Source organism: Peromyscus californicus, unplaced genomic scaffold (genome assembly GCF_007827085.1).
Source record: "Peromyscus californicus insignis strain IS unplaced genomic scaffold, ASM782708v3 Scaffold_9__1_contigs__length_137607984, whole genome shotgun sequence".
In the NCBI taxonomy this organism is placed as follows: Eukaryota; Metazoa; Chordata; class Mammalia; order Rodentia; family Cricetidae; genus Peromyscus; species Peromyscus californicus.
Window position 1 is genome coordinate 107,263,297 of NW_026294617.1, and position 144,179 is coordinate 107,407,475.

Genomic DNA, 144,179 nt, shown 5'->3' on the forward strand with positions numbered 1-144,179 from the left:
GAACACTTGGTTTTTATTACAGCTCTGCCACCAATTAGTGTGAGTCATTTAAACTCATTTCCATCAGGGGATGGGAGAGTGCTTTTATCTTTATCTAAAGAAAAGCAGGAACCCCAGGGTGCTGTCTCCTGGGATTATGCTCTGGTAGGAGAGAGAAGGCCAGGGACTATGCCAAAGTGTGCAACTGCTTGAGCTAGATTCTCCAGACCACCACTGCTGCCAACTGTCTTCAGAAGCCACTTCTCCAGACCACTTCTCCAGACCACCACTGCTGCCAACTGTCTTCAGAAGCCACTTCTCCAGACCACTTCTCCAGACCACCACTGCTGCCAACTGTCTTCAGAAGCCACTTCTCCAGACCACTTCTCCAGACCACCACTGCTGCCAACTGTCTTCAGAAGCCACTTCTCCAGACCACCACTTCTCCAGACCACCACTTCTCCAGATCACCACTTCTCCAGATCACCACTTCTCCAGATCATCACTGCTCCAGACCACCACTTCTCCAGATCATCACTTCTCCAGACCACCACTTCTCCAGACCACCACTGCTGCCAACTGTCTTCAGAAGCCACTTCTCCAGACCACCACTTCTCCAGATCACCACTTCTCCAGATCATCACGTCTCCAGACCACCACTTCTCTTCCGAAGCCACCTCTTCAGAGTCTACGTTACTTTCCTTCTATGCCCCCAACCAGTACCAAAACAAAAACATTTTGCTCTGAAAAAACAGAAAGAAAAGGAATCTACAAAGTTATAAAACCAGTAAAAGTCACACATGCCAAGAGCCTTATTTTTTTTTTTTTTTTTTTTTTTTTTTTTTTTTTGGTTTTTCGAGACAAGGTTTCTCTGTGTAGCTTTGCGCCTTTCCTGGAACTCACTTGGTAGCCCAGGCTGGCCTCGAACTCACAGAGATCCGCCTGGCTCTGCCTCCCGAGTGCTGGGATTAAAGGCATGCGCCACCACCGCCCGGCAAGAGCCTTATTTTTTTTTCCTAACATTTACCAACAAGGACTTTCACAGTGCATAAAATAAAATTCCACTCCACAATCCAATGGATCACCATCAGTTTTTATAGCAAATAACGTACTGTGAACGACAGAGTTTGATCAGAACAAAAATCTCTCTGAGTTCAATATGATCTTCAATATGATTAAAAAGGAAAGCCACATGTTCATAAAATTTTCTCTTTACAAATTGGTAGGAAAAAAAAATCCTTAATTTAAATGAGGTAAGATTATGTTCAGTCATTAAGCATTTTGAAAATAGCATCATGTTTTAGAATACAAACAGTAGTCACTTGGTAGTATGTACAAACTAATGATGATGTATAGATTCACTGATGAATGCAACTTGGTATTGCATCTTCTCCAATCAGTCAATTCAAGATTCCCACTGTTTAAAAAACATCACCAATCCTCACTCAAAACAAAAACCCTCCACAAAACAATCAAATAAACAAACCACCAAACCAACTGTCAAGCAAAATATTTTTAATTAGTAGGCTGATCATAAATAAAGCCACATAAAAGATTTAACAGAATTACAAATAGTTTCGTGTTTCTTTTGTGGATTGAATTCATAATATGCATTAGTCAACCTCATTCCCTAACTGTGACAAAGAGTGTCATCCAACAATGCCGCAGTTTAGCAATTCATATTCTTAGTTACATTTACATTCTCTTTACAAATGTAACACTTATGTACATTATATATATTTTTCCTATAGTTCATGGACTGAAAGTCTAGTGCCTTTACAGGGAAATGTTGAATTCATTTCATGAACATGAATCATTCCTGTTAAAAAGTAATTCATACAAACGAGTGACACAGTACCACTGCCCTGTGGCATCTCTCATCCGAGCTCAAGTCCAGAAATGTTATGTTAATTGTAGAAGACGACTTTATCTAGTTGAGATTGTGACATGTCATTCCACAGTCCTGGAGTCTGCCGGCTCAGAAGAGCACTGTACTGCTGCGCTCCTGCAAATGCGTAGAACCGACTCGGCACGCTGGGTGAGCAGCATTCCCTGGAGGGACTCTCACCCCCTCTTCCCTCTATCTCTGGCCCAAGCCGCAGACACAGTGATGGGCATTGTGCCTTCCAACACCACCTCGTGTCAAGTCTCCTGTGCTTCTCTGATGGATCGTGCTTTACCCGGCTGTGGAGTGGTCCACGCTGACTCACTCTGGTGGACTTCACTTACAAATCTGCTGCTGAATGTGAATCAGAAACTCGTAGTAAGAGAATGCAGCCTCTGTGCGGTCTTCAATCAAATGCTGGAAAAAGTCCGTTTTTGCGGGACTCTCATCTCTGAAAGGCAGAGAACAACATTTACCCAAAATGTATTATATCGTTACAAAGAATAAATCCACATTGTAGAAATACAACTATGTGGACTCCAGGAAAACGAAACCCAGGAGAGGTTAATCAAGTCACACGCCCACCACTACAAAGTCCTGAAATTTGAGGAGAAGCATAGGAAAGACGACATCATCATGAAATTACAGAAGACTTACTTTACCAGGTGAAGGACAGGGCTTAGCGGTCGGCTGTCTCTAAGCCAGGTTATAAAGGATCTAGTTCTCTCGGATGAAAGCGTGTCTAGCTCTGGAAGATGTGTCTGGTAAAAGAAATATAATTAGAAAACACAAATATACACTAACATTGAACACACCTTCCCTCTCCAGGCCGCATTCCTTTTAGTAAATGCAACAGAACAGTTGTAACAACAACAGCAGTTAACCCTATAAGCATGTATATATATATATATATATATATATATATATGTGTGTGTGTGTGTGTGTGTGTGTGTGTATATATATATATATATATATATACACACACACACACACACGGATTTCCCGGAATACATCCACAATGTACCATTTTTTGGAGTAAAATAATATACTGCATCATACAGCATGTGATCTCCAACTGGTTCTCTTAAGTTTTAAAAACCTTTGCCAACTGGTAAATAGACACTGGGGCTTCCAGGCAGCCAATCACAAGCCTGCATTCTGCCCCTAGACCCAACAGTAGCAACCACAGGGAGGAAATTTTAGTTGGAGAAGAAAAAAAAAGTGTGTTTGCTAGTGAGTTTGGAGTATATCCACGATATTTTACCTGGCTACTGTACTGTTCTAGACAATCCAGTAAAGCACACACATTAGCTGGTGTGCACGGGTGCCCTTCAACTTCCCGTTTCCTCCAGGGAGAATATATAAACGAAGAGGGCTATCACTAAACTCCAAATCCACCTTAAAATTACACAGAACTTACTTGAAAATCACATTCTGAGAATTTCATCTTTCTTTGATTTTTTTTTTTTAAATTTATAAAGATTTACTTATTTTGGGAGGCTGGAGAGATGACTCAGTGGTTAAGAGTACTCCCTGCTCTTCCAGAGTATCCAGGTTCAATTCCTAGCACCCAAATGGTGCTTACAATTGTCTGGAACTCCACTCCCAGCTGATCCAACACCCTCTTCTGGTCTCCGTGGGCACCAGGCAGGCATGCACATGGTACACCGACATACACACAGGCCAAACACCCATACCCATAAACTAAGGAAACATTTTCTCTTTCCAGTCCGGCCCACGGAGGGAACTTTTTAATTAATTAGTTTATTTATTTATGTGTGAGTGTTTTGCCTCTATGTATGTATGTACGACACTGTGAATATAACTGGTAAACTAAGCCAAATGGCCACAGCGCACACACACCTATAATCCTAGCACACAGGAAGAGGGACTGTCAACCTGGGGCTAACCTAGTCTACAGAGTGAGTCCCAAGTTAGCCAAGACTACACAGGGAAACCCAGTTTGAAAAAGTGGGGGTGAAGAAAAAAAGGCAAACATCACACAAAGTTTATATTGAAAGAAAACATACAAATATATAAAAGATAAAACTTAATACTGCAAAAACTGTTGACATAAAGTTACTTCCTCAGTCTTAACTAACATCCGCTCTGATCATTCCGTCTCCATCAATGAGGAGAGAGAACCTTGGTCTCATGGAAACTAAACAGGTGGAACAGTACAATGGCAAGTTAGGTCTACGCTAACACCAGTGAGTCTGTTAGCATTTCCTCAGGGCAGGAAGGGCACCCACGCCCTCACCCGGGATTCCACCCAGTCCCCTGCTGGAGAATATAAGAGGCAGGTTAACTGAAGGGGTTCCATGAGTAAGCTTTCCTAAGGTTGTCATCCATGACAGGGGACCTCAGTGATGCAGCTGTGCAGGGTCACCCACACCTTTGTCTGCAGTCCCTCACCCATGTTCCTAAGGAGCCTCAATAAATTCCCTGTTCACCAAACTGGCTTGCATGGAGCTGTTACTTCTGCCTGTCATCAGTGTCCTATCTGGAGTAAACAGACATTTACCTCTCCTCCAGAAAAGTAACACAAGAAAAATCTACTGACCATTTTTGGTGGTATTGCTGCAAAATCAGGGTACCCAAGCACATTCTCTATAAAGTTATTGTCACAGCCTTTGCCAATCCAAATGTAAAAAACCTAAAAAATAAAAGGGGGGGAGGGGTGCAACAAAATATTAAATTCCCTAATAGAAAATCCAATTGAACTAATTCAGTTATCATACATAAAAGAGGTCATTTATGCTGTCTCAGACACAAAATCTAACAAACATAAAAGGGGATATATAACTAGAACATTGTAAACCTAGTTCTAAGAATCAAAAGCACTTTCTATCTTCTTTGCTTAAATTTCAAGGCTTCTAAGACTATTTAAGGCTTCTTTATTTAGGGGGTGGAGAGATGCTCAGTGGATCTGTCAGTCTTGCAGATAACCCGGGTCTGGTGCCCAGCATCCACATGGTGGTTTCACAGCCATCCATAACTCCAGCTCCAGGGAGATCCAGTGTTCTCTTCTGACCTTCTCAGGCACCAGGCATGCATATGGTGCATACATGCAGGCAAAATACTCATGCACAGAAAATGAGAACTTTAAAAAACTTTTTTTCTATGTGTATTAGTATTTTGCCTATGTGCATGTATGTATACCTCTTGTGTGCAGTGTCTACAGAAGCCAGAGGTGGATGTCAGAGCTCTGGGAGCTGGAGTGACAGATGGTTGTGAGCTGCCATGTTTGGGTGCTGGGAACCAAGCCAGGGTCTTCTGGTAAGTGCTCTTACCCAGTGAGCCATCATCTTCCCAGCCCCTGCACTTATTTCCCTAACAGGAATGTACTGCTTTAATAAGAACATCTGACCCCTACTAGGAAGCCTCCGAGGCACACTGGGTAGCCAGGCCCCTTTCCCGAGGACCTCTCACTGCCCTAACTGCTGGACCCTGCCCTCATCCTACAGAGTCAAAAGCCCACTCTCTGGACCTGAGATCCTACCAATCTCTACCCTGGAAAGCTCCACCCTGAAAAGTCCCACCTCCTTCTCGAGAAACTCTATGTAAGCCTCTATCCTGTTCAGTTCGCTGCTGTCTCTCGATCCAGCAGAGGCAGCCAGCCTCCTGTTCTTTTCCCTCCCAATAAATCTCTTGTGTGCAGTTTGCTGTGTGGTGTGACTTTGTGGTATTCCTTGGCTTCCAATTTCAATTACTATCTCTATTTCAACTCCTGAGTTCTGCGGCTGTCTACACTTGTCTGGACCGCTGGTCACTCCTTCCGCCATTCCTGAGCACTGAGTGACTTCTCTAACCCCCAACCATCAGTAGAATTCCTGGCAGTGGATAGAAGCTGAACCACAAGAGAACTTCTTGAGGTCCATTTGAATTCGATGGTTCTGATGGTAAAGCTCTTGATGGCAGGCATTTCTTTTCTGAGTACATGTAGCTGGACAATGTGCTAACTTATACTGAAGTCCACCTGTAGGGTCTACAGTAAGCTGAGCTCCTGCGTCAGTCCCGGGTTCCTCGTGCCCTGTCTGCTGGGTGAAGCCAGGGCTAGCCCGTGTGTGTCCTCCGCCAGTCAGAGCAGCAGCTTTGCCAGCAGGGATGCTTACCGAGCCACAGTCCATGAGGAAAGCTCCCTCTCTGGTCAGCTTCTCCGCAGACAGTTTCTGAAGTGACGGCTGAGGCACGATCCTGTCATTAACATGGATGGCGCCCTGAAAAGAAAAGGCAGGATCCAGCGAGTCATATGTAATTGCTGTCTAGGACTTTAGGAATCAGTCACTTCTATGAAACACTAATCTATGACACATTTTAGAGAATGAAAACACACTGCTGTACACCATGGTTTTACAGTAGAATGAACACATTCAAATGTACTCAAATTAAAAGTGAAGATGTAAAATGGACTATCTGTTTCATTTACCTCCCTTCCAAGGTCAGTGTGTATCAATACTACGACAGCTGACTGCCACGGTTTACATTCCTCTTACAACATAATACTATGTATGCAATGAATACTAACCCCAGAGAATACAGTTTGAACACAAGGACGAAAAAAGACACTATACAGTTGTATATTACAAGTCTTATTGGGTAACGGACCTGGTTTACTATGTAACCAAAATTGCAGTCTGGTCATATCCCAAACTGCCAATAGCTACAAAATACAAACAGACATCACTCTGTAACTTATCTTTGAATCAAACATTAAAACTGAACTTCCCACAGGAAACTATTTTTAAAAGCTCTACCCACCAGCTGATAGCATCCTCAAGTCCCATTGTGTACCTAGGTCCCTAGAAGTCTTTATTATTCCAATGTTCACCACCACAGGGAAGAAAAGAATGGAAGAGCTACTGAAAAGACCTTAGCACCTTGGGCAGAAGGTCAGGACAAATGCATACCTCATCTGTCAGTCTGTCTATCCTATATAAGTTGGGATGAATCATTTTCATTAGATGAACAAGTGGCTGAGACTTCATCTGGCACATGGCATACACACGATCATCCAGGCGTGTGCTTGTACCTGTTCTAAATGCTTTCTGCAAGGAAAAAAGACACATGTTCCAATTGAAACATACATGCAGCACGTAAACAGCAAACCCAGCTGTGGGGATTCAAGGCTCAGCCAATATTTAATAGGCAAGGAAGTAAATCAGTTTCTCTGAACTAAGATGATGCAAATATGCCTTTAACACGATGAAATGATGGAAAGACACTCAGTAAGTGCTAGTCCTTAGCTGAGAGTCTCTTCCAGAAGCATATGTGGCCATTTCGTAATTCAAACTGCTCACACAAAGGAAAAAGACATGTTTTGAGAAGAGTCATGGTGCATCTGCACACCTCCATATTCCACCCATTCCCCCATTTTCAGAAGTCTTACAACACCAAAGCACCTAACTCTCTAGCTAACTACTAAAAACAATACAGATTTCACTCCTTCATCCACCTGAGAGCTTGTAAGAAACTGATGAGCTATGACATATAGAGAACTACCTGTTTGAGAAGCGCCAAAACATAGAGCGGGAGCAGCTTGAGTGAGCTTGGTGCTGTTAGGGTGGAGCGTGGCACACTCGACACCGCCGAGCTATAGGCGGACAGGGGGTCCACCACAGCATTCACCAAGGCATCCCTGGCGTCCGACAAGCTTGATGACACCGAGCGATCCACAGCTGCAGAGTGAGAGGGAACTCAGCCACCAGATCCCAGTAAGTGCTCTCTTCTCTCAGACAGGACGGACACACACACACACACACACACACACACACACACACACACACACACACACACACACACTTCTACATACTAAAACCCTGGAGGAGGAGTATGGATCAATGCCACACTCCTTCTATCTTTGGTTCAATTCCTAATACTGCCAAATGAGGTGTGGAAAGGAGGTCTTTCAGTAAATGCTATCATAATTTTGCTCCAAGTTAGTCATAATGGCTGCTTTCTCCAGTGATGTAGGAAACAGCAAGGCTCACTGCACATTTGTTTATTCATAAAAAGAGACTCAAAGCCAAACCTCAGGAATGTATTAATTACTGAAGGCTTCTGTAAGTGTAGAGTAAAATGTACTTTTCTGAGTGTAGTTCTATGGCAGTTAGCCATCAAATGCAGAATTGCCACCACCACCACACTAAAGATCCACGGCAGTTTCATCACCCCAAATTACTCCCCGTGGGGCTCCTTTGCAGTGAAGGTCTCTCTCTGCCCCCAATCTATTATCCTTCGTGTAAATTTTCCTTTTGCTAAAGTCATGTAAGTGGGACTTTCATGTGGACAGACCTTGTGTCCCCTAGCATAAAGCCTTTGGAAGTCACACCACCTGTCTGACAGCCCCTTCCTGTTCACTGCTGAGCCGTGCTCCATGCGTGGATGTGGCACGGTTTACACGTTAGTTGAAGGAGATCCTGGTTTTGACAAATCACAACCCCCCTAGGAGATTTTAAACTAGGAATTATTTTTAAAATGTAAGAACAGCATAATTCATCCTGTAATACATAAAAATGTATTAAAAGGTTTTAATTAATTGAGGGATTTCTAAAGTTTAAAAAAAAAAAGTAGAAAAGCCCATGGTTGTAAGGTTAGAAACAGGTATTTCACCTGCTCTTCCGTGTTACTCACCCATGTTGGCCAGAAGGCAGATGGCAGCTTGCACATCCACTCCTGCGTACACATCGGCGAGAGAACTTACCACCGGCAAGCAGAGTGTATGCACTCTGATTCTCCGCTCACCTAATGAATGGAACACGTCATTACTGCACACGGGGCTAAGAAGAGAGTACCCAGATCACAATTTCACTCCGATTACTGTTCTGCTGGACTAAATCATCAACAACATTCGGAAATAGAAAAGGCTTTATAATTAATATGTTTTGAGTGGCTTACTTTTATTTTTATTTTTTTGCATGCTAGGGATTAAAGCCAGGTCCTCACAAATGCTAGGCCCTCTGTAGCACTGAGCTGCACCCCAGTCTAGTTAGCATGTTTCAAACACAATATTCCCCAGAGACTGGACAGAGGATAAGAACACTTGCTGCTCTTTCAGAGGACCGAGGCACAGTTCCCAGCACCCATATGGCAGCTCACAACTGTCTGTAATTCTGGGAAATCTATGCTCTCTCCTGGCCTCCACAGGCACCAAGCATGCACACGGTGCACATCCATATATACAGAGAAGATATCCACTCACATAAAATAAATGTCTCTTAAGAAAATTCTCCAACCCTGTAAACTATGAACATATATATCTTACATGCAGTTGAATGTTAATTTCTGGTTGGTTTGTTCGTTTTCAAAGATTTTATTTGTAATTATAATAAATGTATACCTATACATGTAAGTGTGCATGTACCCAGAGGGCAAAAAACGGGGCTGGATCCCCTAGAGCTAGAGAAAGGGGCAGATGTGATCTGCTCTATGTGGACGCTGTGAACGAACCCAGCCTGTGGAGGCAGCAAATGCTGTAACTGCTAAGCCACCTCTCCAGTTTCCAGTTTACCTTCAATATTGTTCTAAATTATACTCAAGCAAGTAAAACATCAAACACCTAGACTGTCAAGGAAGAAATGAAGGTCTCCCTTACTGCAGTTCTTTATTTTACAGAGCACCAATGCAGAGGACGGCAGAGTTAGTCACTGTGCTTGCCAAAAACCTAAGATGCTAAATATGAATTTTCCATAAATTAAGAAAATCACATGGCCAGAGGAATGGCTCAGCAGGTGTAGGCACTTGCCATCAAGCCTGAAGACCTGTGTTTGAGCCCTGGGACTGACTTGTGAAAGGAAGAACTGATTCTGTAATTTGTCATCTGACCTCCCCATGCACACTGTGGCATGTCTGCCTATGAGTGTACACACACAGAATTAATAAATAAATGTGATAAAATATTTTTAAGTGTGTTATTTGGGGCTGGAGAGATGGCTCAGTGGTTAAAGGTGGTTGCTGTTTTTGCAGGGGACCTGGGTTTGAGTCCCAGCATCTATATATTGGCTCACAACCACTAGTAACTCTAGGTCCAGAAGATCCAACACCCTCTCTTGGCTCCCATGAGCTTCTGTTTGCATGTGCTGCACATAAACTCACACATGCACGCACACATAAACAGTAATAAATCCATCTTAAGGTGTGTTATTTAAAAATTCAACGGGTTGGAGACATGGCTCAGAGGTTAAGAGCACTGACTGCTCTTCCAGAGGTCCTGAGTTCAATTCCCAGCAACCACATGGTGGCTCACAATCATCTATGATGAGATCTGGTGCCCTCTTCTGGCCTGCAGGGACACATGCAGACAGGACACTGTATATATAATAAATAAAATTTTTAAAAAATCCGCTCCTGCAAGTGCCATTACTGCCGCAGCATATCATTCTTTCTCTCTCTACTAAAGGAGGTGGAAAGAGGGCTACACGGCGCTCCAGTTTCGACAACACACCTTTGCTGGATGTGTAGAGCAGGGCTGTCTGAAAGCACACTAAGGAAGTGTCCGTCAGACTCTCTTCAATTGACAGCTGTACTGCAAACCCAGCATCAGGATTGATGTTGGCAAGAGACAGTAGGTCGGTGGAGCGGACAAAGAAGTTTCCGTGGAAAGTATGCATCGAAAGACCTGGGGGAGAGAGCTGGCATGAAGACGAGCAAGTCACTGCATCTCTGCGGAAGTGCAGAGTGAGGCTGGTTCTAACTGACCCAGGTTTATAAAGGGAGGTTATTTATAAATGCAGGTTCTGTAAAGGGAGCCTTATCCTCATTAACCTACACTTACACCTAACCTTACTATCACAGTCTACATGCAGGTCCAGCTGAGACATAACTGTAACACACAAAAGTGAGAAACCAAGGGTTCCTTACTTTGGATTTAAGATGAGATTCTGCCCCACAAACACTCACAGAACCCAAGGAAGTCATCAATTAAATAGTTAAGGGAGCAGCTTTTCCTCTTCCCACTGTCACTTTCCTCCTGCTTTTCCTGAATAAACAAAGATGTTGCTTTTATCCACGGATTCTAGTTATTTAAAGAAACCGGTCAATGGTCGCTCAATAACTACATTTCAGACCGGGTTCAGCTGGACCCATCCTCTGTGATGGACAGCCACCCACCCATGGGTCTGGGAACGCTCACTGAGTGACACAGGAATGGAACAGACACACACTTTTCACAAGTTCATACCTTTAGTACATCTTATTCTCATAACAGCTTCAAATCCAATTTTCCTAGTGAGGTACCGTTTTAGGTCTTTTTGTAACTTTTCTGCTTGCGAAGGATTGTGAGTAGAGTGGAAAGATGGATAGTAGAATATGCACCCTGCAGAGTACTTGGACATGCACGCTTTAGGGAGAAATACATCAAGTATTAGCGAGATAAGTAACGATAATCTACTTGTCTAACAAGTACTACAGATTCCATGTTATGAAAAACTGTTATGTGAAAGCCCAACATCGACAGGAATGAGATAAATCTGAAACCTGAGACATTTATAAAATATAAGACACTGAAGTTTATTGTTGAGCAGAATGGCTAAGGGAATCATGCTACAAAGCGGAATAGCAAGAGCAGTTTCTTTGGGTATCGGGCTTTAAAGTGTACTGATAAGCGTCATTCATACTACCTATCTAACCCACGCGCCTTCCTCCCCCAGTACTAAGAGTGCTTACTGAAGAGCACAGCGTTCAGTACATGTGAGAAATCTCTAAGTAGGTAACATGATGACATCCTCTTACCCAAAGAAGCAAGGTCAGAATACTGGGAACTGAGAAGGAAGAGATCCACTGCAGTCTGCTGTCCCGAGCAATCCAAAGCAAGTTTCTTATAGAAATCAGTGGCAGGCCCAAGATGGTGCACCACCTAAGTCAACAGATCATAAAGAGCCTTTGGCTATGCACACAGTGTATGTCTCTTGTAACAAGGGAGAAGATACATACTTCATTCCACTATCGCCCAACAGAGTATGGGCCCAGATTTCCAACAGTAACAAGACCTAGTGTTTACAGCAAGCACTATGGCTCAAACCACTGCACTTTGGAAACTGAAGCAAGAGGACTGCTGAGTCTCCAAAGTTAGCCTGGGCTACCCAGTGAGAACCCCTCACCTTCACCCTAGTGGGGAAAACAAACGGCACACAGCTTTAGATATTTTATATCAGCTGAATGAGTCAATGCTTGTAAGATTTTCATTATTAGCTCTCACAGACGAGAACACTGAGGCAAGTCTGATGACGTCAGACTGATCAGAACGCTAGCCCCAGAGTGAGTGCTACTGAACACGCTGATACCTGTTACTAACAAGGATAAGGAAGGCTTAACGAGTTCCCTCCCAGCTACTGGACAGTTGACTACTTTCACCTTTACTAACCCATACATACTTTATAGGGTTTTGGGGATCTCAGAAATCACAATGAAAAACGCCAGAGTTTATGTGAGTGGAGACCAATTACATTAGTTTGTGTTCACCAAGCATTAATACCCGGAGAGTGAGATTACTGAAGGCTTACACTTTTCTCTACTATCTAAGTTTTCTATAATGATTAGTATTCCCTCCGTAACCTAAAAAGCTTTTTCATAAGCATGCTAAATTATAAGAGCTTGATTAAGTTTTTCATTTGTATAATAGAAATGACATTGGGGACAGAAAATCAAGCCATAACTTTATGATGAAATAGCCATTCCACCTTTGGCAAGACAGTACTTTGTTCATGTGTAAATAAAAGGATTAGGTAGGGCACGTTTCTAAACATTAAAAATGAATGTGTCTGGTTTAGTGTGGGTGTGAGTGCACCCATGCCCCCCTGAACTGCAGGGCTGCTGGGACTACAGACGCGCCACCACCTCCAACGTTCTACCTGAAAGGGACTGAGTTTGGTGAGCAGGTGGGTATGGTCAGTGCTCTTAGCACTAAGCCATCTCTTCAGACCAAATTTTATGTTCTGCTAACTAAGTAATAAGAACACACCAAACCCCCAAATAAAGGCAATCTGGCTTAAACTCTTACTGGTTTTATTTACCGCTAATGAAGCAAAGAGGAGGTAATGGACAATTTCAGTCTTCTGGGAAAGAAAACACCAGTGGTTAAGATATAAGCACTCCACGTGCAATACCTTGGTACTCGACCTCTGATTCGGATCTTCTCTGGACTGCAGAAGTCCTGCCCCCAGGGAAGGTAGCTGCGTCTGAAACACGGACACGCGGCCACCCGTGGGGGACATTAGTTTGAAGGCAGCCTGAAGGGCAGGACCGAGGGCACTGTGCGTCTCTCTGGTATTGATGAACATACTTGGTAACGCGTTCAGTAAGTCTTTTATAAGCTGAGGGAAGATGAAAGGTTGAATTATTGAGAAGGCAAGAGGGTTTTCTTCTCTGAAACGTTCTAGAATACAGCGTGGCAACTCCACCTCTGGGGACCCTGCAGGAAGGACTCGCTAGATGCTCCCACAGTGTCCAACAAGAAGGGAAACAGCTAATAGCAAGTGTCTTGATACTTTGAGGAGACAAATTAATCTTACCTCTTTACTTTCATACAGATTCACAAGCAAACTATCCGGTGTGGGCAGAAAAACATCTATAGGGAAAAAACATTTCATCAGGATATAGTCAAGAGGACATTATAAAGTAGCACGTTTTGGTTCTACAAGGACACTTGCCATGTGTATTATAATTCTGCTGTAGTAAACACATATACTCCATATATACACATCAACACACACACACGCACGCACGCACAACTTAAAATCAAGCATTTCCAAGAAAACACCTATTTTAAACAAATGCCAAGCTGTACCAAATCATGCTCACAGTACATGACAAGTTGGACCTTAAAGTCAAGTGGACCTTGCTCCAAACCCACAGCTACACAGACTACCCTCTGACGCTTACCGTCTATATCAGATACAATCAACATCTGAGGCTGTGATAATCCTTCTTGTAAATTGTAGAAATGAATGGTGCTGTCAAAAGTCATGAATCCTATTCTTGTTCGTGAATCTCCAGGGAGCCTAGTGACAAAAATGGCAACCTGAAACTCAAAGTGCTCAGTCACACTGTTTACAAGATACTGAAAGAGGCTAAGTCTAAGGACAGCTACACGTCACCTTTTACGGGACGGGACGCAGAAAAACTATCTGAACCAATACACAAGGAATCAATCAGACAAGGGTGCAGTACTCATGAATTCAGACGCAGAAGGTGAAGCGGCCTTCAGCTAAGAGCAAACCAGATCCCAAGTGGTTTGTAAAGCTCAACATTTCCGGCTTACTTTTCTCTAGGGCAGTAGTCCTCAACCTTCCGAACACTGCAACCCTTTAGCACAGTTCCTCATGCTGTGGTGACCCCCAACCATAAAATTTTTCATTGCTACTTCATAACTTAATATTGCTACTGTTATGAATCATAATGTACATATCTGATATTCAACCCCCAGGGGTCGAGGCCACAGAACGAGACCTGGACTGTCACTATAGCTAGGGCTGGCCTCGAACTTGTGGCTATCTTGCCTCAGGTTCCAGAATGTGGGATTACTGGAGTGAGACACCACGCCTCACTGTTAGACTCTTAAGTAAGAATGTGATCATATTTTCTGTCTCAGTATCATAGTGGTGTAACCTGTTTGAACACTCTACGGTCAGAATGACAAATACTTTTCAGGAAAAAATTAACAATGTTGTTAGACTTTAGTACGTGAATTTTAAACAAAAAAACAGAGTTATGAACATTGAAATGATTATCTATTATCAATCACTAGGAAGTTTTCTGTTAGAAATCAGTTTTCAAAACAATGCCATGATAGCAAGAATACAGGCTGCCACACTTCCCTCTGTGTGGGCTATTTGTACACTGTGTGGAGATGTGTTACTGTGACTGGTGTAATAAAAAGCTGAATTGCCAATAGCTAGGCGGGATTTCTGGGGTGAGAAAGGAAGAGGAGGAGGAATCTAGGCGCTGGGCAGTACGGAGAGATAAGGTAACAAGCCACGTGACAGAACATAGATTAAAATAAATGGGTTAATTTAAGCTATAAGAGCTGGTGGGCCAAGCCTAAGCTATAGGCCGAGCTTTCATAATTAGTAAGAAGTCTCTGTGTCATTATTTGGGAGCTGGATGGCAGGACAGAGAAGGACTCATGACATTCCTCAGCAGCATGTGTTACAGAAGTGCATCTTAAAGTTCGCCAGCTGTGTTCACTTTGGTTATGTAAGCTATTACTTTAGCATGCCTTTAAAATATTTTTGAGTACAAAAGATTCCAGGGGCTAGAGAGATGGCTCAGAGGTGAAGAGCGCTTGCTGTACTTGGGGAGAACGCAGGTTGGGTTCCCAAAACTGATCGTGGCTTATAACATGGTCAACACCAGTTCCCAGCGCCGATGCCCTGTTTAGGTCTCCCTGGACCCCAGGTATGCATGTGATATACAAATGAAAAGTAAGCAAATCTTTAAAAAATTCAAAAGTAGAATGTGCATCAAAGCACAACCCTTTATACTGTTAGAATGACCAACCCAGGTAGGCCTCAACAGTCTCAAGAGCAGTCAAACACATTTCGAGGAGAAAAATGCAGTATTCAGGTGCCAATACCGGGCAGGACTTATGTTCCCACAGATTAATATGCACTCCTCTGAGACCTCGAAGTTCCGAAAGTCTCAGGACATTAGTCAGCAATTATAGTGGGACCTACTGACCTACCCTGCTAAGAAAATACACTAATCTCGCTGAAATGTATCTGCAGCAAATTCTTTTCTCAGGAGTGTTTCCAGAGCCCTTTCAGGAAATGTGCTACCACAGGGCTGTGATCTGGTACCCTGCCTATTCTTGTTCTTACCTTCCCAATGTGTCTATTTTCTGCTGTAATCAAACAAATACAACTACTTTCCACTCTCACTTTATCCTTTTGGTTTTATATAATCTAATTTGCAAATAGTCACTTAAATCTTGCTGGAATAACTGGGGCCATTTCCTCATACTTTTCTGAGAATAATGGAGGATTGATGGAGCAGGAGATGGAATGGGAACTTGCTCGACTCACTCAAAGAAAACATCTGGCACTGCAGTACCTCCAGGGGCACTGACCCCAAGGGGAACTTAGAGTTGAAAGACAGACCAGCACGGAGGTGTGGCTTAGTGACAGAGCGCAGGCCTGGTGAGTGGTCCAGAGCTCCATCTCCAGCACACACACTATATATATAATTTTGCAGAAATTTTGAAGGATCCTCTTCAAAGCTGGTGGAAAGACTCCTCCGTGACTGCTGGAGACGAACAGGAGGGACTGAAGAGTTTACACATAAGCCACCGTATTTTCTGTTCCAACTTCCATAGCTGGAAGCTTGTACCAGTATACACAGCACACTCTCCAGCTTCCTAACATTTCAGCAAACTCAGCTCCTACTGTCCCTCTCTTCAAATCAGTCTCTCACTAGTGCCAATAAAACCAGCTTGTGAAAAAATGTCTTACCCAGTCATAATTATAGCTAGATTTCTATTCATTTTATTTTTTAATTTATTAGCTTTATTAAATTGACAAAATCAGCCGGGCGGTGGTGGCGCACGCCTTTAATCCCAGCACTTGGGAGGCAGAGCCAGGCGGATCTCTGTGAGTTCGAGGCCAGCCTGGTCTCCAAAGCGAGTTCCAGGAAAGGCGCAAAGCTACACAGAGAAACCCTGTCTCGAAAAACCAAAAAAAAAAAAAAAAAATTGACAAAATCATATGCATCTATAGGGTACAAATGTCTTGAGATGCACCCATAAGGCGGGATAACAAAATTTAGTTAATTAATATATAAGGTTAACATGTAGTAAGAAAAGGCAAGTCTGCTCAGTATTGCCAGTCACAGTCACCAAGTCACCAACAGTTCTTTGCATGGCTGCTGTGTGAACGTCTGCAGCCGTTCCTCCCGCCATCTCACCCACCCACCCCAGTCGCCAGCAGTCTCTGCTTGTAGATCAGCTGTTAAGAGTCCAGACCTGACTGAAATCATCTGGCATGCATTTCTCAGTGCCTGCTCTAATGGCATTTGACTAATGTCCCTCAGACTTAGCCATACTAGTTAGTAATAGTGTCCCCCAGATTCCTGATGCACAGGCCAGTCTCTCTGGCTCAGTGCTCAGGGCAGCTAGTCAGAGGAATAGACAAGATTCAAGTTCTTTCAAAATATTAAAGCAATTATTATTTTATGAATTAAGATATTATGTTGTTATTAATTAAGATATTCTCCATAACAAGGAGAAGAATCCTTATATTCTATAAAGTTAGGTAAACATAGCCAAATCCAACAAAACTTAGCAAACAAAACAAAACAATTTGTAAATTGTACAAGAGCACTTCAAATGTATGCACACACTTATATACCCACATAGGAATAAAAAATATTCTTACTTGTCTAAGTTTTCTAATAACGACTGGCACAAAACTGACAAATACCCAGCTTCCACTGCGTTATGGGACACATCTAAAACAAACAAGTAGACTGCAGGCTGAGGAGGACGAAGCTGCAAGAAACAAAACCATCGTCATTAGTTAGCGGCACACGTCCTGGTTTCCTATCACTGTTGTTACTGGATGAATTTACCGACCATCTGTACAAATATAGATAGATATACACACAGATAGATACATACACACATATCTCATATGTAGAAGACTAGGACTGCAGTTCCAGCTAATGAAAATGATATTCCTTTCGTTAGTTTATTTTTCTTGTGAAGTTCACTTGAGATTAGATTGAAAGGTAGTTGTAATGGCTAAGAACGTTAAGTGTTTTAATGTAAGGAAAGCTGACTAACGTATCTTCTAAAGTAATAGTTGCTGGCTATTTATTTAATGCTAACCAGTCTAAATATTTATGTATGCTCTAGTTTTTAGGGTATTTTCTCTTTTTAAATTTCCTCATTTGTATTTTATGTGCTTGAGTGTTTGGCCTGCACTAAGTACACAATGTGCATGCACTGGATCTTCTGGAACGGGAGTCACAGACAGCTGTGAGCTGCCGTGTGAGTGCTGCAACCAAACCCTGGTCCTCTGGAAGAGCAGCAGGTGGTCCTAACCACTGACCCCTACCTCCAACCCCTAGGATTTCAGTTTTTAAATTAATTTTTACTTTGTTGAGAATTAAACCCAGGGTGTTGCACACCCCAGACAGACACTAACTATACTGAACTACATCTCCAGCCCTTAATTTTAATTTTTTATTTAAAAAATAACATTTATTATTCTTTAAAGAATAAAATTTTGAGGCTAGAGAGATGGCTCAGCAGTTACAAGTGTGTCCTGGTCTTGCAGAGGACCCCAGTTCAGTTCCCAGGCCAGTGTCAAGTGGCTCATGGATGCCGACAATTCCAGCTTCAGGGGATCCAACTACTTCTGGCCTCAAATGTACAACCCAGCCCCCCACCCCCATCCTCCCCAACTACAAATTAAAATTAAAGTCGGACAATCTGTCATTCGCATTAGCTACTAGATCATCGATAGTGGCTGAATCCCAAAGCTTAAGGGTAAGTGTAAAGAAGGGTCCTGTGATGGCATAGGGTATAAACAATCACAGAAGTCCTCATCTGTTAGAGAAACATGGTGACATACACAAGAGTAAAATGATGTGATGTCTCGGATTAGAAGTGTGTGTGTGTGTGTGTGTGTGTGTGTGTGTGTGTGTGTGTCTCAGAAGATTCATTTTGCTCTATCACTCTCGGCTTGAGTGACGGGGACAATGTCTGACACTGACCCTGGAGCTAGGCTGCTGGTCAATAAGCTCCAATGATTCTCCCCAACTCCGTCCCCTAACCACCTTACAAGCACTTGCACAATTATGCCCAGCTTTCATGTGGGTACGGGATCCGAACCCAGGTCTCCGAGCTTGTGCACTGAGCACTCTTACCCCTGAGCATCTCTCCAGCCCCTGCATTAGAACTTCATATATTGGAGGACAGGAAGGGGCAAGAGGATGAGGAATGGGTGGAGAGATGGATAAATACATTTATATTAATAAATATTCAGGCTCAAGTTACATGTACAGGAAGGCTTACTAAAATTGAGTTGCAAAAAGTAATAAAAGGGCATATAGTGTCTTTTTTTCCTTCCTTTATGTTAAGTCTCAGTGCTAGGAAATGAACCTGTACCTCACAAATGTGAGGCAAGAGTTCGACCACTGAGCGGCACTCTCAGTCCATGAAGGTTTTCTTAAAAACCTGTCAACCAAAGGTCCTGAAATCACACGACACAGCTAAAGCCTATTTACCCGGCCACTCAGGGTAAGATCCCTAGGACTCCAGAGCCGAGAACATGGCAGTTCTAAAGGTGAAGGGTAAACGGACGGTGAAGGTGGGAACTGACATGGAAACCGACCTAGGCTAAGTTAACCATCAAAATCACAAAAATAAAGACTCGGCACAATCCACCCAGCACCAGATGTTTTTGGCTCTCTCTCCTTACTTGCGGCACGCACTTCAAATGTTTGCTAACAACCAAGAGTGAAAACGACTGGGGGGGTGGGGGGGTTTAGTACTATTTTTAATAAAAATAAGAAAACAAAGATGAGCATTATGCAACTTAAAATCCATTTTTATAAGCAGAAAAAAAGCAAGAGTTAGAATATAAAGAACAGCTGGAATTTGATGACTGAACTGTAAGAAAAACTGAACAAGCCATTCATTCATATTGCCATCTGTCCTGAGGGAACTGTTAAAGATGGTGATAATTTTAAGACTAGTTTATTTGTTACATACACATTTTCATATTAATATTTTAAAAATACAGACTTCAAAATCTAGATGAGAATGTACTTAAAAGAACCGCCTCATTTAACTGTGTCCCGTAACCAGTTCAGATACTGAAGTGAAGAATTACCATGTAGTCCGAGGAAGCGATGAACTCCACAGTCGAATTCTGAACTTCCGGCCGTTTGTGAGGCTCTCCGTAAGACCGAGTCAGGGGGTTATACAGAAACTCTTCAGGAACTAGACGAGAGGTAAGAACCAAAGTGCATTTAGCGACAACACACCTTCATCACGAATACTTACGTTTACTAAAAAAGGAAACCTTTAACTGAGAAAACCAGGAAATGGCAACCTTCTTCCTTAGACTCATGTCCTATTTATTGTATCACATGACATGGAAAAAAATCAGACAAGCACAACCGGGAAACAGTTTGAACAGGAAGAACTCAAAAACGGGTGAAGAGGAGGACAAGAAGACACATGTGTCTGCGTGTGTCTGTAAGGTCAGCCTAGTTCACTGACCCAGACTCACAAGCTGTTGTGCACATGTGTTCACCGAGTGACCAACATGGCTTTTTTATGTGCTTTTTCATTTCGTTTTGTTTGACTCTGCCCCTTCACTCTTGTTACTGTGAAGTGTCTCCTCCGAGATCAAACTGGAGGCTCCATCAACTGTCCTGAAGCTGTTTCTAAAGAGTGAGAGCACAAACGCCTGAGGAAGGCGTCATCCAACAACACTCCACTCACCATCGTTAACCCTGTAGCACAGGCTGCACTTGCAAGGACACTCCACTCACCATCGTTAACCCTGTAGCAGAGGCTGCACTTCCAAGGACACTCCACTCACCATCGTTAACCCTGTAGCACAGGCTGCACTTCCAAGGACACCCCACTCACCATCGTTAACCCTGTAGCACAGGCTGCACTTCCAAGGACACTCCACTCACCATCGTTAACCCTGTAGCACAGGCTGCACTTCCAAGGACACTCCACTCACCATCGTTAACCCTGTAGCAGAGGCTGCACTTCCAAGGACACTCCACTCACCATCGTTAACCCTGTAGCAGAGGTTGCACTTCCACCTGCGCTGGTCAATGAAGGACACGAAGGGGTTGATGTACGTCCGGCACGATCGGCACCTCACAATGGTGTTCGACGTTATCACCGGCAATTGCTGGGAAAGAAAGTAAAGACACTGTAGCAGCACAGAGACTCCAGTGCAAACCAGGACACAAACACGCCTACACGAAGGGGTTGATGTACGTCCGGCACGATCGGCACCTCACAATGGTGTTCGACGTTATCACCGGCAATTGCTGGGAAAGAAAGTAAAGACACTGTAGCAGCACAGAGACTCCAGTGCAAACCAGGACACAAACACGCCTGCTCACGTACTAGACTGGGTGTGCTACTAAACCTGGTGACACACTTGCTTAGCAAGCCGAGTGGCTATCACTCTCCACAAAGGCAAGTCAGACCATTAAACATCAGTCAGGAGCCTGGCTGGCCGAGAAAACCATGTCGGGACCTCTCGGCCAGCCTGAGACAGCAGCCAGGGAGCGGCACCCATGGCAGGAGAAGGCCTTGCTCTCTGCTGAGCGGCTGCCCCAGGCGGGGAGGCTGCTGCAGGGCCGACAGCCGTCACAGCAGACGAGAACAAGGCCACAGAAAACACACCCCTACGCGTAGTTTGGAAAAGAACTTTAGAGTTAGTCAATCTAGAAAATAGAGAACACATTAAAATATCACACACTATTCTATGTCCCTGAATTCATCCAGTATCATTTTATATGCTTCGTTTGGGATTTAAAAAAAAAAAATCAACACATAATTTTGTATTTAATGTTCTGCATTGCTATCTTATAGTAATAGCTGCATATCATTGTGAAGAAAATAAAATTAACTGAAAATGAGAAAACGAAATTTACTCATAATTCTAGATTCCAGAGAACATAATTATTAATACACAGTACACATACTTTGACAAGATATCATATATGGAATCTGTACTTAAAGAAAAACTCTCAGCCGAGCGATGGTGGCGCACGCCTTTAATCCCAGCACTCGGGAGGCAGAGACAGGCGGATCTCTGTGAGTTCGAGGCCAGCCTGGGCTACCAAGTGAGTTCCAGGAAAGGCGCAAAGCTACACAGAGAAACCCTGTCTCGAAAAACCAAAAAAAAGAAAAAAGAAAAACTCTCAGCAGCTGGGCATAGTGGCTCACACCTCTGTGAGTTCAAGGCCAGCCTGGCCTACAGAGTGAGCTCCAGAACAGCTAGAGCTACAATAGTGAGATCCTGTCTTAAAAAAAGCCAAAAAAAAAAAGAAAAACTTTCAGCTATGCATAGAAGAATTAACTGTCCTGGTTTAATGATGAAGGCTTTAATAGTGTTTAAATTACATACTATTTACTGAGTGAGTAAATTCATAGGACTGGTTACGCATTACAATTACTTGATTTTTCATTCACTGATATTTTCCATCCATCCTAGCAGGCAAGTAAGTGAGAGAAATGCAGCTTCAGTATAAATGTCTCTAGCTACATTTTTTTCCGAACTTTAAAATTTTAATTTTATTTTCTTGGCCAACCAGGCTATTCTGTCAGCTACTGCTAACATTATCTACACAAACTGTCAGAAAGATGTGTAAGACTCCAGCAAGGTGGCTATTAACCCAAGCTTTCATTCAGCAGATCTGACATTCTTGGGCTCCCCCACTGTCCCAAGGTATTTAATTTCAACCAGATAACCTCCCTCTCTATCTGGACATAACTGTTTAAAAAAAAGACTCATCCTGCCAGGCGGTGGTGGCGCACACCTTTAATCCCATCACTCGGGAGGCAGAGCCAGGCGGATCTCTGTGAGTTGGAGGCCAGCCTGGGCTACAGAGTGAGTTCCAGGAAAGGCGCAAAGCTACACAGAGAAACTCGAAAAACCAAAACAAAACAAAACAAAAAGACTCATCTTAAAGTTTATGTATCAACCATGGTGGCTGCAACTTCCAGACTACTCCTAAGGTTCCAAGTGAGGCCCAGACTCTCTTACAGAACGCCTCTGCTAACTGAACCTTTCCCTGTGTTCACTGCCTCACAGAACTGGACTGATTACGTGTCCGTCAGGCAGCATGCAGCTGTGGTTCACATCTGTCCCACTGGGAGGAGATCCAGGCTGTGGCCACTGCACACCAATGCCAGGCAGAGCAGGTGCTCAGAAGACATGTGTTGCCTTGAATCTTACAGAAATCATAATTTCTACAAGAAATGTATTACACTGTATTTATTTTCATGTGGCATGTGCCACAGTGTGTGGGATGTGTGGGGGTGTGCTTGCCATAGCCTGAACGTGGGGGTCAGAGGACAGCTTGTGGGAGTCGGCTCTTTCCTTCCACCACGTGGGTCCTGGGGACCAATCACCAGCCCAGAAATGATTATTTCCAACTCTACTAAAAGAAGACAAACATGCAGCAGGAAACAAAGAGGTCTGGATACCCTGTACATGTACCGGAACCTGAATAGTTAGAATGTACTTTACCGTCAGGTCTCTGAAGGGATGTAACAACAGTCCTAAGGGAAGCTTGGCTTTATTCAGTAAAGCCTGTGTCTGTGGGATGCTTGTCAAGGTACATCGGAAGGAACTGCCAAGACACAAACATGCAGCAGTTAGCTACTGGGGCAGCCGCACCGGGAAGCGCCGAGTGAGAACCACTTGGGCAGGTTACCACTGCTATTTGGGGAAGAAGACCACTCAGCCAGGCATGACTGTAACCGGTGTCCAAAGACCTGATCAAGGAGCCCCATTCGCACAGCTGAAAAGCACAGCACAGTCTAACACACAGTGAGTGCTCTGTACAGCACAGGCAGGAGCTGCAGAAAATGCCACTGCTCTGGCACACAGTGCTCCGGCACACAATGCTCCCACTTACTGGACCTTTCATCCTGAACTCACTCTTACCACAAGACTCATCCAGTCACCGCTTCTCCTCGGGCCTAAGGCCACAAGTGAGGGATGGCTTCTACCTGAGCTCTAGGGCACACTCCTGCTGTGCTGGACAGTCTGGGAAGAGAGAGCTGCTCCCGCAGGCTCGATGAATTCCCTGAACACACTCTGCTAGTCCCTCCCGGGGCCTCCTTGCAGTACAGAATCGTAGAACATTTCCCAGGAGTGCAGTGCAGTACTCTCTCACTAATCTGATAATGCACATTTATCTTTCTTAATAGAACGCAAGTTCGATGATTCCACAGAGCTCAGGAAACTTGTTTTGTGTACTGCCTCACTCACAACTTGGAAGGCATCCAGAAAATGTTTACTGATTCAAGGACGGGCCCTGTGTGTAGGTGCTATTACCACAGGCTCCGGCTCCCGTGTCTCTACTCTGAAAATATGAGACTGAAAAGGCTCCATCCAAAGTGTTCTGAGTAAAGACAGGATGCCCAGAAGGTTTCCTGTCGGAGTATTTCAGACTTTCCAATTAAGAGTGCCTAACCAAAGAAGTCGATGGAAACATTCCAAAAGCTAGTAGCACTTGTTTGGTAGCCTGAAGCATTTTAGAAAAGAATACTCAACCTGAATTCCTTAATAAATAGAACACTAACACTCAGCCACTTCCACCTAGAACCCCAGTAAAGACCTGGGTCTGTCCTCTCTAAAGCCGGTACCAATTACTCTTTCTAATTTTGAAGAGTGCTACTTTCAGAAACCATAACTAAACAAAAGCGTATACAAGATTCCCCTAACTACAAGAGTTCTTTATCTGGATGTGAAGTAGTCCAAGAAGACCTTTAACTGGAGTTCATTCTGACTCAGCATCCCAAGAGTTCGGACTACGGGCATACACTACTGCAGGCAGCCAACTTCCATACCTACGCACCCACTACATTCAACTCCTAGAAAAGGTGTAGTCACTCACTAACGCAAGGCCCCGTCACCCCGAGAAGAGCTTGGATGGAATAGGGACAGGCAGAGCTGTCAGCCTACTCCTTGGTGCTTTTATGGAAACCATCTTAGCACCACCTGTGCAAGAACAGCCTGAAGAAAGAGATTTTCAAAGACTACCTCACTTTTAGAGTGTCAGGGGTTCTGGGGAGATGGCTCAGCACAGGAGCTGAGTTCACATCTTCAGTAGCCATGAGAAAGAGCAGGAGTGGCTGGCCCCGGGTACCCGCTGTAGGGAGTAGAGACAGGAGGATTGCTGGGGTACGCTGAATGTCAGCTTGGCTCTAGGTTCAGTGAGTGGCTTTGTCTCAAAGGAATAAAGCGGGGTGACAGAGCAGGACATCTGATGTCTTCCTCTGGCTCGTACCACCACAACCAACACAAATACAGTGTGCCACACATACACACCCCACACACTCCCAAACACAGCCAAACTGAGGGAAGCTTCCATGTACTTCTATCAAAACCAAGACAGAAAAGCCCATGTGAACAAAATCAAGGGACCGACAGCACACTGCCTATTTCTGGAAGTCGTGGCTGTTTTCATCTAAGCTCTCTTATTGTAAAAACACTCTAAAGGAGAGAGTACCTACTCGGGGCTACAGTTTAACTTGCTGAGCTCCGCACTCAGGTTAGGTACAGGAGCCCAAACAGGAGTCGCAGGTAAGATATTCTTCTCCTGGGTGAGGTTCACAGGTCTGAGGCTTTCTGGCTGTGGAGAACTCTGCAGACTCAGTCCTCCTAGAGCAGAGGACAGCTGGTTCACACCCGGGTAATGCTGAGAGAGAAAGTCAAAGCAAAGGAAAATTACACAACAAATACGAAGACAAGTTTCTAAACACTGATTTTAATGCAAAGGGAACTCGAGGAGGCTTCACTGTCATATCTTAACAGTCAATTTAAAGCATAATTAAGCATTTCAAAGCAAAATCAATTTTATTCATAACATCGAACTGTTCAACATAAAAAAATATAATTTACATTGGACAGGGATGATAAATTCTGCAGCATTTTCAAGTTCTATTAATTATCAAGTTTCAAGATAAGCCAATGCCTTAGAATGAACACATGTCTAGAGTTCTGTTATATAGTTCTGTTATGTTATAGTACTACTATGAGCTCATAGCTTTCTCTTCTTTCATTTGTTTTGTTTTGTTTGTTTGTTTGTTTTGAGACAAGGTCTCACTATATAGTTCTGGTTGTCCTGGAACTCACTCTGTAGCCCAGGCTGGCCTTAAATTCAAGAGAGATCCACCTGCCTCTGCCTCCTGAGCGCTGGGATTAAAGGTGCGTGCCACCACACACTTCACAGCTTTATCTTAACTCAAAATAATTTAGTGAATTATTTCCACAATTTAAAACTACTCAATCTTTGAATTAAGTAAATCAAGAATTACCAAAAGCAATACCTACATTTACACTTCTTTTGTTTTAAGGTCATTTGCATGACCAGTTCTTTATGGACTTTCCCTCAAAATACAAAGAACTGTATTTATACAACCACAAAAATATTCAGCCCAGGGGATAAAAAGCAATCCGTAGGGTTTAAGAAATAAGTTCTAGTACCATGAAAAATATTGTTCTAACTAATCTTACTGCCTCTTGGGGTACATATCAAAGGACAAAAATTATGACAAGATAACCTTTTGTTTTAATATGTGATTCATTCAGAAATGGCTTTTCTGAATTTCCTCATCACTTTTGTGAACTTAAATTTAAATTTCCTTTTGTGAATGGATGTCTTGCTTGCATGTATGTCTGTGGACCAGTGGTGTGCCTGGTGCCCTCCGAGGCCAGAGGGAGGCCTCAGATCCCCTGGACCTGGGATGTGTGTCACAGTAAGTGCTGGGAATTGAACCCAGGTCATCTGCAGGATGTCTCTCCAACACCAACAAAACAAACCTTACAAAAATTGTATGATTTTGATACCTTACTCTTCACCTATAATCAACATTTTAAATTACTTTTCCATTTAGTTCCTTTTTTGCTATTTATAATATAAACTACAATGTGCACACCACTCTAACCCCAGGCTTTTTAACAAAGAAAAGGACAAAAAAAAAAAAAAAAAGGACACACCTTTTGTCTATATACAGTACAGTTATCTTCCACATCCCTTAATAAAGGGGCCAAAGGTTTCATTATGTGTACCAATTCTAACTAATACATACAGAATGGGAACTTGCGGAAAATCACTATTTTACCAGCCATCCTGAAATAAACGATTTAGGTAATGGTCATCTGGAGTAGAAGGTACAAAGATATCACCAAACGCTAAAACCCACTTGGTAAAAACTTAACGAGGAACTTCAAAATGACCAGGAGGTCAGCAGACGAAGCACTAGCCAATCCTCACACCACTGCATGGAGACAGAAACTAGTTTATATCATCAGGATGTCAGGGTCAGGCCTACGTAAGTCACTACATCAAATAATGAACCTGAAGTAATCAAGCTGTTAGATTTAATTCATGGCTCACAGGAAAACGACACCACGAGGAAGCAATGAGCACAGCACAGGACAGCTGGCTCGGTCTTCCCATCCGACAAAGGCATGAGCTCAACAGGCAAGGCTTGTTTCAACTTAAAATGGTAACTATAACACATAAGCAAACGTACCAGTTAAGTTATTGTTTGGCTGATGATTTGTACAACCAAACAGAGCATTTCTAAAATGACTAGGGAAATCTGCATAGTTACTGAATTTTAATAACACTTAGAAATTATTATTCTTTTTGTTGGCTGTGAGTCGTATGATGGATATGCAAGAAAGGCTTTTCTCCAAAATTCTCTGCAATAAAGGGAGGAAATGAATGATGAATCCGGGATCAAATCCTAGCACCCAGCCTTTGAAGAACAAAAGAACGTAAGATGCACTTTTCTGAAGAAGGGTTGAAAAGCTGGGCCTTTCTCACTGCTCAATGAAGGCCATCGCAATCACTCCAAAGAAAGCCTTTAGACTCAGAGCTGACCCACTGATTACACCGTGTGCAACATTTAAAGGATGTCAGTTGTACTACAGAAGGCTCCTTAAAGCTGCCATATATGGATTCTAGGGCCAGCAGGATGGCTCGGCAGGTACAGGCACTTGCCATGCAAGTCTAGTGACCTGAGTTCAATCCCCAAGACCCAGGGAAAGGTGGAGGGAGATACCCAGCTCCCCAGCATTGTCCCTTGACCTCCACACTTGCATATACATTAACACAGTTTATATATATTCTAACTGGCACTTCAAATCATCTTAATAATGTCAATCTTAGGTGAATTTAAAAATGTTGGTCCTCTCGAAAAAAAACAAACAAAAAAAAAAAAATGTTGGTCCTGCTGTTGCCAATGCAGTTTAAGCCACTGTGAAAAACTGTCCAACACTGACTGCCAGAGTTGAATGTTATGTCTTGTTACTTTTGCCATAGTTGAGACTTAAGGGAGAGGTGGGTTTTGTGGCTCACAGCTCGAGGTTATAGTTCATCACGCAGGGACGTCACAGCACTAGCACGTGAGGGAGCTGCATCCACAACCAAGAAGCTGAGATGGACAAATGCTTGTGCTCAGCTCACTTTCTCTTCTCTATATAGTTCAGGGTTCTAGTCCAGGGAACGGCTACCTCCACTCTTCCCACTTCAAGAAACTAATTATGAAAATCTCCCCGAGGCTAAGAATGACAGTATGGATACCCCAGGACTTAGCAATTCCACTCCTGGATCTGAACATCTGCTTAAAAGATATGGACAGAAATGTTCACAAGAGAACCATTCATAATTCATAATAGCTTCAAACCCAGAAGTTTACCCTACTGCCCATCAACAACAATAAGCTAGTAGAGTCATAGTGGAGCTGAGCTAACACTGAACAAACTGTAGTCACACAAAGAGCAACAATAACGCATGTAGTATGATTCGAAGAGTGCTAAAAGTAATCTGGGGTCAAGATAGTGGCTGCTCGTTATTCAGGGGGTTAATGATTAGAAGAGGCATGAGACATGTTCAACTTTTTAAAATTCATTAGGTGAAGCAGAGTAGCACATGCTTATAATTCCAGCAACTTGGGAGGTGAATGAAGGAGGATCAAGGGTTCAAGGTCATCCTTGGCTACACATTGAGTTTGATGTCAGCCTGACCTTCAGGAGACTATCTCAAAAAGTGAAGTCAAAACGAAGTCCTATTCTCCTATACCAAGAACAATCATGTTTTCAGCAGTGGCTCTGAGATCCTATTTTAAAACTTTGGTAGTCACTACTCAACTCTACCACTGTAATGTAACAGCATCTGTAACAACACAAGAGGCCAAGGGCCACAGCTGTATTCTAATAGTGTGAGTTACAAAGCCAGGCAAAGGGGCCATTTGCTCCTTGCCTGCTACTTCCAAGAATCAAGCCAATCTCAGAATTTTTTCTCAAGTATACGTTAACTCTACATAGGAATTCACCTAAAGCACAAGATAGTCAAGACTGGAACCTGACTTTGTGTGGATCAATGTACCTACAAGGAACATATAAGAAATGGGGGAGAGGAGGTCAGTACCAAATCAACCAGATTACCCCAAAACTCCTTCTAGTTTTCTTCCTCCTTTCCTTCTGCACCTAATTCTAAGATGAAATTCCAGATACAAACAATTCCCTGTTTTCTTTTTCAACTTTTTCTGTGTATAAGTGTAGATGCATGTGTGTGCACGCGTGTGTAGGCCTGATTGATGACAGGGATCATCCTCACTCGCTCTTCTACCTTATTCACTGAGGCAAGGTCTTTCAGTCAAACCCAGAGCTCATGGATGGCTAGTCTCATTAGACAGCTTGCTCTGGGGAATGCCCGGTGGAGTGGACTGCCATGCCCACTCAGCAGTTACATGGATGTTACATGGATGCTAGAGATCCAAACTCCAGTCCTCATGCTTGTATGGCAAGGGTTTTGCTACGGAGCCATCTCCTCAGCCCCCATGTTTTCCTTCTAAGCTAAGCATAAGAGGAAATGCTTTTGCCATTTCACTCATTTCCCCACATTTTCTTTTCTTTTCAATGAATGAAAACGAAAACTATTTACCATTCTGAATACAACAGAACTGCAATGCTCTTAAAGAGAGCTCAAGGAAGTCACCAGATGATCTTGACCACTACTACAATGGTGGTGGGGATGAAAACTTCCTCTGTAGACTTGTGTATCTGAACAACTGGTCTCCAGTCGGTGGCATTATTTGGGGGAATTTATGAACTTTCAGGCCATGAAGACTTGCTGTAGAAGTATGTCATTGGGAGCTGCTTTGAGAATATATCACACTCCCGCACCCCCACTTCCAGTTCCTTCTTTCAGTTTCCTGTGTCCTGTGTCATGAAATGGAATCAGCCAGCTTCCTGCTCTGGCTGCCTCATGACATGTCTTCCCCACTATGACTCCACTCTGGGAACATGAGCCAAAATAAACTCTTTCTGCCATAAGTCACTTTGGGTCACAGTATTTATCACAACAACAGAAAAATAACTAACAGCTACTGAGCTCACAAACTAGAAGCTCACCAACTTCTGTTCATGAAGATTTTCACAGGATGATTTTTATATCAGAGCCCTTCAAGTAAAGAACAGAGTCTAAAATAAATACTAAGTTACATTCTCTTATTTTCTGAGGTAAATCCCAGCTTAGTAATAGACAATTTTGAAAAGGTTAATGTTAGGGGCTGCAGAAGTGGCTCAATGATGAAGAGCACTGGCTTTTCCCGGGGACCCAAGTTCACTTCCCAGTATCCATGCTGGAAGCTCATAACTGCCTATAACTCCAGCTCCAAGGGACCCAATACCCTCTTCTGGCCTCTGTGGTTATCCACACATACATGGCAGACATACATATACACATGTAAACATAAATTTAAATTATCATTTAATTTCCTGATTATAAAAAATACCTATATAAAAACTGCAAAACCCTAAAGATACAATAAAGAAAATCTAAACTGTGGCTATCTTTTCATCGAGACTCCACCTCTTTAAAGCTCTGATCATCAGAGATGTGCTCTAATTGACAGTTTACAATGTTTATCAATTTATCAAACAGGACTGAAAACACACCTGAGGATATCCAGAATACGCCGGGCCACTGGGATGTGCGCCAGAGCTTGGAGGTGCTACTGCATTCTGATAAGCAGGCTGAAGAGTCGGGTAGCCATAGCCGAAAGGCTTTGCTACCTTTGTGGGGTGAGGAGCCGTGGGAGCAGGGGCTGCAGACAGAGTCTGGGCAAGGGTGGGGTTAGGTTCCGGGGCACGATCAGGAACAGGGCTACTTGCTGAAGAAGAATGCATATCTAGCAAGGAAAAAAAATGAAGTGTTCACAACCCCAAATCAGGATGATAAGCAATAACCCTTGGCATTTTTTTTTCTTTTCAAAATGTTTTACTGTGACAAATGCAAAACATATAGCAACTAGAAAGAATAGATCACTGAACCCATGTACAAATCATCCAACGTCAGTAGCTATCAATATTCTATCAATCATTTTATGTACTGCTTTGTCCTATGGATGATTTCAACAACAAATTCCTCAGCTGGTACTTCTAATAATACCACACACAGCCAACACAGTAGTGTATATTTTTGTTTTTTAATTCTCTCAGCAGAACTGGAGCTAAGGAGCAGAAAACAAAGCAAGGCAATTAAGATTATAAATAAATTACTCTTTTCTCCAAATTGTCCTTTATCCAACCCTTCTGCAAATTGCCCACCCCGAGGAGTGACATACTCCTACAATCCCCTAGAAACCTGCATTCTTTGCATAGATAAATTACGAGTAGAATGTGAAAAACGGTGTCTAAAACTTCCACAACATCTGGCATCATTAAGTGCCTGAGAAAATTTAGTGACTGGATGTTCTTTATTTTTATTTAAACTTAAAAATAAATGTTCAAAAATGTCAGTCAAACTGGAAAAAACAGAAAACTCAGCAGCACACACAAAAAGAAAACTGAAATTACTATGCAGCCAATTTAAGACATTGGTATACTGACTTGGTTTTATTTAAATCAACTCTGTAAGTTATAATCACTTGATCTTTTCATATCAAAATGGTATTCTTTACCAGCTATAAGAGTCTGCAAAAACATTGTCTGAAAAGTACATGACAATAAAAACCCATTGTTCAAAGGTCTCTTGAAGAATCCCAGCCCCTGTTTGACTGTTGGAATCTGTAAGATGCCTGTAGATAAGAGACACTTTGCCACCACCCTGTCTCTCTCTCTCTCACACACACACACACACACACACACACACACACACACACACACACACACACACGTATTACGCACGCATGCGCTCATGGACTCTCTTACCAACTGGCGAACTTCTCAGGAGCAGCTCCACCTCAGTGCAACCCTAACTCCTCACACTTGCTGCTTGTTGCCCTTTGTTGAGACAGAAGCCCAGGCAGAGGGGTCTCTTAAATGGTAACAGTATAGTAACAGATGTAAGATAGAACATGGGAGTTTTAAGCACAGAGGTCTTTCCTCTCCTTTAGGAAAAAATAATACTTCCTATGTTCCTAAGTTTTAAGTCCTTTCCTAGTGCCAGACACACAGTAGGCAGGCCTTCAATTCATTTATTATTATCACTACAGGTATTTGCATAGTTCCTTAATTTGACTGCAGAATAAATAAATAAATACAAACCTGCCCAAGGTCACAGACATACAGTCAAAGCAGTTTACTACAAGACTAAAATTTGTTGGTTGAATGAATACAGACAGATAAACCATACCAATGTCTGGCACTCGGGCCTTCATCTTTGAGCTGTACGTACTTCAAGGAACATTTACTTCAGGCTAGTTTGGAGCTTGTGAAAGAATACTGAGCTGCAGTAGGCACCTTCAGTACAAGAAGCAACTCTCAGACACTATTTGGTAATAGCAATTGTGACTGAAGTAGTTCCTAAACTCTACACACATGCACACATACACACCCATCAATTCCTAGGAAGAAAAATACCAGACCACAAAAGACTGTTGTTCAAACTTTGTTTAAAGTCAGAGGGAACCGAACACTCAGCTGAGGATGAAATTCTCTCCTGGTTCATGGTGTGATGACAGCGTGTTTCTTAGGTATAAGGCATTACAGCTTCAGCTACATTTCATCCTGGTGAAAGTGATGTTATCAAAGTGATAAGGCCACACAGAGAAGGACAGAGTTATCTGTTGTCATTCTGAATGCTGAAGTCGTGAAGGGAAGGAGCGTGCCAGGTGTGTGTCAGTGACAGGAGACAGAAACATAAGGAAGATTGCAGTGTAAGTTACTATGATGAAATGATGCCTTGTTACAAGAGTTCATTTATTTTCTGTTAACACCACCCACTATCCCTCTATCTCCTCATGCAATGAAATTATTTCCAGGTGTAATTAAGAATGATGCCTCTAACGGCTTGGAAAGATGGCTCAGCAGTTGAGAGCACTTGCTCTTGCAGAGGACGTGGGTTCAGATGCAAAGGCTCACAACCCTCTGTAACTCCAGCACCAGGAAATGCAACCCCCTCTTCTGATTAGGAACACACATGATACATTCATATATGTATATGTAGGTAAAATTTTTACACATGTGAAATAAAAAGTGATGCATCTAAAATCTACTCCCAGGTGGCTTTTTACCACATGGAGGCACCAGGAACCATGGGGGAAGTAAGGAATCAAATAATTATCCTCAGAGCTTGCGAGAAGGGACTCAAGACCTATGCATACCAACAAAAACAGCACAATTTAAGGAGCCAGTTTTTAAAAGAAAGGGAAAGAAGAACGGTGCTCCCTAGTAAATAATTTTTTTTTTAGAAAGAAAAAAGAAAAAACCAAAACAACAAATTTCTTCAGGCCACCAGAAACAACGTGCATTGCTGACATACGACAGTATTAAGGCTGAAAGATGCAGGAAAATGTCCCACTTTTTCTGTTAAAAATGCAGTCTGCTAGCCGGGCGGTGGTGGCGCACGCCTTTAATCCCAGCACTCGGGAGGCAGAGCCAGGCGGATCTCTGTGAGTTCGAGGCCAGCCTGGGCTACCAAGTGAGTTCCAGGAAAGGCGCAAAGCTACACGGAGAAACCCTGTCTCGAAAAACCAAAAAAAAAAAAAAAAAAAAAATGCAGTCTGCTTTTGATACGATCACAGTCACCTCTAAAGTGACTAGTGGCCAGTGACTTCAGTGAACAGTGCAAACTCTACGCAAGTCACCTGGGTAGCTGCCTCCTTCCAGGGCGTCGTAGCTGTTAGGCAAGGGTGAGGCGCTGCTTGTGGTGGAAGAGCTGTCGACACCTGGAAGGGAAAGAGACACCTGCTAAGGTCACAGAGACAGTGCATCTCACCGCTAATGCCGGCACGGGACTAAAGATGGATTTGCTCAACTAAGAAAATTCCCAACGCTTGGAAAAATTAAAATGACTGATGTTTGAAAACAGTCACACACACACACACACACACACACACACACACACACACACACATTATCCAAATGGCTCTGCAGGTAAAGGCATCTGCCATGATAGATTGAACTGACCACCTGAATCTGATCCCAAGAGAGAAAACCAACTCTGGAAAGTTGTACCCTAACCTCCACACACTGGCCATGGGAGGCACATGCCCACCCCAACAAATACAGAAATGTAATAAAAAATTATTTTGAAAGATTAACAAATAATGGTGGGGAGAATATGCGGGTGATGGGTAGAATAAAATTTAGTTAGACATACATTAACTTCAAGAATAAACATCAAACTCTAAAAATAAGCAAATATAAATTTAGGGCTAGCAGATACTTTAATGGAACCATACCTGAAATATTACATCTATCAAGGTATCAAATACACTTTATTAGTATTAGGAAGTTTAAGATAATTAAGATGACTTTTGCAGAGCAGAGCTGTTTCATACATTCATCAAAGACCCTGAAAGATGGTTCAGAGTTAAGAGATCTTCTATAGGAGGACCTGGGTTCGATTCCCAGCACCCACATGGCAGCTCCTAACTAGCTATAGCTCCAGTTCCAGAGGATCTGATGTCCTCTTGTGACCTCTTGAGCACACATGTGGTACATATATACATACATGCAGGCAAAACACTCATACATACTTTTTAAAAAAGCCAATAAATAAATAAATCAAGAAGACTTTATGGCTTGAGTTTCTTCCACATAACGTGAAGAACGTATTTTTGTGCCTCCGTTTATCATGTGCAGAACACAGATCAGACAACAGCCACCACACTGAAAGGGGAACATCAATGGAAACCATGCTAGTAAACACAAACATCAGACAATGAGAACTTACTGTTTGTGCCCATTCAAACCGGCTAGATTAAGAAAAGCTGAGTGGTGCTAGGACACATGGGAGAACAGAACATGAGATACAGTTCTTTCATTCATTCACTCAACAAATACTTCACTGGGAATCTTGGGTAAAAACACTAGAGTTACACTGATCTATAGAAAATGCATATGGCCCCTCTCTAGGGACCAAAATGACAAAACTCTTGTATAGAGGTTATCCCTGGCTCTTAACTGAGCTATAACCAGGATTTTAGGTTTCCTTTTTTATTTATTTTACCTGTTCATCCAGTATGTATTATATACTGAGCACACCCTGCCCTACCTCTCCCCTTCCATCAGTTCCTTTGTTCACACAGACAATTTCACTTTCACTTCCATGTCATTCTGTGTGCATGAGTTTATACACTTACACAATAATCAGAGGTGAGAGGAAACATACAAATTTTGTCTTTCTATGACTGATTTCATTCACTTGATATGACTACTTCCAGTTTCATTCACTGTCCCTACAAAAAACTTAAACACTCTTTATGCCTGAAAACAAAACCTCCATTGTATATAAAAATCACTTTTTATTTATCTATTCCTCTGTTGTTGGACACCTAGGTTGACAGAGTTTAAACTACATTTTAGGTTGATTTTTAACTGTGATGTAAAAAGAATGGGCATGCATAACTATCCTTCACTGAATATAACCTTCAGATAACCTTAAGAATTAACTGTATTAACTAAGGACATGATCAACAGTTATTTGTATAGGGATGTTTTATTCTCAGCAAAGAGTATGATTTCAAAGCAGAAAAATGCAGTGGAGAGTCTGCCATTTACCTGCTACATAACTTCAGGTCAGTTAGCACTTCCAACAAGACCATGGCTAGCTGGAGCTCAGCAGGTTGGATGGACAGGGTCAAAGGTCTCTCAGTGTTGGGCACAGTGGCACACACCTATAATCCTGGACTTAGGAGGCTCAATATTAAGCTTAAGCCTGGGAAACCTAGTGAGACCCTGTCACCAAAACGTAACAAAACGTATTGTAGTACTGGCATTAAAAAAAATATGCTAACGGCTGGTGTGGTAGTATATGCCCATAATTCTAACACTCAGAAAGCTGAGGCAGAAGAATCATCAAGTGTGAAACCTGCCGAAGCTACATAACAACACCCCATCTCAAAACAAATAACAAACACGCAACACAAGTAATCACCAATAGATGATGGCAAAACCAAATGTGCCGTAGCCAGCATAATGGACTACAAGTCAGTCAAAAGGAATTAAGTGGTCATAATTGCTACAATGTGAACCAATCTTGAAAACGTGCTAAGGGAAAAAGGCCAGACAAGAGGGAGTACATACACTGCACAGTCCTATTTCAGCAGATCCCGAGAACAGTCAATCTAGAGTCAAAGGGTAGACTAGTAGCCACTGTGGGCCAAGGGAGAGTAAAAGGAGGAGCCATGGCTTAATGAGTTAAGGGTTCTTTGCGGTGACAAAAATGTTTCATCCTATATAACTCAACCTCCTTTAGTACATCACAAAGCTAGCCGGCACCAGGAGAGAGTGCCATGGCCCAGCACAGGAGGGCTACGATAAAATGACCATTGCCTAAGTAAGTGTTCACTACAACCACACGACTCTCGAAAACCCAGAACTCCATGTGCTGAGTATACAGAAGGCAGAGAGCACATGAAAGGATGCTCAGCATCACCAGCTATTAGGGTAATGGGAATCAAAGCAGTAACATGGTGCCAGCTTCACATCCACCAAGACAGTTAAAAACCAAAAAGACCCCTAAGAACATTTTTGTGGTAAGGATACAGAAAAACTAGAAACTTCATGGAATTGTATAACAGTATAGCTGCTTTAGAAAACAGTATGGCAATTTCTAAAAATATAGTTACTATATGACCAAGAAATGTCATTAAGATAAATGAAAATAAACCTTCACAAAAGCTTACTGACAATGTTCATAGTAGAAGACGAATTATAGCCAAAAAAGAGAAACAACCCAAATGTCCACCAACTCAGGGATAAGGAAAGAAAGGTGATAACAAAATGGACTGGCTGTGGGTCAATGAAGAGGAATGAAGTGTGGACACAGGTGACAGCACAGATGAGCCTTACATACGATGCTCAGAGAAAGAAGTCAGTCACCAAACACTCAGCAGGTGTCTGAGCTCTCTGTTGCTGAGAAAGGGAGAATGCGAAGTGACTGCCGAAAGAGAACCAGTCTCTATCCCGCAGCAATATGAACGCTCTGCAATAGTGACGGGTGATAAAGTAAGAAAACAGTAAAACGGGCTGAGCAGCACATTAAGTAAGTTAAGCTTACGGTGTGAGTTACACCCCAATAAAACTGCTACAAAATACTCTGGTAAAGCAAAAGTAGGCAGATCTCTATGAGTTCCAGGCCAACCTGATCTACATAGTGAGTTCCAGGCCAGCCAAGGCTACATAGTGAGACCTTGTCTCAAAACAAACACCAACCACCATCTATGGTATATTCTACCAAAAAGTGGTTTAAATGTAACTATTGAAAAACAGTAATTTTTGCTGGGCACGGTGATGCAAGCCTCCCAGCACTGAGGAGGCAGTGCAAACTGAGCCTAAGCCAGTGGCTCTCAACCTTCCTAACACACTTTTCGTAACACATTGGACAATAACACCCTTTCGTACAGTTCCTCATGCTGTGGTGGCCCCAACCGTAAAGTTATTTTCATTGCTACTTCCCAACTGTAATTTTGCTACTGCTATGGATCATACTGTAAAATCTGATATGTGACCCTGTGGGGTTAGAGACCCACAGGCTGAGAACCACTGCCATATGGTGACTTAAAACTGTCCATAATAACTCCAGTTTCAGGTGACCCAGTGCCTTCTCTTGCCTCCTTGGCCTCAGGCACACATGCAGTGCACATACATGCAGACAAACACTCATAAACATAAAGTTAACAACTCTGGGATGGAAAGATGGCTCAGCTGTTAAGAGCACTGCCTGCTCTCCCAGAGGACCTAAGTTCTGTTCCCAGCACCCTCAAGGTGCTTCTCAGCTATCTTGATCTCTAGTTCCAGGGGATTCAACACGCTTTTCTGACCTGCGTGTACAACAGGCTCTTCCATCCAAACCTAATAACCTGAGTTGGACTGCCAGGATCAACACAACAGAGGCGAGGAGAGACTCCCACAAGTTGTCGTGACCTCCACTGACAGGCTGTGGCATACTTGCATCCCACATAAACACACATACAAGGGAATGCTTAAAAAAAAAATCTTAGTAACAAAATCTCAAATAATTATTCTTGAAAAAGAATGAAGCCAAAGATAAGAAGATATTCATATCAAATTATTACAGACCATACTTCTATCTAATCCCGAATCGGAGGCTCTTTCATGGTAAGTCAATGTTAATTTTTTTTTCTTTTGGTTTATTTTTTCCGAGACAGGGTTTTTCTGCGTAGCTTTGTGCCTTTCCTAGAACTCACTCTGTAGAGCAGGCTGGCCTCGAACTCACAGAGATCCACCTGGCTCTGCCTCCCGAGTGCTGGGATTAAAGGCGTGCGCCACCACCGCCCGGCCAATATTAAAATTTTAATATATCAAAAATTTGTGGGCTGGAGAAATGGCTCAGCGGTTAAGAGCACTGACTACTCTTCCAGAGGTCCTGAGTTCAATTCCCAGCAACCACATGGTGGCTCACAACCATCTGTAGTGAGATCTGATGCCCTCTTCTGCTGTGCAGCTGTACATGCAGATAGAGCACTTGTATACAAGAAATAAATAAATAAAACTTAAAAAAAATTGCTCACTTTGAAGTGGACACAAACTCCCACCCCTGAACAAACAGCTATTGCAATTGATATCTCCTAAGAAAGGGAAATCAGTTTTCTTCAATGGAATGTCATTTTGTGTATCAACCACACTACAGGCCAAGCATTCCTACGAGTGTTGGCTAACACAAAACGGACTCCATTTTCTCTCTCTCTCTCTCTCTCTCTCTCTCTCTCTCTCTCTCTCTCTCTCTCTCTCTCTGTCTCTCTCTCTGTCTTACTGATTTTCTTTCTCTTTTAGCATCTGTTCTGATTTTCATTTTTTGCTATTTTTCCTTTTTTTTTGAGAGAGAGAGAAGAACTTGAGGCTGCAGGGGGAGCACAGTGGAAGGATTTAGGAAGAGATGGGGTAGAAAGACTATCCTAAAAATAATACTATATGAAAAAAATTTAATACAAGTTTAAAAATTGCCCATCTTAATAATGCCATAGCTACAAACTTTCTAAGTATTACTTTTATAAAAAAACAGCTGTTCTAATTTAGTTAGTGACTTTAAGTCTGCTCACTTGCTTTCAGAAGTCCAAGTCTGGTCACAGTATCAAAGCAGTTCCAGTTGTAATCACAAACGGACCACTAAGAGTCAGGAACAATTAACACAGTTGAACTCTGACACAACTTAATGCTTAATTAATCCACTCCAGTGCATTCACACCATCCCTGCCAACACTAGTCAGAACTGTACTAAACACGCACACAGGCAAACATACATGAAACCTGGATGTTGACATTCTGAACACGCTTAAAGACATCTCCATGAATTCACTACACTCCTAGAGGAAAACATCTAAATAACCTACACACTGAAATCCTTCAAACTATGGCTGACACTTGGCTCGCACCCTCACGTCTCAAGACTGTGGGACCACCCTCCCTCTTCCCTCACAATGTAGCTATACCACACGCCTACCAACCAACACACCTCCTTCTCCCCTTGTGTTCAAGGCTACTACACTCTAGTCTGATTTCCCTTCTCCGCTTGAGAAATCTTTCCTTGTGCCAGTAGAAAAGCATTTCCTCTCCAGGTAAGGCATCATTTAAAATCCCAAATCAAGTTGTACTATAATTATAAATGCTGTTTCCCTATCCTAAGTATTTGTGGAGGCCACTGTATACTTCTTTGGAACAAAAGTACAGATTGAACATTTCTTATCTAAAATACATAGAACCAGAAAGGTTTCAGTTTAAAAATTTTTTTCAGGTTTTGGATTATTTATATATAAAAGATGAGGTATATTGGAAACCAAATCTAAACATAAGAATCATTTATATTTCACATGTACCTTAAACATGGGATCAAAAAGTAATCTTCCGCCGGGCGGTGGTGGCGCACGCCTTTAATCCCAGCACTCGGGAGGCAGAGACAGGCGGATCTCTGTGAGTTCGAGGCCAGCCTGGACTACCAAGTGAGTTCCAGGAAAGGCGCAAAGCTACACAGAGAAACCCTGTCTCGAAAAACCAAAAAAAAAAAAAAAAAAGTAATCTTCCATATTTGTAGTGCATCGAGGATTAACTATGACCTACTGTGAGGAAAGTACAATTGTCCTCTTGAGTCATATTGGTACTGAAAAGGTTTTAGCTTTTGTAGCAATTCACACTCCGGATTAGGGAAACGCTATCTGGCCCATTTCCATGTGAAAGCTAATTTTAGATAAATGAACAGTTTGATGGATTATCCCCCTATAAACCTTAGGTAGCTCTAGGTTCCTCAGTCTCCTTACACCAGAAGTGTAAGAATGATGAGGCCAGGTGGGGAAATGTCTAGGAATGGAGTTCACTTTTGCCTCACAAAAACCAGGGGAGGAAGAAAGAAGGGGTGAGAATGTGGGGCGGCAAAGGAAAGAGGAGCCAAATGAACACTCACCTGCACTACACAGGGAGACAGACTCTGGTTCAAAAAGAAGTACAAACAGCACAGGTTCTCTGAAGCTGAGAAAATATAAACACCCTGGAGCCTGAAGAAAAGGCCCGGGTTGTCCTCTAGGGCTCAACAAAGACCATGATATTTCCTAGTACTGCCCAATTTCAAGTTAACTGTGTAAACAGAGGTTCTGCTTCCCACAACTTACAGAAAACATGCAGAAAAAGGAAAGGGAGACTCCGTGTTCACCACCTACTGGTTGAGAAAAAGTGGGCGCCCTATACCTCTGACCTGTTCCTTATGAGTAACAGGTTTTAATAAGAGCACCCACCCAGGACTAGAAGGATTCACCCAGAGTCACAGACACACATGAAATGCGTACTAATGATACTAAAGGAATGTTATTCCCTTCTCTTTCTATCTCCTCATGCCCAAGCAGTGTTATACCTACAAGGGAGGAAGGAAGACATCAGAGCCCATCTAAAGACACTGCCACCAGCCAAATCCAGAACAAGATGCTATCAGGGGTCCTCATAAAAATAAGCCCATCTCATCAATACAGGACCCGAGAGTTTGAAAATATTAAGGAATACTAAAGCAACGGGTAACAGCTAACTAAAGAACATGGTATTCAGGACTGGAGCGACGGCTCAGCAGCTGGAGTACTTGCTGAGCCATGAGGACCGGAGGTCAGAGCTCAGCACCGACAGCCAGCCAGACATCCCTTTCTGCCCGCACTTCCAGCCCCAAGAACTGCACAGCACTCGCCTGACCTCTGCTTGTGTACAGACTCACACATCAGCATGTGATATGCACATACATAAGAATTAAAACACAAAAACCAGGACATTTGCCCGTCTCAAAAAAATCTCTCCAAAGTGCTCATTAGCTTCAACAAGGAAAAGTGACTTTCCAGAGTCTGTGGCAGCTACCACCTTAACAGAATGCTCGCTGTTAACTTCATCAATATGGAACAGGCATCACCAGGGGTACTGCAAATAAAATACTGCTTTAGAAATCCTATCAGAGCTGTGTGCTCTAAGCCAAGTGTGGCCGTGAACACATGGAATTCCAGCAGCTGAGGGGTGGAGGCAAGAGTTCAAGGCCGGCCTTGACTCTACAGAGACTATGAGACCAACATGGGCTACATGACACTCTGCCTCAATAAATCAAAACAGCAGCAATAAAAAGGGAAAACTATATGATCTGACTCTAATCATCAGGAAATATTTTAAAAAACAATTGGCTTGTGTGAATGCAAGTTCCCAGAAACAAGCCACACCTGTGTTAAACAAGCTACAAGATAGTGACAGGTTTTAGAAAGCAAGTATGCTATAGGCTGAAAGCCAAACTTATTCTGAGCTAGCTTTAGCTCCCTTACTAGCCATTTATTTCCCACCTGTGTGTGGGACCTAACAGTCTCGTGACTTATCAGGTAAATCCTGGAATGTACACAGAGACTCAGCCTCCACCAATGCAACAAGAATGTCAATCAGATCCGATCTCAGCAGCACAGCAGAGGTTCCCCATCTTGCTGTGTGTCCTGTCTACCTGGTGCTTCCACCAATGTGTTTGAAGCGCACCTTGATTTATGATTTCCTTTACTCTGCTACTATCAGAACTCCATGAAACCATTACATCGGAACACGGTATTTAGGGCAACCTAAATCTGCGTTCCTAAGCCAGTCACTCACATTGGGCTTTAAGTAAATTCTCTCTTATTCCCTCTGAACTGAGAGCTTTGTTTTTGTTTGTTTTGCATCGACAGAGCTATTGTAGACATACCAAGCTTAATGAACTATTATGGATTGGACCCTGGGCCATGAAAACAGGTATAAAAAGTGAAATTGGGACAGTCACTAAGAACTGACCACGGGCTACACACTAGCCATTACTGCACCAATGTTCAGTTTCCTGGAACTGTACTACCGTGGTCACTAGGCAATACACACCACAGTATCTGGTAGTAAAGTTCATGCCTGTGATTTACTTTCCAACAATAAATGGAAAAATACTGAAGAATTATAAAGAAGGTGGTTTATTTGGGCAAAACATATATGGGGATATCTTTTTAAACTTTAAAAATCTGAAATCATGTTAAAATACAAAATTTAAAACATTTCTGAAAAATAAATGATATTTTTATATATTAAGGAAAATTTCTTCCTAACTGACATCTCTTATTTTTATCCCTCTCAAATCATGTATAAAGATTTGAATATTTTAAAACATACACACAGAACAGCAACTTTTGATTAGACAAACTGTAGTAAATCCTTCCATCAATAATCAATAACAGTAAGAAGAAAATCACAGTAACTCGAATGAGCATTATTTATCTACTCTTCAAGCGTTAATATTAGTGGAAGAACTGAACTGTCTAATTTTTAATAGTGTTCTACCTATCAAGCATAAAAAATACAATGAAGCAGGTTGTCACCATGCAACCATATACCTTCTTTAGTGAATGTGACATGATCTGCTGTTTCATGAGCAGGAAAATACTGAGATGGCACTTCTAAGTGCACGCTAAGAGAGCCCAAGGGACCCAGAGCCCAGAGATCACTATCTTGCTTCTCTATCACATTACAAAGTCCAGCTAGCTCAATTTGATTAATCTGAAGGAGCATGCACAGCAGAAAACATCAGTCCTAAAGGGTGCTATAGCAATCAGCAGGGCTGCAGTCAGGTCTCATTCCTTTGCACACAGCTTGGGAAGACAGGCATGTCTAGAAGAAGAAAACAGTCAACCATCATCAAAGATGTGATCCAATCAAGTGAGCCAACCTCTGTAACCCAAACCGAGCGGTTCAATCTGCTCAGTCTTCAGACATTTTCTAAAGGCTAAGATTGTAAATAAAGACAGTTTAAACAGGTGAAGACGGAAACTGTGTAAAGCTAAAGCAGACCTGCTTCCTCATCCTCATCCTCCTCTTCCTCATCATCGGAAGCTGATGACAAGGGAGTTGGTGTGGAGCTAGCTTGATTATTAACATAGTCACCATACTGCATGCCTGTAAAGTGGAAAGCACAAACACAAGAGTCAAACCAACAGGAAAGGCAAGGACATAAATCTTGACATTACATTCAAAGTGAGAAAGAACTCTGACATTCCAAAGAACATCCCAGCATGCATATTAATATCAGCAGATTATTATCAAAACCAGAACCATTAGAAAAATCTATGCAGAGCAGTTTAGTAAAAGCGATTTGAATTCGAACTAACTGGTTTAAGCATGAAAAAAGTACCATATATTACACTGACTTTGGACTCCACAGTGGGGTTCTCAGAAAGCATCTGTGAGCTCTAGCCCCCTTTACCATCTTCAGCCTTGCGACTGTTGTAGGGCACTGCTTTGAGAATGTGCATTCCCAGCAGGCAGTGATCATTTCTACTGAACTAAATTTGTATGGCTGAATGCTAAACACATTCAGTGTTAGGTTCCTTCTCTATGCTAATGCCACTCTGATGGTAGCTTGGTTGCCTTAGGAGAAGAATGACAGTTAAAAAGCTGTACTGAGTACAGTTCTCTGCTCACTGGGGACACTGTGGCTTTAAGTTCACAGTGACACAGCAGTGCCTTTCGTGAGATGCCCAGTCTCGTCAGAGTCACCCTACAGCCTACATGTGGGTGGAATAAGATCAGGACGTCTGAACTCCACCATGGAAAAGACACACAGTCTGGTGTGGCTCCCTGTGTAAGGCTTCCTTTGTCATACAGTTACTACTACATATTATTAACTTGTCTGGTAAGGTCAAGATGTGAAAATTAACATCCATAAAATTTTAAAGGAAAATACAACTAACCTAACTTAAAAATGACAACACTTTACAAATAGGAGTAAACACATGCTTACAAGGAAAATCTCACAGCTCTATTTTGAAAAAGAAAAGCTTCAGAAGCAGAGCTGGGATCTCCAGGTATACTCAGTACACTGGAGGCATGGGCAGCGTCAGCAATCCCAGGCTCTGCCGCCTCACAGGCTCTCACCGTTATTTTTCAGGGGGCCTTTTTGGTTATGTTGGTAAACAGAACTCATCTTGAGAGTGAGGAAGTGCTGCTAACAGTCACATTGTGTAAGTCACACTGTGTAAAGCTAAAGCAGACCTGCTTCCTCATCCTCATCCTCCTCTTCCTCATCATCGGAAGCTGATGACAAGGGAGTTGGTGTGGAGCTAGCTTGATTATTAACATAGTCACCATACTGCATGCCTGTAAAGTGGAAAGCACAAACACAGAGCTCAGAGGAGAGCAAAAGTTAATCTGCAGGTAAGTAAAGCTTTGCTCTTCCCACTAATCCGAAGTGTAGTGGGAAATCTGCTAGCTTTACTGACTTGGGGTTTATTTTTCTTTTGTTTTTCCAGCTGGTTCACTCTGTAGCCCAGACTGGTACTCCTCAGTCTCAGCTCCCTAAGTGATGAGATTACAGGTGTGAACTATCATCGTACCTGGCTAGCTGGAACATTTCATACAGTTAAAATAGCAGTTATCTTGAATTCAGCTGAGAAAGTAAAACTCAATAGAAAACAGGTTCACATATTACATAACAAATTGACACCTTCCAAAGTCAGTGGCATGGTCCTCTAACCACCTCTTAAAATAAAAATTTATCTAATATTAGACCATAAGCTAAATATACAAAGAAGTTAAAATTCAACAGATCAATAGCAAAAGGTTTTATACAGAAGAAATCCTGAAATTTAATGACTTATTTTAAATGTCATACTTCTTCAATGGGCTATTAATAGTGTACTTTAAAGATACACGTGTGTGTGAAGACACAAGACAAAGAGACTCTGTTGTCGGATTAAAGAGGCCAGCAAAGGAACAGTGAGAAGAGACCATTCTTCAGGACTGGGTTAGTATGGTTGTTTGGTGATACTACCCAAAGGAACCACAACACAAAGCAACTTTATATACATAGTATAAAATCAATATTTTCCTCTCCTCCAGATTTAAACACATTTATTTCAATTATTAGAAAAGAATCTAAGACCTAGTTGAGAGAAAATGAGATGGCTAAACAGTGATTAAAAACACATATAGCAGTGATTTAACTCACTAAAAAACATTTAAGTAAGAGAGTAATATTATGAATTGTAGACTTTAGAATATATTGTGGTTGTCCATTTACTATATTAACTAAATGTCACATACCTTTCTCCCACCATGACTTTTAATATGTTCAGAAATTAGCTTACCTTTGCTTGTTCAAGTAAGCTCCACTAAAAGCTTGGGAATATTAATAGATAAGAACATGACATTTCAGAACCACAAAGGAATGATAATAGCTCTGGAAGAAGATCCCTCCACATTTAAAGGTCCTGTTTCAGGTATATACAGTATATTTAGAACGCAACCAATGGGGAGCTTTTGCCACAAAGCAGCTAACTGCCCCATAACCAACTTCAGCGTACAGGAATCCCACAGTGCTTTATTCAAACCCTCTTTAAGAGCTCAAATCCATACACATGGGTTAGGTCAACCATAAAGTAAGAGACTGTAACATCACCTCCCAGAGCTCATCCTGAACCTGCCATAGAACTATACAAAACAGAACTGTTCTTATATTCAAAAGCACCAAATTAGCCAAGACATACGAGCTCTGAATTTAGTGACCCCAAGAGGCAGAGAGCACTCCCAGGATCTGACATAATGAAGAGCACCGCAGTTAACAGACTCCAGAATGAAGAGGATACTCCCCCGGTAGCAGTGCTCACAGGAACACATAAGAAATAAACCACAAAATTAGGATTTCTCTGGGACTTCTCCTACTGAGCTCTCTCAGAAAGATCTCACTGTTTGATAATGCCTGGACTTTTGCGGGCATACTTCCTGTGGGTTTCATCTTCCCTATTAAACATGGAATACTGCTATTAAGGAAGTTGAAGAAAAACTCATTTTGTTTTCCTTTCCAGTGTGTCCAAACTAAATAAATCCACTTTCCTTGATAAGTCTTGTTTCCTAATTTCTTCTGGAATATAGGAAAATTGAAATTATGGACCCAAATTTCACATTCTCCTTGCAAAATAAATAGGTAGGTAGATAGTAGGCAGGTAGGTCGATAGACAGACAGACAGACAGACAAATAAGTGATGCACAGCCCATCCTACCCGCCCCCCCGCTCATTCCTGTGGTCTGGGGATGTACTGACGTGGAGCACATGCCCAAGCTGCACGTGCCTTACGTTTGATCCCCAGCAGGAGGGTGATGCCGAGAAGCACATTTGGATTAAATTACCTACTACTAAAGGTCTTCTGCAGAACACATCCTTTGGGACCGTTTAACAAAAGCTATCTTTATTGTCCCCACTCCGGCTATGCTGAAAAGAAACTGAACTGGTCTCAAGAGAACAACCCCACTGTGAAGGACATTTTATTTTATTTTTTAATTCAACAGTTTAGATTTTGAAGCAACTTTTATCTTTCCTAAGATTATCTTCAAAGCAGCACACATTAGAAGACCTCACAAGGGCTCTCATGAAATACCAGCTTTATAATAAACACTCAGATGCCCACTCCGATAGTACTATTTTTCCACCCAAAGAAGTACCTTGCTAACAGCCTCCCCATGCCCCACTTTACAAAGGACACAGTAACCCTGACTTATCTAAAGTTCACTCTGAAATACTGCACGAAGTAAAAAAACCTCTCTCTGTAGCTACACAGAAAGCATGCTCATTCCTTACATGACTAACGAAGGACCCAAACTTAAGATTTCCTTTTCTGAAGATGCCTCAGGTGCAGGCGAAGCACGTCAAAAAAAGAACTTCTCTGGTATGGTCCTCTTCAGAAGCAAAAAGGGGAGGCGACAGGGTCAGGACAGTGAGTGAGTATGCTTTTATCAGCCTGCAACCACTGTGTGTCAAAGAACTATCCACTTTCCAAGTGTCCCGTGAGAGCAAAGCAAATACAGTAAGAAATACTCCAGCGATGAGCAGTGTGACAGGACAGATAACCCCTGGGAGCCTGCCAGCACTCAGGAGGTAGAGGCAGTCGGATACTGAGTATGAGTTCCAGGTCAGTCAGGGCTACCGAGTGAGGCCCTGTCTCAACCAAGCAAACAAACAAAAAACAACTGGGACTCTGGGTTCAAATTAGGTTCAGTGACGGACTAGTTGTTAGTGCTTAGGACGTTATCAATTGCTGGGCCCAGTACCGCTGGGTCTTGGAAATCTGACTGAGGCGACGCGGGAATGAAGAAACTACAGACACTGAAGAAATGACAGACACACATACAGAAAAGCTGAGGTCGGGTGGGCTTCGCTCTCTCTGATGGAGAGCACTTACTAAGCAACCCGGAAACTCAGCATGTTTATTATGTACAGCACAAGGAGGAGGGTTAGTCTTGGCTGGAGGTGGGGGGGTCTCTGTAAGGGAACAGTCTTAGGCTGCAAATATCCAGGAGGAGGAGGAAGCTGCAGTTGGGAGGAGGAGGAGGCTGCAGTTGGGAGGAGGAGGAGGAGGCTGCAGTTGGGAGGAGGAGGAGGAAGCTGCAGTTGAGGCTTTCTGTACACACTGTCAACATTCGTGTTGGACCAGGGGAAGGCTGTGGCCCTGAGCCTGACCCAGAAAAGGCTTTGCCATGTCCATGGATCTGAGGCACTGGGTCCTTGACATGGCCATGCTCATGTCAAACCGACACATTGACTTAGGCCTTCCTCTGCTCCCTACATCTCCCCCTTTCTGATTTCTTAGATGCTCACGATGACTCTCCACGTTAGTCCAGAGGTGGCTCGCTGTAATGCTCAACACCAGACTGCAAGGATGAGAAGAGGGAAGATCGTAACAGCCGCTGTGCCCAACAAAAGCGAAAGGAATGCTCTAACGGTTAAATAGACTGAAGCCCGAAGCTTGTCCAGGACTGTTCTGTGGTATCAGGAGAAACCATCTCACAAAGGCCTTCTGCATTCCTAGGGTGTGCTGACATAACTGGGCCAAATGCTCACTAGCACTGTAGGTCCAAACCCCCAGGGTGGCCTCGGTTTGTCCCCAATCACATGTGCTGTTGCTGTAAGGGGCGGCTGTCACACAAGTCTGAATCTAAGGGCTGTAGCTCACCCCCAATAGCTGAAGAGAGCCCCCAGGACTCCAGGTGTTCACAGAAGGGTGTCATCAGTATAAACAGATATGGAAGGATGTGATCGAGCCACTAAACGAAAAAGCAGTGGCCTGGGGCTGTAGGTCCAGTAGGCTCTTCCCCTGACTGGACTTACCTGAATGGATATGATTACCAGACACATCAGAAATGTAGCCGCCGGGTTATTCCCCAGCCCCAGGCCTCGCGCTCCCTCCTCCGACATTTGCATCAGCCTTTTTATCTGCCCCCATGTTGGGGGCGTCGCCCTCCTGGAAGTTTGTGCAGGAGGCCTCCTCCTTGGAGAGCGCTCGACTGGCTTCAGGGGCCACACTTTCGGTTTCTCTGGGGGCTCCGGTCTCAGCCTCTTCACACCTGCAACCAGGAACTTCACTGCATCCACAGCTCTTTAGATAGATGCCTTGAAGGTACCCAAAGTGGCTGTTCCACACCTTCAGGGAAGACACAAGAACACCCTCCTCTTCCCCACATTAGCATGGGGAACAGGCCAAACCTTTTCCTGTCGTGGCATGTTTCTACAGCACCTTAGGTTTTATTTCCCTGTCCTTTGGTGGCCAGCGCCATTCTGTGGCTGTAAGGCCATCTTCTATACGATCTAAAATTTAATGTATATAAAGCCCTGTTTAGAGAATTGGTAGGGGCAGAGAATGTCCCCCTTTTGCTTTTCTAGTTGTTACCTGAGTCACATAGGGGACCTCTCTACATCAGCCTGTCCCTGAGGGTTGTAAGGGATGCCCATGTTGTGAGCTACTTTGTGTTTTTAATGCAGAAAAGGTATAAGCAGGAGCACTGTCCACCATGAGGTGCTGGGGATGGCCCATAGCGGAAAATGCAGTGAGGCAGTGAGCAATAGTGTTAGCAACCTCCCTGGGTAAGCAGATGCAAATGACATGACAACAGCGAGCAAAGGAACATGCACAAACTCCACTCTCCCAAAGAGACGACATTAGCACCCATCTGCCAGACAGACAGCATTGGGACATAATTCCAGGGTCACTGCCACCGTCATATGTGACAGGCTGGAAAGGACTAGTGGGTGCACTGCTTAACTGTTAGCCTAGCCTGCTCTCAGAAAATGGCAAAGTCGTTCTGTAAAGAGGAGGCACTTTGATGATGACACAGGGAATGACTATCCCAGGCTTTTATGAAGGCCGACTGCACAGCAACAGGGAAGCCGAGCAAGGACCCTGAGACCAAGGTGTCAGCCATGCATCAGCGTCAACCAGTGGCCTGGCAGAGCTGAATGTGGCCAAATATGGCAACCACAGCAAGGACTCAGACAAGGAAACAAGAGTTTCAGAATCCTATGAAAAAGATGGCAGAGTTCTTGATCTGGTGCCCAACCAACGTAGGCTTGCTTGCCTTACTCCTACTCCACAGGAGCGTTGGCTGTAAACACGGACATAGGGAAGGCAATCTCACCCGAAACCATAAAGACTGCAGAGTTCAGCTCATTGAGTACATTGTGCATCTTACTTCAGAACCCCGAAGAGTGGCAGACAGCTACAACGTTGCTACAAGTGTCTGTAAAGACAGTCCTAGCTAAAGCAAGGGGGTTGAGACTATATGACCTCAGGAAAATCACCCCAGGAATGGGTGTACAATATCTTGAATGGTAGAAGATGGGAATCAAACTGGCCAGGGTAATTAGTCCAAGAGCACTGCCAGGCTGTGGACTGTTGCCAGAGCTAATGTTGTTGCTCTCCTGAATACGGGATGGCATTTACTTCTGGCTCCCTACTTAGCATTCCCTTTGAGATTAATTTTGCCACCAACAGCAAAGGTTCAAAACCCTGGATGAGGAATGCCCTAAATGCAGCTATTTCAAAATGCTCTGCAGTTGCCAGAGGGCCCCAGTAGGGGTCGTAGGTGATTTAAGAATTTCCAGTCAAAGAGGCATGGCTGGGACCCATGTATGAACCTGGACACAGCCACTTTCGTACACCTAGAGCCGTCCTAGTCTCAAAAGTAACATGGCATGGAGAAGAAAGATCAGCATCCCCTCCTAAATTCTGGGAAATCGGAGAAAGTTCTTGGGTAGTAAGCTTAAGTACAGGTCTGAGCCAATTATATATTCCAACTATTCTTGAAAATCATGAAGAGTTTTGAGAAGAATCCTTGCGAGTTTTTAGTTTTTGAGGGCGTACAACATGCTCCTCTATAATTTTACCTAGGTGTGGGATGGAGATGCCTTTTGAATCTTTTCTGGATAAACAGGTCTAAAGCCCCTTTTTGAGTTCAGAAGAATCAGAAGACTGATTAGAGTATCACCCATATGCTGGGTGATATGTCTTAGCAATTCAACAACACATTCCTAACCCAGTAGGGCTGCTTTTATACCCCAGGGCAGTGCTGTGCAGACAGACTATGGTTAGGCAGGCGAGGGGTAAAAGTAAACTTTTCGAGATAGCCAGGAAACAGCCAAATGTTGGAAAAAACAATACTTTAAGTCAACCATAATTAAATGAAAATGTGATGGCATAGCAGGAGGTGGCGGTGGTCCTGGGTGCCAGGGCCCACTGCCTGCATGACTTTATTTGTAGCTCTTAAATCCTGTAACAGCCTCTACTCCTTCTTTAATGAAGAAGACGGGGTGTTCCGGGGATTAAGGAACTGTTCTATGCACCTGCCCTCTGTTTCTCCACCAAAGCAGTAGAGGTCATTTCCCCTGTGAGTGGCCACTGATCTACCCAGAGAGCTTTCTCTGATGGCCAAGTGACCTGGAAGGCGAATTCCCATCAAGCATGCTGTGTAGCACTGACCAAGGCTGCTGGTGAATCCAGCAGTCATGAGACACCCACTCCCAGCCTTTTGTAATCACCCCGAGGATTTATGGGAGTAGTTGCAACTTATATTTTACCTAAACCCCATAAAGGATTAAATCCCTGGTGTACTATCTAATAATAATAGTGCAGCTTTGGCCATATAAAAGGACTCCCATTTGGCTCAGATGTCAGCCCCATAAAATCACAAGCACACTGGGTGGGGTATATGGCCTAACCCCCTTGATGACCTCCAGCATGCTGATATCTAATCACAGTGAACTACGGAATGGCGTCCAAGCCTTGCTGGCTCCCTGTAGGCTGGTTGTGGTTGGCTGAAGTGGCAATGCTGGAGGCCAGGGCACATCTGCCAGGTATCAATAAGCCCAAGAAAAGCTTTGCCATTTAAGTTCAGCCTCATTTCTGAGTGATTTTCTGTTACTCCTTGTACTCAGTAACATGGTTTGAAGACCCCAAACCTCCATTTTACAGGACTAAGCTGTAAGCACCTTTCTTCACTTAGTATTGGGGAATATCTTTAGTTAAGTTATTTTTAACATAGGTGGAGTACCAAACCAAGTTTGGTATAACGAAACCAGAACCTTGATTTCCCCCGCACAACCTTCGTCTATCACCCCTGGGTGACGCTATAGCCTCTGTAGGCTCTGGCTGCTTTTGCCTAAAAGAAGTCCTACTGTGCCTGCTGGCTTGGACTCGGCCCACATTAGGGGTGGGTCTGAGTCAGGTGATAGAACTGAGGTTCACCCCCACTGCCTGAGGCTGCCTAACAGAGCTATCAATGGTGCATTTTGGTGGCTTAGGGTTATTCGTCTGTCCTGCCAATTTATGGGGACTCGGGGAGATAGCACCTAGTGTTTGAAGGGGTATCAGCTATTTCCCGGGCTCTCTCAAGGTTGCTGATGAATCCCCAGTTGTGAACAGCATTTGTTAACCCAATGGATTCCTCTCTGATACCTCAGGCGTAAATGCGGGAGGCTGTGCAGACCATGGGAGATAGAGGAGGGTACAAGGACAAGCTTTTTTAAAAAAAATCTGACATCCTTGTGGCAGCAATCACATGTAAAATGTTCGATTTTTCCACATGTATAATCTAACAGGCACCATTTTTTGCTAGGACATATGTCCACATACAATCTAACCGTCTCTTGTAAATTTAAGCACTTAGGATAATCCCTAAGTGTCTCCTTACAAGTCCTGTCAGCATTTTCAAAGGCCAAGTGATAGGATAGTACCTTTCCTGCCTCAGGGGCAGCTATCCAGTGGCACCGTAGCTTAAAAGAAGTAGGCCACGAAGGCTGGCTACAATTCTGACTCTGCCCAAGGTTCACCACAAGGTTTTCTCCCCTTTAGAGGGCAATTCTCTCTGTGCCATTAAGGCAACCATGTTAAGTTGTTGTAAGTTTCAAAGGATGGTTGTTGGTTCCTTCCTAAGTCCTGGACCCAGGAACATACATGCAGTGATAGCAACTCTATGGGCCAGATTACATTGTGCTTGGTCCTCACATAATATGTGAGGTAATAATATGGTTCTGTAAACCCAGCCTTGAACAGCAGCTAATTCCCTGGGTTGAGGCAAGATTTCACCATGCTTAGCCAATCAGAGGGAGGCCGGGCATTGCCACTGAGGATACGCTGAATATGCCCATGGGTATACAGGGCCACAGGCCTATAGGCTGCACAGGCTTGCTCCATCTCCAAGGATTTAAAAGGTATTCTCTTGATAGCACACCATTTGGTTTGAATTATGCAGATCAGATCCACTCAAACATGAGGAAACAATTAAAACCATTAGTGTCTTCCTCAAATCTTTCAGCCTAACAAGATTTGCTATAAAGGAGTGACATTACATCCCCTTAAAATTCGCTGCAGCTCAGACCCAAAGTGCAATTTCACTCTGGGTTGGGTGTCCTCACCCTCATAATCACTTTCCTCAGTATTAGGGTCCAGGGCATCAGGCAGGTCAGGGCAAGCCCACCCTGTGAATTCAATTTGCTTCTCTGCCTCACAGATCCAATTCTGCAGAGCCTGCCCTCCTTTGAGGGAACAACCATGGATCTATGGAATCACATATAAGACTCGGAAAAACTGTAAGTGAAAATGGGAATGCACTTGGGCTGTTTAGCCCCGTGTCTCTGAGCTTTTTGCCTATCTTTTCCCAACTAGTCAGACTCCCTGTCCCTTCTTTTGGAAGCCAAGGGCATGTCTCCTGAACAAGGCCAAGAACTGTTGGAGCTGTGACATTTTCACTCTGCTTCACAGCTCCCCCAAGCCTCCTTCAAAGTATCAGCACATGACTGCCCACCTCTAGATTCTGCCTGCCACGGCTACACCTAACACTTTCAACTGCACCCCACCTTTACCTTCATGTTTAGCTTTACCTTTGTTTGCGAACTTCTCCTTCATTTTTAGCTTTAGCTTTACCTTTGTTTGCGAACTTCTCTGGGGGGCGTTCCCTCATCCGAGCGATGCAAGTTCCCCACAGTCCAGGGTCTCTGTTCAGGCGCCACTTGCCACATCCAACAGGGCTAGGTACTGGGAACCTGACTGGGGTGACGCGGGAATGAAGAAACTACAGACACTGAAGAAATGACAGACACACATACAGAAAAGCTGAGATCGGGTGGGCTTCGCTCTCTCAATGGAGAGCACTTGCTAAGCAACCCGGAAACTCAGCGCTGTGTTCTATGTACAGCCAGAGGAGGAGGGGCTAGCTAGTCTTGGTGGGAGGTCTCTGTAAGGGAGCAGTCTGGCTGTAACCATCCAGGAGGCAGAGCTACAGCTGATGGTCTCTGCACACACTGTCAACATTCATGCTGACCAGGGGAAGGCTTTGCCATTTCCCTGAGCCTGACCTGGGGAAGCTTTGCCAGTTCCCAGGAGTCTTGGTATGGACATGCTCATGTTAAATATGACACATTCACTCAGGACTTCATCCACTTCCCACAACTGACTTGCCCGTTTTTTCCCAGGATCTGGAGGATGGAGTAGTTACTACCTCAACACTTGTTGAAAGGACTGAGTAAGTCCTGTGTATCACATGCTTAGACATATGGCACTTGACTTGAACATATACATAGATACTGTATATATTAATTACCACTGTACTTTGAAAACATTTTGTGTGTATAATCTGAAATCAGTATCAGTTATTCTCTCTCTCATACAATCCAGATTAGCTTCAAACCTACAGTGCAGCTGAGGCTGGCCTGGTTTCTGCAATTCCTGGTTTCTTCCCCCTGTCTATGGAGTTCATACTCTTGTTTTCCTCTGGAGCACTACGAGTCAATGAATGTACCTTCACACCTGATTCTGTATACTAATTTTGTTTGAAAACAAATGGGAACATGTTCCAGAACCATCAGATGTTTTCCCAGGTCCACTGGGTACAAGCCTACATGAAGGCTGGGAAGATGACTCCGTGTTTGATAAAGCACTTTTTGTGCCAGCGTGAGTTCATATCAGAACCCATATACCCGCCAGGCGGGTCAGCACCTGTAATCCCAGTTCTCAAGGAGGGAGGCAGACAGGATTCCTGGGGTGTGGTAGCTAGCTAGACTATACAGAATTGTCTAGCTCCATGTTCAGCTAGAAACCCTGGCTCAAATTAAAGTGGAGAGCTATTGAGAGACACCCAATGTTAACTTCTGCCAGGCTTACACATGCACACCCTCCACCCTCATACAGGGAAACATGCATACACACATGCACACCACACACACATACAAAAATAAAATCTACAAGTGCAACCATGCCTAGCTTCCACAAAAAAGGTCTGAAAGCCCCTGTACACTCAAGTCCCCTATATAAAATAGTATGGTACATGTGCATAATCTATGCACATTCTCCGATACACTTTAAATCCTCTCTAGTTATTTATAATACCCAAAGTAAATGCTATATAAATACCTGCTCTTCTGTATTGTTTAGGGAACAAGAACAAAAACAATGGCTGCATATGTTCGGTGCAGATGCTTCCTGGGTATTTTCAATCCGTGGTTTATTAAGTCTTCAGACACAGAACTTGGGATCTGGATGGCAGTAGTGGTCACATGATCCCCAGCACACTCTTTAAAGATGGAATGCTGCACAGCCTCCAAGAGCTCCATTTATATAGACTATAACTTGCACAACCACAGTATTCTTGACTCACATAAACAATTAGGTTATAGCTTGATCTACTCAAAGGCAAAAAAGCAATCTGCTACTTAGATAACAAATGAGTAATAATAAGGGCTACAAAGACACACATCTCCCGTATTGTATTTTCTGCTACTTATGCAAGTAGCTGATCTTAGGGAAATCAAGAGTTTGTCAATAGCCAGCAACAATAAAAATCAGTTTATAGTGTAAGGAAAAATATATGACAAGTTTGAATTAGAAATCTTTTGCTCGGGCTGGAGAGATGGCTCAGGGGTTAAGAGCACTGACTACTCATCCAGAGATCCTGAGTTCAATTCCCAGCACCCACATGGTGGCTCACAACCATCTGTAATGAGATCTGGTACCCTCTTCTGTATACATAATAAATAAATAATTCTTTTAAAAAAAAAAAAGAAATCTTTTGCTTTGCTACTCATTAACCTGTAATCTTGGGCAAGTTACTTCAACTCTATGAATCTCACTTCTTTAATCTGCAAAACAGAGACTTGTGCCATATGATTAATATGGGGTTATAGAAACAAAAATACAAAGTATCTTGAATATTGTTAAGTGTGCAATAAATGTTAGGAGCTTCTTCTCTTTCTAAAATGTACTAGGAAGAAATTCTGTGATTGTTTAGGGGCAAAGTACACTGTAAAATGCTACCTGAAGACACCAACAATGGAAAAGATACAAGAAACCACCATTCGGAGCTCAAGTTCATCCTAAGCCAAGTCTGCCTACCACTGTGCCCTCTGGAAGCGAACATTGAGAACTAGATTCTGTGCCTAGACTCACCCGCTTTGGGAACCGGTGAGTACTTTGGGCACCGATTCCTTTCAATCAAGAAAGAACTTTTACAGCATACAATCTGATCAGCTGACACAAAGGTGTCCACAGCCACAGAAACACTCACCAACAGAGAGTGAGAGCAGCCTAAGGAGTCACAGGCCTTTTCTTTTCTGAGGTTTTTCACAGTCAAGACTAGAGATTGTCACACATAGTAAGTACAGTCCTTAAAATAGTCCAAGTGAACTGGAAATACAAACTCTGATCAAATGAAACACAGATTAGGCAGAAACATCAACACTTTGGAATTTTTGCCATATAGGAAATAACCGAGAAAACTTTGGGAAGAAAGGACAGTGTGGAGAAACAAGACCCAAACAGTCTGTGTCAGATCCATCACTCACTTATCTGAGAATATTCAGCTAACTGCATGGTTTGCCAATGATGCAGGAAGAGGTTACAACCCCACCTCAACACCTCCCATCCCCATCCCCCTCCCCCCAAACTGTGGATGATTAACAATAATGACAAGCACAGAAATCTTCAAACAAGACACAAAGTAAGATGATGATGGTTGATTTACCCTAAAAAGAAAAAAGTCTACAATGGTTTAGGAAAGGAAATTCGGCATCCCAGAATAGAAGGATTAGCAAATCTAAATTATATAAAATATCTAATCAAATAAATTAACACGGAAGACTAAACTGTCACATTTGAGTTCAGATTATAAATTTCTTTTTTCATGTTTTCAGTTAGTTATGGTTATACAGTTTGGCTTTTTCAAGTCAGCTACTGAGATGAGTGTACATATGTATAAAACAACCCGCTTCTCACATACCTTTGGTCTGGATTGGCTCCGGGGGTGGTGGAGCTGAGGGCATGGGCCCCACTGGGTGACTTGGAGCAGGAGGCATTCTTGCTGATGAGGGTCCTGGCAAGACTGTGGACACTATGGAGCTGGACTTGGGGGGCTGGACATTTTCTGTAACAGGGCAAGAAAGAGAGTCTGCAACTGAAGACAAGAAACTGTTTCACCCACAGCACCAACCTGAAACATGTTAAAGTAAGTTTGCTAACAAAATGCAATGGATTTGAAGTTCCATAGAGGCTCCAGTACCACCACACTGATTTACATCTATAAATAAAGTGGTTCCAAACAAATCATTTCCCCCAAAGTGGGAAAACTGTTTTCTGATGTTTTAATAATTTGTAATGATAATTTTTACTAAAACATCCAGATGTCATAACCTTTCAGACAAAATGAAACGTTTTTCTTTACAAACCACTGAACAGTACCACTGTACTACACACTGGTGACCAAGGTAGAATGACTAGAGGTAACAGGTTCTCTGAAGTGCGTAAATGAGCTCACATCTCATTTTCTTTACTTATGTATTTACAAAAACAACCAAGTTACTGTCTCACAGTGGTGGAGCACAGAGGTGTTCTCCCTGGAGCTGTAGACGATCATCTCCCCTTCGGTTTCATATGGGCTCTGTGCATGGCTGGGTTCTAATCCTCTTAGAAGAATACCACTCATATTCGGTGTGGGCCCACCCTAACGACTTCACTTGAATACAATCGCCTCTTTCAAGACTCTATCTCCAAGTATAGTTATAGTCTGCAACAAGATTCTGCTTTGGGACTTCATTAGGACCTTGCATCTGAACATAAACTTATGAGTTTGGAGGGGACACAATTTATTCCCTAACAGATTTGTTGGATGTTAACTAACAGTGTAAAAATGGGGAGTGGAGGCACTAAAAGTCTCCAGGTCACCAGTTCTCTATATTCCAAGCATATGTGACAATGCATGGCCCTCCGATCCTTTGGTTAAACACTCACTTTATCCTGTATCTCAAGAAATGCAGCTAAAAATACACTAAAAAGACTGCTGACAGTTTTTCTGTATATGGCAAACAGATCAAGTAATCTACACTGATCATATCTAGTCTTAGCTGAATAGTCAGTATTTATGTTGTGCAATGGTGTTTTCTGTTTATTTTGAAGAGCACATTAGTGAATATCTTCTACCTAGATTAGGCATTTAGGAAAAGGTGTGTGAGATTTCTGGCAAAGATGGTAGCTGGCAGCACCTTGGGTGACCAAACGATGTGTTAGAATAAGAAAAAAAGAGACTCTGGTCCAGAGAGAGAGATCTTTGAAAATTTCCAAAAGGATGGATGGGGCAGCTGTAAAGTATAGAAAAGAAAACCCAAGCAGATGAAAGTTCCAGCCAGGTGAGTCAAGGGGAGGAGAAACAGCTCATCCAAACGGTGAGCTGCACGGCCTTACCCTCAGGACAAGCCCAAGTGTTACAAACCTCAACACCAGTTCCAGGCCTTCACTGGGCAGTGGCTTTTCCCAGGGGATGGTTGGCAGTGGTAAGGAGTTGCCCAGCTCAGAGTGCTATCCTTAGGGGCCAGCATGAAAGGGAACCTCTCATATTGCACTGTTAATAGCCATTTCCTGTCTACTGTTTCTAACCAGATGCCCCATTTCAAATGTAACTAAGCAAGAGTGTCACCATAATACTAGCTGGACCTCTAGAATGCAGTATCTATTGTTCATAGGAGTGAAAAACACTGACAGAACTTCCAGAAAACTATGGCCAGAGTAGTGGTAAGCAGTGACTACATAGTACATGAGTAAATACACAACATGCACAAATATGGGTGTATATCTAAGAATATGTGTAAATTAGGTCGAGGACTGGAAGAAATGTAGGGATATGGTATCAAAACAAAATGTGCTCTACTGCACATGCCAATAAACATAGAAGTTAAATTGGGCACAAGAGGAAAAGGAGATGGAAGACAGTCAGAGAATGGCCGCTTCACTACTTTTAGTAAGCAGACTGCTACTATGGGAGACTGAAGACCTTGTCATCCCGAGGGCAAGGTTCTCAATAAAAACACAACTTCAGTCAGGAGGATGTGGGCAGCGAAGAACAATACATTGTTACCAGTGAGAAAGAGATCTTTGGTCAAGAGAGAATCTCAACCACACGTGATCATCTGGCAGAGTGCTAAGCATCTCAAGACAGTAGGATATGGTGATCTCTTGGGCCTTCCTATGAGCTGAGACACCACCTTGGAACTTGCTCAAACACAGGCTCTTAAGCCTGTCACACTAGGTCAGTGTGACATTTGAATTTTATTAAGATCCAGGTAATTCATGCACAAAATTTGAGAAGGCCATCTCTAAAGCACACAGACCTGAAACAGCCGTTTGAGTGTGGCTATGTTCTGTTCCATTAATGTCAAATTTTCTTAGAAACACTGAACCTCTACCCTCCCACAACAGAGTTTCTGGTTACTCCATCTTTCTTGAGACCCCAGTACTGTCACTTGCTCAGTTTACTGCTCTAGCATGTGTTCTGGGTTTCCTCTGATGGCATTTACATCCTCTGGGACTGCTACAGTTTCTCTCAGCTGTGATCTTTCCCACATTAATTTGTGTATGTATTTGCACAGCGTAGAAAAATACACTTTCCCCCCTCCTACTTACTTTCCAGTTGGTCTCATTCTATACTGTGTTTCAAAGATAAAAACCTTCTCATTCGAAGTGACTTGAGCTTTTTCATGTTTACTCTTTATGGCTAGTACCTTGTGTGCTTTCTTTGTAAAATTTGATCAGTCCAAAGTTCTGGAGACATCTATTTTCTCTAAAGAATTTTTAAGTTTTGCCTTTTTTATTTAAATATTTATTTCCCCCAATGTACTTCTTACATTAGAAACTCATCCTTCAGATTGCAGCTAAAATATCATTTCATGAGAGAAAACTCCCTTAAAGTCCATGAGTAACAGGCCAATGTGCCCACCACGAGCTCTCCAAGGACCACCCCCCTCTGCTTCTCGCCCTGACTAGCAGGTGTGCATCTGCTGTGGTCTAATGGACATCTGCTGCCACACGTGGACGGCAAGTCTGAAATACAAGAATCTGTCTTTTACCCACTGTTATCTCCCAACATCAGAACAAGCCCTGGCACATGGCTGGCTTCCAAGTATCTAGGGGATAGTGACTAGATCCACCAACACTAAGGATCAGAAAGGTACGCCAACTAAGAGTCTGCCTTTTCTTTTTTTTTTTTTTTTTTTTTTTTTTTTTTTTTTTTTTTTTTTTTGGTTTTTCGAGACAGGGTTTCTCTGTGTAGCTTTGCGCCTTTCCTGGAACTCACTTGGTAGCCCAGGCTGGCCTCGAACTCACAGAGATCCGCCTGGCTCTGCCTCCCGAGAGCTGGGATTAAAGGCGTGCGCCACCACCGCCCGGCGAGTCTGCCTTTTCAAAAAGGGAATTTGACTGAAGCAAAAACCATATAAACTGCCACTATATAAAACAAAATTTTCAACTTGTATTTAGTTATAGCCTTAAAAGACTACTACAGCTGGGGCGGGGCACAGCCGATTAATCCTAGCATTCAGGAGGCAGAGGCAGGCACATCTCTGAGAGAACTCAAGGCAAGCAAGGGCTATACAGTGAAAATGTGTCCTTTTTTTTTTTTTTTTTTTTTCTTTAAGGAATACTATAAGAGTAAATCTAGTATAGGTAGGCATGGCTCAGCAGTTAAGAGCACTGACTGCTCTTGCAGAGGATCTGGGTTCAATGTCCAGCCCCCACATGGTGGCTCCCAGCTGTCTGCAACTCAAGTTCCAGGGAATTCAACACTTTCTTCTGACCTCCACAGGCAACAGGCATGCATATGGTGCACATACACACATGCAGGCAAACACTCATATGAATAAATGAATGAATGAATGAATGAATAATCTCTGCTGGATGTAGTGGCACGTGTCTTTAATCCCAGCACTTGGTAGAGGCAGGTGGATCTCTGTGTGAGGCCAACCTAGTCTACATAGCAAGTTCCAGGCCAGCAATACTACACAGTGACTCTCTTTCTCTCTTCCCCCTCCCCAAAAAAGGTAACCCCTAGGTTTTAGCACGTAAAAGTCTCCAGGATCTGGTCAGAGATTCCACTCTCAGCTCATAGCGTGACCTTCGTTCAAGCTGCTCAGGCTGGAGTTTTGTCATGCTGTCTTGTGGATCTTCTTTTCCCTCCTCAAACTGTAGCAGCACATCTCTGAGGCAAGCGGCATCCTCTGTCACCCCACTTGTCTGCAGCAGCAGCAGTCATCTTCTGGGTCCTGTATCCTCCAGGGACCCATCACACTGTTTCCCAAGTGTTCCTGAACACTAAGAGGACAGCACCATCACCTTGAAAAAAAACGCTGATGGCTAAAGACTGGGAGAAAAATACCTGTTTTTCCTTTATTAATTCCTCTGAAAAAGAAAAAAATAGAAATAAAATGGGGGCTGGAGAGATGGTTGAGTGGTTAAGGGCACTGGCTGCCCTTCCAGAGGACCCAGGCTCCCAGCACCCACACGGTGGCAAACGACCTCCTGCAACTCCAGTCCCAAGAGATCCAATGTCCTCTTCTGGGCTCTTCACGCACTGCATACATTTGGGGCACAAATGTGCATGCAGGCAAAACACCCATACACATAAAAATGTTTAAAGAAAAATTAAAATACAAATCCTCTCGCCTACCCCACGTCAGAGCTGGCAGAAACTGGGAAAACTGGACAAGGTGGATCACTCTCACTCTCTAGGCTTGGAGGAGGGGCTCATAGTGAAGAGTGTGAATTCAAGAGTGTGAGTAGCCTTAGAATCAGAAAGAGAAGGGCAGCAGCAAATTATGTTGCTCCCCTCTCACAATCTGCAGTCTCAAAAGAAGCCAACGAGGAAAGCCGTTTCTTTTATATTACTTGCTTTTTTTCTGAACATTTTTTCCAATGTAGCCGGATAATTTCTTTCTAACTCACATTTCTTTGTCCTATATAACCATCTACACAATATTTATTTGGTTTCCCTCAGATACATCATCTAGATATCAACAGAGAGAACACTATCAGCCACTATTACCTCAGGGTCATAGGTGCAGGAATCTTCTGCACAAAGGCACATAATCATTTTTATACAAGCTTTTCAGATGTTTCTGGTATAACATTGTACATAGGAAAATGCTGTTAGAGACACTACTGCTTTATCATATGCTATCCATATCACAATTCAAGAACTATCCAGAGTAACTTACTTTAATCGAAATAGTGTTTGGTAAGTACTTCACCTGGCAAAGACGTTATCTTTGCTAATGTTTCATGTGCACGTGTGTGAGCACGTGTTCATGTGGTAAGTGTGCAGGAGCGTGTATGACAGAGGACAGCTTCAGGTGTTTCTCAAGTGCCGTCTGCTACCTGAAGAACCTGCCGAGCAGACCCCAGTGCCACCATCACACCACCAAGCAATGAATTACAAACGCATCATCATGCCCGGCCTTTAGTGAGTTTGTTTTCTTTTTTAACCTGGGTGCTGGGAATCACACTTGGTACCACCCACTTGATGGACTGAGCTACTCCCCAGCCTGGTGCCTTGATCATTTTAGATCATGTGTTCTGTAAAACAAAGACATGTTAAACTTAAAGGGGGGGGGGGGGATCTGTTCTCATCTCTTGACCATAATTTGTACTAGATTACTTGACAAGACTAGAGACTCATCTACAGAGCCAGTTTACGGTTTTCAAATGGAATGAACTAATCCAAAATCCACAGTGCTGCGAACACATCTGGGGTGGACTAGTGAATGAAATGTCCTCCAGTGCACCAGCATGCATTTTTACAAAGGCCACAGAGACGGCTCTCTTCTCCAGGTTTTCAATATGACCTCACCAACTGCCTAAAAAATTCAACAACCATCTATTCACAATATTTGCTTATTTCAAATGTAAAGTTCAGTACTAATATAAAATTCTAATTAAAATTTGAAATACTCTTGTGCAGGTAAGGGTACCTACCTCTCGCCATACTGTCCTTGACAAATGATTGTGTGGCTATTTATAATCTAAAGACAACACACTCAGAAAATTACCACAGCTTCATCAGCTACCGTTCTGTACATACATGTTTTTGTTTTTTCTTTCTTTCCTTTTCTTTTCTTTCCTTTCTCTTTCTTTCTTTTCTTTTCTTTCTTTTTTTTCTTTTCAGAACAAGGTTTTTCTGTGTAGCCTTGGCTATCATGAAATTCCCTCTGTAGACTAGGCTGGCCTCGAACTCAGAGAGCCACCTGCCTCTACCTCCCCCTGGGATTAAAGACAATGCCACCACTGCCCAGCAATGGGCATGTATTTTCATTCCCTTCAAGAGCACATCATTAAATTCAAGTTCACAATTTCAACTTAAGAAAGAATTATGGTGATAATTTATTTGTGCTCTAACAAATAAAACTTATCTGGGGATCAGAGGACAGAGCCAGCCACTAGATAAGACATAGAGGCCAGACAGTGGTGGCACACACCCTTAATCCTATCACCCAGGAGGCAGAGATCTGTCTGGATCTCTGTGAGTTCAAGGCCACACTGGAAACAGAGACAGGCAGTGGTGGCACACACCTTTAATCCCAGCACTTGAGATCTCATGTCTTTGCTTGGGAAGGACACCCACCTTTAATCCCAGGAAGTAATATGGCAGAACACAGAAAGGTATATAAGGCATGAGGAAACAGGAACTAAAGCAGTTCAACTGAGACCCTCAGGGATGAGGACTCAGAGGCTTTCAGTCAGGATTCATGGAAACAGGATCATCTGAGGAGTTGGTGAGGTGAGGTTGGTTGGCTTGTGCTGTTTCTCTGATCTTTCAGCTTCCACACCGATATTTTGTTTTTTGTTTTATAAGACCTTTTAAGATTCATGTTACATCTGGCACCCAAAGTGGGGCTAGAATCCACGACCCTGAGATTAAGAGCTCAGTCTCTACCGACTGAGGTCAGAACACTATATATATATATATCTTGGGTGAGGCATGGTGGTTCACACCTTTTATCAGAGCACTCTGGAGGCAGAGGCAGGTGGGTTTCTGAGTTTGGGCCAGCCTGGTCTATATAGAATTCCAGGCCAGCCAGAGATAGATTGTGACATCTCTGGGCTTAGGGGGATACACACACACACACACACACACACACACACACACACACACACACACACAACTTCCATTTGATCACATGTACTATGTATATCTTATATGTGTAAAATTTTTAACCCAACCCCTTGACAGAAAGGACATCCACCAAGGAGTCATGATTCCTCACTCCCCCTTCTTCATCCTTCATCACAGTGCACTAATTTGAGAATGAGAAAGCAGCTTTGATCTCTAGGAAACATCATTTAAGGAAGCCAATATAATGTTTCTGACCAGTTTTTTTCTATAATAGCAGGGCTATGACTAGAAAAACAATTACCTAGGTAGAGCTAGTATGAAAAGAAAGTAATGGCCAGAAGACACGTCATCAAAATACTCGTCAATTCCTGTTAAGGACAAGGACTGCAGAGGCATAAAGGATATCGCAAACACTGGCTGAGATCTCAATCAAGCCTGCATGGGACCAGGCTCTTCAAACAGAACATTGAGGAATTAACTATGAATGGGGGCGTAAGAAGGGTTGGGGAGATTCAGCAAAATATCACAGAAAATTAAGCAAAGACAGTGCTATACTGAGCCAATTTCCAGTTTTCCTATCAGGAAATACCATCTTTAACAAGTTCGGAAATGTTCTGTCAATCATGTCTTGGTGAATTTCATACTCAACTTACCACTATTTGTTGGGTGGTTGTTGGCTGGAGCCAGGGGTCCCATTTGGTTTCGGATGAGATTGTCTTGGGTGGGTGGAAGGCCAGGAGCTGACCACGGTCCAGAACTGTATCCTGAATGACTCTGTGGCTGGTGGTGCTGCTGTGAAGGTGGAGGTGGAGGTCGTGATGGATAGGTAATAGCTGTGCTTGGGCCAGGGTAGGAATCTTTAAGTGGTGGATAGGTAATAGCTGTGCTTGGGCCAGAGTAGGAATCTTTAACTGGCCTGGCAGTCGGAGCACTCTGTGAGGTAAACATTTGCCCATATGGCTCACTGGCAGGCAGCGAGGGGTAGGAAACATTAGGATACACAACATTGGACACAGTTGAGATCGGATAATGACTACACGTAGAGGGGTATCCCTGAGAAGCAGCAGAAGAGCTGGCAGAATACGGGACAGGACTACTGTAGCGATTCCCGAAAGAGGAGTAGGGTTGGGAGGCACTCGGATACGAATGGGATGCTGATGCTGGAGCTCCTTGGAAAGATCCTGGAGTGGACCCCCCGATGTGAGGGGCAGGAGGACCTCTACCATACATCTGCTGTGCTCCTGGTTGGCTTGCTGAGCTGGGAGTCCCCACATTTTGTGTTGGTACTGTATACGGACGAGAATAGTAACTATCACACTGGTTATCCAATGGCAAGGTCGTCATTTTCCCCGGTCCTTGAGAGTAATGTCCTGAGGGGGCCATATAGTTTTGATGAGGCAACCCATACCCAGAAGGAACTTGCATTTGACTTGGTGCTGGACCTGAAAAAGAAAATCAACCATTTACAGTGCTGCACAAAGAGATGATATGTAAATAGCTCCCATCTAAGGTTGACCAAATTAATTTTCTTCTCCATAACTCCAGCATACTATGAAAGAAACATGTTGTCATAGGCCTATCATGTAGCTCAGCAGTTCTCAACCTGTGGGCTGTGGCCCCTTTGACGAACCTCTATCCCCAAAAATATTTACATTATAATTCATAACAGTAGCAAAATTATAGTCATGAAGTAGCAACAAAAATAATTTTATGGTTGGGGGTCACCACAACATGAGGAAGAGTATTAAAGTGTCCCACCATCAGGAAGGGTGAGAACCACTGATGCAGCTAGACTCCAAGATGATCCCTAATGATCCCCATCCTCCTGCTACGCCAACCCTTGAGCAGTCAGTCCTCCCTTACCGTGTATCAGGACTCATGGCGTAAGCAGTATCTTCAAAGGGGTTGACATACCACTTCCAAGATTAGCCAGCCTTACCTCTATCTACTGCGCTCTCTAATAACGCAGTTTTGAATGACCTTATAACACAGACAAGGCCATATGGTAAGGAATAGACTCTGGACAACAGCCAAAGAGAAACTGAGGCCAATAACCACATGAATAGGCAAGCATCCTTCAGATTCAATGCAGTCTTGAGATGACAGCCCAACCAATAGCCTGACTATATCATCTGTGACAGACCCTGATCCCAAGCCACACAACTGATTGGCTTCCAAGTCAATATTCCTTAAAAAACTATCTTCCAGAGGTCCTGAGTTCAATTCCCAGCAACCACATGGTGGCTCACAACCATCTGTAATGAGATCAGGTGCCCTCTTCTGGCCTGCAGTCATACATGCTGTATACATAATAAATAAATACATCTTTAAAAAAAAAAAACAACAACTATCAAGTAGGGGCAGGAGAGACGGCTCAGCAGTTAACAGCACTGGCTGTTCTTCCTAAGGACCTGGGTTTGATTCAGCACCCACATGGCACCTTCCAACTGTCTGTAACTCCAGTCCCAGGGGACAGAATACCCTCTTCTGGCCTATAACCCCATATCTGAAGGCCATGGCAGGAAGGATAGCTTTGAGTTTGAGGCCAGCCTGATCAGAACAAGTTCCAGGCCAGCCAAGAATACTTATTAAGACCCTGACTTAAAAGGGGGGGGGGGGGGAACGGGAGAAAGGAAGGGGGTTAGTGGACGGGCTGACCAAAACAAATGATGTATGGAAAAAGCCTTATAGAAACCCATGACTTTGTGAGCTAATTTTAAAAATACAAGAAGGAATTTAACTGGACAGTGCTGCTTCCAGAAGACATGGTTTATTAAACAAAATTTTGGTGCCAGGTGTGGGATATCTCCCTAGATGATATTCAACAAGGGGGTCCCAGAGTTCCCCCAAACAACACAGGCTCCCAATGCTCTTGGTTGCCCACTACAACTAAATGGTAAGACCCTACTGCAAAAGACACAGCACACTCTGGTTGCAGGACACAGAGAAATCCGTCAGGACTACCCAGCCAACTTCTTGCTGGCTAGCTTTCCCATTGCCAGAGGTGCTAGGCCAGCTGCTGGAGGAGAAGGGCCACGAGTGAGCTTAGCCAGTGCTGGACTGCACGCTGCAGTACAAACCTTCCGAGCAAGATGTACACACAGGAAATCCTGCTATGATGCTTTCAGGGTAACTAACCACCTCCTGATCTGATTTGATCTTGCTCTCTCTGAGGGAACTTCTGCCTGGTACTGTAAACTTGGTCAGAAGCCCAAGGCTGGGCAAGGCATTGGCCTTAGGAGAACATCTACTTTTATTGGTGTTGTTTTGTTTTCTTTTTTTGAGACAGCATCCCACTATGTAGCCATGGCTGCTCTGAAACTACAGTAGAGCAGGCTGGCTTGGAACTCACAGGGTCTCACTATACAGTCTTAGCTGGCCTGGTGGGAACTCATTATGTAGATGAAGCTATTCTAGACTGGAACTCCTTGACCCATCTCTGAGATGAAGCATACGCCACCATGCTCAGGCTACTACTGTTTGGCTAAATGGTCCTGTCGATTAGATTATACTCAGATTAGAACTACTCTCAACCTTGATCTGAGAAGATTCTTCTGGAATTTCAGCATTAATATCAGCTGGTCATATCTCGTCATTGTACAAAGAATGAGTGACTACTGAGTGATCAACCCTAAACAGCACATTTACCTTATCTCACCCTTCCCAAGGCTCAGAGAACATTCTGGAAGAGTAAGAGTAGACAGAATTATAAGAAGGGGCTGAAGAGATGGCTCAGAGGTTAAGAGCACTGACTGCTCTTCAAGAGGACCTCACAACTGTAACTCCATTTCCAGGGGATCCAAAGTCCTTTTTTTTGGCCTCGGTGGGCAAGAGACATGCAAGTGGTACACAGATATAGATGCAGGCAAAACACCCATACACACACACACATACACACACACACACACACACAAAGATAGACACATTTTTTTAAAAAATGTAAGAGGTAAAGGATGGGGAAGAAAGCTATGAAATGCTGTCTTCTGACCATGAGCTAGCCTGTGGCACTCATGACCTCATAGCAGCTGGGGTTCTCTGCACAAAATCAAGCTGGTCAACATTCCAGCATGGGTGGGTGAGGGGTCCAGGACTATTGCCGGCTCCAGGGGAAGGAGAGTAAAGGTTCTTCTGGTGTGGAGACCTGTACGCTGTCCATGCTGTGGTGACGGTCTCACCACCCATCAGCACCTGGGCAGCATTCACGGGACTCAATGAGTAACGAAAACAGTGGAGATGAAGGGACACGTGCGGGTACAGGAGTAGAGGAAGGAGGAGGGGGTAGATATGAACAATATACATTCACGACACTGTCAAAGAATACATTTTTTAGTGTTTAAAATGACCAAGAGCAGAGTCTACACCTTTTGGTACTAGTTTCTTCTCTGCCCAGGATCAAGGTCTACTCAAGTGGTAAAGCACATGCTTAGGATGCACAAGGCCTTTGTTCAGTCCCAGTACTGTGGTAGAGGGTAGTGTTAACAATTTATATAAGGAAGTATAAAGTACAAATCCCCTTCTTACTCTGGGAACAGACACAGCTGGAGCCAGGGGAAGTTTCCTGTGTATTCTTTGGATGACTGAACCACAGCATGGCTCTACAACTATTTTTTAGAAGATTTCTTTTTTTTCCCCCCCTTTTTCCCAGAGCTGAGGATCAAACCCAGGGCCTTCCTTGTGCTTGCTAGGCAAGCGCTCTACCACTGAGCTAAATCCCCAACCCTTTCCAACTATTTTTTAATTTAATGTATCCTAGACATCCTTCTATTAAAAAGTGTAAATCCTTAATGTAAAAAGCACATGGAGTACTTCATTACAGGTGACTTACTAAATCCTCATCAACGAACATCATTTAAAAGGATGAACTTCTATGATCAATTAAGAGGATGGGTTCCCTACAAATGAAAGTGGGGGGTTGTACTTTAAAAATTGTCTACTGTGCTAAGCATTGGGAACTTGCCTGTAGTCCTGGTACTAGGGGCCTGAGAAAAGATTATGAGTTCAAGGACTGTTGTCTTAGAGTTTCTATTACTGTGAAGAGGCCCTATGACTATGGCAACTCTTTCATAAAGGAAAATATTGAATTGTGGTGGCTGGCTTACAGTTCAAAGGTTCAGTCCATTATCATCATGGCTGGGAGCATGGCAGCATGCAGGCAGACATGGTGCCGGAGCTGAGAATCCTACATCTTACAGGCAACAGGAAGTGAACTGTGATACTGGGAGTCGCTTGAGCACAGGAGACCTCAAAGCCCGCTCCCACAGTAACATACTTCCTCCAACAAGGCCACACCCACTCCAACAAAGCCACATCTCCCAATAGTGTCACTCCCTTTAGGGGCCATTTTCTTTCAAACCACCACACCAGCGTAGACTATGTAGCAAGAGACTATCTCAGAAAAAACAAGCAAACAAAAAAGACTGCTACAGCTCTCTCCAAAAAGGACTGCCAATTCATACTTTCCATCAATAATGTTAAAGAATGCCTCATCTTTCCAACGCTAACATTTTACTCTTTACCAGCAAGTGAAGTATTCTAGAAGCATTTTAATTTTTTAAATAAAAAAGTTAGATTTACTTATTTTATGTGTACAAATGTTCTGATTGTGTGTATGTACAGGTATCATGTGTGTGCCTGGTGCCCTCTGAGGTCAGAAGGCGCTGACTCTCCTGGAACTGGAGTTATGGATGACTGTGAGCCACGATGTACGTGCTGGGAACTGAACCCTGGTCCTGTAAGAACAAATGCCATTAACCACTGAGCCACCTCTCTGGCCGTTTTTGTCTTTCTTGATACTGCAACTGAACTGAAGGCCTCTAGGTACCTGGCAAGTATGCTGCCCCTGAGCTAACAGGAACTTGAACTTCCTTTGTAGCCTAGGTAGGCCACAAGCCTGTGATCCTCCTGCCTCAGTCTTCCAGGTAGGTGAATTACAGGTCTGTACCACAGGCCCAGTTGCTAAGATGACTCCATTTGCCAGCCTATCTTCTGTGCCTCATTTAACTTACTTATAAGGTGGATATAATACTTTGTCTTCAATTTATATATTAGAAGGTACTAATATGTAAAGCATTTAGAAAAGTGAATGACTTGGGATAGAGCATGTTTAAGAATGTTTATAATGTTGCTGGTAACAAAATCAATGTCAGCATTAGTGTGGCCAGTTGTATAAATATAAAAGTTAGGAGCATTGGCTACTCTTGCAGTGGACCCAGGTTCAATTCCCAGCACCCATATGGTGGCTCACAGCCAGTTATCTGTAATTACATTTCCAGGAAATCTTTCTGGCCTCCATAGGTACCAGGTATGCATATGGCACACATAAATACAAACAGGAAAAATACCCATGCACATAAAATAGAAATACATTAAGGTTTTAAAAAAAATCTCTATGCGCTTAGGCAGTGACAGGGCTCTCATTGAATCAAGGACCCGTATGTGGAAGCTCATGACTGAAGACCCTCTGCCCTCACGGCACTAAACACAGCTTGCTTTAGCACAGCAAATGACCACACAGCCCAACAACAGGAGTCTAGTCTTAGTTCCAACTACTTTTCTTTGACTTTGGGGCAGACCTCAATTACCATCCTCACCAACCCCAATTCCATCAAGCCCAGGAGCTTGCACATGCTAGATACAAGCTCTACCACTGAGCCATATCTCTAGCCCCATTTTTCTAGTGTCGAGTTTTCCTGCCATGTGTAAGGAAATAGGGATTTGTACCATGCCTCAAATGAAAGAGTAGTGACAACAAAATGTTGACACTTACAAAATTCACTGTACCACAAACACAAAGAACCACGCATTCCTTGTTATAATAATACAGAAAATATCTGCTCCTTAGAAATGAGTAAAAGTTACACTTTTGCTTGTTTATAATTACTAAATAATGTGGGATAAACTATCTGGGGTCATGCAATACATATTCTATAGCCAACACAAAGATAATTTACAATCAGCTATAAAGGAAACCAATACCCACTTCATAATTCAGTCTAAGAAGAGACCCATACATTATTTTACTAAGTTAACAATTCGCTCTTCTCTAGGTTATTTACCTAATCACAACTCACCTGAAACGACTTATTTACTAGAAAACAAAACCTCACAACTCTTTCATCACCTTGACAATAAACTGTGAAAAGCCTCACATACTTAAATACAGAAAAAGATGGCTCACTTCTTGTCACTACAGCTTTCAGAACTGAACAGACAGCCCAAGTCAAAATCTATTTAAATATTTAACCTCCGCTTAATTGCTAACTTGGCTCATTCCTGCCACATGGTACAATAATGGAATATAATCACGTCTCTGTTACAACTACTCGATACCACTCCTAAAAACAGGGGCACACCGTACCTGCTGACACCTATCAGTGACCCACCCACCAGAAGTCACTGACTTTCCAGTTCATTAAAGAAAAGCAAGGGGAGGAAAACGAAATATCTAATCATGATGGGGTGGGGGTGGGAGGGCTCCTTTTCCTTACTCACTCAGCATCACCGTCTAAATGACCCACACAAAGAGACACTATCAGCAAACACAGAGGCAGGTAGATCTCTGTGAGTCTGAGACCAGCCTAGTCCACATAACTGAGTTCCAGACCAGTCAGAACTGCAGAGTGAAGCTCCTGTCTCAAAAAAAAGGAGGGAGGGAGGGAGGGCGATCTGAAAACACACATACTTAGAATTTTACTTTAGCACAGAGCAAGAGCATACTCATTCAGTAGAAACTGAAATCTAAGCTTTGACTGTTTTGTCTCTTCTGGGCTGGTGACAGACCTCCACTCCTTCTACTCTGGACCGTGGGTAGTAAGCCCCAAGCTAAAGATCACCAGCAACAATTGACACTGATCTGTGACTAGCTTGTTTCTGGATAAAATATTCAACCAATTCAAGCCTCATGACCTGAGTTTCATTCCTTGGACCCATGTCGTAAGAGAGAAGTGACTCCCCAAAGTTGTCAACTGACCTCCAAACTCATCAACATACACGCACAGATGCACACACATTACACTAAACACAATTTAAAAAAATATTCAGTTTTACTATGGTCATTGAGACATATCTCCATGTCCTAACCTGTGATTATGTGTGGCTGCATGGCAGAGGAGAATTAAGAGTGTAAATGGCATTAAGGTATTAATCAGATGACATCTATTAAAATAGGTCTATTATCCTTAACTATCCAGAGAATTAGAGGCCTGGCTATAGAGTCTTCAGGGAAATACTCTATGGCTGGTTCTAAATACAGAGAAAATGGGCCATGAGCCAAGGAATGTGGGCAGCCTTTAAAAGCTGGAAAGGGCAAAGATTCTCTCCAGGGCTATGGAAGGAAGGAATGTGTCCCACAGAGACATTCTGATTTTCGCAAGTAATAAATTCAGAATTTTGTGGCAATTTATTATAAAAATAGAGTCGGAGACCCCTCCTGACCTGACTCCTGTGTCACAGCTCACCTTGCTGTCGTCGCAAAATGACCCTCAACTGGCAGGCCTAAGCACACCAGGATACTGGCAACTCCTTTACACCCCAAGTTCAAGAACCAAAGCTGAGCTTGCTACAGTGAAGGACGCCTGCTGCCGTGAAGTCAAAGCAAGTAAATGCTGGCTGGGTCTGGGGGAAGATGTGCAACTTGCCACACACAAAAAGTCACAGCACAAGTGAGCCTGACCCCAGAGGCCCAGAGGCTGACGGGCACAAGTTTTACTTGGTAAAGGCTTCTGAAGCAGGGCAGTGCGCCATTGTCTGAAACTGAACTTCTGTATACACGAAAACAAAGCTTTCTAGAACGCCAATAAAAACGGATGCACCAAACAGCTGCAAACAACAGCTGAGAGAGTCGTTCCACACACATCCTTACCACACGACAGGCTGAGCGTGTCGCTCCACACACATCCTTACCACATGACAGGCTGAGAACACCGCTCCACACACATCCTTACCACACGACAGGCTGAGAACACCGCTCCACACACATCCTTACCACCATCACTGTTTGTCAAGCCATGCTTCCAGACCTCTGAATCTTTGGACAACTTATCTCCACCAAGAATCGTCCACATTCTTTCACCTGACCATTTCTGAACCATTCTCCAGATCTCAGCCCAGCTCTTCCTCAAGAAAAACATTCCGACACTGAGCGAATGCAGCTTAATGTTGCTTCCACAATATCCGAATCTCGGGAGAGAATCCTTTGCCCTTTCCAGTTTCTAGAAACTGCCCACCTTCCTTTTCACATGGACAGGTCTACTTTAAAATCTCCAAGTACAAAGGCTGGGTTGCCTTTTTCCAAGCCTCATGACTGACTGAGAAATCAAGATTTTGAAAATCATGAACTCTAAGTTATCATCAAGTATTTCCATATCTGGCACTTATCACAGATTGTCAACAAGATACTTAAAGGGAAAAACACGAAACCTCAAGAATGTCTCCTGCAGCTCTGGAAGACAACCGACTAGGAGGGGTTTGACTAGGGCTAAAGCTGAGGTCCAGGGCTGGCTCCTTCAGGAGGCTCCTAGTGTGACTCCATCGTCAGAGCACACGACCCTGTTAATGTTAATTAATTCCCTTCTCTGCCACTCTGACCCCTCTTGTTTCTCTCCAGTAAGAACTGCTCCGGGTCCATCATGCCAGATCACACTTGGTTTGAGACAGGGCCTCTCCATGTTGCCACAGCTGTCCTGTAATTTGTTATGCAGCCCAGGCTGGCCTTGAACTCACGGAGATCCAGCCGCCTCTGCCTCCCAAGTGCTGGGATTAAAAGGCATGCACCACAACACCAGGCCTCAGATCACAACCTTACCTGAACATCCAAAAGTCTAACCATAATTTTTTATTCAGTTGGTTATTTATTTTTTACTTTTTCGAGACACTACCTCCTATGTATCTCTGGCTGGTCTGAAATGCACTATTTATACCAGGCTGGCCTCAAACTTTCAGAAATCCTCCTGAGTGCTGGGTGTACGGGCATGTGCCAACTTGCCTAGCTTGTTCATCACTTCAGATGCAGCTGAAGCGCCATTAACCCTTCTCTTTAACTTTCCCCTATTACAAGTTATGATCTGGCCACTGGCTGGGCAGGCCGTGACTTCTCTCTACCTGATCATGTTTTTCTCATGACTGCTTCAGGTGCTTTGGGTACTTAATCCTAACTCACCTTCTGGCAAGCTGGCTGGCTAGAGATGGTCTGGTAGCAGAAACGTTCCAGGAGTGGATGTAAAGATGAGGGTCGGGTGGAAGGCAGAATAAAGTAAGTGATCAAAACAGGGGCTAAACCCCAAATGTCAACACAATAAAGGGAGTCAAGTTGTTAGTGGCTTCCAGAATATTCTAAAGAAGAATGAAATATGAGGGCCAGTTCACTTAATCCAGCTCAGTACCCGCTGCTACTGGGAAGGAATATAATGAAATCACACAGTCTGCCATTCAAAAAATTTATAACCTGGTGTTCTAAAGAAAATGGAATAAGCCGGGCAGTGGTGGTGCACATCTTTAATCACAGCATTCAGGAGGCACAGCCAGGCGGATCTCTGTGAGTTTGAGGCCAGCCTGGTCTACAGAGTGAGTTACAGGACAACCAGGACTGTTACACAGAAATCCTGTCTCAACGCCCACACACACACACACACACACACAAAAAAAAAAAAAGAAAGAAAGAAAGAAAGAAAAGGAAGAGAGGGGGAGGGAGGGAAAGAGCCGGAGGGAGGGAGGAAGGAAGTAGAATAAAGGGGCTTCTCATTGCTTATTCCCTACCAAGGCCAGATGTTGTGAAAATAGTACCTCATTGAATCGAATCCTCTCACAGTCTCTACAAGACTGATAGCACTATACTCTGAAGCTCAAAGAGGTTAAGGAGTTTTTCTCCATAAAGCTTGGACTGACTCAAAGTCTGTGATCATACACCTTCTGGACAAGCCCATGGCGCCGACCCTACTGCAAACAGAGCCTTCTTCAGGCTGATAGTACTCTATCTCCATCATGCTGACTATGAACGTGCCTCCCTTCTAGAAAAGTCCATTCAGGACTGTTCCACTTCAGTGTCCTTCCCATCCAACAGTTCACGGTTTACAGATGGATCTGTAAAATGGAAGTTGGGGCAGGAGGGATGGCTCAGTAAGGAGCAGTTAAGTCCTGTTCCAGAGGACCTGAACTGGTTCCCAACACCCATGTCAGGAGACTCACAACCTGAAACTCCAGCTCCAGGGAGAGCCAATGCTAAGGACAATGAATGAGGTTTCACAAAAAAAAAAAAAAAAAAAAAAAATGTATATCTATAAATTCAGAAACCTGAGAAGTATGTGTGAAAGGCACAGCAAATAATTCAAACCATACATTATAGTAACAATTACTTGTTAGATTAGTATTATTATTACAGACAGAGAGATGTCTGTGTATATATAGAGCAAAGAGTTTAAGGCCGTTGAAACTGCTAGTCAGCAGCTTAGAAGGAAAGAAATTCCATATTCAGAATTTCCATGAAGGCCAGAGAGAGAAGTGCTCTCCTGAGGACCTACCATCTAGGTGCTGAAAGATGTGAATGGAAGCGTGCCCTGCTGATCAGAAGAAACTCAGTTCCTCGGGCTGGAGATATCTCCATCATTCTGAATTCTGCATGTGCTCTCAAAGGTAAGGAGACCACAATCACAAAATATCACTGAGTCAACAGTCTGTGTGCCTTTCAACTCCCACTGTGTCTAACCTCTTCACATCATTGACAATGAAAACAATAAGCACTCAGGAGGCAGAGCCAGGCGAATCTTTGTGAGTTGAGTCTAGCCTGGTCTACAGAGTAAGTTCCAGGACAGGCTCCAAAGCTACACAGAAAAATCCTGTCTCGAAAAAACCAAAAAAAAAAAAAAAAAAAAAGCCACGAGAGCTATCATTTGGGGAAAGGAAGTGGTATGCCCTTCAATCTTTCAAGTCAAGTGAGTTGGGACCAACTTCGCAGTTATACCATTACCAGGCTATCATTTCACTCAGCAGTCCTATGTTTCATGACTCAGCTTTGGAAGAAATATCAAAAAGCAAAGTTAAGCTGGACATGGTGGCACATGCCTTTAATCCCAGCACTTGGGAGGCAGGGGCAGGAGGATCTCTGTGAGTTCAAGGCCAGCCTGGTCTACACAGGAAGATCCTGTCTCCCAAAGAGGGGAAAAGAGAGTTAAAACTAAAAAATATTCAATTAATACTTCATATGGTAATACAATTAATTCTATAAATCCATGTGTTACTCCGAATGAAAATCTGGAGAAAAGTAGCTCCAAGGTGAACTTCTCTGTTCACAGACGCAATGGTATCATGCCATCTTCAAGTAAGTAGGGCCTAGCAGGCAGCCTTAGAAACAGTCAAAGCGGCAATACTCCAGTTTCTACCTCTTCTCGGCTTTGCGCTGTCAACGTTTATAGAAAGCAGTAAGAGAAGTGTCAGAACTGTGTCTGACAGCGTACGCCTGCATCTCAGCATCTGGGAATGGAGGCAGGACGATCAGAAGTTCAAGACCAGTGTGGCAATAATAGAGTCTGTTAATAGAGCATCAAACTAAGAAGACTAATTGGCCTCATTCAACAATCTTTAGTGAACACCTGTAACTTGCCCAGCACTGTTTTTTTGTTGTTGTTGTTTTTGGAGACAGGGTTTCTCTGTGTAGCTTTGGAGCCTATCTTGGAACTCACTCTGTAGACCAGGCTGGCCTCGATCTCACAGAGATCCTCCTGCCTCTGCCTCCTGCGTGCTGGGATTAAAGGCGAGAGCCACCACTGCCCGGCTACTGTTTGTGGCACTAAATACACAGCGATGAACCAAAGATAAACTGCCTCTCTCGCCAATCTTCCCCCAGCACTGCCTCCCCTCCCTGGGTCTTGATTTCAACGGCAACATTCCAGACTGGGCTCCAGAACCAACTAGACTGCCATATCCATTTTAGCATTTTATGGAGAGCCAAATCTGTCTTTTAAACACTTGCTTTTTCTTTTTTAAATTATTTTATTCGAATGGGTTGTCTACAAGTATGTCTGTGCATCACATGTGTGCATCATGTGCAAATCTGGTACCCCTAGAAGCCAAAAGAGGGCATAGGAGACCCTGGAATTGGAATTACAGACAGTTGTGAGCCACCACATTGGTGCTGAGAATGAAACCCCATCTTGCAGAAGAGCAGCCAGTGCTCTTAGCTGCTAAGCCATCTCTCCAGCCCTCATATGATGTCACGTAAAAGACAAAGAATTGGCACTGCACAGATGACACTTTCTCCAGTGGACAGCATCTACATCAATTCTGACAATTCCTACCTGAAGTTAGGAGTCAGATGCCACAGGCAGGGCTCAGTCCCACTACACTGTCCCCATCTGAGAGGCCAATCACAAGTAGTAGGCTGTCACAACTTTCCTTTCAGTAATGATAAGTCATCATTTCCTAGTACCTGCCCCCTGAAAATACCTTTATTGGTTTACTATAAGATACTACAGGGAGGTGTGGTGGCATGCCCCACAACCTGAAGCTGGAAGTAATAGGATCAGCAAGCAGTTGGAAGGCTGAGGCAAAAAGATCAGGAGTTCAAGGTCATTCTCAACTACAAGAGATCCCGCTCAAGCAAAAACAAGCAAACAAAACATGGCATTTCAAAGGAATATAACCTGAATTCCATCTCTAACAAAGCAAAAGAAAAAATTTAACAGCCATGCCTCAAGGGAGGTGCATAGAGGCAAGGTCTGTCGGGGAAGGGGTCACACCAGACTTTCTCTTCCCAGATGTTACTAGGTAAGGAATGAAAGGTTAAATCCTCTGGTTACCAGTCCCATCCTGAGGCTACCCAAGAGCCCCATCTTGTCACTTAATTATACCAGTATAAAATTGGGTGCAGAGAGGATGATCATTGAGTAACAAAAGGACAGTAGTCCTATCACTCTCAGAATTCCAAGGGTTTTAGCTCCATGGGACAGGACCAGATTCAGCTCACAGTATACCAAGGTTATGAAGGGCATGATCTCATTCTGCCTCTTAGGGTTTTCTTGTCATTGGTTTGCTTTTCCATGGCATTTTACATTCATGCTTCTAATCTACTTCTTTTATATTATTATTACCATGTTTGGAATTCCAGGGATATAGCAAAAAGAAAAGTGGTTTCTGTACGCAACAAAAACTGAAATTACTGCTTAATCTTCATGATTATTTTCTCTAAAACTGAGAAACAAAACAAAATCAGATTTGATCCTCTCATCTCTATGCTCAAGTTAATCCCTTCCACAAAACCAAACCAAACCTGACTCTAGTTCTTTATTTCCAACAGCTTTAGTATGACATTGTAAGACTTTTCTGTAACCTGGTCTCTTCCACCCACTCCTTCAGCTTCCTCCCCATCCATTCCCTTCCACCTAGTTCCCTTCGCTCTTCTCTACCGCTTTCAGTTTCTACACAGGGCCTGCACTTTCTCAGTGCACATTTCCAGATCTGCTCATGATGCAACCTCCTCCTAGAGACAGCCCTTCCCTTCCCTTTCCTCCGCCCCCTACCAAATCACTCAAGACCAGCCAGAACAATTTGAATACAATTCAGGGCAGGAGGAGGGATTCTGTTTCATCTACTACTCTAACTTTGAATACCCATCTGGTAGCCAAGCAACAGATGCTAAATGACTGTTAAAACTTTATTTGAAAAGATTAAGCATAAAAAGAAATCAAGCATCATTTACATTGGGTTTCAAAATATGGATTTGTTCCTACAAATCTAACATCCATTTGGCTAAGTGAATATCCTGGCACCTTTGAGTTGTACAAAACTTATTAAGGCTAAAATAAAATATGCCACTTGAAAATCAAGAACACCATTCTTGAATCTGTTAAACATGGGTTTATGATGTTCTAACCTGGGACCTATTTCTAAATTAGGATGTTCTGGTTGTCTCACACACAAAAATGTGTTTAAAAAAAAAAAAAGAAGCCAGACAGTGGTGGCGCACACCTTTAATCCCAGCACTCGGGAGGCAGAGCCAGGCGGATCTCTGTGAGTTCAAGGCCAGCTTGGGCTACAGAGTGAGTTCCAGGAAAGGCGCAACGTTACACAAAAAAACCCTGTCTCAAAAAACCAAAAAAAAAAAAAAAAAAAAAAAAAAAAAAAAAAAAAAAAACCCACAAAGCCTAGTTAGTACTTACAAAGAAGCCTACCTGAGTTGGATTTCCAAACCCCACATGGCAGAAAGAACCAACTCCTAGAAGTTGTCCTCTGACCTCCATGTGCAAGCAGGGGCACATTCATTTATATACATGCACACAAAATAGCCAAGTGTGCTATTTAAAACTGCTCATAAATTATGTTTTCACTTACGTTCAGGGCAAGTGTGATACCATCAATGACACTGTTCACCTTCAAAGGCTGTTTATACTAAACAACGACTAAAAGAAGCACGAAATGTTGACAAATAAGGCCGACCTAGGGATCTTAACACTAAACTACCATTTTTTTTTAATTGTAAATAAAAATTCCACCTGATTCTCTGGTGTTTTGAAAGGTATTATCCATTTTCATAACTCTGGGTGTTAGTTAAAAAGATGATAAAGCCTAGTAAATTTTGATTAGCACATTGAAAAAACTAGGTCAATGATTTGATGAGTACTAGGGTGGTTTTGTTCTTTTACACATGAAGGACGGATTTTCTTAGCCTTAATTACTTTGGGAGGGTCTCATCAAACACACTGTCAAGTCGCTAAAGAGAGCCCCTCCCCCAGTACTATCTAGGAACATTCCAGATCTCTAGAGTAGGGGGATAGGCATGCAAGGGTAAGATCATTTCTCAGCAGAAACTCCTGCATGCTCAGAGCCTATGAATGCCACATTCCTGCTGCCCTATGCAGGCCTTGCCTCAAAAAGGGCCAAACAACTCTGGCACGTTTTTCTATATCTTAAAGTAGAACCCGGGAATGGGGGAAATCTAAAGGTGTTCGTTTAGATCCTTTTGACACCTGCTCCCCCCGCCGCCCCAACACTATAAGCAAACTGCAAACGCTTGAGCAGCAACCGCGGCGGCAAACCACAACAGATCCCGAGGCCGAAGTGGGTCGGGGTTACGGTTACACTTCTGCATCCTATTTACACCCTTTTGTCTACAAACTTGAGTGCAAACTAAGTTCCCTTCTAGGCGGCGTGCTCCCTCGCTGGGCCTTAAAAATCAAAGCGACGTCCCCGAGGCCGGAAGGATGCGATCCACTAGGTACCGAGGCTGCACCTTAAGCCCTCCGCGGACCACGCACTCTGCCGCCCCTGGCTTCCAGGGAGCTCTCGGCGCCGAAAGGGGTCGCCCCGGGCAACCGGCCGGCGCCCTGCTCCGAGAGGACGGTGGAGCCGGGCGCGCCGACCCCTACACGCCGGCCTCCGTCCGCGCGGGGTGGCCGGCCTGGGTCGCGGAAGGCTGGCAGCCCCGCCCTGCCGTCCCCTCGGCCGCTCCCCTCGCCTCCTCGCGGCCTCCGGGTGTCACCGCGGCCTCGGGGCCCCATCGCGGCCTCCCGGGCCCGGCCTGGCCCGCCCCGAGCCAGCGCGCAGGCAGGCAGGCAGGCCGCCCGCCCGCCTAGGCCCCGCGCCGCACCCCGGCCTCCCGCCCGCCTCACCGTTCTGCTGCGGCGGCGCCAGGCCAGAGGCTGCTCCGCCGAGCTTGGGCGGCATCCGGGCACCGGCAGCCGGGTGAGGGGACCCGGCGGGGGCCGACATGACGGCGCGGCTGACGGCGGCGGCGGCTCCGCGGCGGGAGATGGGCGGAGAGAGGGCGGGAAGGCGGGGCCGCGGAGGGAGAGGAAGAGGAAGGAACGCGCCCGCGTCACAAGGCCGAGTCACCCAGGACCGCGGCCCCGGGCACCCACGCTCTGCCGCGCCACCGCACGCGCGCGGACCCCGGCCCGGCCCTCCCGCGCCAGCGCCCCCTGCAGGCCAGGCCGGAGCTAGGCGACCACCGCCCCGCGCCGGCCACTAGGCTGCAGCGCCGCCGCCGCCGCCGCCGCCGGCGGAGGGGAAGGCGCGGGCCTCGAGGCCGCCGCTACCCGCACGGAGCCTGCGCCCTGCAGGGCTGGAGGACGGGGCGAAGCTGCAGACGGAGGGAGGTCCGGAGCCCGGGGCCGCGCTGTCGCAGCCCACCCACGGACCCTTCCTCGACGAAGAAGGAAGACAAGAGAGCCTGGCTTATTAGATTTGCTGTTTATTCTTGCAACCTCCCCACTCCCCCAATCCCAAATGAAACAGCGCGATCTAGCCAAATGTGTATTGGCCATGTGGAATTCCCAGGCAAAGAGAAAACATTTTTCTACGACAGCGTCTCAGTAAAACGGTAGTGTTCAAAACTTTAACCAGTGGCTTTCAATAGCTAGGGGAAGAGGAAGGCAAAAGCCAAGCACCAGGAAAGACAAACTTTACTCGTCCCCTCCCCCTCCCCACCCCGGGTTGGCTCCGCCCATTAGTTTTTGGAAAAGCTGGAGCATCCAGAAGTCGGAGGTCAGCGTGCTTTGACCAAGTCCGTGAAATGTTTGAATGAGTCTACCAGGTCTGCCCAGCCTGCTGACTGGCAGGCAGGAGGGCATTATCCAAGTCGTTTTGGCTTCTTGGTCCCAAGCAGGCCACCATCACACTGTAGTGGGAGCGCAACTGCTCAGAAACGTTTGGATTCTGAATGAGATCTCGAAAGATGACATTTCTGGAGCGGCGGAATCCTTTTTACCGGAAGGTTATGCACACTTTAAAGCTTCGTGGTTCTAGAACGACACAAAGCCTTCTGTTAGCTGTTTCCGTGAATTGATGACGGGTGCTCTATTGCACCACACCACAAATAGATAGACTTTTAGTAGATGGAGTCACACTTTGGAGTTCTGAGATTTCCAACTACATGATGCTCTGTATTCATGTATTTCGTGGTGACTTTCCGTTTCTTCACAGAAACCCAATCCTCAAGAGCTAGAGACCACACCCCCACTCCATCAAGGAAGTCCCACAGTTCAAGCCCCCCACTCAACATGTGTCTTTGAATTTGGAATAAGGCTATGTGATTAAGGGAATGATGGGCAATTGCCTTTCTCTCTCTGGAGTGTGTCCTTGATATAAGCTCATTTTAATCACATAAATGAATAGGAAATGAAGAGTGATGTTGTCTCTTCCTCAAAGATGGACACACTACATTTTCATAGATCTCCATAATACATATTTATGACTTACTTTTGTTTGTGGGTTGTGTCAGGTCCCAAAGGGAACTCCAATTCCCTAAACTCCAAACATCCAGAAATGAGCTCAACCAAGACTACAGGAGGACTTCTGGCAGTTAGATAAAAGCCACTATGGCTCAGGAAGTTGTGAAACTGGTTCTCCTCTATCAGAAATATTTCCCTTCGCTCTGACAGAAGGGATGTGGCTACCTGTGGTGCCTCTTAGCATATCAGAACCCACATCGGCCTCCAGCCTCCCTCAGTACCACAGGTACCTATTATTTCAAAGTTCATGCGATCTCCTTATAACCCTGCTATTCTTGCTATGTTCTCAATCTCCCCCCTCTCTCCCCCCTCTCTCCCCCACCCTCTCCTCTCTTCCCATATCTACAGTAAAAACACTCACCTTAATCATACCATGGAGTGGTCATGTTATCAGTTTACACAGGTTGTTGGGGGCAGGGAGGAATTGTTGTTTATTTGTTTTGTTTTTGAGACAAAGTTTCCCTATGTAGCCCCAGGCTGGCTGTGGATCCTCCTGCCTCAGAACCACTTTTCACAGCTTTCCCTAGTCTGTGGCACCAGGTATTCATTCCCTCACCATGGTACTGCTCTCCTAGCAGTATATGACATATTCAGGACTTGCTGCACCAAATAGTGCATGTTAGTGACCCTTGGGCATATCAAGTATTTTAAGCCCGAGGAATTGAAGAAATGGTTGATGTAGGAAGAATTCTCCAACCTTCCCCTGAAGCAGATTGGAAAGACTGCGTCTGCATGTACCTTTGGGAGAGTAGCATCCTCAGCCATGAAGACAGGAATTCTTGGATGCTGTGAAGGAACCGTGGGCTCATGTTTTCCCGTGGCCTTTTATTTGTCCTCAAACCCAGTTTTAAACACATTTAACCCTTTCTTCAAATTTCCAGTTCTTTATGAAAGCCTCAGTGTTATGTAAAATCTTAAAAAGTTTGTATTCTTTGTTCTTTTGGTATAGGGACCCCAGGTAGGAGCTTAATAGAGTCCCCTAAACTCTTGAGAGGAAAAAAGTCACGAACCTGTAATTAGTGGAACCAGAGAGAAAGCCTGTTTCCCTTTAGGACGACATCCAATTAACTGCGAGCAATCCTGGGTTAGTTTACATTGCTCCTCAGAAAGTTGCACTAATTATGATGTCCTAAAGCTTGAGGACCTCAGTTGGATCCCCAAATGGATGAGAGAGAGAGAGAGAGAGAGAGAGAGAGAGAGAGAGAGAGAGAGAGAGACTCTAGCAAGGGAAGCAGATAGCCTAACTGCAGATCTTTACCTCTCCTCTCCTCTCCATCCAATCCACTCACCCCCACCTCACCCCCTAACTCTGTAGCAGGCAGACCCCATGTGGCAGCCTCCACTTTCTCACTGCCCCCATCTCCAGCAGATCAAGCAGATCATCTCTAACCTTCCTCTGCACACATCCTGTTACCCCAGCCCCCAACTCCAAGCAGACATTCCTTGGGAACCTGCCAGTCAAGTCTGCCAGAGAGGCAAGTAGGCCAGGGGAGCAGCTAGGCAAGCTTCAGACCTTTGCTCTCCCTCCTCCCCTCCAAATCCAGTCCCCGAGTCTCATGGTCAGGTCTGTAGCAGACTACCTGTGTGGCCGCTCTCTCAGTTCGCTCACTCTTGGTCCCATTCTCAGGGGACTAAGCAAATCCTGGAGGAAAACCCTCCTGTGGATCCCCTTAGCCACCCACTAAGCCCATCTCCATTCCTAGATGTTGGCTCCTAATAACATACATTTGACCCAGAACCCCTAGAGGCCACACCTAGAAGAATCCCAAAAGAACTCCCCAATAGGCAATACACAGCCACCATACCCCACTACGAACCAGAGGGCAACAGAAACCAAGGAACAAAACACCCAACCACCAAAGACAAGACCAGCACCTAGAATTACAATCATCCCAAACGCAGATGCCTAGATGACAGTATAAAAATCCAATCAATAACAGCCAGAACAGTATGTCTCCACTAGAGCCCAGCAACCCTACCACAGCGGGCCCCATGAACTGCAACATAGCTGAAGCACAAGAAAAAGACCTTAAGCTGGGCGGTGGTGGCATACGCCTTTAATCCCAGCACTCGGGAGGTAGAGGCAGGTGGATCTCTGTGAGTTCAAGGTCAGCCTGAGCTACAGGGCAAGTTCCAGAAAAGGTGCAAAGCTACACAGAGAAACCTTGTCTCAAAAGACCCCCCCCCAAAAAAAAAAGAAAGAAAGAAAGAAAGAAAAAGACCTTAAAATAGACTTTATGAATATGATGGAGGTCCCTAAAGAGGAAATGAATAAATCCCTTAAAGAAACCTATGAAAACACAAGCAGTGAAAGGGAAATGAACAGAAAAGTTCAAAACCTGAGAATGGAAACAGAATCTATAAAGAAAACCCAAACTGAGGGAAGTCTGGAAGGGAAAAATTTAGTAACTTGAACAGGAATGTCAGAGGCAAGACTCAACAAAAGAATACAAGAGATGGAAAAGAGAATCTCGGGCATTGAAGCCATGATAGAAAAAAAGAATGGATATCTCTGTGAAAGGAAATGTTAAATCTAAAAAGAAAACCCAGGCACAGGACACTATGAAAAGACCAAACCTAAAAATAACTGGAATAGAGGAATGTAGCCAGAAGTTTTCTCTGGTCCTGCCCACCCCCAACCCCTAGGTCCCGTAGCCACTTATAAAATAATCATTCAGAGGCTTAATATTAATTACCAGTTGCATGGCACATGGCAGGCTCTTGCTCGCTAACTCTTGTAACTTAACCTATTTCTATTAATCTATAAGTTGCCACGTGGCCGTGGCTTACCAGTTTGTGCCTGTGGCTTCCAGGTACTTTTACATCTTGCATCTCCTGGCAGCAGCTGGCGACTCCTTTCTCCTTCTTTTGTTTGCCACTTGCTCTTCCTCAGGGGCAATGCCAACCTGACTGTGCTCGGCTTGCTCCACTGCCTCCTTCTCCCTCTCCTCCTGCCTTTTGCGGGCCTGTTCCTCCTCCTGAGCCATTTCAGCTGCAATTTTCTCCATATCCACTTCCACCTTCAGACCACATAAGCTTTTAAGTTCGTTGTTAAAAGAATCTGTGCTTTCCAGGAACTTCCTCTTCTTCTCCTGGTGTTGTTCCTCTAGCTGAAGAAGTTCGGCTTCTAGTTTTCGCTGATGAACCACTAAACACTGGACATGTTGCATGAGGGCCTGTGTTCTAGCTTTTGTGAGAACCCACTGCACATCAGGTACCACACTCTTCCTGAAGATCTCACTGATGAGGCCGCGGTTTCCCTGGAAATGGGCGGTGGCTGTATGTTTCATTGAAAAGTCATCATCATCATGAGTACCGGACGGAGTAGACATCTTAAGTTGTCCTCTGATCTGACCCAGAGCGAATCCACCTTACAGGCACAGAGCAAGAAGAAGAAACCCAGGTCAAAGGCACAGAAAATATTTTCAACAAAATCATAGAAGAAAATTTCCCTAACCTAAGCATACAGAACACCAAATAGATTGGACAGGAAAAAGAAAAAGTCCTTGGCACATAATAATCAAAATGTTAAGCATACAGAACAAATAAAGAATATTAAAAGCTGCAAAGGGGAAAAAAACCTACTAGAATAGCATCTGACTTCTTAATGGAGACTCTAAAAGTCAGACGGGCCTCGACAGATGTGCTACAGACGTGCTCCAGTCTCTAAGAGAGCACAGATGCCAGCCCAGAAAACTATACCCAGCAAAACTTTCAATCACATAGATGGATAAAATAGGATATTCCATGATAAAACCAAATTTGAGCAATATCTATCTACAGAAGGTGCCTGAGAAAAACTCCAATCTAAAGATATTAAACACACCTAGGAAAATACAACAAATAAGTAAATAATCCAAGACCAGCAAACAAAAGAAGGGAAACACACACACACACACACACACACACACACACACACACACACACACACAAACACACATACATACATACATACACACCACCACCACCACAACAACAAAATAACAAGAATCAATAAACATTGCTCACTGATATCTTTCAACATGGATAACCTAATTCCCCAATAAAATGACATAGACTAACAGAATGGAAGCAGAAACATGATCCATCCTTCTGCTGCATTCAAGAAACATACCTTAAACATTAAGAATCAACATCACCTCAGGGTAAAAAGGATATAAAAAGACAATTCAAGCAAGTGGACCTAAGAAGCAAGCTTGCGTAGCCATTTTAATATCAGACAAAATAGTTTTAAACCAAAACTAATCAGAAGAGACAGGAAAGGACACTACATACTCTAAGGAAAAATCCACCAAGAGGACATTGCAATTCTTAACATCTAGGCAGCAAACACAAGGGCACTCAAGTTTATAGGAGAAACACTACTACAGCTTAAATAACACATGGCCCTCACACAGTGATACTGGGAGATTTCAATATCCCACTGTTAGAAACAGACAGGTCATCCAGACAAAAACTAAACAGGGGAAATGCTGGCTCTCACTGACATTAGAAACCAAACGGACCTAACAGATATTTACAGAACATTTTACCCAAACACAAAGAATGTACCTTCTTCTCATCACCCCATAAAACTTTCTCCAAAAGTGACCACATACTCCAAAACAAAACAAGTCTTAACAAATACAAGAACACTGAAACAGCACCCCGTATCCTATCTGATCACCAGGGATTAAAGATGGATATCAACAACAACAGACATGACATAAATCTTACAAACTCATGGAAACTCAACAACTCTCTACTGGATGAAAAAATGCATCAAGAAAGAAATTAAAGACTTTCTAGAATTGAATGAAGATGAACACAACACACTCAAACTTATAGGGCACCATGATGGTAGTTCTAAGAGGCAAGTTCATAGCACTAAATGCCTACATTAAAAAAAAGACAGAGAGAGATCTCATATTAGTAACTTAACAGCATAGTTGAAAGCTCTAGAACAAAAAGAAGAAATAACACCCAAAAGGAGCAGACAGCAAGAACTAATCAAACTCGGGGCTGAAATCAATAAAATAGGAGCAAACAAAAACACCACAAGGAATCAATAAAACAAAGAGCTGGTTCTTTGAGAAAATCAATAAGGTTGGCAATCCTTTGCCCAAATTAACTAAAAAGGTAAAAAGAAAAGATCCAAGTTATCAAAAGTAGAGATGAAATGGGGACATAACAACAGACACTGAGGACATCCAAAGAATTATAAGGGTATACTTTAAAAACCTATTCTCCATCAAATTTGAAAATCTAAAAGAAATGGATAATTTTCTTGATACATACCACCTACCAATGTTAAATCAAGACCAGACAAATTGTTTAAACAGACCTATAACCCCTACTGAAATAGAAGCACTCATTAAAAGTCACCCAACCAAAAAAACAAACAAACAAACAAACAAAAACAAAAACAAAAACAACAACAACAAAAAAAAGCACCCAGGGCCAGATACTTTTAGCACAGAATTCTACCAGACTTCCAAAGAAGAGTTAATGCTAATATTCCCAAATAGAAACAGAAATTACATTGCCCAATTCATTTTACAAGGCTGCAAATACCCTGATACCAAACCATATAAAGACTCAACAAAGAAAGAGAATTGCAGACCAATTTCCCTTATGAACAGAGATACAAAAACTCTCAATAAAATATTTGCAAACTGAATCCAAGAATACATCAGAAAGATCATCCACCATGATCAAGTAGGCTTCATCCCAGAGAAGTAGGGATGGCTCAGCATATGTAAATCGATAAATGTAATCCACCATTTAAACAAACTGAAAGAAAAAAAAGATCATTTCATTAGATACAGAAAAGGCCTTTGACGAAATCCAACATGCCTTCATGATAAAAGTTCTGAGGAGATTAGGGATACAAGGAACATACCTCAACATAATAAAAACAGACTACAGCAAGCCCATAGCCAATATCAACTTAAATGAAGAGAAACTCAAAGCAATTCCACTAAAATCAGAAACAAGACAAGGATGTCCATACTCTCCATACGTATTCAATATAGTGCTTGAAGTCTTAGCTAGAGCAAGCAGACAACTGGTAGCAATTAAGGGGATGCAAATTGGAAAGGAATAAGCCAAAGTATTGATATTTGCACATGATATGATAGTATACATAAATTACCCTAAAATTTCCACTCGGAAACTCTTTCAGCTGACAAACACTTTCAGTAAAGTAGCTGGATACAAAAATTAACTCACAAAAATCAGCAACCTTCCTATAGACAATTGACAAATGGACTGAGAAAGATATCAGAGAAACAACACTTCTCATAATAGTCTCAAATATTATAAGGTATTTTGGAGTAACCAAGCAAGTGAAAGACTTGTATGATTAAAAACTTTAAGACACTAAAGAAAGAAATTGAAGAAGATATCAAAAGATGGAAAGATCTCCTTTGTTCTTGGGTTGGTAGAATTAACAGTGAAAAATGGCCATCTTACCAAAAGCAATCTACAGATTCAATGCAATCCCTGTCAAAATTCCAACACAGTTCTTCAGACATTAAAGGAGAATTTTCTGCTTCAAATGGAAATATAAAAAAAAATACAGGATAGATAACGGTGCTGGATAGTTATGTGTCAACTTGACACAAGCTAAAATCATCTGAGAGGAGGAAACATCAGTTAAGGAAATGCCTTCCTAAGATAGAGCTGCAGGCAAGCCTGTAAGGCATTTTCTTAATTAATGGTTGATGGGGGAGGGCCCAGGCCATTGCAGGCAGTGCCATCCCTGGGCTGGTGGTCATTAGTTCTGTAAGAAAACAGGTTTAGCAAGCCATGGGGAACGAGCCAGTAAGCAGCACCCCTCCATTGCCTCTGCATCAGCTCCTACATCTAGGGTCCTGCCTTGCTTGAGTTCCTGTCCTGACTTTTTTAAATGATGACCAGTGATATGGAAGTGTGAGCCAAAGAAACCCTTTCCTGCCCAAGTTGCTCTGGTCATGCTATTTTATCACAGCTATAGTAACCCAAATTAAGACACTAACACAATCCTAAATAACAGAAGAACTGCTGGAGGTATCATCATCCCCAACCTCAAATCGTCCTACAGACCTATGGTAATAAAAACAGCATGTATTTGCACAAAACCAGACACATTGAGCAGTGCAATTGTAGTGAAGGCCCAGACATAAATCCAAATACCTATGGACACTTGATTTTTGATAATGAAGCCAAAAATGCACACTGGAAAAAAAGACATCTTCAATGAAGGGTGCTATTCCAACTGGATGGCTTCATGTAGAAGAATCCAAACAGATCCATTCATATCACCTGTGGCGCACCAGCCATCACTTTTACGACCCAGGATACTCTTGAGTAGGGTGAAGTGAGAAATATTAGCTAGAAAGAGTTACCTAGATGACAAGCGGAAAGACAAAAACACAGGATAGTCTCAGCAGGGCCCGGATCCTAATCCATCAGCCCAGAACTTTATTCCAAAGGGCTTTTTATAACAATGCCAAGGGGCGGAGCAAAGAACCTCCCGCTTGCTAGGTACAGCCAAGTGTAGACCCTTCCAAACACCTGCACTCAGGCCCATGGTCCAATTATCCTCTTTATGCAGACCTGCTGGATAAAGCCACTAGGAAACCCAGATGGGCTCCAACAATCACCCTGTACAAAATTTAACTCCAAATGGATCAAAGAGCTCAACACAAAACCAAATACACTGAACCTGATAAAAGAGAACGTAGGGAATGGCACAGGACAAGGCTTTCTGAAGAGAACCCTGTTAACATAGGCACGAAGATCAACAATTAACAAACAGGACCTCATGAAACTAAAAAGCTTCTGCATGGCAAAGGAAACTGTCATTTGGACAGAGTGGCAGCCTGCAGAATGGGAAATCTTTTTACCAACTGCGTATTCAATACAGGACTAAAATACAAAATATATAAAGAATTCAAAAAAGCTAAATATCCAGAAAAAAACCCTACCAACAACAAACACCCCAATTAGAAAAAACGGGTTACAGATCTAAACAGAATTCTTAAGAGAAAACTCAAATGGCTGCAAAACACTTAAAGAAATGTTCAATATCCTTAGTCATCAAGGAATTGCAAAACTATTTTGAGATTTCACTTTACACCCATCAGAATGGGTAAGATCAATAAAACAAGTGACAACTCATGCAAACACTCATCCATTGCTAGTGGGACTGCAAACTTATACAGCCATTCTGGAAATCAGTGTGGTGGCTCCTCAGGAAGATGGGACTCAATCTACCTCAAGATCCAACTATATTACTCTTGGATGCCTACCTAAAGGATGCTTCATTCTACTACAGAGATACTTGCCCAACTATTGTGGAATAATCTTTTTATACACTGTGAAAATGTGTCTTTGCCAAGGTGCCTTCTGATTGGTTTAATAAAGAGCTGAATGGCTAATAACTAGGCAGGAAGAGGTTAGGTAGGACTTCTGGGCAGAGAGAGAGATGAATCTAGGCGTGGGGGAGAGATGCTAGAAGACATGGAGAGGAAACAGGACATGCAAGATGGAAGAGAGCTAAAAAGCCACGAGGTGAAATGTAGCTCAATATAAATGGGTTCATTTAAGTAATAAGAGCTAGTAGGACAGGCCTAAGCTATAGGCTGAACTTTCGTAATTAATCGTAAGTCTCCTTGTCATTTTTTGTAAACTCTGCCTACACTCAACCATATTCATTGCTGCTCTTAATCATAGTAGCCAGAAGTTGGAAACAACCTAGATGTTTCTCAATGGATGAATTGATAAAGATATTTGTAGGTAAATGGATAGAACTAGAAAAAAAAAAATCATCTCAAATGAGATACTCCAGAAACCAGAAAGACAAATATGGTATATATTTGCTTTTATGTGGATATTAACTGCTAAGTCAATGATAAGCAAAGTACCATCCATAGAACCACAGAAGTTAGGTAGAATAAGGAACTGGTGGGGGTTCAGATAGATCTCCCTAGGAAAGGGAAATAGAATAGAGAGTTAAGGACTGATGCGGAGCAGGAACTTGTAGCAAGTCTTTTTCTGTCCCACCAATAAGCTCCCAAATCATGATATGGAGACTTATGAAAGCCTGGCTGATAGCTTAGGCTTGTTTTTAGTTAGCGTTTATAACTTAAATTAACCCATATCTTTTAATCTACATTCTTTTATGTGGCTAGGTTACCTTTACTTTGTAATGCCCATGCTGCTTGCTCTGCATCCCTTTGGTGTATCCCTTCTTCTTCCCAGTGTCCTCTCTGCCCTGGAAATCCTGCCTAGCCATTGGCCATTCAGCTTTTTATGAAACCAATCCAAGTGACACATCTTCACAGTGTACAGACAGATTATTCCACAACAGGAACTGGAGGATCAAGTGGGGAAGGGGATGGGAGAGGGGCATGAGGGAGGGAATACAGGGAGAGGCAACTAAATTAAGGGCCATTTGGAGGGTAATACAAAAACCTAATACAGCAGACACTTCCTAAAATGTATACAAGCAATCTAAATAAAATCACCAAAGAATGCAGGCGAGAGAGTCCCAACTGACCATCTCTTGTCACCAAACAAAGTTTCCAGTACTGGGATTGGGTTACGTCTAATTGAGTTTTGGCCAAAAGGGTCTTGTGGGGACTCCCAAACCATCCAGGCTATTGCCAAGAATAGATGTGGCTCTCCAGAAACTGACAGCAAGGTTCCATTGCTGGAGACAACACTTGCACAGCTGACTGAACACGGAGAAGTCCAGCTGGTGCTTACACAGAGCCTTCACCCCATGTGCTAGTGTTTTTGATAGAGAAAAGCACTCTGTATACTGCCTGCCTTAGGAGATCCGTAAACACCAACCCAGCTACAGAACCTTGGCTCTACAGTAGTTTCCTGTCCGCAAGATTTGATAATGCAATGGTTTCACAAAGCTTGTGGGAATAACCAACCAATATATGATTTGACTTAAGGCTCACTCTACGAGATGAGCCCATACTGCTTTGATGACCAAGAACCTAAAACTAGATAGCCCATGGACCTAGGGTAAAATCAAATACTACTGTTCTACTAAAAGAATGTAGCAATAAAATGACTCCTAATGACATTCTGCTACACTCATAGATCAGTGCCTTGCTCAGTCATCATCGGAGAAGCATCCTCCTGCACCAGATGGGAACAAATACAGAGACCCACAGCCAGACACTATGCAGAGAGTGAGAGACCTTGGAACACTCAGCCCTAAACTGGATATCTCCATTAAATCCTCCCCCCAACAACTCAGGGAACTCGGCAGAAGTAGATGAAGAAAGAGATTAAGAACCAGAGAGGATGAATTCACGGAGACTGAGGCAGCAAAATCAGGGCCTGCACCAGTCTGTACCAGATGGGGGCCTAGAGCTGAAAGAAATGGACACATGCCCCCACCCCTAACCCAGAAGCTATCTCCGATTGATAACGACTTGCAAATGAAAATTTAGTTTCCTCCAAGGGAAACAAGCTGCCCTTAAGGGGAGGGAGGCTGCATGCCCAGCAGCAGATGGCTCACAGAAAATGAACTCTAGGGATCTTTGGAGTTTTCTGGTCTCATTATGTTGTGCCAGGGGTTTTCTCCCTTTCTTATTTTTTAATTTTATCTTGTTTGTTTGTTTGTTTATTTGTTTTCTCAAGGCAGGATCTCACTATGTATCTTTGTAAGCTTTGCCTATCCTGGAACTCATTATGTAGGCCATTTTTTTTTCTGGGAAACTAGAGATGGACCTGGCCAGACCCCATCTACCGGGCCAGTATTTAATTAAAGCTTGCTTCAAATGTGGCTTTTTTTTTTTTTTTTTTTTTTTTTTTTTTTGGTTTTTCGAGACACGGTTTCTCTGTGTAGCTTTGGTGCCTGTTCTGGAACTCACCCAGGCTGGCCTCGAACTCACAGAGATCTGCCTGCCTCCCGAGTGGTGGGATTAAAGGCGTGTGCCACCACCGCCTGGCCAAATGTGGCTTTAAATTGTGGTAGTTGTCTTATTCTCAACCAGTGGGATTAACACTTTCCTTGGACTTTTTCCCTTCTGTTTGTTTTGTCCTATTCCGATGTGTTAGCTTTTGTTTTCTCTTATTTTATTTTATTATCATCTCTTAGAAGCCTGTTTGTTTTCTAATGATAGAGAGAAAGGGGACAGATCCAGATGGGAGGGGTGTGGGGAGGAGCTGGGAGGAGTAAAGATGGGGAACCATAGTCAGGATATGTTATATGAGGGAAAAAAAACTATTTTCAAGAAAAGGAGAGAGAGAGAGAGACAGAGAGAGACAGAGAGAGAGAGAGCAAGCTCTAGGTATGATGGCACATGTTTGTAATCTCAGCCCCAGGGAAACAGTGACAGGCAGATCCCTAGGGACCACTAGCCAGCCAGCTTAGCCTGCTTGTCACATTCGGGGTCGGTGAGAGGATCTCTCTAAAAGAAGGAGAAGAGGGTGGTGAGGAGGAAAGAATAAAATCAACCAAAACAGTGACCAACACACTGTTTACAGATGCCTGCCCTCCACCCCCCACCCCCCCCACATTTACTCAGTATTCTTTAGAATGATACATACATCTTACAGTGTCTGAAATACAAACTTTCCAAAACAACCCCAAATCTAGTGAGTCAGAAACTAAAGAAAGATGGACCCGACAAGCTCTGTGTGATTAAATCTTGGTTGTCCATCTGACTGGACTGAGAGAAGTCTAAACATCTCTAAAGCATGTCCCTAATCTTGAGCGACAGGCCTAAGAGGTGACTTAATCCATTCATGAATTCAGCATTTGAATCGACCAGTGCAACTGTGGAAGGCGGGGCCTACTTGGAGGAAATAGGTCCTCCAGGGCCTGCTCTTACAGGGTACATCTTGGCTCTGGTCATTGTGAAGGGACCCCAAAATAGCTTGACCACACAGCAGCCATGACAGGCTTAGGGGCCTAGACACAGCTTCTGTGACAGGCTTACTGGTGGGAAACACCCAGATCCAGCAAAAGCCTCAAACTGACACCCAGGGATCCACCCAGGGATGAGGAAATACCTAACATTCCAACCACTAGGTGGCCAGATGTCCTTGAGTCCAGCACACACCTATTTTTGTTTTACAGATACCCTTAGACAATTGACAGCCAATCAGGGTCCTGAACCCTGGAAATCCCTTCACCCCAACCTCTGCTATGATAAAAATCCCACCCTGCCTGGGCTCAGGGCTCTCTGCTCTCACCGCTGCGTGGGACAGACAGAGGGACCGAGCCCCAGAGCTTGAATAAAGGCTCTTTGCTTTTACATATGGGAGTCGGTCTCCGTGGTGGTCGTTTGGGGGTCTCCGCGATCTGGGCATAACAATCATTTGCTACTGTTATTTCTCCTTGCCTCTTGGCTGCTATGAGGTGAACAGTGTTCCTCCAACATTCCCTTCTGTGATGTTTCTGCCTTACCACAGGCCTGGAAACAGTGGCCAGTCAGGAACTGAAGCATCGTCTGAAAATTGAGGCAAAATGAATCTTGCTTGAGTGTTCCTATTCCTTCTCCTCTCTCTTTTTTTGTCCAAGTGATGAAAAGTCTACACACTCTAACACGCCTATTTTGAGAACTACTGCTTTTGAATATCAAAGTTAAGTTAAACTGGCCTGTTCATTTGTACTTTGTAAGAGGCTTCAGGTCCCTTTTCTAGGACATCTTCCCAACCTTCTGCTGACCCTTAAAAGGAGTATTTGGTATTGAAGTAGCATGAACACCAGATTCGTCAGCGCCTATGGCAATCTTAACTGTTTGATGTGCAGGGCTGTTGTAGATGTTATAGCCCAGTCTGTGCTGAGAGGAAACAGTGTCACTGTCTGGTTTTAGCATCTAGGTAAAGGAGGCACAGTTCTGTCACCCTCAGTAGCCTGAGCAGTACCTAGAGTTTCAGGGACCTCGACTCAGGCCAAAACGATTTGTAGCTTTAACAATTTCAGGACTAGCCAGATTATGAAGTGGAGTTAGACGTTTTATTAAAGGTATTTTAATACAGGCTTAAGCAAAAAGGTGAGGAGAAACAGATATGCTCAGAAAACAGTCAGCTATACCCGTGTGAACACGGCTCATTGTTCTCATGAGGTTTGTTTGTTTGTTGAAACAGGGTCTTCCTGTGTGTTCCTGGCCTCTCTCTGTAGACCAGGCTGGTCTTGAACTCACAGAGATCTGCCTGCCTTATCCTCCTGATTGCTGGGAACAGTGCACTGTCATGCCTGGCTCAAGGTCTTATGCATTCAGACTTAAGCTGGATCATTGCTATTTCAATGTCCAACATCTTTTTGTGAATGGAATACCAACTCTATGCCATCAGCCTTCACAGTACATGTTGTTAACTGTGCTGGAGTTGGTGCTTCTTAGCTGATGAGAGGCTTCAATCAGACTTCCACATGAGGGTTCCTCTCTCTTCTCGTGTCCCCATAATTTTCCTGTCTTCCTGTGACTCACCATGACTTAAATTAGCCCCTGCCACATACTCAGAAGGGAAATTTGGCCACGCAGTCACACTAAACAAAAGTCCGTGCACTTACAAGGACATGCCCTCTAATTCTCACCCAGATTCTTTGGTTATTGTTGTTGGCATGGTGCCAATTCTCTAGTTTCATCCCACACCATGTTAGAAATAAAGAGGCATAAGGCAGAGAAAGGAAATGGGGTTGGTGTGGCGGTACGCATGCCCAGAGCAACCATCACTACAAGGAGTCAGTGTAAGGACAGGACAGACAAGAGAACCAGGCAAATGGAAGGATTAAAAATGCACAGTTGTCTGATGCAATATACTGAAGTTGAGCAACCCCATGTATTCCACCCGGAGTAGGAGAGACAGCCCACAAGTCTGTGCCACTAGGGAGTTTATAGCCCAGAATTCTGAAGGGAATAAAACGAAGAAGAATTTACTAAATCCACCTGAGTCTCCACCCGAGAACTCTTTAGGATAGCACCATAGGTCAAGACCAAAACAGATATTCATAGTTTTGACCCTCAATTACAAAGAATTAAAATATACTGTGCACACTCTTGGAGAAGATGGGAAGCATTTGCAGCCCATTTCTAGAATCATATAAATGTGTCTGCATACAGACAGGATAGATGTCAAAAGCCCTGCTTTCCTCCTGTCCCTGTGCTCAGGAAGAGTATATGCTCACAAGGCATATGCACATCACCGGGGAGAAAGGGAAGCCAGAACTTTGAAACTTTAGAACCAAGCTCACTTTTCCTTTTTTTTTTTTTTTTTTTTTTGTGGTTTTTCCAGACAGGGTCTCTCTGTGTTAACAATCCTGGCTATCCTGGCATTTGCTCTGTAGACCAGGCTGGCCTTGAACTCACAGAGATCGACCTGCCTCTGCCTCCCAAGTGTTAGGATTAAAGGCGTGTGCCACCACCGCCCTGGTCCATTCTTGTTTTTGATAACACATGTCGGTGCCTCTCTAATGAGCAAGTGAATCACCTGAGGATCTTTTTTTTCTTCTTTTTTTTCCTATTCTTTCTCCCCCCCGCCCCCCAAGCTGAGGACTGAACCCAGGGCCTTGTTTTTGCTAGGCAAGCTCTCTACCACTGAGCTAAATCCCCAACCCATGGATCTTTTTCAAATGTAGGCTTTGAATGGCTTGTTTGGGGATGGCCTGATAGTCTCCATTTATTTATTTGAAACAGGATCTTGTTATGTTGGCCTGGTTGGTCCTGATCCTCCTGCCTCAACTCTCAAGATTCTGAGAGGCCAGATACAATGCAAGGTAACAGGGTCAATTTTGTGTTTTTGTTGTTCTGTTGGTTGAGACAGGGTCTTCCACTGTAGCCAGGGCTGGCTTCTAACTCACTAGGTAGTTCAAACTACCTCTTGAGATCCCCCTGCCTCAGCCTCCTGGGTGCTGGATGACAGGTGAGAGCCACCACAGTTGGACTAGAGGCCGTATTTTTTTTTTTTTTTTTGGTTTTTTTTGAGACAGGGTTTCTCTGTGTAGCTTTGGAGCCTGTCCTGGATCTCACTCTGTAGCCCAGGCTGTCCTCGAACTCAGAGATCCGCCTGCCTCTGCCTCCCGAGTGGTGGGATTAAAGGTGTGCGCCACCACTGCCCGGCTAGAGTCCGTATTTTTAACAAGCTTCTAGTTGATGCTGGTGGCCCTGGTGCTGGCCTATGGGCCATGCTTTGAGCTGCGTTAAGTGAAGTTCCCCGAAGCGGGGGAAAAAAAGAGCTATATCTATGTTAAAAAGACTCTACAAGGCCAGATGACTACGCTTCTGATAATGTTGAGTTAGTAAAGCCAAATTATCTTAGCCTAATTCTCCTAAAAGCCATCCATTATCTACTCATATATCTGCTCTGACATCCTTGTGACTTCAACATCTTTAAATACAGCTGAGCGTGGTGGCACACGCCTTTAATCCCAGCATTTGTGAGCAGAGGCAGGAGGATCTCCATGTGTTCAAGGCCAGTCTGGTCTACCAAGCAAGTTCCAGACAGTCAGGACTATACAGAGCCATGGTTCTCTATCTTCCTAATGCTTCGACCCTTTAATACAATTCCTCATGTTGCTGTGACCCCCCAAACATAAAATTATTTTATTTGCTACTTAATAACTGTAATTTTGTTATTGTTATGAATTGTAGTGTAAGTGTCTGTGTCTCCAGATGGTTTTAGGTAACCCTCCATGAAAGGAGTTGCAACCCACAGGTTGAGAACCACCAGTATAGAGACCCTGTCTCGAAAACAAACGAAAGGAAGCAAAATGAAAAAAGAAAACCATATAGTTGGCAAACCCTTAGCTTCCCTGATCCAAAGCTAAGATTGCCATCAGATAGCACCTGAGAGCTGTAGAACTTCCCCCTTTGCTATAAGCTGCCTGCTCTGGGTCCCCACCACAGTATTTGGTGAATTCTGAGATTTATGCTTTTCTTTCTTCAGTAATTAGTAAAATCTCCTGTAACCATTTCTGCAGTGGAGCACTGTATCTTTTTTTTTTTTTTTTTTTTGGTTTTTCGAGACAGGGTTTCTCTGTGTAGCTTTGCGCCTTTCCTGGGACTCACTTGGTAGCCCAGGCTGGCCTTGAACTCACAGAGATCCACCTGGCTCTGCCTCCCGAGTGCTGGGATTAAAGGCGTGTGCCACCACCGCCCAGCTGTATCTTTTTTTATTTGTTGTTTGTTTTGTTTCTTTTTTTTAATACCGAATGCTGTTTATTGAAGGAGGGAGGAGGTCTTAAATACAGGCTTACAGCACAATGGGAGAAGCCTGGAGGGCAGAAGTTTGCTACCGATGTTTTACAATCTTGCATCTAAGCTGTTAATACCCATTATGCAGGATACACAGACAAAGAACTTCCCTTAAGCATTCAGGAGGGTGGAACCTGGCAGGGAATTAGCATAGAGAGGATATCAAGGTCAAGGTCAGCAAGCAAGGCAACAGTTACCCAAAACGGGGGCCAGGGGCCTATAGGTCCCCCTTTTACTAAAAAATGAGCTTCTGACGTCAGCAGGTCACCTTTCCTGTCATGGAGACGCCTGCCCAGGCCACACAGGCGCTCTGTCTTAGGTTGGTAAGTGCCCCCCAGGCATTACCCGTCTCTGAATACTCATTATCATACAGGCTAAATCGTGTGGAAGTGCTGTATCTTACGGAGTATCTGAATCTTGTTACCACATCACGCTCACACATACCATGCTCACACATATTTGGCCCCAGGGTAAACTGTCTTTCATTCCCTTTGAGATTAGAGTTGTACTTTTGCATGGACAGTAGCTAGATTCCAAAGGACTTGTTGTCATTTACAGCTGAAAGTCAGCTAGAGAAGGAAATGCCCCTCCTGATTCTAAGGGACCCTCTTTTGCAGCCATGGTAGTAACCACACCTGCTACCACTGCTTTCTTAAGCCTTAAAAACACTCCAACCATCTCCTAATGTTAACTCCTGTGTTAATGGGTGCCTGTACTGGCTGGTTTAGTGTGTCAACTTGACACAAGCTAGAGTCATCAGAGAGGAAGGAGCCTCAGTTGAGGAAATTCATCCATGAGGTCCAGCTGTAGGGCACTTTCTCAATTAGTGATCAATGGGAGAGGGCCCAGCCCTTGGTGGGTGGTACCATCCCTGGACTGGTGTCCTGAGTTCTATAAGAAAGCAGACTCATCAAGCCGTGAGGAGCAAGCCAGTAAGCAGCATCCTTCCATGACCTCTACATCAGCTCCTGCCTCCAGGATCCTGCCCTGTTGAGTTCCTGTCCTGACTTCCCTCAGTGATGAACAGCAATGTGGAAGTGTAAGTCAAATAAACGCTTTCTTCCCCAGCTTGATTTTTGGTCATGGTGTTTCATCACAGCAATAGAAACCCTAACTAAGGCAGTGCCTAATGGTGACATTAGTTATATTGACAATGACTTTCTCTCTGGTGGAGTATTGTTTGTTGTAGAAAATGATGTATTAGTTTGCTTAGGAAGTGTATCAGTTACTGTTGCAATCCAATGACCCGAACTGATAAAACATGATGAAGGGCTCATGGTTTCGGGGATTTCAGTAGCTCCTGGCAGGGAAAATGCCTTTATATGCAGTGGACTGTAGCAGGTTTTCTTTTGGGCCACCAACCAGCTCCCAAATCATGGCATGGAGACTTGTTCTTAGTTATGAATGCTTGGCCTTAGCTTAGCTCTAGTTTTAATCTGTTTCTCTTTATCTACATTTTTATCTCTTAATTGGGGCTTTTTACTTTCTTTCATTCTGTATATCTTACTTTCCTGTTTCCTCCATGTCTGTCTGTCTGGTGGCATCCTGGTGTCTGGCCCTGGGACACCCTCTATTTCTCTATTTCTCCCTCGTTCTCTCCTCTGTTCTTCCTCGATCCTAGATTTCTCCTCCTACTTATTCTCTCTGCCTGCCAGCCCCGCCTATCCCTCTCCTGCCTAGCTAGCTGTTGGCTGTTGAACTTTTTATTAGATCAATCAGGTGCCTTAGGCAGGCAAGGTGAAACAGCAACACATCTTTACATCATTAAATAAATTCAGCATAAAAAAATGTAAGACATCTTTACATAATTAATATTCACAACAGTGGACAAGGGAGCAGAGAGGGTTAGAACAAGGAAAAGATATAACTTTTAAAGGCCACCAGCCTGAAAAGCGGGCGGGCCCTCTGTGTGTCCCTTTTCTCTCTTCCTTTCCACACTTTCTCCTTCCATTCTCTTCCCTCCACGTGGTCTCTCTGTCTCTCTTTCCTTTCCGCTCCTTCCTTCCGTCTGTCCTCTCTCTCCCTCTCTTTCTCTCTTCCCCCCTCTCTCCCCCCTCTCCCAATAAAGCTCTAAAAAGGTAACCATGGCCTGTGGTTCCTCCAATCAGCACTCTCCTCCTCTGGCATGGCCACTGCGGGCGGCGGCCAGCCACGAGCAGCGTGCCGTTTAACCAACAGTTTATCTAACCGTTCTGTTGTTTCTGGGACCCAAGAGGATAGCAGAAGTGATGGCTCATGAGAAAAGGTGGGACACAGACACAGAGCCAGAGTTAGGCCAGTACGTGGCACCCTCCTTCAGTGTCCCCACATTGCCTAGGCTGGCGTCCCACTTGCCTTAGCCTTTTGAGTAGCCAGGAGTACTCTAGGTCACTACTTCACTCTGTGACCACATGGAACCCTTAGCACCGTCTTCAAGGCTCCAACCATCACACAGTCACATGGCAGGAATGGGTGGGGGTGGGGTAGGGCTAGCTGTCCATATGTGAATGTTGGGAGGCCACAAATTGACTACAGAAAATGGCATTTTCACAGATGATGTGTTATTTTTTCCCCCTTCAGATTTAGTAATTTCAAATGGCTTATCTGGTTATAATATAGGCTTTTAATTGTGAATTTTTACAAGTTCTGTTTTTATCAATTTCTTAAAACCATGTGTCTTGCCACTTTCAAACTTCTTTTGGTTTGTCAGTGACGTAGACATTAAGGTTAATATCTATGAGACTTTTTTGTTGTTGTTTGAGACAGTCTCACCGTGTAGTACTTGCTGGCCTAGAACTCACTATGTAGTCCAGGCTGGCCTCCAACTCCTGCCTCAGCTTCCTGAGTGCTGGGATTACTATGGAAACATATTTTAAAGATAAACTTGTATTGGGCCGCAAAATTTTAAGAAGATACCCTAGGGCTGGCTGGCACTCTCCCAGAGCACACTTCTGGTCAGAAACCTGCCGTGATATGATACAGATCCTTTCAGACCCAAGGACAGCTGAGAGACTGAGGGTCATCCTCAGACCAGTCGGCTTTGGCTCCAAACACTCTTGTCTTTCTTCTCTTGTAAAAACAGTCTGATTTTCCAGCTGTACCAGGACCTGAAAGGGCCTGGAATGCGGCAGAGGTCTTACAATCATCATGTGTGCTCTCCAGTGCCACCTGCTGGGCACAGGCGAAACTGACATACGATTGCTCCAGAAAGAGAATAGATTAAATAGCCATTTAAAAGGGGGTTTGGGGATCGGCAGTGGTGGCACACGCCTTTAATCCTAGCACTTTGGAGGCAGAGGCAGGCGGATCTCTGTGAATTCGAGGACAGTCTGGTCTACAGAGCGAGTTCCAGGACAACCAAGGCTACACAAGAAACCCTGTCTTAGAAAAAAAAAAGGGGGGGGGCACGTTTTTTGTATTATAAAGACTTTGGTTACATTTTTTATTTTTGCTCACGGAGAAGGTAAATTTGGGGCTGGAGAGTTGACTCGGTGGCTAAGAGTTCTGCTGCTCTTCCAGAGATTCAGGGCACCCACATGGTGGCTCACAACCATCTGTAACTCCAGTCCTAGGAGATCTGACACCCTCGGGAATGTGCATGTGGTACACAGACAGACATACATGCAGGTAAAACACCCATATGCATAAAAAATAAATCTTAAAAAACACAACAAAATATCCCTTACTTATGGGAAGGAATGGGAAGTTAAATATTTTTCTTCAAAAAAAAAAAAAAATCCCAGATTTAGCAACTCTCCCTCAGGAGCATTCTCCTTCCTGGGGTTTTATCTTACTTTCTGTGATTTACTCTCAGAGAAATGCACACCCATGCTCTTGGGTGTGTCTTATCTGTCAAATGCCTCTCTCTCTCTCTCTGAATCCTCCTGTTTAAGCCTGTATTGAACTATCTTTATCATATCTCCCACCAAAATAATAAAATAAACTGGATTTCAAAAGTAATAAGCCAGCTATGGTAGCACATCCTATAATCTCAGAAGCGGAGGAAGAAAGATCTTGAGTTCAGGGCTTATCCAGGCTACATGGTGAGACCCTATCTAAAAAACTTGGTTGGAGAGATGGTTCGGCTGTTAAGAGTGCTAGCTGCTCTTCTGGAGGATGCAGGTTCAATTCCCAGCACCCACATGGCTGCTCACAACTGTCTGTAACTCAAGATTGAGGAGCTTCTCTTCTGCCCTCCAAGGACACTAGGCATTCACGTGGTTCACAGACAGACATGCAGACAAAATGTCTAGACACATAAATTTGAACAACAGCAACAAAAAAGGAATTAAGAAATAACTGTTAAAAATACCCATTCAGTTAGAATATTACACTTTTGTGAAGTGCTCACAGAGACCAGAAGAAGGTGTCTGAATCCCCTGCAGCTGCAGTTCTAGACTCTGCGAGCTGCCATGAAGGTGTTCGGGAATTGAACCCGGGTCCTGTGGAAGAAGGTGTGGTGCTACTAACCACCATACCACCTCTCTAGCCTCTGGCTCATTCTCTTACACCAATAAGTATGCTCATCCCAGACTGCTTCTGGGCCACTTATTGTTTATTGTCATGCCAATGAAGGCAAGAGCCCTACCAGCTGAGCTACATCCCAGTCCCTTGAGTATTTGTTTCTAAACAACCTCATGCTCATTTTTGTTTGGGTATGGGAAGGTTTGAGAAATGAAATGCACTGTTTTGTCCAGGCTGGCCTCAAATCCATGATGATCCCCCTGCCTCTGCCTTCTGAGTGCTGGGATTATCAGATTATCGGGGTAAGCCATCATACCAGGCCTTCATTAAAAGCTTTTTATTTGTGATTTGTTTTTATTTTGCAAAACAGCTCTTTAAAAAACTGACATATAATAATTGTAAATAATTTGTAGTGGGTATAGTGTGATAGTTTAATACTTGCCTATAATATGTGTTGATCCAATCCTCCTTAAAAGTTGACATGCAGCCTGGTCTCCAAAGCGAGTTCCAGGAAAGGCGCAAAGCTACACGGAGAAACCCTGTCTCGAAAAAAACCAAAAAAAAAAAAAAAAAAAAAAAAAAAAAAAAGTTGACATGCAATAATTGTACATGTTTTGGGGGTACAATGTGATAGTTTGATACTTGCATATGATCTGTGTTGATTAAATCTGTAGAAGGTTACTTTATTTTTATGTGTGGGTTGTTTCTTTATTTTTTATTTTCATGTGTGTGTGGTATGCACGTGTGCATATGTGCATGTTTGCATTTGTGTAGGTGCTGGTTTATGTGTGTATGCATGTACCTGTGCAGGTCCTAGGTTGATGTCAGGGAATGGTGCTTGAGAGTTCTACTTTATTCACTGAGGCATCCTGCATACCTTGTTACCATATTGGGGGAGTATTTACTATGTTTGGGCATTACTTTATATACATTAACATATTTACATACAACGTAGACAATTAAAAATCATTCTACACATAAGAAAGCTGAAATTCAGCTGGGCAGTGGTAGTGCATGCTTTTAATCTGTGAGTTTGAGGCCAGCCTGGTCTATAGAGTGAGATCTAGGATAAGCACCAAAACTACACAGAGAAACCCTGTCTCAAAAAACAAAACAAAACAGAAGCCGAAATTCAAATACTCTTCCCCAAGATCGATCATGCACTACTAACAAAAGGAGGCCCCCATGAAGAAAGGATAATTGCCCCCAAAGACTCCAGAGTCCAGCACTAATGTCCAGTCTTTAGCTGCTGCTGCTGCCCATTAATAGAATTCTCTCCACCAAGTCTTAGTTGGGCATGCAAAGTATGAGATTTCAAGTGTCCTGGGGAATGGAACTTTCTATGCCTTCCCTGTAATGGGTCTTTTTCTGTTCTGCCAGCCAGCTTCCAAATAATGACACAGAGACTTCTTATTAATTATGAAAACTCTGCCTACAGCTTAGGCTTGTTCTTAACTAGCTCTTATAACTTAAATGAACCCATTTATATTAACCTATGTTCTATCATTAGGCATTACCCCTCTTCATCTTGCACTTCCTGTTTCCTCTTTGTATCTCCTGGTGTCTCCTGTGTCTCTAGATTCCTCCTCTTCCTTTCTTTTGCCCGGAAGTCCCACCTATCTCTCCTGCCTAGTTATTGGCCAGTTAGCTTTTTATTACCTCAATCACAGCAACACATCTTCACACAGTGTACAAATATCTCACAACAGTTCCCCAGCTCAGAGCTGTTACCTAGAACAACAACATCAAAACAAAACATCGCCCAAAACAAAGCAAACACCCCATACACAGACAAAAAGAAGAATCAAAATCTACCTTATCAAACTTTGCCAAGATCATGGTGGTTAGTATTTTGTTTCATTAAGAAAAGAACCAGATACTTACCTGGCAGGGGAGACACCATGATCAAGAAAAGAACCAGAAAATGTTAACCTAGTTAGGTTATTAAATATACTTATTAACATATCTTAACTTTAAAAATGGGCTTTTAAAAATTAAATTGAGATTTCTTAGTTAAACAATTTCTAAAAATATTTAGAAAGGCCTTTTACACAGAGGTCAACATTGAGGCTCTCACGTGCACCTACCCTCTTCCATTTAAAGACTTCCTTTTATTTGGTTTTGAGACAGGCATGAAACTCATTATATAGACCAGGCTGACCTTGAACTCACAGAGATCCACCTGTCTCTGCCTCCTGAGGGGTGGGATTAAAGACATGTGCTACTACACTCACCTAAAAATTAGCTTTAAAAGCACATCAGAAACTCTTAAATTATTATGCCTGGTAGTCTGAAAATGTTTGTGGGCCTCCATTGCCATCTAGTGGACAGATGTACTCTGACTTAAGGGAGAGACATTTGATCTGAAATGGCAATTGATCTGAAAGGAACATGTGGAATATAAGAAACTAAATAGATAAAATAGTTTACTTTCAAGTAGTAATCATAATATTATAATATAATTATAATAATGGGGAACAATTCTAGGCATTTGATAGAGAATCAAAAATAGTCAAAATTCTCTAATTCTGCTAGAATCTTCTAACTTACACTATGGCATGTGACACTGTGTGAATAATCTGGCCATCAATAGAGCTGTCTGTGAGGTGGTCTCACTCCAGAGGATGGGTAGGTCTGTGGTAATCCAGTTCCATTGATCTCCCTGGTCTTGCACCTAGAATTTCCAGCATTAAGAATCTACCCTGGTGAGAGTTTCCTTTTCTTCCCTCTCCTCCAGCCAAGCAGTATGCAGAAAGGCAAGACTGAGGGAAGCAGGGTGGCCTCAGTCTCTGTTGTCATAGAGATGCAGGAAGCCAAGAAGGTGGGGTGTAGTTGAAAGTTTCTCTGTGTCCCACCTGGCCCCGCGGTCTGGATAAATCTCTTCCACCCTCGGTCCCACAGCTGCTTGGTCCTGAGTAAACACACAGAGGCTTAAATTAATTACAAATTGTATGGCCTATGGCTTTAGCTTCTTGCTAGCTAGCTCTTACATCTTAAATTAACCCATTCTTATAAATCTGTATGTTGCCACGTGGCCGTGGTGATACCCGTGTGCTGGTATCTTGTTGCTCCTTAAGCAATGGGCTCGTCTCCCCCGACTCCACCCTTCTTTGTCTTGTCTTCAGTTTGAATGTACCACCTAACCTTATCCTGCCCTGCCATAGGCCAATGCAGCTTTGTTTATTATCCAATGGGAGCCACACATATTCACAGCATACAGAGACATCCCCTAGCAGGGGCCAATGCTGTCATGACCTTGATGAAAAACAAGACTCAGAAGGTGGTGATCACAGATGATGTAGATCCCACAAAGCTGGTGGTCTTCTGGCCTACCCGGTGTTGCAAGATAGTGAATCCTCCACTGTATTATGAGGGCGAAGGCCAGACTAAGGTGCTATCCATACGAAGGCATACTGCACTGTTGCCTGCACATGAGTTGGCCCAGAAGACAAATGTGCTTTGGCTAAGTTTTGGGGTGTCTGGGGAAAAGTGTAGGAGAGGAAAAGCAATCTTCAGTGAGGGCAAGCAGCTTCCCCCAGCATTCCTGCGTGTGGCTGTTCACATGGTGGGTAGGTTAAGCCATGAATCCAGCTGTGGTCAATGAGCTATGATTTATAACACTAAAGTCCCTGTGATACTAGGAAAATAATGAACATCTGAAAATCAAGCAGAGTCACTCTTAGACTGTGCAACCATTTCATTTCTTTATTGAGGTTCACTTCTTGTTTTTCTCTTCTATTCTCTTTTTAAAAAATAATTTTATTGAATTTGTTCTTTGACAATTTTATACTTGTATAAAGTGCATTGTGATTAATTTTTTCTTTTCTTTCTTCCTTTCTTTCTTTTTTTTTTTGGTTTTTTGAGACAGGGTTTCTCTGTGTAGCTTTGGTGCCTGTCCTGGATCTCTCACTCTCTTGCTCTGTAGACCAGGCTGGCCTCGAACTCACAGAGATCTGCCTGGCTCTGCACTGTGATTACTTTAAGCCCCCTTTCTGATCTCTTTGCTTACCCCTACTATTGCCCCCACCATCTCTTTCCCACATTCATGACTTTTTGTTTGCTTTTGAGGCCCACTGAGTTTAACCAGGGTCGTCTGCGCGCTGACAGTTTAGAACGATCTCAGTGAGCTTGGCACTTGTCTCAGTGGGTGCGCAGCTGCAGACAGTGGCTACCCCATCTCCCAGAATCTATCAGTAGCCACTAGTTCGACAGAGAGGGTGGGAGTCTGAAGACCTGTAGCTAGAGTTTTCCTGCCTGGCCCACAGTCAGGACAAATCTCTCTCACCTGCCAGTCCCACAGCCACTCAGACCCAACCAAGCAAGCACAGAGACTTATATTGGTTACAAACTGTATGGCTGTGGCAGACTTCTTGCTAACTGTTCTTACAGCTTAAATTAATCCATTTCCATTAATCTATACCTTGCCACATGGCTCGTGGCTTACCGGCATCTTCACATGCTGTTTGTCATCATGGCGGCAGCTGGCAGTGTCTCTCTGACTCAGCCTTCCACTTCCCAGCTTTATTCTCCTCCTTGTCCCGCCTACACTTTCTGCCTAGCCAATGGCCAATCAGTGTTTTGTTTATTGACTAATCAGCAACACATTTGCCATACAGAACATCCCACAGCAAAGACCTTCCCCAGTTGAGGACTGACCCAGTCTTGTACAGGTCTACTGCAGGCAGCCTTGGGTGCTGAGGGATCCTGACTGCACTGGCTGTCATGTCCAGAAGACAGCATTTCGTAGCCCTTCTCCTTAACTCCCATCCTTTAAACCTTCTCTGCCTTTTCTTCTGAAATGTTTCCTGACCCTTAGAAAACGGGGTTCTTCTCCTTCAACCCTGAGGCCCAGGTTGGTCTTAGACCTGCTATGTAGCTGAGGCCTTGAACTCGTGATTTTTTTTGCCTCTATTTCCTGGTTAATTGCTGTGGGATGGTCTGTATGTCAAATGTGTTGCTGATTGGTCAATGAATAAATCACTGATTGGCAGTGGCCAGGCAGGAAGTATAGGCGGGACTAACAGGGAGGAGAATTGAGAGAACAGGAAGCTGGGTGAGGGAGACACTGCCAGCCGCCATCAGGACAAGGAAAATGTAAAGTACCGGTAAGCCACAAGCCACGTGGCAAGGTATAGATTAATAGAAATGGATTAATTTAAGCTGTAAGAACAGTTAGCAAGAAGCCTGCCACGGCCATACAGTTTGTAACCAATATAAGTCTCTGTGTTTACTTGGTCGGGTCTGAGTGGCTGTGGGACTGGCAGGTGAGAGAGATTTGTCCTGACTGTGGGCCAGGCAGGAAAACTCAAGCTACAGTTAATTTCTATAGTGAGATACTAAATACACAGCACACTCAATGTCATCCTGTCCTATGATGTATGATAAACGATATGAGATGGGAGAGATACAATGCATGTGATAATGAAGTATATAATAATATAATGAAGCTACATCTTTACGCCTATAAGAACACACTGCCTTTCTTGGCAGCCAGCTTGGTAATCATGCATTTGTTTCATTGCTGCTTTAATTTGCAGACATTGTGAACAATTATGAGCACATATCTGCTGCAACCACCTGCATGGGGCCTGGAAAAAACCAGAAAGGAAAGCGGGGCACGGGGTAGGAAGGGGACTCGTTGGGAAGACAGGGCCAGTGGGGGTAGAAAGGGGGCTGGTTGGGAAGAAGGACCAGTGAGTGGCAGGCGATGAGAGACCGCAGTGGGGGATGACTGTGATCATGATGCATTATAAATAAGAATGATACATCTTTTTTTTAAAAAAAAATAATAATAATTAAAGAAGTGAGGCAAGGTGGCACATGCCTGTAATCCTAGCACTCTGGAAGGAGAGGCAAGTAGATTTCTATGAGTTTAAGGTTAGCCTTGTCTGTACATTGAGTTTCAGGCCAGCCAGGGTGAGACAGCATAGTGAGACGCTGTCTCAAAAAACAAATTAAAGAGACCGTGAATTTGAGAGAGCAGGGGATGCAATGGAGGGGTTCTAGTAGGGAGAGGATAAGAAATGATATCAGGCCGGGCAGTGATGGCGCACGCCTTTGATCCCAGCACTCGGGAGGCAGAGCCAGGCAGAGCTTTGTGAGTTCGAGGCTAGCCTGGTCTACAAAGCGAGTTCCAGGACAGGCACCAAAACTACACAGAGAAACCCTGTCTCAAAAAAACCAAAAACCAAAAAAAAAATATATATCAGTACAAATTCATGCATGGCATTTTCCTAAAAGGGTGAAATGAATTAATTTTTAAAATCCAAATGTAAAAATTTATTAAACCAGCATAGGAATCATCAGCCTGTGCATTTCCCGTGTCCTTATGTCATCACCTGCAAGTCTGTGAGAAAGATCTTTCCTTGCCCAAACTCCACTCATACTTCTGAACCTTCTCTGGGGACGGTCTGTGTACTTCCTTGTAAAGGAGAGTCTTAGCTCAGGCATTCCAGTAAGAGCTCTGACCCTGGTCTCACCAGCCTCACGCTCCAGGTGATGGTGGACCCTGACCTGCTTCAGCAAGAATCCTGTTAGGCTGGCTTAGCCAGAACTGCCTGTATCCCCAGGTTCTCTCTTAGGGATTTTTCACTCACTGAACCCCACCCTGGTCATACCTGCCATGCTAACTTGGGAAGTGAGCTCATCTTACTTCCCTCTCTTGGGGCTACACTGTAGTGGTCCCTAACCTTATGCAAATTCCTGAATAGAGACTTTCTTGCTGTTCTTTAGCAAGTTATCATTGGAGAAAATTTAATGTGATCTTCCGACAACGGCTGAACTGCTACCAAGCAAGCTACATAGGGCATGGTAGCATCTTGTAAGACTAGGGTGCGTTCTAAGACCTTCGCGATGGCAAGTCACATTGGACCTGGCCCTCTCTACACTGGATCGCTCAATGCTCAGAGCTAGGACTAGCCCAACTGTTAGAGATATGTTCCTAGAAGACCAGAATGTGGGCCTCTGACCTGGTGGCTTGGTGACTTCTGTCTGGTTAATCTTGGTTTTCTTCATTTGCCTCCCACATCCCCCTCCTCATAGTTACAGGCAGGATGCTTATTCATGCCTTTACTGCTTAGCCATAGTTTTGCTGCATGTCCATAGGACTATGAGCGAGGTACTCAACAAGCAAAAATTTTGGTTCCCGGAAAAGTAAATCAGGATGGGCAAGATGCTCAGCAGGTTAAAACACTTGCCTTGCAAGGCTGGCAACCTGAGTTTGATCCCCTGATCCCAAGGTGGAAGGAGAGAACCCATTCCTGAAAGCTGTCCTCTGACCACCCACAGGAGCTCACACACATGCACGTGAGCATGCACATATACGTCTGTACACATGCACACACACGTGCCACACTAACAGTACAATTAACAGCAACAAGCAGTCTCTTCACTCTCCTTCAGGATTGAGGGTAAAATAATGCGGTTTCAACTGGGAGGTTCTCTTGAGTAGATGGGCTACGGATTCTGGATTTGTAGGGGTCCTGGCTCAGAGATCCTTCCGCTGCCTCGTCATTAGGCTTTGGTTAGGAGGAAAAGAAAAGATTAGATGAGGTGCCCTCTCAGAGACGGGGTGCAGAGGGTGGCTTCCAGCCAGTGTGACTCAGTGCCAGCCCGCTCCAAACTCGCGGCTGAAGCACCGCTCCTGTTCGTGACAGAAAGTCCCTCTTTCTGTTTAAACTAACCTGGGAGAGGGCTGTTTGACACAAGCCAGTATAAACCAGGATTGGAAGGTTCTAGCCTGCTTCCTGACAAGGTTGTAAAAGAGGGTGTTTTCAGCACCCCTTCACAAGCCCACTGTGGAATTAGTTTTTCTAAAAGGTTTATTTTATTATTATGTGTATGTATGTGTATGGGGGAGTTGTGCACACGTGTGTGGATGCTCTCAGATGACAGGAGCATAGACTCCCCCTGGCTGGAGACACAGGAAGTTGTGAGCTGCCTGATATGGGTGCTGGGAACCAAACTTCAGTCCTCTGCAAGAATAGTGTGTGTTCTTTTTTTTTTTTTTTTGGTTTTTTGAGACAGGGTTTCTCTGTGTAGCTTTGCGCCTTTCCTGGAACTGACTTGGTAGCCCAGGCTGGCCTCGAGCTCACAGAGATCTGCCTGGTTCTGCTTCCCGAGTGCTGGGATTAAAGGTGTGTGCCACCACCACCGCCTGGCTAATGTGTGTTCTTAACAACTGAATCATGTCTCCAGCTCCCAAACAGATGTAATATATTAAAATCACTTTTCATTGGATGGGTGGCATTTATTTATTCTTTTGGTTCTCACTATGTGGCTCAGGCTGGCCAGGAACTCACTATGTAGCCCAGGCTGGCCTCAAACTCGTAATTCACTTGCCTCCACCTCCTGGGTGCTGAGGTTACAGATAAACAGCTAACTGAATTTGGTCTAACACATATTCTGTAAGTGGCAACTCTGTGCAGTGCCCAGTCCTTGCCAAGTAGATGACTACAAAGACCAATAGTACATCAGAGTTTCTTTGGGAAAAGAAATAACAGACAAAAAAAAAAAAAAAAAAAAGCTAATTTCCATGACAAAAACACAAAGTGCCTTGGGACAGAGAAAAGAGAGACTTATTCAGATTTCTAAACACTGTACTTAAAAATATTTTAAAATGGGGTTGGAGATTTAGCTCAGTGGTAGAGCACTTGTCTAGCAAGCACAAAGCCCTGGGTTTGGTCCTCAGCTCAAAAAAAAAAAAATTAAACTTTATTATTTAAAAACTCTCACACTGAAATTTAACAGAACCAAATCTCTACAACTTGATGGACTTCTGTAACATGAATCTTAAAAGGTTTCATAATAAAAACCCAGAACCAGATATTGGGGTGAAAGCTGAAAGATCAGAGAAGCAGCACAGCCAGCCACTAGCTTACCTCTACGAAATCCTCAGCCTCAAGAGAGAGAGTTCCTGTTTCTTTGCGCCTTATAGACCTTTCTGTGTCCTCCATATTACGTCCTGGGATAAGGCCTGTGTCACCACTGCCTGGTTCTGTTTCTCTCTGTAGCCCAGTGTGGCCTTGAACTCACAGAGATACAGGCTATCTCTGCCTCCTGAGTGATAGGATTAAAGGTGTGTGTGCCACCACTGCCTGCCCTCTGCGTCTAATTTAGTGGCTGGCTCTGTCCTCTGGTCCCCAGGTAAGCTTTATTGGGGTTCACAATATATCACCATCACAAACTTCCATACAGTTCGAGTAGCCTTTGGAATAGAAGCTATAGAGCGTCACATTGGGTTTAATACTTTCACTTTCGAATATATTTGGGCACTTATCAACTACCAAAACCCTAAAAATTTATGTCAGAGGTTGAACTAGAAAAACAATTAGCTTTATATCTTCTTTCATAACTCAGAGTTCTTTGGGTGCATTTAGTTGTTCCTCATCCCTTGATATTTAGCCTTTCTTTCGATTTTTTAATGTATGGGTATTTTATAGGTGCTGGTCCCTAACTTGGTACCTTTGCAAGAGTAACAAGTCCAGAGTGACCTTTCAATACCAAATCTAATCTTTTTCTGGTTTTTCAAGACAGGGTTTCTCTGTGTAATAGCCCTAACTGTCCAGGAACTCACTTTGTAAACCAGGCTGGCCTCAAACTCACAGAGGCCCGCCTGCCTCTGTCTCCCAAGTGCTGGGATTAAAGGTGTATTCTACCATTGCCCAATGACAAATCTAGTCTTATTATCACTAGTTAAAAAATAACATGCAAGCCGGGCGGTGGTGGCGCACGCCTTTAGTCCCAGCACTCGGGAGGCAGAGCCAGGTGGATCTCTGTGAGTTCGAGGCCAGCCTGGTCTCCAAAGCAAGTTCCAGGAAAGGCGCAAAACTACACAGAGAAACCCTGTCTCGAAAAACCAAAAAAAAAAAAAAAAAAAACATGCAGCTGAGCATGTTGGCATGTGCCACAGTAATCCCAGCTACTCCAATGCAGAGGCAAGAATTAGAGGACAGTCTGGGCTACACAGTTACTTCCAGGCCAGCTAGCACTACTGGTAAGCAGCTATTTTCTCTGAATTGAAGCACTCCCTCCCAGGGAGTGGAGGAGGCCCATATGATCCAGGAAGTAGGGCTGGAGAGATGGCTCAGCGGTTAAGAGCACTGGCTGTTCTTCCAGAGGTCCTGAGTTCAATTCCCAGCAACCACATGGTGGCTCACAACCATCTGTAATGAGATCTGGTGCCCTCTTCTGGCCTGCAGGCGTACACGCAGGCAGAACATTGTATACATAATTAATAAATAAATCTTTAAAAAAAAAAAAAAAAAAGATCCAGGAAGTAAAGGAAACTTAAAAGGCTCAGGAAACTCCTGAAGTTACAAGACTCACAAGGACCCTTAAGGTTATGTAAGCAGAAACAATGGCTGAGAAGAAGAGACTCTCCCATTGACCCAGAAATCACTGAAGTCATACAGAGAGCTCTAGAGACACAGTGCTGATGATTCATCATCTGTGCTGGGTTGGGCTTTTCTGTAACAAAGCTGCGTGGAGTCCCCCACACTTCTGTGAGGAACGCCAATAAACCTACTGGTTCACGAAACTAGACTTGGGTGGAGTCATTCCTTTGGTCTGTCATTTGGGGTGACTAGACACTTACTCAGCTAATCCTAATGTTTCTGCAGTCTGTAGATGAGGGAGAAGGAGTGCCTGTTCTACAGATACTTTGAGTTTTCATGACATTGATGGTCATGGGTGATAGATACCTGAACAATGTGCACTTTGTAACAGGCCATGTTGTTCACTATGTCCCCCATCTCCCAGCCTCAAACCTCGTATGTACAGGAGATCAACAATCAGTCATGGAATGAAGTGATTGCCTTCTCCTAAATCAGAAAGATTTGCTGATTTTAGTGGGTACCTTTGTAGCATCGCAAGGAAGCGTATAGTCTACCCTTCCCCCTTCTGTCTTGCAAAGCTTCCTTAGTCTTTTTCAACATACCAATTTTGACATGTGCCATCCTCAGCCCTCTCTTTTAAAAATGCATTTTCCTTCTATTCATTTACTACTTTACAGTGCTGAGAATTGAACTCAGGGCCTCACGCTTTGCTAGGCAAACACTCTACTACTAAGCTATAGCCCCAGGTTCCCATGGTCCTCTTGAGGTAGGGATTGGAAGGAAATATAAGATCTGACTTTAGCACAAGCTTGCTTCAGCCTACCTCCCCTTTCTCCCCTTCCTTCTGTGTGGGACCAAGCCAGGGCCTCACACATGCCACCAAGTGCTCTACTGCTGAGCCATGTGTCTTACCTACTTGCGTCTCTCTCCTCATGCCTGCTCCGCTGTGGCCTCTTGTCTATCACTGGTACGATTTTCCTGGAGACCCCCAACCCCTTCTCTTTTGGGGCCAGTTTCATGGTGTTTTCAACATCTGTTTTGGTTTAGAGGAATCCTTGCCTGGAATAGAAGTTCTTTCCAGACCACGATCTAAAATTCCTGTAAAAGCAAATGAACGAATAGACAGCAAGGAAACACATTTCATAAGGCCGCTTCCCTGCAAGTGGGCCGCTGCAGTAGAAGGAGGCATCTGCCTGTCATTTAGTCCCGGCAGCCAGATGGACGGTTCCAGCCAGGTCAGGACCCTTTCACCGCACTGTGTGGTTTGCTCTCCATGCTTGGCAGACTGTGGGTTCCAGTGTGTGCATTGGCACCGACTGCCTACGCAGCACATGCAAACAGCTGGCTTTCTTGCTGTTCACCCCGTGCCAAGATACTCCTCCGAAGACTTTTTAACTGCTTTTACAGCTAGTAACATCAGTGAGTGGGAAATCAAATATTTTATCTTGTGGTTCATTTGAATGCTGTTTTCCAGATGTTTTCTGGGCCGTTCCTCAGATGTTGATTTGTGGTGGTGTTGATATTTTCTTTCTATAGCATCTTATTATTTTGGAGCAGTGAGATTTAATTTAGTTGGGGGAAATTTTCTTTTCTTTTTTTTTTCCTTCCAAGCTCTTGGCTTCTGACGACACAGTATCTTGTGGTAATCTTACCAGCGCAGGCCTTGGCCTGATTATAGACAAGACTAGACAAAAGGAGCTCTAGAAGAAGCTCCATACCTGTATCAAGGCTACCAGCTACACCCTGATCAGAGGCCCATGGCAACGTCAGAATCTGAGTTACGCCTTATTCAGACTTCCTCTTTCTGCACAGCAGTATGAGCAGAACTCACAGATGCGAAGTAACAAGACCACCCAGCTAGCTACAGGTACCATCAGAACTCGGGGCAAGCCTCCTAGTTTTTGCTGGAGAGGAGTCTTTTAATCTGTGCCTCTTACCCAGAGGTGTAGATGTGAAGCTTTTTGTTCTCCCAGGAGCCTTAGGTTCCATCAGTTGACCATGATCTCTTGGACAGCATTTTGAAGAGGCAGAACAAAGTCTGTCACTGGCGTCAAGGAGTCACCGCTCTGTCTCTGTGGGCAGTCCTGTCTGCCGCACACCACGAGACATCCCTGTAGCCTTGCGCTGCTGATGCATGGCTGGCGTGGGATGGCTCCTCGTGAAGAGGCTGTGTTGCTAGAAACTGATCCCAATCCCCCCTTTCTCTCCAGAAGATCTCCTCTAGAGAACAAATCCACGCAGGGCCTCCCTAAGCTCTATCCGCAGGGACAAGGGTGCGGTGGGGATTAAGTTCAGTATGCTTCGAGGCAGGCTGGTGTGAGCTTGACAGCAGTTTATAAATAACTCAGGTTAGACGATGCTGATGATGGGAAGGAGATGTGGGAAAGACCAGCAGAACAAAAATGTATTCATCGGGAATGAAGAATGACAGCACACAGGCCAAACCCCCAAAAGCTCAACTGAAATTCTCATAAAACTGTAGATAAGCTTACAGCATGTCTTACAAATTTTAAACTCTGGAGCGAGGCCGAAAACGTCACCTGCTTTAGGTCTTCGCACAGACACTTAGGAGGCTCACAAAACTGACCAGCAGAACACTTCAAAATTTGGTTATAATCTATAGACTGTCAGCTTGGGGGTAACTGGTAAAGTAATTTGCGGTCTCTCTTTGTCTGTTTTAATTGATGGCTTTTCTCTGCAGCTAGCTTTACAGGAGAAATTGAAACACAACTGCCGCATTATAAATCCACAAAGTGAAATAAGTGGTGTTCAGTGAATAACGAGAAGGGTCCAGAAAAGTTTGTCTAACAGCCCTGATTGCTTCCTTTACTGGAACATTCCTTGTGGGCTTGGTATTGCCTCCTGCCTTGAGGGCAGTGGGACTTGCGATTCAGACGTGTCTTGGGATAGGAAGGAGTCCATAGAACACTATTGAAATTGGCCAGAATCAGCAACAGCCAAGGAGGCCTGGAAGAAAGGCTCAGCAGCCTGTCAAGGCTGATGGAAACCGGCCTGCCTCACCTTACTTGACTGTAGTAACTCTTACCATTTGTCATCCTTGCCGTGTGTGGGGACTTAGATTGGTGTAACACCTACCAATCCTGAACACATTCCTGGTGGGTAGAGTGCGACCGTCCACCATGCCATCACACTGAAGGTGTTCCTCTCCCCTGTCCTGGGGCATATTTACTGCTGGAGGACATGCTATTCCAAATGCCTGCTCTGCAGCTGCGGTGGCCAGTCCACACCTACCCTCCCAGCTTCTGGTGTCGATGCTTGTCTGTGGTTTGTGTCCACACTCCATTCTTTTGGCTCTATGCTTCATAGCGTCTCTCTGGCGCTCTCCTTTGGTGTGAGCAGTCCCAGAGTATTTGAACTCTGAACAAGACAATCCCATTGTACACAGGACTGTGATAACAGGTGGAAGATTTAGGCGATCTCAAGAGGAGCCCAACTATTTAATTTGTGTTTATGTGTAGTTCTGGGGATTGAACCCAGGGCCTTGTGCAAGCTAGGCAAGCATTCTGTCGCGGAGCTACACCCTGTGTTCTGGCTTTGATATCTTTACTTTAAGATGATCTCGGTACCTGTCTGTTCCAGTGAGGCCCAGATTATGCTTAAGAAATAAAATAGATATATATTCATATATATACATATACAAAATATATACATGTATATGAAAATGTCACAATAAAACCCACTATTTTGTATTTAATTATATTAATTATTAATAATTAATAATAATGATCACAGTGAATAGCATTTAAAATTTTTTTAAGATTTATTTATTTTATGTATATGGTGCTCTACGTGCATATACACCTGCATGCCAGAAGAGGACATCAAATTCCATTATAGATGGCTGTGAGACACCATGTGGTTGCTGGGAATTGAACTCAGGACCTCTGGAAGAACAGCCAGTGCCCTTAACCACTGAGCCATCTCACCAGCCCCCATGAGTAGCAATTTTTAAAGATAAGGTCTCATAGCCCAGGCTAGCTTCAGAGTCACCATGTAGCCCATGCTGGCCTTGAACTCCTGATCTTTTTACCTTGGCCATGTGGGATTAGCAGCATAAGACGCCAGCCATTCATATACTAGGCAAGATTTCTAGCTTTGAGACATCCCCCCAGTCATGAGTAGCTCTAAAGATATTTTCATCATGGTATATTTATTATATAGAGCAGTGGGTTCTATAATGACACTATATCGAAGTGTGTACTTTGACTCATTCACTCCCCATTTCTCTCTCCTGTCTCCCTGCCCCCTGTGTGTCTCCCTTCTCTCCCTAAATCGTCACCTGTTTGCATATTATATCCACACACATATGTAAACATATATGACCCCGGTTTCATATATGAGAGAAAACATGTGATATTTGTCTTTCTGGTCTTGTTTGTTGCACGCAATCTGATAATCTCTAATTCTACCAATATTCCTGAAAATGACGTAACCTCACTTTTCTTTATGGATGAGTAAAACCCGAGTCACATTTTCTAAAGAAGTTTCTGTTCAGGAATGGAAGTTGGAGTAAAGAGAGCTGAACATGTAAGCTCATCTGTTCAGATTATTCAACTTCAAAGAGCAACACAAAACCGAACACCAACCTTCCTCAAGTACTCCAAGAATATAGTTCTGTATTATCAGGATGGCATCGCTTGGCACATAGACCTTGTTTGCATTTTCAACTTTAAACTGGTTGAAGGAGACGCTGAACTTCATTTCTCCCATTTCCCTTGTGAAATGGCACTTGAGCTTTTGAAGCAACAAACCGACCCAGCTAGCAAACCAAGACCTGCATGTCGGGACCTGTGGGCTGTTGGTTAGGGTGGGGTCATAATTCCTAGAGGACTGTTTCTGTAGCATGAGGATCTGGTGAACCACACACACAGTGTGGCCCTGTCCCCTTGCCTCCTCACGCAACCCCCAGATATTGATAACTTATTTAGGTGAAATCCTATTAAAATAAATATCAAGCGATGATTTTATCCAGAGTGCTAACATGGAACTTCAAGTTAATCAAACTCATGTGTGCATATGTGTGTGCTCACGGCACTGGAGGTGGGGGGAACATTGGGGGGGGGCACAGCCTGACAGAGTGATTGGTGCCAGCTATTACCTTGTTCCTCTTTCTGGCTCAGTCATTTTTGTAGTTGGTATCTTGTTGAGCTATATCTTTCTCTTCCTTCTCACCGCTCAATGGTACTTCAGACCTTCACTGTCTCAGCTCTGGATTATTGTCAATCACATTCTACGTTACTCTCCTGCCTCTTGTTCACTCAGTTCATCTTGTGAGGTTCGTGTCCCTAGAGCACAGGGCTGACTGTGACAACCGTCTAGCTGCAAACATTTAGTCATTCTCATTCGTTTAATGTCCTTTCCTAGTCTCAGCTATGTACCTACACTGAGTGGGCCAGGCACCTGCATCTAATCACAGATCTGATCATTTGTGTGAGCTGAGTGAACTGCAGACAACAGCCGTTGTTTTTTTTTTTTTTTTATTGTGAGCATTAAATGAGATCATACAGTGTGTGTCACCCAGTCGCAGTTTGCCACTAAATGGTCAAAATGCATGAATTATTGTCACTCTTCCTTTTAGTGCTTTAGTTGCTTTTCCAGGCTCTGGCTTCATTGAGTGCTGGATCTTTTCCTACCGCAGACCCAGCAAACCCTTCCTGTTGAAGACTAGATAGTGTTTTAGACTTTGCCACTGATGAAATCTATCACATGTTCTTTGCCGTCTTTTTCTTACAACATTATAAATTTATCCTAGCTCACAGGTTGTACCAAACAGGGCCTTAGATCGGCTGTAGCTTCCTGACCTTGTTCTGTCGTCCAGACTGGTGTTTCCTGTGTAGAGACTCACTGAGCAATGTCTGATTAAATGACAGATCATGTGACTCGGCTCTCTTAGACCTTTCCCACTGTGTCCAATCTTTTGCAAATGACCTCTGTTGTAGTTTGAATGGGAAATGTCCCCTGTAGGCTCCTGTGTGTTTCAACACTTGGTCCCCACTGGTGGTGACGTTAGGGAAGGTTGTGGATTCGTTGGGGGGTGGGGCTTGCTGTAATAAGTCACCAGGGAAGGATGTAAGGTTTATTATTTTTTTTTTATTTTTTTTTTTTTTATTTTTTTTTTTTTGGTTTTTCGAGACAGGGTTTCTCTGTGTAGCTTTGCGCCTCTCCTGGAACTCACTTGGTAGCCCAGGCTGGCCTTAAACTCACAGAGATCCGCCTGGCTCTGCCTCCCGAGTGCTGGGATTAAAGGCGTGCGCCACCACCGCCCGGCTATTTTTATGTAATATTTAAAATTCATTCTTTGAGAATTTCATACATGCAAGCCAAGTATTTTGAGCATACCCACCCCTCCCTGACCCCCCTACAGTTCCTCGAGGAGTCTTCCCCATGTCTCCCTCCCAATTCCATTCCTTCTCCTCCTCCTAACATAACCCACTGAAGCTATGTAGCGGCGTCTGTAAGTGCGTGGATATGGGATGCTCCATTGGAACACGGGAAATCCACCAAGGGCCACACTTCCAGAGAAAAACAACTCCCTCCTGCAGCGGCCTTGAACTGTTGACAGCTCCTCATCTGGGGGCGGGGCCTCTTCAGCTCCTCCCCCAGCAATACTGGGATGTGGTCTGGCTTGACCTTGCGCAGGTCTTGGGCAGGTAACCACAGCTGCTGTTGAGTTCATGACTGCAATGGCTCCGAGTTCGGGAGACACAGTCTCACAGCGATCCTCCCTGGCCTCTGGCTCTTCCAGTCTTTCCATTATTTCTTCTGCATTGTTCCCTGGGGTATGAGGGGAGAGGGTGCGATACAGATTTCCCATTTGGGTCTGAGCACTAGTCCCTTCTTCATTCCCTGCGCTTTGACCATTTGGGAGTCTCTGCATTAACTGCTGTCTACAGCAAATGGAAGCATCTTGGCTGAGAGCTGCATTAATTCGTGGGTATAAAGATTAATATTTAGAAATTTTTTTTGCTGCTATGTCTATTCGGTGAAGTAATAGTGTTAGGTTCTTCCTTAGGACGTATGACCTCCACAACCCTGGGAGGTCACAAATCTTGGCCAGGTTTATAGTACCAGGCATGGATTCCTTCCTGTAGAGCAGGCCTGAAATCTAATAAAAGTGGTTAGTTATTGGGGCTGGAGGGGTGGCTCAGAGGTTAAGAGCACTGGCTGTTCTTCCAGAGGTTCTGAGTTCAGTTCCCAGCAACCACATGATGGCTCATAACCATCTGTAATGAGATCTGGTGCCCTCTTCTGGCCATGTAGACAGAGCACTGTATACATAATAAATAAATAAATAAATAAATAATTTTTTAATGAAAAAAAAAGTGGTTTCTTCATAACCATACCACTGTTGCACCACAGGGCATATATGGCCAGGCTGGTTGTTATTGTAGCTCACATGTAGATGTATCCAACCTTCTTATTAAATAATAAACACAGAACCAATGCAAAGAAGAAAGCCAAGAGGTCAGAGCTAAGAGCTAAAACCTTACCCTTCCTCCTGCGGTGGTCCTACCTCTCCGAACCAGAGCTACCCCTGTGTTAAAGTCTTTATATAGAGTTCCTGTCCTGCCTTCTCATTGGTTGTAAACCCAACCACATGACTGCCTCCTCACGGCCTGTCTGTATAGGCCTCCAGGTTTTCCATGATTGGTATTAAGATTAAAAGCATGTGTATCCAATAATGGCTGTATCCCTGAACACACAGAGACTTACCCAGCTCTGCCTACCAAGTGCTGGAATTACAAGCGTACGCTACCACTGCCCTGCTTTCCTATGGCTTGCTAATAGCTCTGACCCCCGGGCAACTTTATTTATTAACATACAAATAATATTTTAATACAAATAAAATATATATATATTTTTTTCTCCCTCAGCAGCCTGCATGGCATCTTCTGGCACTGTGGGAGCTAGCCAGCAGAAAGGAAACTTACAGGTGAGCACCACTTGATTTCCCCATGTCCTGTGATCAAGTGTGTCATATCATCAGCCATAGGGTCTTACCATCAAGTTCTGGTGGGCAGCCAAGAGAAATGTCAACAGCTTCTATTGTTTTTTTGGTGGGGAGAGGGTCTCTGGGACCCCCTTGATGACAACTCAGAGGAACATATCCCACACCTGGCTTTTTGTTTGATAACCTAAATGGCTTTTGGGAGGAGTATTAGCTCTGCCATTCAGAGTAACTCAGGTACCCCCCCCCCCCCCCATGTGATTTGTGGAAAGCTTATAAAACGGTAATTTCCGGGCTAGAGACATACATAGCTCAGAGGTTAAGAACATTGACTGATGGGCTGGAGAGATGGCTCAGTGGTTAAGAACACTGACTGCTTTTCCTGAGTTCAATTCCCAGCAACCACATGGTAGCTCACAACCATCTATAATGGGATCTGATGCCCTCTTCTGGCCTGCAGGGATGCATGCAGGCAGAACACTATACATAATAAATAATTAAATCTTAAAAAAAAAAACAAAAACATTGACTACTCTTCTAGAAGTCCTGAGTTCAATTCCCAGCAACCACATGGTGGCTCACAACCATCTGCAATGAGACCTGGTGCCCTCTCCTGGAGTGCAGGCATACATGCAGACAGAACACTGTTTACATAATAAATAAAATAATCTTAAAAACAAAAACAAAGCGGTAATTTCCATGTCTACTTCCTGTTGACACTCTGCTTCCTGGGTGCAGATGAGGTGTGACCGGGCAGCCTTGCTCCTGACCCTGTGCCTTCTAACCCTGATGGACTGTGTCCCTTCCAACTATAAATGGAAACGAGCCCTTTCTCCCTTAAGTTGCTTTTGTTTCGGCCAGGGTATTTTATCCCAGCAACTGGAAAAGATATGAAGACAGCTTCCTATGCTTATTCCCCTCACCATTTCAAGTCCTGATATTTGTAGTGAATTTGAGTCCAGAAGTAACCCGCATGAGTCCTCCAAGTGTGGAGTTGTTTCTACACAGTGGTGCCTTTTCAGATGGCCTGTTTTTTCAGTCCAGTCAAGCAGGGGAGTCCTCTGTTGAGTCAGTGATTCTAAATTAGTTTGGGAGAATCAATTGTGAGAGTATTGATAAGACAATAATAAGCTGGACTTACGCGGTACCTGTCTATGTCTCCACGAATGTATGAAGTTCTTGCTCCCATGCTGGGTTTAGTCAAATGTCTGACAAAGCCAGCCTCACTGTGGCAAAGGGCAATGCGAACTTAGCATGAGCAGAGCTTTCTAATGTTCTCTTGGCCTATTGCATTTGCATGTGAACTCCTGGGAGGCCATCTCATTTTCTCCAGTGTGTTTTGTCAGGAAATATCATCACTCCTGCTAGGCACCTCTCATGGGTGCTCAGGAACAGGAGGAGGAACGGCGGCTTTCTCTGCGAATTTTCACCCCTGGTCTGTTAAGTCCTCACTCTGATTCCTTTATAAACTCCTGTTGCAGGAAACAGCATGAGCTAAATTTGAAGCACAGATTGCGTGTGCGTTTTGACACACTTAAAAATACTAGTCTCCTATCATTAATCAACGATTGTGATATTGGGTGTCATTTTTTATTGTTATTGTTAATTAAAAAATTATGTTTATGTGTGTATGTGCACACCCATACCAAAGTGTGCTTGTGGAGGCCAGAGGGTAACTTGTAGGAGTAAGTCTCTCCTTCTATCATGTGTGTTCTGGGGAGTGAACTTAAGGGGCCAGGCCTGGTGACAGGCACCTTTACCCACCAGGCCATCTGCCAGCCCCTTATACTTTCTATTAAGTGAACTCTATCAATTCATTCATTTGCTTATGAGACCCACATTAAGCAATAGGTTAGTCCACAAAGTCCACACATATTTCATTCTTCTATACAGTTTAGCTGGATGTGGTGGCCCAGACCTACAGTCACGGGACTCCATAAGGTGAGGCGGAAGGATCCAGGGTTTAAAAGCAGCTTGAACTAAGTGAGTTCTACACTAACCTGAGCTGCACAGTGAGACATTTATCAACAAAACCAACCAAACCAACAAAACTTTAAATCAAATCAAACAAAACCCAAACACGTCAAACTAAGCAAAGCCAGTTGATTTCAGATTTTCATAGTAAAATGATTCTTTATGGAAAATAACCAATTTTCCACTAGGTGGCACTGCTGTACCCTGAATTAGCCCCCAGTAGGCAAAGACCAAGAGAGCATTCTACCCACAAATTCATTTTCATCATTGTTTAAACCATTAGGTTGTCATTGCCATGACACAGAAGAAAATGCTACTCACTTCTATATAATTTTGTCTAAGTTGCCACTTGCGACTTCTGTTCAGATATGGCAAAATATCTCATTAGAGAAGCTAACTTATAATGTTTTTTAGAAAAACAACCAAAAGGAATATGTAAAGATAAAAATTTATCTTTAAGAATTGTTACATGCAAAAAATTAAGCAAATGATGTAAGTAGACTTTAGGAAATGCTACATTTTGACAATATTAATTTTTCTAAGTTAAGATAACTATTATTGGTGGGTTTGATGATTCATACTCATATTCCCAACAGTCTAGAGCCTGATAGGATAATCATCATGAGTCCAAGGATAACCTGGGTTATACAGCAAATTTCTGGTCAGCCTGGGTTACAGAATGAGACCTTGCCTCAAAAACTTTTTTTTTAAATTATTAAAACAAAACAAAACAAAACAAAACAAAAAAACAGCCGGGCAGCGGCGGCACATGCCTTTAATCCTAGCACTCGGGAGGCAGAGCCAGGCGGATCTCTGTGAGTTCGAGACCAGCCTGGTCTACAGAGCGAGAGCCAGGACAGGCACTAAAACTACACAGAGAAACTCTGTCTCGAAAAACCAAAAAAAAAAAAAAAAACCTCCAAAAAAAAAAAAAAACCCACCAATTTGGCAAAATTCTGTAGTAACAAACCTAATCTTGAAAGAAAGGAAAAAGTTGGAGTTGGGGATTTAGTTCAGTGGTAGAGCGCTTGCCTAGCAAGCACAATGCCCTGGGTTCGATCCTCAGCTCCAAAAAAAAAAAAAAAAAAAGGAAAAAGTTTAATTTTAGTAGTGACTCAAATCCAAGCCTTATTTATCTCATCGCCAAGCGTGTAGGGCTTCAGTAGCTGCCAGAATACCAAGCATGGCCTGTGCAGTGTATGAACCGTGCCTTTGGGGACCGTTCGCAGGAGTTCTACGATGCTGCCGATGAAAAAAATATCCAAGATGTGAGCTGGAGAAGGCTCGGCGGCAGCCTGACCATGCCTGTTGTTAAGTTCGTCTTCACAGGGGTTGGATAAATTAGGTGAAGGGAAGCAACATGGAACGTTCCTCCCTTAACACTGCTGTCCATTCTAGGCAACCATAGGGCATGAGAGCCGCACTGTGGACCGCACACCTCGTCCCTGGGAGCAGGGAAGCCACAAGCAGGGCCTTCTGGAACAGATTTGCAGGGTCCGAGGCGGCGATGATGACTCATAGTCCGGGAGAGGCACGCCTTCCAGAAGGAAAGACGAAGAAAGAAGAGTATTATACGCTCAGTCTACTATTTTCACTCTTTGTTTTCAGTGAAACTGTGACATCAATCATTTGGTTACGGAAACCCATTAATTCACCAAACCGAAGCTCCGTTGGAGTTAAAGACTCTTTTAAAAAACATGCATTAGGGTTTGGAGAGATGGCTCAGCGGTTAAAGAGCACTGGCAGCTCTTCTAGAGGTCTTGAGTTCTATTCCCAGCAACCACACAGAGGCTCACAACCGTCTGTAATGAGATCTGATACCCTCTTCTGACATAAACTTGAACATGCAGATAGAACACTCATATACATAAAACAAATAAATATAAAAAAACATGAGATAAGCAAACCTATGCGTTCTTTTATTTTCCCTGTAATTCTACCATTTTGCTAATCCTGTTAGTCCATGAGGCCTGGATGTACCATAAATAAAACTCTTAAGATTTCTCACGAGTAGGTAAAGAGTGGCTAGTATTTTCATTAAAAATGAGCCAACACTAAATGATACTGAATTTTTTCCTGACTCTGTTCATGGCATGCATTAAAAAGTACTGTTGTAGCTTAGATGCAAGATTGTAAAACATCGGTAGGAACTTCTGCCCTCCGGGGTTCTCCCATTGTGCTGTAAGCCTGTATTTAAGATCTCCTCCCTCCTTCAATAAACAGCATTTGGCATTAAAAAAAAAAGTACTGTTGTACTTAAGTGTTTTTAAAAATTCTTTTAATTTTTAAATTACTGTGTGTGTGTGTGTGTGTATATTTCTGTGAGTGGGTATGCACGTGTACAGGCAGGCAAGAGGCCAGCCTTGCGTGTCATTTCTCAGACACCATCCACCTTTTTTTTTTTTTTAATGACCGAGTAGGTTGCTGGCCTGGAACCCGTCAAGTAGGGACCTGGCTGCCTCTGCCTCCCCAGTGCTGGGTGGGTTTACAAGCGTGCCTTTCTATGCTCAGTTTTTTATATGAATGCTGACGATTGAGGTCAGGTCATCACGCTTTGGTGGCAAGCTCTTTACCAACAGAGCTATCTTCCAGTCCCCTCAGGAAGTATTTTTTTTTAGATTGAGATTGAATTTAATAGGACTGAAGCATTAGCGTTACATGGCAGGGACCTCATGAATATGCAAATATACCCACATATTTAATGTTTATCGATTACTTTAGCATCTGCCTCTGTCACGGGACTACCGGAACTGCTTCATAGTAACAGTGTCTGGACAAGTAGGTGCTTAAATGTCTTTTTGTAGATGAAATGCCAATGAGCACAAGAATATGAAGATAAACATTGCTGAATTAAATAAATGCAGTGTCCACGAAGGGTGAACTCGATCTTAGTGATTGAATATGGTGAACATAGATCACCAAGAGTAAGGCAGAGTTCAAAGTCCTTTACTAGGCCAGACATTTAAGAAACTACGATATTCGCCACCTTGTCACCCCGCCATGCCCTCAGTCCTCAATTTGTCCTCAGAACAGTTTTCAGCACCTGCTGCTTTGCTTTTCTTTGAACAGTCTTAGGTGTTGGTCCTCTCCTTGTGCCGTGCTTGAGACATCTCCTTTCTGTCGGTGGCTCTTGTGTGCACCCGGCTGGCCGGTCTGCAGGCTTCTGGGGTCTCCCCATAGGAGAACTGGGAGGACACGTGTGCTCTACCACACCTGCCTTCATGTAGGGGCTTGTCATTCACACTTAGATCCTCACACTTGTACAGAAAGAACTCCACCCACTGAGCCAGATGCCCAGCACCGGATTTCTTTTCTAAAAGTTTATTTTTATTTAATTTTTTTCATATAATGTATTTTCATCGTGTTTTCCCTCCCTCTTTGTCTCCCAGATCCTACACACCTTCCTCTCCATTCACCCACCTTTATATTCTCCCCCCTCTCTGTCTGTCTGTTTCTCCTCAAAAACAAAAACAAACAAAAAAACCAATAAGGCAAAAAAAAAAAAAAAAGCTCAAATCAAACCAAAATCCCACAAAAATGCATATAATTCATTTTGTGTTGGCCAGCCTTTCCTGGGCATTGGGCCTGTCCTGGGGCGTGGTTGATACAGCCAGTGGCACTCGATGGGAGAACACTGATCTTCCCTTTGCCAGCAGATATAAATGACAAATAGCTCCTTCCCCATGTCCCCTTCCTCCTCTCAGGGCTGGGGTCTCATGTGGACTGACCCTCTGCAGGTTCTGCGCATGCTGCCACAGTCTTTGTTAGCTCATGTGTGTACCAGTCCTGTTGTGTCCGGAGCACTCTTAGAAGCATCCCCCACCTCTGGCTCTTACAATCGTTCCACCTTCTACATAGATCCCTGAGCCCTGAGGGGAGGGCTTTGATGAAGACATGCTGTTTAGGACTCAGTGCTCCAAAGTCTCTCACTCCCCTAGGACCATAGTTCTTGGCTCTGATATTTTGTTACAACAGTATTAACATGTGAATAAGAAATGGCTGTGTAATACTTCCTGCCCATTCATCTGGACAAGGCAGGCCTGTGAAAACACCAGGTTATTTAACGAATGCCAACTGGCGTTACCGTGTAGTCTTTATGGTTGGTTCTGCGCTAGTGTTCTCTACACACTGTGCTGTTTTATTCCAATCTTTGTGCCTTTGATAATGTTCATTTCTCTACCTCAAATTGATGTTCCATCTTTCTTCATTTGTGAAACTGCTGAATGTCTTTAAGACTTATTTTAAGCATGACTTGCACCACAAATCCAAAAGCCACAAAGACCAAAAGAATCTCACAGGACACCACCCATGCTCCACTGGAGAAAGTTATGAGGCTTTTTTTTTCCTTTTGTGCACCTCACAGCATCCTGTGCTAAATTACGAAACTCCCGAAAGGAAGCAATAAAGAAATTTGGAGATCAACAGGAGAGGTGTCTCAGACACTAAGAGTACTTGTTGCTCTTGCAGAGGACCCAGGTTTTATTTCCAGGGTCCACATGGCAGCTCACCACCATCTGTTACAGCAGATGGATCAAGGGTATCTGATGCTCTCTTTTGGCCTCTTTAGACACTGCATGCATGTGATGTACAGACATGTTTCCAGGCAAAACAGTCATCCACATAAGAAGGAATAGATAATTTTTTTAAAAATTAAAAATATTTGAGGACAGCTGATTCCTGTCTTTTCCCCAGATGTCCCCAAATTCGCTCTCTCCATCACGAGGATGGTCAGCTGTTGATCAACCAGAAGTCACTCATCTACTCACGCTTCCTCCATAGCTTGTCCAGGGACAGAATTCTACTTTGGAAGTCATTTCCTTTCAGAACTTGTGTCTTTGTTTATTTTGATGTCTTGCTTACCATGTTGCTGTGGAATCAAATCATTCCTAGCATCCCCTTTCTTCTAAAACCTTCCATTATAGAGACATTTAAATATGTTCAAAGAGCAAATGAAATGAATCTCCATGTAGTCATCATCCTGCTTCCACAGCTACCAACTCACAGCCGAAGACATCATAGCTAAAGGCTACCTACAACTTTCTGCACAGATTTTCAGTTATTTTGAACCAAAATTCAGAATCATTATTTTGTGGTAAATATCCATTCGGAATCAGATTTCTGCTCTTTTGTAGGTCATTTGTTTTATTCTCTGTAAGTTTTTAGGGAAATTCTTTCTAAAGTTCTAAAATTTAACAATTTGCCCACTATACCCGTTTCTTGTTTTTTGTGTGAACACATCTTCTTTGGTTCTAGAAAGTGCAGTTAAATGCTCTCATTGATGCTATCTGTTCCTCATGGCGTAGATGTTGGGCCTCTCAGATGTTTTTCTAGCTTTCTGGTTTTTTTTTTATGATATTGGCTTATTTTGTTCTTTTTTCTTTGTTTAAAAGATCATTTAACAATTTATATGGTATACACGTGTGTTTGCGTGTGACTCTGTACTCACCTGTGCAGTTGCTTATGGGAACCAGAAGAGGGCGTAAGAACCTCCTGAAATTGGAGTCACCGGCAGTTGGGAGCTCCCCGAAGTGGGTGCTGGGAAATGAACTTACGCTATCTGCTAGAGCAGTGGAAGCATTTAATTTCTGAGCTGTCTCTCCAGTTACCTTGATCTACTTTCCTAAAGAATGGTCTCAGGTTTATCACTTGGCTCAAGGTTTCCAGTGATCTCTGTATAGTTTTGTTTTCATTTTGATGCTTTAATTAAAAAAAACCAACTTTCATGTGCGTGAGTATTTTGCCTGCCTGCATGTCTGCGTCCTATGTGCATGTGGTGCTTGGGAAGGCCAGAAGAGGGCGTCAGATCCCCTGGAACTGAAGTTACTGACTGCGGTGAGCTGCCGCATGGGTACTGGGAACTGAACCCAGATCCTCTGGAAACCACCGAGCCCTCTAGCTAGTCTGTTTGGTTTTTGGAGACACCATCTCAAAACACAGCTGGCCTCAAACTCATGCCAGTCGTACCTCAGCCTCCGAAGTGGTGGGATAGCTATGCATCACCAAACCTAGCTTTTTTTTTTTCTTTCCCAATTCTCTATTATATTTTCAAAAGTCTTAGCACTTTCCACAACATCCTCTGACTGTTTCTTTTCTCTGGTGTCTTGCTTTTGTCTCATGGTGGAATACGGTCTCTCTTTGTCTTCTTGGTCATATAATTACACACACACACACACACACACACACACACACACACACACACACATATATATATCTGTATATATATATATTATTTTCTTTTGTTTCTGTTTTTCGAGACAGGGTTTCTCTGTGTAGCTTTGCGCCTTTCCTGGAACTCACTCTGTAGCCCAGGCTGGCCTCAAACTCACAGAGATCCGCCTGGCTCTGCCTCCCGAGTGCTGGGATTAAAGGCGTGTGCCACCACCGCCTGGCTATATAATGATACTTTTGAGGTTTTCCTTTCCTCCAAACTTGTCATTTTTCAAGTCGCTTACAGTTTTTTTTTTTTTTTTTTTTGGGGAGGTTCTATCTTCTGTGGTGGGGATTTTATAACTGGGCTTTAAATTCCTTTACTGTCTCACGTACAAGAAAATGTGAAATTGAAAAGTGATTGGCGGAGGCCGGAGAGCTTGATGGCTATCAGTTCAGAGCGATTGCTCCTCTTCCAGAGGACCCAAGCTCAGTTCTCAGCACCCATGCCCAGCAGTTCTCAACTGCCTGTAACTCCAGCTCCAGAGACTCCTGATCTCTGAGGGCACTCACACTTACTTGCATACACCCACACATGAACACATAATTAAAAATAAAACAAATTAAAAGAAACAAGAACAAGAAAAGTGACTGGCTCCTTTGCAGGGGACACTCTGAGCTTGGGACTTCAGGTTTTGCTCTGGGGCAGGTGAGATATTTAGAAAAGAGGTTTTTCAGTCTGCTGTTGGCAGGGTAAGCATCTGGCTGCCAGTTCTCTGTGGCTGTGCTGAGGGAGAAGGCTCAGAGTGTCTGCATTCAGCACTAGCCTTGTGATCAGTAGATGTCTGTCTGGTCTCACAGCACACCTCTCCTCAGCCCCACCAGTCTGTTTTATGTAGGTCAACATAAGGGATCTGAGACATCTGTCTGCCCACATTTCCTTATTTGGAACCCTTTCACACTCAGTTTCGGATTTTCCTGGTGTTGCCAAGGTCTGATTTTGAGTTTTGAGGACTGTGGTACAAATTACCCTGGTTGTGAACTCTCCTGCAGCCAGCAAGAGATTTAAATTTCCTGGGATGCTAAATCAGTGATCACACATTTTCCTGCTTTCTAAATTCCAAAAATGTCGCTGCTGCTGTTTCCTCTCCTGTTTTCCTCACACTTCCAGGCTTTGGGATCAAACAGAGGATTCATTGCTGCCCCAGGGTTCAGAAGAGAGAACTGGGTTTGCATGCTTTTGCTTGGGTCATCTTAACCAGGAAGAAGGTTTCCTCCCCTGCCCCCCACCCTTTTTTAGTATTTGAGCCAGGGTCTCAATCTGTAACCCAGGCTGGTCTCAAACTTGACATCCTCATGCCTTAGCCTCCTGAGGGCTGGGATCACAAACGTGTGTCATCACAAGCCTGGCTGGAATGTGTTTTTGTCAAATTAGTCAAACTCACACCTCTATGGGCGACTGTAAGCAGGACACAGCCCCTGGGCTATCCATTACCTTTTTTTTTTTTTTTTGGCTTTTTTCAAGACAGGGTTTCTCCGTGTAGTTTTGGTGCCTATCCTGGATCTCGCTCTGTAGACCAGGCTGGCCTTGAACTCACAGAGATCCGCCTGGCTCTGCCTCCCGTATGCTGGGATTAAAGGCGTGCGCCACCACTGCCCGGCTCCATTACCTTTTAAACCCTTAAAATCCTATAGCCACAGTTTTATACAGATGTGATGAGTTTGGTGGTAGGAATTCTAATAACCAGAAGGCTACCAGGACCTCTGAACCTGATTTTGCAGTGAGGAATCAGCCATCCACAGACTCTGGCCATACATGGTGATGATGTCACTGTTCTACTTCTTAGAAAGCTCAGGCAAATATTTCCAGGAATAGAGCATCAAGCTGTGGAAATGGACTAGCTGATTTCTTAAATATGGACCACATGAGCATTCTGCTTCAGAAAGGCATAGTATCCATGCTAGGAATTCCATTAGTACAGATTTAGCAGCTTTCTAGGGTTCAGTTAATCTAGGAAAAATCTGCTCCCCTTGTTGAAGCACCAAAGATGTGGCTGTCTTCTCATGTTCAACACTTTCAGGGGCTGTGGTGGGTGGACAGCTGGGCTGTGGGCATTGTTAAGAATGTCTCACTTTGTAGATCTGCACCTGTAACAAACAGCTTAGTCTGCATTTACTTATTCATTTCTTGAACTTGAAATGTGTTCTTGTTTTATTCCTGTTGCTATCATGAAATACATGAAATACCGACCAAAAGCCACTTAGAGGAGAAAGGTCTTATTTGGCTTATAATTCCAGGTCTATTATTGTAGGGAAGGCAAGACAGAAATTAAGCATCATATCCCCAGCCAAGAGCAGAGAGAGAATACATTCATGTGTTCTTGCTTGCTTCTGCTCAACTTGACTTCTTGAGTCATGCTGTTCAGGCCCCCTTGCTTAGGGAATGTTGCTGCCCACAGTGGGCTGGGTCCTCCCACATCAATGAACAGTCAAGACAATTTCCACAGGCTGATCTTATCTAAACAGTTCCTTACAAGACATTCTGATGAAGTTTGGAGAGATGGCTCAGTGGTTAAGAAGCACTTCTTCCTCTTTTAGAGGACCCAAGTTAGGTTCTCAGCACCCATTTCAGGTGCTCGAAACTGCTTGAAACTCCAGTTTTCTGGGGGTCAACACTCTCTTCTGCCCCTCTGCCTGCCTCTGGCCACTGCACACACATGTGAACACACACACACACACACACACACACACACACACACACACACACACACACGTGCATATGCACATTAATAAAAATAAAAATAAATCTAAAAAAATACTCTTTTCTGTGGTGATTTTAGGTTGTGTCCAGAGGATTCAGATTTGATTCCCAGCACTCACAAATTACTTCACAACCATTTGTAACTCCAGTTCTAGAGGATCTGAGGCTGGCTTCTGGCTTCCCAGGGCACCAGGCACACACATGGTGTACAGACATACATCCAGACAAAACCCTCACATACATAAAATAAAAGTAAATCTAAAAATAGTGTAGAAAAATTGGAAAGATCTTCTGCTTCTGGACTGGAAGAATCTGTGTAGTGAAAACTCCAATATTACTCAAGACAGTTTGCAGATTTTTTTTTTTTTTTTTTTTTGGTTTTTCGAGACAGGGTTTCTCTGTGTAGCTTTGCGCCTTTCCTGGATCTCACTTTGTAGACCAGGCTGGCCTCGAACTCACAGAGATCCGCCTGGCTCTGCCTCCCGAGTGCTGGGATTAAAGGCGTGTGCCACCACCACCTGGCTCAGTTTGCAGATTTTTATCTAATAACCATGAAAATGCCAATGACATTCTTTCTTTTTGAGACAGCGTCTCATGGTGGACAAGGTATGTAGTAGAGTATGATCTTAAGCTCCTGATCCTCCTGCCTCTACCTCCCAAGTATGAAACGACACCCAGCCTCCCAGTATTGGCCTTTGTAGAATTAGAACAAAGAATGCTAGAATTCATATGGAAGTAAATGACTGCACACAGATAAAACCATCTGGAGCAAAAAGAATAGGTGGAGACACCATGACAGCTACACTCAAGATACACCCCAGGGGCAAAGTAAAAAAGATAGCACAGTACTGGAATAAAAACTGACCTGTAGACCAATGAAAGAGAATAAAAATCCCATTAACAAATTCATGCATCTCCAACCAACTAATTCCTGAGAAAAACACCAAAACAAATTGAAGAAAGAGCAGGGGCTGGACAGATGGCTCATCAGTTAAGAATACTTATTGCTCTTGCAGAGGACCCAGGTTTAGCTGCCAGTACCCACATCCTGCAGTTCTCCATTGTCTGTAATTCCAGCTCCAGAGGATCTAACCACTTCCGGCCTCCATTGGTACCTGCATGCATGCACATGGTGCACATAAATTTACACAAGCACTGTTCTAATTTGCTTTCTATTGTTGTAATAAAGTCCATAACTGTGGTGGTTTGGAAGAAAATGGCCCCCAAAGGGAGTGGCACTATTAGGAGGTATGGCCTTGATGGAGGAAGTGTGTCACTGTGAGGGGTGGGCTTTGAGGTTTCTTTTGTTCAAGCTTTGCTCAGTGTGATACTCAGTCTACTTCCTGTTATCTGCATATTGAGATGGGGCCAGCACCATGTCTGCCTGCACACTGCCATGTTCCCTGCTATGATGATAATGGGCTGAACCTCTGAAACTGTAAGCTGTGACCTCAATGCAATGTTTCCCTTTATAAGGGTTGCTGTGGTCATGTTATCTCTTCACAGCAACAGAAACCTTAACTAAGACAGTGACCAAAAGCAACTTGGGGAGGAAAGGGTTTATTTAGTCTACATATTCTGAATCACAGTAGATTGAAGGAAGCCCAGGCAAAAATTCAAGCAGGGCAGGGACTGCTTGGAGGCAGGAACTGATGCAGAGGCTATGGAAGTATGTTGCTTCTGGGCTTATTCTCCATGGCTTGCTCAATCTGCTTTCTTATACCATCCAGTACCACCCAGGGGTGACACTGCTCAAATTGGGCCTGGACTTCCCACATCAATCATTAATCAAGAAAATGTCCCACAGGTTTGCCTACAGGCCAACCTGATAGGGGCATTTTCTCAACTGGAGTTCCCTTTTCTCAGAATGAGTCTAGTCAGTGTCAAGTTGACAAAATACAACAAAACAAACAAACAAAAGGAACAAGTACAGGCACATAGAAATAAAATAAAATAATACATCTGAAAAAAAGAACAAACTCATTAATAAACAGTGCTGGGAAAACTGGAAACTCACATGTAGAATGGAACTTGAAATCTGTCTCTCTTCCTGCACAAAAATTAACTGAAAATAAACCAAAGAGCTAAATGTAAAGCCTTGAAATGAAGAAACTCCTACAAAGAAACAGGAGACACTTTAACACATTAATATAAGCAAAGAGTTTTGTAGCTGGAAGTTTTCCTGTGTCCCACCCGGTCTGCAGCCACTCAGACCCAAGTAAACACACAGAGGCTTATATTAATTAAAACTGCTCGGCCATTAGCTCAGGCTTACTACTGACTAGCTTTTGCACTTAAACTCAGCCCATTTCTGTTAATCTATATGTCGCCACGTTTTTCCATGGCTTTACCTGTGTGCCGTTACATGCTGCTCCCTGGATGGCAGGATGGCATCTCCTGACTCAGCCTTCCTCTTCCCAGAATACTCCTTGTCTGCTTATCCTGCCTATACTTTCTGCCTGGCTACTGGCCAATCAGTGTTTTATTAAACCAGTGCATAAAAGCATTATCCCACAGCAGAGTTTTTTTTTTGGTAGGACCCCCCTACCATTCACCCCTGCCAAAGTACAGGCAATACAATGAATATCTGACAAGCAGGATTATATTAGGAAGGATTTAGGAAGCTTCCACATAGCAGAGGGAACAAGCCAGACAACTTACAAATAGGAGGAATGTATTTGTAAATTATCTGACCAAGGACGAGTATTCAGAACACATAAAGAACACAGGAAACGCATTCCAGTGCCAAGGAAAAGCAAATAATCTGACTGGAAAATGCCCAGAAGATCTTGACGTTTCATCTCCATCAGAGTGGCTGTTATCCAAAAAGGTCAATCAACAAACACCAGTGAGCACTGGAGAGCAGGGGACCCTTACCAGTTGGTGGGAATGTGACCTCGGCCGCTTTGTGAAGAACAGCTCCAAGGTCCCTTAAGAAACCAAGAGTAGATGGCTGCACGATGCAGCCATCGCACTTGGGAGTTGTACTGGCTGGTTTTGTGTGTCACCTTGACAGGAGCTAGAGTCATCAGAGAGGAAGGAGCCTCAGCTGAGGAAATGCCTCCATGAGATCAAGCTGTGAGGCATTTTTTCAATTAGTGACCAATGGGGGAGGGCCCAGCCCATGGTGGGTGGTGCCATCCCTTGGCTAGGGGTCCTGGGTTCTACAAGAAAGCAGGCTGAGCAAGCCAGGGGAAGCAAGGCAGTAAGCAGCACCCCTCCATGGCCTCTGCATCAGCTCCTGCCTCCAGGTTCCAGCCCTGCTTGAGTTCCTGTTCTGACTTCTTTCAGTGATGGAACGGGTTCTGGAAGTGCAAGCCAAACAAACCCTTTCTTCCCCAACTTGCTTTTTGGTCATGGTGTTTCGTCACAGCAGTACAAACCCTAAGACAAATTAGTACCAGCTGGGTAGGGTATTGCTGTGACAGACCTGGCCATGTTTTTGGGAGGGTTGTAAAAGGACTTTGAAACTTTGGGCTAGAAAGGTCATTGAATGTTGAGGCCTCCGTAGGATGTTTGAGGGAGGGGGGCGGAGCTCTCCCCTCAGGGGCAGGGCCAGCTTTCCCGCTGCAGTATCCAGCAAGGAACAGGACCAGCTAGTCCAGGGCCAGTGAAGGGGCCCTGTGTGAGGATTTTATTTTAAGTGAATTAAACCAGATCAAAAGACAGAATGTTGAATGCTCTCTCTCATATTGTGGAAACTTGATAAGTTGATGTAAAATGACATGAAAATAGGATCTGTCCTCTGATCCTCAGGCAAGCTTTATTTGATACACAATATATCACCACACAGTCATGATGGGGGATTGGTGGAAAGATTGCTTCCCTTGTGACATCCAGGATCCAGAGAGCAGGACAGAGAAGCCTCAGGCAAGATCTGATCTGCAAGGACTCACCCTGGTTCATGCTTCCCCTGGCAGCAGGCCCCATCTTCTGAAACTCTCAGAGCCTCTCAGAATAGACCACCAGCTGCAAAGGAAATGTTCAACACACCAGCATATGGGGACTTTCTACATTCAGACCATCAGAGACGGTGAGAAGGGGGCTTGACAACACGTTCTCAAAATCGGTGAGAGAACAGGAATGAATTCTAGTGACACGGAGCCCATTAGCATGACTGTTATACCAAGAACATCTTACACATTTTATGAAGAAGCAGAGGAGAGGAGCTTCAGTCTGGGGCCTCCAGACTTAAAGAATAAAAAGATGGAGCTGTAGGCCTTGCTTGGTTTCATTACTGCACACTGTATACACGTATTGAAATATCATTCTGTACCTCATAAATCCATGGAGTTATTACCAGTTAATTAAAAGATAAAGATATTGGGGCTGGAGAGAGGGATCAACCCTTAAGAGCACTTGTTGCTCTTCCACAGGACCTGAGTTCAATTCCCAGCACTCACACCACAGCTCACAATGGTTTGTTATCCCAGTTAAAGGGGATCAAACACTTTCCTTTGACCCCTACAGGCACCAGAAATGCACATGGTTCATATATGCAGGCAAAACACCCATACACATAAAAAAGAATATTTCTATTTGAATAGAACTATAGAAAATGCAAACCAATTGATAGTGAGAAAGAGCAGACATATTTTTTTGTCAGGGGAACAGGCTGGACATGGGTGAATCGGGCAGGGAGCTGGACTACAAGGAAACCTTTCAGGATCATGGCTATGCTTAGTATCTCGATTGTAACAGTTTCATAGGTGTACACAAGCTATACAAGTAAATACACACAGATTATCGCACGTCAACTGTGCTTTTACAGAATTGTTGAACATGTTTAGATCGTGGGCCAGCAAGATGACTCAAGACGTCAAAATGCTTGTTGGGCAAGCCTGAAGACCTAGAAATTCCCCCTTCCAGGATAGCATGTCTACTGATACTGCCATTGTTCTGGTCTCGTCTATGCAGCCATTTCCAGGAGAGATGCTTCACAGCCGATGTCCTGGTGTTTGGCTCTTATGTTTTCTTCCACCCCCTCTTCTTTGATGACCCCTGAGCCACTGATACAGGCGCTGTGATGTAGATGAGTTCACTGGGGCTGAGCTCCCCACCCCACCTGTCGATCCCTGCACTGTGTCCAGTTGTGGTTTTCTGTGATGGTCTCCATCTGCTGTGAAGAGAGGCTTCTCTGATGAGGGTCATGGCTACCCTTATCTGTGGGTATAAGGATCCAGTTTAGAATGTAGTAAGGGATTGGGCTGGCCTAGTAAAGTGGTGGTAGTATATTCCTTTCTTTTTTCTTTCAGTATTTTTGTTCGTTTTGTTTTTTTCCTTTTTTATTTTTATTTATTTATTTATTTATTTTCGTTTTGTTTTTTCAATTTGCTTTTTAAGACACGGTTTCTCTGTGTAGCCCTGGCTGTTCTGAAACTTTCTCTGTAGACTAGGCTGGCCTTGGACTCAGAGATCTGCCTGCCTCTGCCTCCCTAGTGCTGGGATCAAAGGCGTGTGCCACCACCGTCAGACTTTAAAGAATATATAATTTTTAAAGTCTATGAAAGATAAGCAATCTCATTCATAAAAATTCAAATTCAAACACCAGTGACACTAGCTTTTCACTCTCTAATTGGGTAAAGATTTAAATATTTCAGAAAATGTGATGAATGCAGAGTAGGATGCCTCTCCCACACAGATGGGAAGTATGGCAGCTAAGATAAGGTGTCAATAGTATATCTAATTGCACAGAACTCCTGGTGGCAATTCTACTCCTAGGGATTTTTCTCTCTCTCTCTCTCTCTCTCTCTCTCTCTCTCTCTCTCTCTCTCTCTCTCTCCCTCTCTCTTACTTTTTATTATTTGTTGGAATTTTTGAGAACAGATATATGTGTAAAATTTACTCATGTTCAATAAAGTTTTATTGAAGCCTTATTTAAATAAGTAATGTCCATAATTAATGTGTATTGATATTGTCTGAAAAATTATAATTCAACCATTAGATGCAGTCCTGTGTATAGGTTGAAGAACAGCCAGGCGGTGGTGGTGCACGCCTTTAATCCCAGCACTCGGGAGGCAGAGGCAGGTGGATCTCTGTGAGTTTGAGGCCAGCCTGGACTGCCAAGTGAGTTCCAGGAAAGGCGCAAAGCTACACAGAGAAACCCTGTCTTGAAAAACCAAAAAAAAAAAAAAAAAAAAAAAAAAAAAAAAAAAGAAAAAAGAAAAACAATGAGAAAAAACCTTTATATGTAGAAGTGAAATAATCTCATCAAGATGAAAAGAGAGAGATATATAACAGCGTGTAGTATGCTGCCACATGAACTGAAATGCCTACAATTGCTTGTTTACAGCAATAAATGCCAACTGAGGGGGAGGGGGAGACTGGGCACAGTGGCTAGTTCAGGGGAATGGCTTGGCCTAAGTATTTTCTAGTTATTTTTAGATTTCTTTTACATTTATCTGTTCTTTTACATTGTGTGTGTGCATGCTGTTAGAGGTCTGAGGACAACTTGTAGGGGTTGGTTCTCTCCTCACAACATGTGGGTCCTGGGATAGAATTTAGCCATTAGGCTTGGCAGCAAGCTCCTTTACCTGCTGAGCCAAAATCTCCTGCCCAACTTCTCTCTCTTTCTCTTCTTTTTTTTTTTTTTTTTTTTTTTTTTGGTCTTTCGAGACAGGGTTTCTCTGTGTAGCTTTGCGCCTTTTTCCTGGAACTCACTTGGTAGCCCAGGCTGGCCTCGAACTCACAGAGATCCGCCTGGCTCTGCCTCCCGAGTGCTGGGATTAAAGGCGTGCGCCACCACCGCCCGGCTTCTTTTTCTTAAATAAAACTTGAATTTTGAATCATTTGAACTTTTCCTAAAACTGAAAAAGTACCTTGAACACTCATGTATTATTGATAGAAATGTAAATTTCTACATTTCTATAGATGTACTATATCTAAAATGGTATAAAAGTCCCTCAAAAAGCAGAAATATAAATTCTATATGATCCAGCAATCCCTTTATTGGATACACATCCAATGAAATGAAATCAGTATTAATGCAAGAAACCCGCACAGTCTGCTTAAAAGGCAAAGGAATTTATTCGGGGAGAAAAACTCACTATACAGAACAGAATTGTCACAGGTTCTGGAATGTTGGGGACACAGTCTCACGCAGTTCCAGCTGTCTCAGCCAGTCTCGCATCTAAGCCCACCAGGGGGAAAAGAGAGCTGCCTACATGCATCTCAGGTCTTAAGGGTAGCTGAGAGGCCACGCCCCAGGGGTATGTACTTCAAGGTCATAGGCAGGTAGAGCAGTTACCTGCTATGTCTCTAGGGCTGTGCTTCAGGGTCGTAGAACAGATATCCACTACACAGTGTGTTCCAAATATCTCTGCGCTGTTGCATTTACTGAAGCACCGCTTACAATTGCCGACAGGTGAAACCAGGTGTCCATCAGTAGGTGGGTGGATGCAGAAAATATGGCACACACTCACAGTTGAGTGTCACTCAGCCCCAAAGAGCCTGAAATCCTGTGTGTTGCAGCAGCAGGCTGTAGGAAACTATTTGAAGTGAAGTCAGGCTCAGAAGGACAAATGCCACGTTTTACTTGTACGTGAACCCACAACGTGCTGGCCCCACACATGTGGAGAGTAGAATCACAGTTATCAGGAGCTGGGGAGGGCGTGGAGGAAGGAGGGGTGCGAGAGGTCACTTCACCACTAGCAGGCACTGTTGGGTCCGGAATAGCTTCCAGTGCTCCACAGCACAGCGGGTAACTATTCGATGATAATTCATTATTTTCGTATTAGCTCCTAGAGAGGGTTTGGATAGTCCCAACATAAGAAACAGCTAATGTTTGAAGTGACAGGTGCATCAATGACAGTCATCTATGTGATCACTAAACAGTGTTCACACATATTTGAAACATCAGACTGAACTCCATAATTATGCACAATTGCCATGCTAACAAAAATATAAATGTATTTTTAAAAAGCTCCTTGATTCAATTCCACTCAGAAACATTGTTTTTTGTTTTCCAGTTTTCTTCCCCCTTCCCAATCTTCTTTTTCCAAACATTAAAATTACTTTTAATAGAATGTTTCCAGACATTTTTTGGAAGGAAGATTTTTCGGTAACATAGTTAAAATATTTCTAGATATCGAAATCCTTGTTATTCCTTCCTTCCTCCCCCTCCTCCTTTCCTCTCTTCCTCTCTCTCTCTCTCTCTCTCTCTCTCTCTCTCTCTCTCTCTCTCTCTCTCTTTCTCTTTCTTCTTCCTTCTCCTTTTTAATTAGTTCTTTGAGAATTTTGTACACTGTGGTTTGATCATACTCGCCCCTTCTCCCAATTCCCCCCATCCACCTCCCTCCCTCCCCACTCAGTCTTGTGTCCTCTTCTACCCCATGAAGTCCAACTTGTGCTTTTCCACATGCTCTGCTTGTGTGGCCTTCTACTGGAGCTTGGTCACCCTCTGAAGGGACACACCCTTGAAACTTCTTTTTTTTCAAGACAGGGTTTCTCTGTGTAGCTCTGGCTGTCCTGGAACTTGCTCTGTAGACCAGGCTGGCCTCAAACTCACAGAGATCTGCCTGCCTCTGCCTCCCGAGTGCTGGGACTAAGTTATGTTGCACCACTGCCTGGCTATTTATTTATTTTTAATTTTATGTGTATCAGTGTTTACCTGGATGCATGTCTGTGTGCAATGCCTGTACAGGTTAGAAGGAGGCATTCGACTTCCTGGAACTGGGGGTATAAGACAGCTGTGACCTCCCATCCTGCTGCTTGGACCTGAACCTGGGTCCTCTACAAGAGCAGTGACAGCTCTTAACTGATGAGCCATCTTTTCAGTCCCCATGCTGGGATTCTGACAGCCTGGACCAGACCTGCACAACCTCATTATTCCTTAAGCAGGTTCTGTTAGTACAAGGGTTGAACTTCTGTGAGCATTTGGCTAATTGCTTGTTAGACGCTAACGACGGCTTGAACTCTCGCCTTTAGCTGATGGAAATGCCTCCGGCTTCGACCTCTCGTTGGCGTTTGTGCTGCCATTTCTTAGAATGTAAAAGGGATGAGCTAAAGTCAGACTTCATTATTGTAATTTGCACTTTAAATTGGAATAATTGGAACATTTTCAAAGTGATGTTGGCTATTTGATTTCTTATCTTCAAAAATAACTGCCACCAAGCACGGCGGCTCACCTTTATAACTCCAGGACTTACAATTCCAGCTGAGGCAGACGATTGCCATGATTTCAAGGCCAGCCTGGGTTATATAATGAGTTCTCCTCCAGGCCAGTAGGGGCTAATTGTACCCTTTCTCTCTGGATTAGAAAAGCAACCAGGGCCTTCGCGATGGGTCAGGGAGACAAGGTGCTTGCCAGCCACCAAGCCTGATGACCGTGCCTGGGACCTACACAGTGGGAGGAGAGAACTGACTTTTATAAGTTGTCTTCTGACTTCTGTGTGGGTGGACTCCCCACCACATAAAATAACCAAACAAATGCAACATAACACTATAAAGCAAAGCAACTAATTCTGAATATGTATGTACTTTGGATGTGTCGTTAAATCTGGAGTTTTATTTTCTCTCCCTGTGTGATGTCATGTGTGTGGTGGGTTTACATGTGGATACATGCACATAGGCATGTATGTTTATGAGTATTTTTCTTCCTATAGGGAAGCTGAAAGTTGCTATCACATGTCTTCCTCAATCTTTTTCAACTTTATTTTTTGAGACAGGTCTCTCCTTCAACCTGGAGCTCACTGGGGATCCTTTTATTTTCATATCTCACAGGGTTAAAGGAGCTGTTGTGGTGTCTGATTTTTATGTGGCTACTGTTCAGTAAGCACCTTATGGACTGAGCCATTTTCCTAGCCAGAATCAGGTTTTGGGCATATATATGTGTGTGTGTGTGTGTGTGTGTGTGTGTGTGTGTGTGAATATATATATGTATATGAATATATACATTCATATACACATACATACACACACACATACATATATATTTAAAATAAATTTGATTTTAAGTTGGAGCAGTGGCTTAGTGGTTAAGAGCCTGTCTCTTCTTCTCAAGGACCCGGGTTCGATTCCCAGCACCGTATGGTGGCTCACAGCTGTCTGTGCCTCCAGTCCCAGAGGATCTGACACCCTCTTCTCATCTCCATACATATCGAACACACATATGGCACACACACATATATATGCAAACAAAACACCCGCACACACAAAATAAATAAACAATTAATTAAAAAGATAAAATACTTTGGTTTCACTCTTTAGTCTTCTGCTATATAACTTTGGATCTCGAATTTTTAAAGGAATTCCATTTGCGAATGCAAATTGGGAGATTTTAAATTTGCGTTATTTCTTTTCATATGATAATGAAATATTCTACTTCTGTTTAGGACTTTTCAAGATAGAATTCCCAGTAAAAATTTGGTTTAGTTTATGTCAGCAGGGTGTCTGTCTCGTTCAGTTTCCTCAGCGGTATTTGGAAGTCCCAGCCCCTTTTCCAGGGAGGTAACACTGCTGTTCACTGTGTCACGTTCTGTCCGTTCGTATCTGGGCTCCTCTCTGCAGTTCCGGGGTTCTCCAGGTGGTTATGTGAACATCGGTTATCACTGGTCTATCAGACATTTTTTATTCTCATGCCTGAATGTAGTCCCTTCCTTTTATTTGTTTCCCTGTGTTGCCCTGGCTGTCTTGGAACTCACCTGTAGACCAGGCTGGCCCCGAACTCAGAGATCCACCTGCCTCTGCCTCCTGAATGCTGGGATTAAAGGTCTGTGCCACCATGCTTGGCTTGTGGCTTCTTATTAGTGTCCTTTCTTTCACGGTCTGTGGAGAGTGTTGAGTGGCCTACTGTCCACAGGAAGCTGGATTTATACTAGCCTACTTTATTGGGAGGGACAGGGAACAGGTTGGCTGCCAGCCTCTACAGCGCTACCCCACAGCAAATAGACCGCTTCTGTGTGGTCTCTGGATATGGAGTTCCAGGCACTTCCTCCCAGGGCGGTCCCTATCCAGCGTCCCCTGAAATACCTAGAAAAGGACCATTGCTTCATTTACTTTGAACCCAGACACCCACTCCTGCACTTGTTAATTATCTATAAGGCATCAGAGAATATATATAAGAGTCTGGTCTTGAATCATTAAATTTCAAAAATAAAGACATAATAGCTCCTTTCCATGAACTCCATGTCCAAACAGAGACCACACACAAGTGGTCTACTTGCTGTGGGGTGGTGCTGGAGAGGCTGGCAGCCAACCTGTTCGGAGTCCCTTCCAATGAAGAAGGCTGGCAGCTTCCTGTGGACAGTAGGCCAGTCAGAATTCTCTACATTATAAGTAAACTTGTTTTTAAAGATAAAATATTTAGGTTTTTTAAAAAAATTATTGAGGTAAAATGAATGTAAATTTACATCCCAATGATTTTGTGTTAATTTTAGATTAAGTATACATACATGGTTATGCAGCCAATCTTCAGAACTTAAGAAGGCTAAAATATTATTATTTTAATTATGTATGTGTGTGGGGGTATGTGTACATGAATGCAGACACTCCCCAGAAGAAGAAGTGTTGGGTGGGCGCCCTGTAACTGGAGGTGAGACCCCGGAGAGCAGTCTTCCCTGAGTGTCGGGAACCTAACTCCTGGCCTCCACAAGAGCCTTATGTGCCCTTGAAGCCAAGTCATCTTTCCTGCCACCTCTAGGACTTCCTTTGATCTTGCAAAGGCGAAAAGCATTGTGCCCATTCAACAGTAGCTCTCCATTCTTCATCTCTGGACCAGTACCGTTTTACTTCCTGCCCAAGACTGACAATTCTAGATTCCTCAGCCGAGTCAGGCTGTCCAATAGTTGTTCTTTGTGACTGACTTCCCATAACAGAACATCCTCAAGGTTCATCTGCGTTTTGTTATGAGTCAGAATTTCCTTCCTTCTGGTTTTTTTTGAGGGGGGGGGGTGTGTTAAAATA

At 43.6% G+C, this 144,179-nt stretch overlaps 1 protein-coding gene across 2 annotated transcripts; it reads right to left on the bottom strand.

Moving 5' to 3' along the window:
- Positions 1 to 1,477: 1,477 nt before the first annotated feature.
- Sec24b (SEC24 homolog B, COPII coat complex component) lies at positions 1,478 to 81,113 on the bottom strand. 2 transcript variants are annotated; one of them, XM_052731477.1, is made up of 24 exons: positions 80,844 to 81,113; positions 64,902 to 65,690; positions 57,097 to 57,240; positions 44,557 to 44,661; positions 33,675 to 33,755; positions 30,544 to 30,776; positions 25,086 to 25,270; positions 23,092 to 23,194; positions 20,610 to 20,736; positions 19,693 to 19,802; positions 17,230 to 17,342; positions 13,742 to 13,860; positions 13,372 to 13,427; positions 12,967 to 13,173; positions 11,594 to 11,717; positions 11,043 to 11,201; positions 10,308 to 10,481; positions 8,498 to 8,608; positions 7,367 to 7,542; positions 6,775 to 6,912; positions 5,980 to 6,084; positions 4,428 to 4,520; positions 2,522 to 2,625; positions 1,478 to 2,315 (listed from the first exon to the last, which is right to left on the bottom strand). In XM_052731477.1, the coding sequence occupies exons 1-24, from the start codon at positions 80,941 to 80,943 to the stop codon at positions 2,201 to 2,203; spliced, it is 3,771 nt and encodes a 1,256-aa protein (XP_052587437.1). In that variant the 5' UTR covers positions 80,944 to 81,113; the 3' UTR covers positions 1,478 to 2,200. The 2 variants fall into 2 exon arrangements, with proteins under 2 accessions (XP_052587437.1, XP_052587438.1); XM_052731478.1 differs by lacking the exon at positions 44,557 to 44,661 and having other exon boundaries at positions 80,844 to 81,111.
- Positions 81,114 to 144,179: the final 63,066 nt, after the last annotated feature.

What these genes read in the sequence shown, in the direction of transcription:
- Sec24b (XM_052731477.1), bottom strand. Translation starts at nt 80,943, where the DNA reads ATGTCGGCCCCCGCCGGGTCCCCTCACCCGGCTGCCGGTGCCCGGATG. An exon ending in TTATTAGAAAACTTAGACAA is followed by an intron (nt 13,861 to 17,229) that starts GTAAGAATATTT and finishes TTTTGTCACTAG; the next exon opens with GCTCCCTGGAGATTCACGAA. An exon ending in GAGAATAAGATGTACTAAAG is followed by an intron (nt 10,482 to 11,042) that starts GTATGAACTTGT and finishes TCTCTCCCCCAG; the next exon opens with GTCTTTCGATGCATACTTTC.